At 46.3% G+C, this 121,896-nt stretch overlaps 10 protein-coding genes and 1 pseudogene across 18 annotated transcripts in view; 7 read left to right on the top strand and 4 right to left on the bottom strand.

The window, feature by feature from the left end:
* Positions 1-772: 772 nt before the first annotated feature.
* LOC130537444 (LRRN4 C-terminal-like protein) lies at positions 773-3,230 on the top strand. The gene is made up of 2 exons (XM_057054282.1): positions 773-976; positions 1,537-3,230. The coding sequence occupies exon 2, from the start codon at positions 1,542-1,544 to the stop codon at positions 2,226-2,228; it is 687 nt and encodes a 228-aa protein (XP_056910262.1). The 5' UTR covers positions 773-976; positions 1,537-1,541; the 3' UTR covers positions 2,229-3,230.
* A 6,376-nt stretch (positions 3,231-9,606) lies between these two features.
* Positions 9,607-29,960, bottom strand: klhl13 (kelch-like family member 13). 3 transcript variants are annotated; one of them, XM_057054263.1, is made up of 8 exons: positions 29,829-29,960; positions 28,900-28,971; positions 19,143-19,284; positions 18,563-18,695; positions 17,503-17,699; positions 16,526-17,321; positions 14,730-14,843; positions 9,607-11,172 (listed from the first exon to the last, which is right to left on the bottom strand). In XM_057054263.1, exons 2-8 carry the CDS (start codon positions 28,950-28,952, stop codon positions 10,685-10,687), a joined length of 1,923 nt encoding a protein of 640 aa, XP_056910243.1. In that variant the 5' UTR covers positions 28,953-28,971; positions 29,829-29,960; the 3' UTR covers positions 9,607-10,684. The 3 variants fall into 3 exon arrangements, with proteins under 3 accessions (XP_056910243.1, XP_056910242.1, XP_056910244.1); XM_057054262.1 differs by lacking the exons at positions 28,900-28,971; positions 29,829-29,960 and adding an exon at positions 26,895-27,261; XM_057054264.1 differs by lacking the exons at positions 28,900-28,971; positions 29,829-29,960 and adding an exon at positions 24,109-24,915.
* A 937-nt stretch (positions 29,961-30,897) lies between these two features.
* wdr44 (WD repeat domain 44) lies at positions 30,898-38,344 on the top strand. Its single transcript, XM_057053698.1, has 20 exons — positions 30,898-31,459; positions 32,090-32,123; positions 32,730-32,795; positions 33,039-33,612; positions 33,792-33,931; positions 34,012-34,107; positions 34,184-34,320; positions 34,398-34,481; positions 34,558-34,664; positions 34,875-35,026; positions 35,116-35,254; positions 35,336-35,397; positions 35,491-35,607; positions 36,158-36,280; positions 36,356-36,547; positions 36,636-36,737; positions 36,830-36,945; positions 37,110-37,237; positions 37,337-37,471; positions 37,553-38,344. The coding sequence occupies exons 1-20, from the start codon at positions 31,383-31,385 to the stop codon at positions 37,639-37,641; spliced, it is 2,670 nt and encodes an 889-aa protein (XP_056909678.1). The 5' UTR covers positions 30,898-31,382; the 3' UTR covers positions 37,642-38,344.
* A 1,174-nt stretch (positions 38,345-39,518) lies between these two features.
* lrch2 (leucine-rich repeats and calponin homology (CH) domain containing 2) lies at positions 39,519-57,101 on the top strand. Of its 4 annotated transcripts, none has more exons than XM_057053699.1 (21): positions 39,519-39,828; positions 45,956-46,100; positions 46,333-46,459; positions 46,549-46,654; positions 46,826-46,962; positions 47,213-47,343; positions 47,434-47,521; positions 47,709-47,805; positions 47,922-48,019; positions 48,101-48,165; positions 48,401-48,505; positions 48,871-48,939; positions 49,299-49,358; positions 49,456-49,504; positions 49,593-49,733; positions 50,368-50,418; positions 50,494-50,554; positions 51,159-51,271; positions 52,650-52,787; positions 52,890-52,967; positions 54,033-57,101. In XM_057053699.1, the coding sequence occupies exons 1-21, from the start codon at positions 39,594-39,596 to the stop codon at positions 54,150-54,152; spliced, it is 2,214 nt and encodes a 737-aa protein (XP_056909679.1). In that variant the 5' UTR covers positions 39,519-39,593; the 3' UTR covers positions 54,153-57,101. The 4 variants fall into 4 exon arrangements, with proteins under 4 accessions (XP_056909679.1, XP_056909681.1, XP_056909680.1 ...); XM_057053701.1 differs by lacking the exon at positions 54,033-57,101 and adding an exon at positions 53,103-53,215; XM_057053702.1 differs by lacking the exon at positions 39,519-39,828 and adding an exon at positions 41,303-41,324.
* Positions 57,102-59,920: 2,819 nt separating this feature from the next.
* il13ra2 (interleukin 13 receptor, alpha 2) lies at positions 59,921-67,450 on the top strand. The gene is made up of 10 exons (XM_057055012.1): positions 59,921-60,100; positions 60,332-60,436; positions 60,688-60,842; positions 60,974-61,130; positions 61,223-61,343; positions 61,533-61,717; positions 61,807-61,958; positions 62,176-62,323; positions 66,916-67,030; positions 67,105-67,450. Exons 1-10 carry the CDS (start codon positions 59,995-59,997, stop codon positions 67,142-67,144), a joined length of 1,284 nt encoding a protein of 427 aa, XP_056910992.1. The 5' UTR covers positions 59,921-59,994; the 3' UTR covers positions 67,145-67,450.
* An 813-nt stretch (positions 67,451-68,263) lies between these two features.
* LOC130537806 (uncharacterized) lies at positions 68,264-70,282 on the bottom strand. The gene is made up of 2 exons (XM_057054848.1): positions 70,145-70,282; positions 68,264-70,065 (listed from the first exon to the last, which is right to left on the bottom strand). Exons 1-2 carry the CDS (start codon positions 70,212-70,214, stop codon positions 68,279-68,281), a joined length of 1,857 nt encoding a protein of 618 aa, XP_056910828.1. The 5' UTR covers positions 70,215-70,282; the 3' UTR covers positions 68,264-68,278.
* LOC130537740 (uncharacterized) lies at positions 70,268-71,815 on the top strand (annotated as a pseudogene).
* Positions 71,816-74,004: 2,189 nt separating this feature from the next.
* LOC130537807 (transmembrane protein 47-like) lies at positions 74,005-78,254 on the bottom strand. The gene is made up of 3 exons (XM_057054849.1): positions 77,915-78,254; positions 76,127-76,267; positions 74,005-74,872 (listed from the first exon to the last, which is right to left on the bottom strand). Exons 1-3 carry the CDS (start codon positions 78,135-78,137, stop codon positions 74,691-74,693), a joined length of 546 nt encoding a protein of 181 aa, XP_056910829.1. The 5' UTR covers positions 78,138-78,254; the 3' UTR covers positions 74,005-74,690.
* A 5,776-nt stretch (positions 78,255-84,030) lies between these two features.
* On the top strand, positions 84,031-101,421 carry LOC130537670 (neuronal migration protein doublecortin-like). Of its 2 annotated transcripts, XR_008953673.1 has the most exons (8): positions 84,074-84,209; positions 86,467-86,892; positions 88,547-88,887; positions 95,312-95,414; positions 96,860-96,949; positions 98,617-98,714; positions 98,898-99,195; positions 99,229-101,421. XR_008953673.1 is itself a non-coding variant. In XM_057054632.1 (7 exons), exons 2-7 carry the CDS (start codon positions 86,529-86,531, stop codon positions 98,952-98,954), a joined length of 1,053 nt encoding a protein of 350 aa, XP_056910612.1. In that variant the 5' UTR covers positions 84,031-84,209; positions 86,467-86,528; the 3' UTR covers positions 98,955-101,421. The 2 variants fall into 2 exon arrangements, 1 of the variants encoding a protein (XP_056910612.1); XM_057054632.1 differs by having other exon boundaries at positions 84,031-84,209; positions 98,898-101,421.
* Positions 101,422-103,399: 1,978 nt separating this feature from the next.
* Positions 103,400-110,505, top strand: LOC130537664 (calpain-5-like). Of its 2 annotated transcripts, none has more exons than XM_057054617.1 (13): positions 103,400-103,634; positions 104,914-105,109; positions 105,181-105,312; positions 105,576-105,784; positions 105,877-106,069; positions 106,147-106,337; positions 106,521-106,598; positions 106,677-106,872; positions 106,956-107,078; positions 108,665-108,867; positions 109,182-109,303; positions 109,404-109,540; positions 110,008-110,505. In XM_057054617.1, exons 2-13 carry the CDS (start codon positions 104,945-104,947, stop codon positions 110,185-110,187), a joined length of 1,929 nt encoding a protein of 642 aa, XP_056910597.1. In that variant the 5' UTR covers positions 103,400-103,634; positions 104,914-104,944; the 3' UTR covers positions 110,188-110,505. The 2 variants fall into 2 exon arrangements, with proteins under 2 accessions (XP_056910597.1, XP_056910598.1); XM_057054618.1 differs by lacking the exon at positions 103,400-103,634 and adding an exon at positions 104,292-104,426.
* LOC130537666 (serine/threonine-protein kinase PAK 3) overlaps positions 110,506-121,896 on the bottom strand; it is an 18,589-nt gene continuing 7,198 nt past the window's right edge. The window contains exons 2-16 of one of the 2 annotated variants that reach the window (XM_057054624.1): positions 120,273-120,466; positions 120,065-120,165; positions 119,425-119,578; positions 119,300-119,337; positions 117,374-117,436; positions 116,249-116,404; positions 115,995-116,169; positions 115,613-115,676; positions 114,984-115,032; positions 114,775-114,887; positions 113,859-113,976; positions 113,679-113,778; positions 113,333-113,529; positions 113,099-113,236; positions 110,506-113,017 (exon numbers count right to left, since the gene is read on the bottom strand). In XM_057054624.1, the coding sequence (XP_056910604.1) occupies positions 112,928-113,017; positions 113,099-113,236; positions 113,333-113,529; positions 113,679-113,778; positions 113,859-113,976; positions 114,775-114,887; positions 114,984-115,032; positions 115,613-115,676; positions 115,995-116,169; positions 116,249-116,404; positions 117,374-117,436; positions 119,300-119,337; positions 119,425-119,578; positions 120,065-120,165; positions 120,273-120,444 (1,728 nt within the window). In that variant the 5' untranslated portion in view covers positions 120,445-120,466 and the 3' untranslated portion in view covers positions 110,506-112,927. The remainder of the gene's footprint in view (positions 113,018-113,098; positions 113,237-113,332; positions 113,530-113,678; positions 113,779-113,858; positions 113,977-114,774; positions 114,888-114,983; positions 115,033-115,612; positions 115,677-115,994; positions 116,170-116,248; positions 116,405-117,373; positions 117,437-119,299; positions 119,338-119,424; positions 119,579-120,064; positions 120,166-120,272; positions 120,467-121,896) is intronic. The other variant, XM_057054625.1, reaches the window with a different exon arrangement.

Below are 121,896 nucleotides of genomic sequence, written 5' to 3'. Positions count from 1 at the left end.
TTCATTTTGACCAAAATAATTCCTCCTCATCATATCTTTTTGGATAAACACTGAATATGCATGCTTTTCAGATGAAAGCTCCTCGCCACACACGACCCACAAACAACACGAGACAACTGCTGAATATTCTAATTACGCTGCTGCCAGGAGATCCACACAAGCGCAATATTTACATTCTGCGCTAGAAATTTTACAAATACAGAACAGCAAATACGTTTCGGGTACAAGACAACGTCCCCACATCTGGGGACAGAGTTCCAAACAACTTTGAAGTGACACCAACAGAACATGCTGTTCAGTCCTTTTCTCTGGATAGGAGCACTGAGATTTCTTGTCAGCAAGAATCACGACTTAGTCACTGCCAGGAAGGCGTTTTTAATTTTCCTCATCAACCCCGCCGTCTAAAGCCGCGTGGTCAAGTGATTTAAGGCAGAAATTGCTCCCAGATTGAGTCTATTGTGCTCCGTTTGTCGAGCAGCTGCACAGCAGCCCTTTGAGTTTTGTTGCAACATTTGAAGTGAAGTCATACGTTTTATTTGTGTGAGTGGTTGGATGGCCGGGAAGATAAGGCAGAGACAGCTGCACTCGTCAGGAATGACAAAATCGAGTGTACCAGACCCCTGGCGCAGGCATTCCTTCACAGATCCAGTTTCCCGTCACCCCCCTGACCACAAAACAAGAGCTCATTAACGAGTCAGACACGCTCCGAAAGTCCTGCTCTGACGGAATCCATGCGGGTTCCTCCCTCAGACATGTGTGAGCAGTGACGTTTCTAATAGCATGCTATAGCAACGCCACTAACATCATCCACATGAACCGTTTAGCAGGGAGGAGGTGGAGCCGGTGCAGAGGGTTGGGAGAGCCAGAGCAGATGAGAGATTGATAGCTGGGGAGAAGGCATATAAAGACAGCAAGTGGGAGGAAGACGAGGAGAAAGGAGCGCTTTCACATCCTGACGAAGACCCCCATACAACAGGTACGGTGGGCTCATCCTTTTCAACATTATTTGCCAGTTTTTTTTTCCTTTTAGGAATGCTGGGATTGAAGGTGGAATCCTGCTCTGTGTTTAAAGCAATTGTTGGGATTTTTGTAGAATGTGCTCGGTTGTTATTGACCTGGCCATCAGTCAGGTATGTGAGAGTGGAGGCACTTTTCCCGTAACTGGACGTGGACAACAAAGCTCCCCTGTGCACTGGGCGTGAAGGCATTTGGACCTGTTGTGCAATACTGCCTGGAATGCTGATTTAGCGCAGAGTACCACCGGAGTCTTACTTACGGATTACACTCTAAACACAAGACAGAATGATGCATTTCACCTCGGTTCACAGTTTAACCACGTGAGAGAAAAGACGCTCTGGTTTCCAGTTGACTGTAGAAGGGTTGTTTTAATTTTCAGGCTGAAAAATGACCCGATTTCACTTTCATTCACCACATTTCCCTCTTTCAGCCCTCAACGTTTATAGAAACACACAAGGGCCCGGTATCCATAATGTCATGATTTTCAGCACAATAATTTATTCTTTCCATGTTCTCCAGATGACATGATGGCTGCCAGCCCAGGCCTTCCCCTTCCCCTGACGATCGTCTGCCTGGTCTTCATCAGAGGTTTGTCATTCCTTCCAACAACGCCGGGACGCACGAGGGCCCACTGGCTAAGCTCGGAGGATTACTCTCAGTATGAAGAAGATGTCACCACTGTGTTACCTCGCACGCCGGCCCCAGATGGAGGGCCCCTTAAGCCATGTGACTACAAGCCTTGTCTGGAGAATCAGGTCACCTGTTCTCAACTAGCAGCCTCCACCAGATGTTTGTGTCCGGGCTTCACTTTACACAGCGAGGTTCCGGATGCCCCTGATCTCAGAACGGTGTCCTGGAACGGGTCAGAGGTCGTGGTCCGGTGGTGCGCACCCTACTCATACGTCACAGCGTATCATGTGACAATAGGGGGGCAGGAGAGGAGGAAGTTTGGGAGGGATCAGCGGAGCGGCGGCGTGGGCAAGGTTGAAGACGTGTCCATGGTGTGCCTGGTGGCAGTGAACGACGCTGGAAAGAGCCAGGAGTCCTGTAAGATGTACCAGTACAGAGGCAGCAGCCTGAGAGCGGGACTCATCGGGGGCGCTCTGGGCCTCCTGCTGCTCATCTTGCTGCTGGTTTTACTCTGGAGATACAAGAGGCAAAGAAAACAGCAGGGCAGCATCACTATGCACAACATAGCAGCGACACAGTGAGCAGCAGAGGAAAGCAAAGCTGGCAGGGATGAGGCCGTCCCACGAGACTCTTCAGACTCTTTTCTGAGACTATATCTTAGCTTTTCTGCACAGAATCCCTTCTGAGTGTGCACGAGGGAAAAAACACCCCTTGATTTTAATGCCTGATTATTCTTTTATTTTTTTAAATATTCTCTGGTGGCTTGTTTGAGGATGTATGCATGACTTAAAAGAGGGCTGCAGGCTCACTTTGAGAGATTCCTGAAAACCAAAAATGTTGTAAGAGAGATGATGTAAAGAAATTCTTCTTACTGGATTTCAAACTGCAGCTTGGACTGCTTTGAAATATTAGCTGTTAGGATTGCTAGAAACCTCCCAGCATGCCGTCCCTGCAGGAAGCTACTCGAGCAAAGCAGCTTATTGTAGAAAGGATCCTGAGTTAATGGGATAAAACTGGCAAAAGCACCAATATATGTGATTTAAGTATTTATTATTTAATTTCAGAGACTTGAACGAAACTCCGCTTCCTTCCACGTAATCCGTGCAAGTTTTACACGGCGCATTTAGCAACAACAGAACTTTTAGTTTAATGAGGCAAATGGAGAAGATGAACAGAATCTGTCTCGTCCACGACACTAATCAGAAGCGTATTGTCTTTAATTAAGCAGCGAGACTGTGCAAAGAGGAGCGACGGCAGGTCAGGACAAAGCTGTCGAGTCCCTGCCTCTGCGAGTATGTTTGATTCACTTCATGTGGGTCCCTTATCAGGAAACACGTTGAAACACGCAGGCCACGGAGCACAAAAAAAGTTCCTGATGGTGTTTAGAACTCTCTGGTAGAGTTAAATCCAGCGATCCAACCGGAAAAGAAGGTGCTGGTTTACTGCATTTATGGACATTTGGTTTATTTTCCTTTTTCGTTTCCATGAAAAGTTTCATCAGGCTGAAGTCGTGAACATTCTGCTGTGTTCGTGTCACATCAGGTCTGAATGTTTAAGTCAATAAAACGTTTCTTGAGTTGCCATCATGCCTTTTCTTCCCAAATGTGCGGGTGGGAACATTTTCTCCATTGTCTGCACGTGGAACTGCACTCGGGTTTCTCTTTTTCCAGCGCCTGGCTGGGCCCGTATGTTTCCATCCATCACACTGTCACACTGTTGTGTCAGTTTTCAGGGCTGTTTTTCCAGCTGCCATCCAATGACCTTCCTGAAGCAGATTCCGGATTCTGCAAAGCCGTCTCCCGCCAGCTAAGACTTCCAGTCATGCAGGCCGCCGAGAAGCTTTTGGCATTTCTCTTAAGCTTTGATGGGGGAAAAAAATAATAATAATAGAGTCGAGTATTTACATCCTTCCTGTTTATCTCACGCTCCGGCCACCATCTGCATGTCTCGGAGCCATGTTATGGTTCTGCTGGCGCTGCGGCTTCCAGCTGAACACCGAGCTGCGTGGAAGTCATCCAGCATCCGCATTTACACGCTCGCGCTAGATTACAAGCATCAGTCGGCTGTGTTTATGTCAAAAGCGGGAGAGGAGGATTGGAAAACGCGGGAGAGGACGCGCCTGCAGCACCATATAGATGAGCAAATGTTTCTGATTCGGTTGTGAAGAAACCTAAATGTGACTGTTACACAAACATTAAAATGTTTAAATCAAGGCAGATGGTCGTGTTTGGAGCGGAGCTGAGATGCTCTATAGCTTGAAATTTAATTAGAATATGAAGATTGCACCTAAAACTTTTTAATAAGAATTGGTGAAAATATAAGAGTTGGGAAATGACTCCTCTTGGCTCACATGCATGAAGTTTCTTCCACTGGAACAATTAAAACCATCATTTAATTGTCACCTTACGATCACGTTTAAAGAGGACAAATTCAGGTCAATGGGGGGGGATGATCTCCTTCAGACGTGTGGCCCTGAATGCATCACCGAATCCCTTCCATCTCAAGCAGCTTCTAAACAGATGAGTCACTGGAGCAACGGTCTCGACTGCAACAGTGAATCAGCTAAATTCTAGAGATTTATGAAGAAAAGAAATAGAGTTTCAGCTTCCACCTGCCTGATCTGTGACTAACAGTGACTCATTCTTACAAAAATCCGCTTTGGAGCATTTCTGCGGGCTGTTATGATGTGCTGGAGTCTTTAAGCCATAAAATCTTCATTGTAAAATGACTCATATTAGTGCTATTGTGAAAGTTTCACAATATGTCCCAGTAACAGATGGCGAGTTTAAAGAATTCAGAGGAACTCGGGAGTTTACTCATTGAGCTGCCTCATCAGATGTATTTCTTAATCTTTTTTTCCATTAACAAAAATAACAAAAAAAGAGCATCAACGAATAAATAAAACTCTATACTATATGTACGATAAATAAAAAAAATGTTGACAGCTATCGTATTCTAAAATAAGCAAATGAAAAGGTTTTGTTTAATGAAATAGTTTTGCAAATAATAGTATTGACTTAGATTTCCGAGTTAAAGTCCCACTTATTTACGTGGTTGTGTAAATTAATGTTTGGCGCCCCCTGCTGGTCACATTATGCCCTGAGCGAAAAGGATAAAACCCATTATTTTAAAGAATTACACAGCAGAAACCAAATGCACCGAAATGTGATGTTCTGGAACAACATCAGTCGAAGCAAACAAGCAGTGAGTGAAAGCTCTGCAGCAGGCAGAAATACTGCATTAACGGTGGAAAAAGACGTCAATATTACAGTAATCCATTTCTAATATTATCCATCCATTCTGTTGTGCGAAGCCTGATGAGAACATTTGCTTCCACTCGGCGTATTTCATGGCAGCAGCCTGGAGCCGAGGCTCAGATAGGATTCACTGAAAGTAACTGTGGGTAATGTTATATTCATCTCATATTATTATAGCAAGATCATTCATTTTAATGTAATTAATCCTGGAAAAGCCATTTGCATTATGCCTGGGAAGTGTTTTTTTTTTTTTTTTTTAAATTGTCATCATCACCATCCTGCAGATGAACCAATAGCCGCCTGCTCTGACCGCTGGGGTCAAACTGCAGAAGCTGTAAAGAGGGTCAGTCATCCATCGCTGGACATTATTGGATCTCGACTCTTCTGAAGAATTTTTATGCAAATGTATAGATGGGTTTCTCCCCCAGTCTCGTTAGTATCTGGTCTGAGGGAGTGAAAGCAGCCGAAAATGATGATCCATATCGTGGCATTCATCCGCCTGGCATCAGAGAGATGAAGAACATCTTGCAACATTTTCCAAATCAGGTTCAACGCGTCTCAAAGCAGCTTTTGCTTGTGTTCCCAAGCCACCAGAGGTCAGAGTTGCAGAGAGCTGCAGCCCCCGCTGGCGCGCACCCACCGGTAATGTGTTGGAAATTGAAATGAGGCACTCTGACATGGATGAAGACGAGTTTGCAGACATAATCATCTCACCCGCACTCCAGCGTGGCAGAGGGGAGCGGGGGTGAAGAGGCAGATCGTCCGCATGTTTGCTCAAATCTTAATTTAGTGCCGGACTCTCAACTTTCCAGGAGAGCTCAGGGATTAAAAAGGTCTTTAATAAAAGAGCAGGAGGAGGAGGTGGGGGAGGAAGAACTGTGTTTATCCCACACCAATTTCCAAAAGAGCGGTCACCATGACAACCAGGCATACAGGACATAATCAAACCAAGCCGAGCTTATCAATCACTTCGGCATCAGCGGCAGCGATGAGCTCACAGATAAGAGAACCAATCACGGACGTCCCTGCATGTGCGGGAGCAAGGACACGTCGCCGTGCACGCCCGCAGGGGGCTGGAATCAAATTATTTATCTCCATATCCCGAGATCGACCACTCGGCATCCGAGGCCAGCGCTTGGAAAGTCAACCGCTGTCAGCCTACAACCAAAACACAACTAAGAGGCGGATCAATGCGCCGGACTGATGGAGTCAACAAACACGGGCGTCAGAGTGATGGAAGAGGAGAGCAGCAGGAGGGAGGCTGTGGAGACATTTCCAGTCACATCCAGTCCAATTGTTTCCCAGTGCAGGAGATCTGGGAAATAAAAACAGCAATATTCTTCTGCGTTCCGAGTCTGAGCCGAAGGATGGAAGAACAAACCAGCAACGGGGGACGGACAGGTCAGGTACGGGGGCAGCTCAAGCTCAGGCTACAAAGGACTCATCCAGTTCTGGATTAGCCCACATCAAATGGGAAAGGAAAACTAAATGCTGCGGATGTGGAAGTTATAGATGCCAAAAATAGAACATGCGGCGTAAAATAGGACTTAAATCAATGAGGCGGCCTAAATGCTCTTAGTTACATCCCATAAGCGGTTGAAGGCAGTTGCTGCTCACATGTAGGCAGCTGAATCTTTAAGAGTGCAGCAAACCTGGAGGGACATGGAAGCAGAGCTGTATTTAACCTCAGGAGGTTAAATACTTCTCCCAGCGCACCTGCACTTTTCCAGCTCTGCACTTGTCAGCAGCTCTAGAGGAAGAACAGCATCAGCCTCTCTAGTTCTTCCTCCACATTTATATTCTTTCCTCGATGTTTTTCCTTTTCCCCCCCAATCCCATTGTCGAGGAGGCACTGGAGCACATCGCAGCACGGTCTGGCATGACGGTTGGGAGACGGTTGGACGTGCTGCCAGTCGATCACAGTCTCCATTTTGAACTGGACAAAAAAGGAAACAACAAAGGGGGGAAATACATGCGATCAGGTGTGGGATTAATGGCTTTGGCCAGGAAATATTTCTGTCCAGTGAGGATTTAGAAGCTTTAGACCAGCCATAAATCTCCAAATATATTAAAAAAAGGGGGGGAAAAAGTTGTTTGCAACGTTTAATCTGAGTCCTGGCTTTTCTCTTTATGATTTACACTTGTATTGATATTTGCTTTGGGAAGAAACATGCAGGAATTCTTTGAAAATATTGTATAAACATTCTCCAGGAATAATCATTTCCCACAATTGGCTGCAAACCATTTTCTTAGCAAACCTCCCATTTCTTCACTGACAATAATGACTTTATTTTGTGAACCAGACGGAGCCCTGGAATCGTCCACCGTCTTCTGATGCCTGCAACCATGCTGAACAAAACCACTCCCAGTCAACCATCTGTGGGTAAATAAAATAAATAATTCCCGCTGCTGATGCAGGAACAAGCACAGATTATTCAGGACACAGTCTCAGGGGACGCAGAGCTCTAAAGGACAAGAAAAGACCTGACCTTTTCTGAATATACAAGACAAGAGAGGCCAGACAGACACAAACCCTTTTATTCCCACCAAAAAAAATAAATCAATCAGTCTAATAACAGGAGGCAGCTCATGAGCCACAGCAAAAATAAATACATGTGGCAGGATCAACATCAGGAGATCCTGGGCGTCTGCCAGGCGCAGGGATCAATATCCATTAACACCATCATGGATGCCGCCAGAGGACAGCGGGGGATCTGAGGCTCTGCAGAGTATTTCACCCTAATGGGAGGTGGATGGAGCTTTAGTCACACGGAGAGCATCTCTCCTTGTTGCTGCGAGCGCAGCACGCTGACTGACAATGTCATTAGTGTTCCGTGTATGTAAACACATCCAGCAGCCCGGAGAATCTGGGTCATTTTCTGACTGGGAGGAGATGAGAGGAGGAGATGAGAGGAGGAGCTGTCTGGAGGCGCGCCGAGCCACCGATGCATGCATGCATTAGGATGTCAAGAAAGACTCGGCGCCTTAATCCACACGCGCCTCTTTCATCCCTTTGCTGAATCAAGCCAGCGCGCCTCCAGTGGCGGCGGAATCCTCCGAGATGCGCAGGTAGCGAAGCGGGGTGGGGTGGGGTGGGGTGGGGGGGGCAGGTAAACACTTGTAATCTCCTGCTCCACTTCTCTCCGAGGACACCGCGTCCCCTAAAAGTCCGAGGTTTCCATTCAGGATGCGCGAACCTCGGTGGCGCGTAACGGTCCGTCCACGTCCGCTGGCGGGGCGAGAGAGGCTCCTGCGGATTTGCTGAGGTTGACATTTTGAGCCTTTTCAAACGTGCCCTTCAGGCGGTGAAGCCTGGCAGGGCGTTAAGAATGTCAGGCGACGTCTTCTCTCAGACCCATTTAACAATCAGTTAAATAAGTCAGGAGCCTTTGGCCTGAATGACAACGTCACGCTGCAATGCCAATACAAAAGGCCGCCTAATATCCTGTGTAATTCCAGGTTATCGTGCCAAATGAGTCCACTCTCTCAGGTTGAAGCGCTGATAACATTAACAGTGCAGCTCAGGAGCCCTTTGTGGCTTCTGTTCCTCCTCTGGGGCCCAGGAACCATCGCTCATATTCAGGATTATTTCAATTATAACAACCAGGGGAATTTGATAATTGTGGTATGTTCGCTCAGTCGAGTAATATTGTTCAACAACATCAAAACATTCTGCGTATGGATTAAATTCTGAAGATTGGGCTCCGAAGCTTCAGACGCTGTTTTCCCTGGGTAGGTTTTCATAAAAAGCAACATATTCGCTCTCCCCTCTATTGCCTTTTCATCCCATTTCCCCCAGAAGAGCCTCTGCTTTGTGCATTCGAGGTGATTTGTCTATTTGTGCTCCGATGCCGACGGTAGATGATTACCTCGCCTGATTTATTTTCGCCCAAACGACCAGGGATGGATACCAAATTACAAAAGCAAAGGCCCGCCACATTTCTTGACTTCAGCAGGTTTGAGTTTCCATTAAAGGATTACGGAAGCGGCGCCCTTAAATTTGTAACGACACAAACGATTCCATCAAGAGGACTTACGATAAGCTCCTGCACAAAAGTGGGCTTTTGAAATGCCAAATGCCAGGAAAACGGTGTGTGTGTGGGGGGGGGGGGGGGGGGCAATGCCCAAAAAACACAAATTACGCATTAATGAAAAGAGGACGTGTCACAAAGAAGATGAGAGAAAAGGAGCCAAAAATTTAAATAACCCGCAGCAACATCAGCAGAGCCCCTGCAGAGGCTCCTGCGGCCCCTCGTTAGTGCAGGATAATGAGAGCATAATGAGCATCCAAAGCTCCGGACCAAACTCACCTGATGGTGGCAGAAAGCTGTTGTCCCCGGTAACAGCATGCGGGGGACGTCCTGGACACCGTATGCTGCCATTAAGGCCGTAATTGTCCAGGAGCAGGGTGGCAGTCTGTCTTCATTCTGGGGAATTTAGAGCGCAGCCATTTGTGCGAGCGGGAGCGGTTTGATGGGCTCGGACCACCGGAGGAGAGGAATATTTAACTCCGTGACACAGAGGAAGAAATATGATGTCAAACCAGGAGACTAACATTCACTTCTAGTTAAAAATACATTTGTGTCAATATATTGATCGACTCCATGGATTAAATACACCCGTAGAGAATGCTAAATACCCTTCAATTAGATCTGTTCTGCTCTCCAAACGCTTCAGGATAATAAACACGTGTAACCTCGACTCTACTTTCAAAATCGTTTTTATTAAATTTAGAAAACACAATTTCGTTAACAGTTTCATAGCATTTGCTGGAAAGATCTGAAACTGTGTGTGTGGAGAGAGAGAGAAAGAGAGAGAGAAACAGAGAGAGAGAGAGAGAAAGAGAGAGAGGGGGGGCTTTAGCTTATGTAGATGGGGCCTGGGCCAACCCCTGAGTTTTAAAAACCAGCTGTATTCTGGAGTTCTGTCCCTACCAGACGTATAAAGATGGACGACATGAGAGGAAGTGATATCAAAACATCTTGATTGCCCTCTGGTGGTGGTTTGCAGTAACATAAAAGACCCTCCCGCGTCATTTTTAGATAGGACTTGCGCCAAATAAGTGTTTCATTTTAAAAAGTCCAAGTGTTCATGCCTTTAACTAGTCATCCCTGGCGAAACACCAACATCTGACCGCTGTGATCTGCCCGTGCCTGGGCGACGGGAGCGTACAGGCAGGAAATTTAAACGCCGACTGTTTCCCGACCACGGCCGCTCCGCCTCTAGAAATGATGCCGAAAGAGCAAGATGGCGGCGTCTCTGTCCCAGGGTCTACTAGCTTCACTCCTGTTTAAGAGAGCGGCGGCGCATCGTCCATCGTTAGGTCAAAGGTCCTCACGCGTCTGCTCTCGGGGGGGTCACCTGCAACTAACCTGGCAAAGACTAGAGGAGAGTCAGCACGTAGGCGACATGTCAAGGTCCAATGTCTAAAGAAACAAGACATAGGAAACCTCTGTAGACATCAGGTAGAAAAGTTGATTTGCAAAGTCACTTTTCAAGTTAAGATATTCCTGCCAAAAATATACCGATTGCGCAACTTTAGCATGTAATTAGGTTGCCGGACTGTGTCGGTATGTAGGTTTCATCACTTGGGGAGGGGGGGGGGGGGGGTTCTCCATAGTTTAAGGGGAAGTGGACTTGGGAGTTGCTTCGAGATGCAATACAGATGTTGTCCAAAGAGGAAGTGCAAACAATGTCTATAAGGTGTTTCTGTCGTGGGTGTCTGCTGGGCGAGGGATTGTGGGGGCGTGGGCAAAACGGGGCACCCCCATCGTTTCTCATCAAGGTGCTGCGAGCGGCGACTCTCTCGAGGGCGAGCCCGAGATATCTTCAGGAGGAAAAACTGTGAGTGTGCAGGCTCGGATCCCGCCCAACGACTCGGGTAAGTCAAACACTTTGTGCCATTCGTCCTTCTCAGGATCGTACCTCTGTACTATTTCGACCATGCAGCGATTGTTCCACGAGTATCCACCCACCACGTAGATCTTATTTTCAAAGACGGCCACGCCCACGTCGCTCTGGCCTCTCAACATGGCAGCGATAGGTGTCCATAAGTCGAGGGCGGGGGAGTAGTATTCGCAGCTCAGCACGTCGTCGTAGTCGCTCGTGCCCCGGAAGTGGTTACCTCCGATCACGTAGAGACGGTCGCCCACCGTGCACATGCAATGGAGGCCGCGCACTGTCGTCATGGGAGCTTTCTGAGTCCACTTGTCTGCATCTGGGTCAAAGCACATTAATTCCTTCTGAAACGTGTCATGAGTGATTCCCCCTGCAGCGAAAAGAGAGCAGAAATTAGCCTGGTCACTGATCAGAAGGGGGAGGAAAAGGGCTTTTTTGGGTGCCCTCGTCATGTCAACCTCCATTCTTTCATTCATCCGTTGGCGTCGCTTCACGTTTTCCCTTAAAAACCGAAACGGCAGAACAAAATGTGGCACCGGTGTTTGCTCGGGCTCTTTTCTTCACAACGCTAACGCTCAACGCTGGGCACAAAGAGAAGCGGCTGACAAAATGTTCACACGCAGACAAACTGGAGACACCGGGACACGAAAAGCAGAGGGAAAACGGGGAGAAAAAAGAGAGAAAAAAAAAACAGGACATGTCTACAGGGAAGGCTTAAAATAAAGAGGAACACAATCCCAGCATGCATTTGGGTAGAAGCCAGGCCGCCCCTCCCCCCCGTAGGCAGAATGACTCGGAGCGAATGCAGCGAAGATTTGCAGAGCGCGGCTTTTGGAGCCACAATCCCTCCTCTGCTGCTGCACCGATTGTGCTCCCGGTTCATTGTTGAGGTGAGCCGCCCTGTTCGGCTGCCGTGACTCAGATCTGTGATGCAGTGATTCTTTAAGCAATCGAATCTAAAGATAGCCAGACAATCCGCTTTGTTTATCCAAATGGGACAACGGGATTGGTGAAGCCGCCGTGGGGTGGCCTGCGTTTTCCCTCCAGCGGCCCTGATTGGATTGGAATTGCGTTCAAGGGCTGTGGCCTTTCCCTGATGCAATGTCTGATCAGTCTTCGGGTATCTCAAAGTCTGCCGTAATTGTTCCATTGGTAAGGAGATCAGAGCCGACAAGGTTTTGCCAAATTGAGTCAGCGTCAGACAGGCAGACAAAAAGCCTCTGCACACCCGGCAGGTTTGTGCCAACGCGGGGAAATAAAAGTTTGTCTCTGAAAACTGGCACTGGAACAGTCTCCTGCATCCTGTCTCAACATTCTGGCTGTTAAAGCTGCATTTTATATGTGTGCACGTATATATAAAAGCAGGTTGATGCCTTCCTGGAGACAGGGTGGTTTTCTCTCTTCAATAATGTAGATGTTAAACCAGAAACCAGTGAAGCCGCTTGGTGAACAATACAAGCAGGAGATAAAGGGAGACAACAGAGACATGGGTGTGGTGGGAAAAGGGACGCGTGACGGTAAAGACCTCCAAACCAACAGAGATCTGTATTTCTAACGTCAAATCCCCCAGACAACAACCAGACGATGGCACATTTGGATGAGGCGGAAGCTAATTAGTCTACATTAGCATTGCATGAGATGTGATCAAGGTGCACTAATGAACTGGGCAGTCCCTTCATTAATGCGTGGATGTGTTGAACAAACACCTAATAAACCAAAAAGCTCTTATTAGCTCAGGACACCTGACACATGAGGGGACGTTCCCGGAACCCCTCCCACTAATAAATGCACAGATTCTCAGCACTTGGGGCTTTCAGACGTGGCTAAAGAAACAATGGCTGAGCTACGGCAGCGAGGCTACCTGCAGGAGTGCACTTAGTCAAAGAGCCCCACAGGAGCACTTTAGCCGCACTAATTAGAAACGACTGAGCGACGTAACAATGACAAGCTTTCAAATAAAGATATATAACTCTTCAGCAATGCAATTCCAGCCAAAGGAGCAAAACAATACTCCAATTTACACAATTGAAAAGAGACGATTGATTTTTTTTTAGAAACATTTCCAACTTTTAGATTGATCTAAATGTCATTAATGTTATTAGATGTCACAGTATGTCCTAGCATACTACAACCACTCCAGCCTAAGTTCCATTTAGTATTCAGAATTTGCCTTGTAGACTGCAGAGTTAAGAACAAAACAACTGTTCACGAGTGCGAGATCACCTTCACACATATTCTAATGTCTGGAATAAGGCGGCCCGTCTCGTACTGGTCCAGTCCTCGTGTCTGAACGCTGCCAATCCGATTGAGCCGTGATGGTCTGTGGGCTGAGTGCATTTGGCAGCTTCAGCCAGCTGACGGAATGGCTTCAGACAGCTCAGCTGCACAGCTGGAAAAAGTGACCTGATGTGCAGTGACAGATGGACACAGAACTGCACTTCAGCACGGGTCACCTTGCGCAGCACGACTGCAACCCCGGAGACTGCGGGAGCTTCGTTAGAGCCTCGGAGCGACCGGAATCATCTGATGCGTGCTGGCGTTTACCTGCGCCTCCTGAATTTTAAAGCGCGGCGATCGTTACATCCGCACAGGTTTAATGTGAGCTGCGATGCATGGCCTGGTTTCTGTCAGAGCCCCTGAAAACTCTCAAAGCGGTGTGAAAAACAAACTAAAGAATATTCTCCTGACAGCATGCGCAGGTGTAGCTGCAGCAGCTGCTAAGAAAAAAAAACCCAGCAACGCACCTTCCTGTAATCCCGCTAATGTGTGCAAATCCATCTGAATATCAAATCGGGTGGAAAAAGAACTCATGCATCCCAAAAAAGTACAGCGATAAAAGAGGCTGGGGAAAAACAGCCTGCAAGAAGCAGATTAACTTTGCTCCAAAGCAACATATTACTGATCTCCTCCTGCGCTAATGTACGCGGTTTTATCTTGAATTCTGCTCAGTTTGGACAACCATCTAGTCCGTATGAAGCAATATGTTCATCTTGTTGCCAAGGAGAGAAATACTGGTTAATTAAAAAGTAGTAATGGGAGATATACTTGGTGCTAATAAGCAATCACAGTGAGCATGTAAGGGATTAGTCCAGCTATCCCAGGATAAATTCAAATTAATGGGGCTCCGTGCAATAACAGAACTCTCTGCAGAAATCTTCCCAGTCTCTCAAAAATGAAGACATACAACGAGCTGTGAGATATATTTAGCGGCGCTCGGAAACATATCTGACAAATATAGCGGGCCAACTGCACCATGCCGAAAAGACTAGCAGGATTAATGAGTTGTGCCGATTGCAGAATTAAATTTGCTGGCGCTGTGCACAGGGTAATCAAATCAGAGAGTGTACCTAATAAAACCCCGAGCATGCTGGTCAGCACCTCACACTGTAAATAAACGACTGAGACAAAAGAAGTGTTGTGTAATTTATTTTCATTTGCTGGAGCCTCCCAGCATGAGAGCGCAGAGGAGGATTAAATGTTCTTTGAGCCAGGCTGCAGATGCAGTCCATCATCATAACAAGAGCTGACTTTACTTCAGGAATGCAAAGAACTCCAGATTTTTCACTCACGTCTTTATGTTGGAAAAGGATAACAGCAGCCAACTGGCTCTCACCACTCTAACGTGAGCGTCAGTCCGCCGCTTCTCTCCTTCCTGACCAATTTTCCCTTCCACCCCTCCTTTACCTTCCTTTGTAGAGGAACTCTGGATTCGTCGCACTTTGAAACTAGGGCTCATTTCCATAACGTGGGATTTGTTCTCAGTTCCTTAAAGCGAACAAGGTGTTGACACCTCACGAACAAGCAACTGGCCCGACAGACCCCGAGCTCACGTTTGCTCTAGCTAACTTCACCCGTGTGTAAATGCCGCCTGGGGAGATGGATCTTAAAAGAACGAATCAATTCCTGTACTCTTCCACAGACACTTACCTGAAATATACATATAACCGCCGTACACCGTTCCAGCGTGGCCGTAATGTGGCTCATTCATTTTGGCAACATAAGTCCATTCATTTGTTCTTGGGTTGTAGCATTCCACAGTAGCTTAAAGAAAAGAAGGGGAAAAAAGGGAGCATATTAGCAGAAAGTAGGTCAAGACTGATCTAAAGAGGACAAACAGCAGCAAATAAGGCCTTGGAGGGCCTCAGCGCGCAAGCTAAAACACAGATTTAAACACAGTGTGGACAACCCCGCCACCCCCCCCCCCCCAGCTCTGAATGCACAGGAAATTGGGAGATCGGATATTCATTTATCACGACCACCGAGGGTGGCTCTGCAAGCTGTGAGCAAAAGAATATGGACACGGGCTGGAAACTGCCTGCAAATGGGGGCCGGGGTCAAAGTTCTTGGGAAGAACGGGAGGAGAGAAAGCGGAACACGACGGCCGTGGTGCTACCGTCGAGGAATCGGAGGGGTTGGGGACGACTGGGGACGATTTCAGGCTCTGAATCAAACGCACCTCTGACAAATGTGGGTTTGTGTTTCCTGAAGCGTCACTGAGGAGTTATCTCTTGTTACCATATCTCGTATCATTTAACAGGATAACGCGGCACCGAGGGACATGCGCGCCTCGCAAGCAGGACGGGAGGTTTATTTTTCCCCAACACGCAGCAAATTGTTGCAGTTGGTCAACTGAATTATCCCGTTAATTAAAACGGGTCCAATTTTCTAAAAAAAGGTTTATTTATAATTCAACCAAATGAATATAAAGTAGAGAAAATAGCTATTTGTAGCGTATAAAGATAATGTTAATAATTTATAGAAACCAAAGCTTCATATCTGTCTATCAACAGGTACTGGTATCAAATATTATTATAAATCAGATCAGTTGTTTATACGATCAGCCTAAAAGGACAGCGTCTATATCAGCATTCATTTCCCAGAGGGGAATTCCCCCTCATTTAATAGCACATTCCATGGTTAAAGGTTAGGAGGTCAGGGCTGAAAGTATGACAGAAAATTGGGATTTGCCAGTAACTGGATCGAAGCAAACCGCCAATGATCTAATATCCTGCAACCATCGACATATTGAACGAGCACCGAATGCCTAAATAAAGGTCCTACGGCTGACCTACCCTCTACCGACCCGACTGCTTTTATACTAAATAATCTTATTTTTGTGAAACCGAAAACGGTCTGCTAACATAACAAAAAGGCCAGAGCCTGCCAGATCAGCCTCCATCACACCATTTTATTGTGCCACTGTGTGATCAAAACAACATATCAAAGTGCATCAGATAAGATGCAAACCCTCAAAACCCGCTGCTATAAATACCCATTAGCTTTTGTGTAAAGCTTCTCTTTTATGATGTGGCCATTTCAGGCAGCATAATAAAACTACACCCTTGCGCTATTCGGGGTAAACAAATATGAGGCGGCGGGGCTGGGCGGGCCGAGGCCCAACCGCACACACAGACGCAGCGGTGGGATGTAAAGCAGAAAAGGCTGTTGTGCAGAGAGTCAGCGGACCAGGACTGTGTTCTTCAGTCTAATTATAACCCAGAACAGAACAGCGCTGGCCCCCTGTCTGTCCGCTGCATCTACAGAGCTGAATTTAAGTGCTGGGTGGTGCATCTTTGTGGTTTTCTGAGTGGACTGTAAAGCTGAGAATACATAGAATTAATCAGGAGACCACGAAAAGTTTCCTGATCTCAGAATACGTCAAAGAAAAATGTAAAAATCTGAAGAATATGCAACGCTCCACCTAAAGCTGCGAATAAACCTACCGAGCTCCCCGGCAGCGTTCCTCCCACCGACAGCGTAGAGGTGTCCCTTGAGTGCGCTGAGATGGAAAAACGTCCGTTTCTCGTTAAGGCAAGCTACCTGCATCCACTTGTTGTAGCGGGGGTCGTACCGGAACACGGTGTCCACCGCCGTCTTGCCTTTGGTGTCGTAGTTGCTCTGGCCTCCCACCACGTAAAGGAAGTTGCCAATGACGGCGATGCCGTGTTGGTAGCGGGGCGCGTCCATGGGGGCCAGCGCCTTCCACTCGTGAGCCTTCTCGTCAAAAAGACGAAGTTCCTTGCTCACGACCAGCTGCTGACGGAGGACCCCGCCCAGAGTGATCAGATGGGCACTGTCTGAGCGGATGGCTGTCCGTTCCGACTGCATAACAGGCTGCATGTAGGGCATCATTTGGTAGTTGCTAGCTTCCAGGAGCAGGTTAACACAAGTGTTGTCTGTGCGCATAAAGTCCACTGTCTGTACGTGATTGATGAGCTCCTGTGGGTTCATGAGGGGAAAGCGGATGTTCTTCATGAGTTTGGGAGCATAGTCCATGCGGCTGTCTTCAAAGCGTAGCCAGCGGCAAGCCGCCTTGAACAGGTCCAGTTCAGTGCAGTGTTTTAAGCTGTTACTGGACAGCACGAAAGCCAAGCGCTCAAACGGGAGCTTAACGAACTCGCCCGTGCCCAGCAGCGAGGGGAAGTTCTTGAGGATGAAATTGTTGACGTATTTGTCCACTTCCGTAAGGTTGTAAGTGTTTGCGATGCGACCCACCTCCACGCAGTTGTCCAGAGACACCTGTGAAGACGAGGGGCTTTCAAATCTTGGTGGTTCATGCTATGCATTATTTTAAAAAGCATTGTGTCTGGAACTATGCAGAGAGGGGAGTTGGTTCAGGCCTCGCACACCTAAACTAACTGGTCAAGAATAGAGAGAAGCTCTGTAAACGACAGCATTGGAAATATAAGTGTTTACTTACCCCAGATATAAGAAACACCTTGCAGAAGTCCAGCACCGGGAGGATTTGTAAAAAGCTGGCTGCTTCGAGTGTGTCTTGGAGATTCTCCATGTTCAGCGACAACTTGGCGGTGTAGATAAAGTCGATGATTTTCTTCAGGCCTATTCGGTTGACCCCGTGAAGTTTGATGCACATTAAATCCTGCTCTTTCATTCCACCTGCATCAGGAAAATATACAGGGCTAAAGGAATGCGTTCCTGGTTCTGACTCACGGGTCCAGTGGCCGTGACACTAAAATGTCTCATTCTTAAGCACAGACACGAATTGCGTCATTTGAAGCATTTTATCGTTAAAGGAATGAAATTCTCAAGCAGAGCCCCATTACTCAGCATCTCTGCTCCCATGGTTCCCTTATCACTAATGAGCTATCCCTCACTCAACTCCAGTTTCCTATTACTCCCACTTCAACACTCTTCCTACTGTTCCGATTAAAATAGCTGAATGATTTATTCTTAATCGGGCTCAAAAATAATACAGGGCGGAAATCACTCACACCGGTTCTTACTGTTCCAAATGCCCTTGCATATTCAATGTATAAATAAATAGGCTGCTAAATGACCTAATAAATACCACAACACGATGGACACGGTGGCAGTAGATAACTACTGAGCACATGCATTTTAATCCAGCTAATTTACATCTATGTTTGCAGTTTATGGGTATTTATTGCTCTACATACGGTGTGCATGGAGGATAAAACAAGCACATTTGCAATAATTATGAGCATAAAGGGACAATAACAGGGGCTTATAATACTGGAAGGATGCAGGCACAAGGTCAATCTGTGTAATTTCCCAGGAGGGAAAATGACAGCGCCATGGGTGATGCTGTTTAAGTATTCATACGATTCTGAATATATGCAAAGCATAATTAGTGATTACAGTGCAAGAGGGGGAGGAAATAAACTAATCAACGTATCTCATCACAACAGAATAGATGTTTACCACACATACACACAATCAGGGCTTAGAGGGCTCATGCAGTGTCGTGCAAATGTTCCCGATAGGCTGTGCAGACTCGCCTGTGAACATGGCTTTGAAATAGTCAGAGGAGGAGGCCATCATAGCGCGGTGCACGGGGAAGGCTTCGTCTCCGTCTCCAGCCACCAGCGTGACGTCGCATAATAATCCCTCTATCCTCAGCTGGTCAAATCCCTGATGGGAGCGGAGAAAGAAGCACGTGGACACACCACCCAATGCAAGTATACAATGATTTAGCACAACTGAGGGAAACACCTTGAAACCCCACCAGTATTCCACACTTATCTTATCTTTTTTATTAATTCTAAATTAATAAAAGAAACAAACAAACCACGCACACTCAGAAAACACAAATAAATCTCTGCCAGTCACTGGATTAACTTCTGAGTCCAATCACAAATCGAAACACTGCTGGTTCAGAGCCAATCTATCAGAGCGCTGTTAGTCACGGCCTGTCAGATGTGGCGGATGATGGCTCTCTGGGTTATTTGGGCTGTCTGTATGATTGTCTGCTCCTCTTTGTTGTCTCGCATGCAGCTGCTTCAGAATTATATGTTTGGAGCCGATGTGAGATTTTAAAGAGATAACACACACAAAGAGAAATGAGGTCGTTAATCCTACCTGAAGAACCACGGAGCTGTGTGTGTTGCTAGTGAAAAATCGAGTGTTCCCTGTCTTTGACGCCTGCAGGTGAGCAGAGATGCCCATATCACCATAGCCCAGAGCAACTTTCATGTGAGCGTCGTCGTCCTCCACAAGGGATCTGCAGAGGAAAAGGAGAATGTCGTTCCCTCGGACATGGTGGCAAAAGGCATTGGAAAGTAGAACAAGATGATTTGGCTTAAGGACATGTTGAGTAGCGGTGGGCTAATTGTTCACCAACAGATTCAGAAGCCTGAAACAACTGCAGAAAACTCAGATTATTCCCAAAGTGCCTTTGAAAGGAGCTGCTCTTAAAGCTCTTCAATGTCATTGGCAAATCGTTCCTCCAGGCCTCTACATTGCTGCCTCCGCTCTTAAAAGACGATAAAACCTTTTGTATGCACACGCCAGGGTTAAAGCAGATACAATTAGCCCTCGGGATTTTTCCTCCAAAACATCCGTATTCATCCAAGCTATCAGCCATGGTGCCACCGTGGAAAGGCCACGCGTGGTCGGAATGTGAGCGTCAACAACGTCAATCAAAGATGAAAACGCTGCATCATAAACTAGATGGTTCTGGGAGGAGAAGATAGAGATCTCATATCTGCGGTTTTGGCCTCTCCTTCCGACAATCCCTCTCTTTTGTATTACACGCTGTAAAAAAACAACATTTTATTCACAGGGGCCCGACAAATGTCGCAGTAAGGTATTTGTGAAGAATAAGAAGTAGGCTAGGTGGACTGTATTTAAGTGGATGAATGGGGAATCGGTTCACAATGTATCAAGACAAAGTTATGGAGGAGGCTTGGTGTTCAACAGCCTGCAATGCAGTCTTTCTATAGAGACTCAGAGACGGTCCTTTTGGGACTCGAGCAGGACTAATCGGTGAGGAATAATCCACAAAAGGGAAGGGATGATATGTCACACTGCCAAGTGAAAATGAGGACATGGAATTACACAATTCTGAGCTGCAGCCTGCAAAAGATGTTTCCAGAACATTCAAATCCCAAGTCATACAAAGACACCGGCTTCAAGGCAAAACGCTGTTGCCGATGGTTCGGTTGTTATGTTTGTGGAAAATGTGTAAAGCAACGCGGCCAAACACAGCCTAATCGTGATGTTGGCACTCTGAAAATGGGAAACATCCGTGTTTCTCCCTCTCCTGTTTCCCCTCAGAATGAAAGGAGACCGGGTGCTCAGCCCAGCACTTCCTGTTGCTTCAGTACAAAGACGACGGAGCATTTTTTTTTTTTTTTTAAAGCATCTGTAGAACAGAGGCAGGTTTAATAATTAAGTTAGTGATACATAAGGACCGGGCCGTGACTGATGACGTGATTAAAAATTTAAAAGCGCTTTTATTGTTCACTCGCACGCACAGGAGATCAGAATTTTCTTTCAGCGACTCTACGTGAAGCTGCTGCAATTTTTTTACTAGTATGTAAAAGGGAGATGATGAAACGGTCAAAGATTAGCATCGGAGACTTGAAAGCTGCTCATCCGTCGGAGGAGGATTGGACTGGTTCTGATAAAATGGCTAACTCAGCACGGCAGTAAATTTGTTTCATCAAACGGAGCCGTGAGGAGGCGTTGCTTGTCTGATGGAGAAGCGTCATCGCTTTAGGGGGGATGTTTATTTAATGCAGTCGTCCTTATCCCTCGTATGGACGAATACGTGGATGATGTTGACTAATTATATGGTTTTTGCTATTTCTAACAACAGTATAAGGGTAAATCTCATCCCCAGGTGATTGATTATTATGGGTACATTTAACACTCTTGTCAGACATAGAAGACAAAATATGGATGTGCAGCTGCAGCTGGATGTGAAGTTTAATGTATATAAGAGCAGGATGAGAATGCTGATGGACAACTTGTTGGGAAAGAGAACAGAGATTTGCTTTTAATGCATTTTTATATAGAGCTGGTAGATTAATTACTGTACACGGACGTTCATCATAATGATTGATGAACAGTGCGGTCTTAAATCATCTTCTCTTCTTGCAGGATGAAAAATCCTACTGCTAATTTGTGAGCAAACTTGGGAATTTACTGTCATTACTTTTAGGTTAACAAAGCGGTCTAATCTTGATAGCCATCGGCCAACACTGCCTTGGCTGGATGGAAATATTCAGAAAGGGGTTAAAAACCAGAGCAGGAAAGAAAGAACGTTATGTCTGCATCGAGACGTGAATTGGTATCATGACACGAGAAGTTGCTTCCACTCATCAGCTGAAGGAAATGTTGGCTGATATCAAATGAAGCGCTGAATCATTCTTGGAAATGGAGACGAATGACTTGGCAAGTTTCAGATGTTCCAATTTAAAAAAGTAATATAGCTCTGTCCTATGAGGGAAATGATTTTATTTTAGTTTTGTGATGTCCCGCCACACGAAATGTTAACGCTAAACGAGCCAAACACAAAAAAAGTCAGCTAAAATAATGCAGACGTACACAGGAGAACAGCAGAGCTGAGAATATCACAGGAAGTTGAGGAGAAATGGGTTGATATAGCAACAATCAGGAGAATGACAGTCTATGGAGCTTCTTCAAGTCAGTGGAAAGCTTAAACCTCTTCATCCCACCAGTGACGGTTCAGAGAGCTAAAGTCAACTTGGATTTTTCTCTGGATGACAGTAGATGAGTCTTAAGAGATTAATAAGTATAGCTTTGCCGCCTTGTCATGCTCAGCCTTACACCGGGAGAAACTTTATTAATCTAATCTATTTCAGGTCCTGAAGGGCTGACAAACCCCTGTCGTGCTTAGTGTAGAGAAATATTCAAGTAGGTTTAATTATGATGGAACTAAACAATGATCGGAACCCATATTTAGCTAATTCTGACACAAAATACACCTCACAGACTTTAAAAATTCTGCTTTTGGTTCACAGATATGAGACAGAGATAAAAATAGGATTTATCTGCAATGATTAGAAAGGAGACCCAAGCTCTGCCCTGTTGACAAAGAGGATCAGAAGACTCCGAGTCTGAGAGGCTAGCATGTAACGGGATGAGAGGAGGGAAGGTGCTGACAACAGGACCGATGCCAGGACAGTCAGCAGGGTGCGTGCACGCAGAGCGGTGATGAGGCTTCAGTGTCTTCTCAATCACTGAGCACAGTGGTGCAATAAAGTCACATGACGCTGAACAACTTCTGCTCTGAAAAACAAAAACTCTAGCGTGTGCAGAAAGCAGCCGCCTTCATAGAAGGCGATAAAATGCTACGTTTCAGGTTCACAAAGCTTGGCATTAAACTGACCTTTACGGTTACATGTATGCTTAAAAAGCCCAGCCCACCTGAACGGCAACAGCTTTACATGCACAGCCACAGACTGCATGTCCTTGATGCTCCGTTTACTTATCCTGTCGGAGCTTCGGCCTTCCTCCGTTTCTGTCTTATGAGCACGCGAGAGCGGATTTAAATCGTGGCTACCGACTCGTTTTACCCGATTTTTTAAAGTTGATGGTAGTTGAGTTGCAATCAGGTTAGTCATTAATGATTAACCATTCAAAGAGCCAGTCATTTTTAACAATGCACACGACTAAGAACTTCAATTATTTGTCTATCAAGTGTTCTAATGTGCTGGAAAAACCCGAAGAAAAATTGAAATTCTAGCGGCAGGGGCTAATACAAATACAAATGACCTGTCACCACATCCTCCCGTTGTTGAAGTGAAGCCATTTTTGCTCTCGGGGCGTCGCCATCTCGTGCTCTTGACATGTTTCAGAGCTATTCTGCACAGTGGTAACGGGAAATTAGAGCTCTGGCATCAAGCTTCTGCTGAGGAGTGTCAGCTGACAGTCTTGACCTTTTGACCCCCCTATATTCAGCATAGTAACTACTAAGTAAGTAACTAAGCTAATCCCCACAACATCATTTAGGGATGCTTAGCGAGTTAAAAAGAATATGCAAAATGACAGATTGGACTGTGTTCCATTATACAGCAAAGCTGCTGCCGTCTACCACCGGAGGAGCTACTCCTCATAATTATGTAACCACGACTTGAAGTGAAAAATCACTTCTTTCACTGAATTAATTCCAGACTTCCAGTGCAAACAAAGAGAACAAACCATTTCAAACACCCCTGCTTCTTGTGTAACAAATGTTTGCTCGGCCCATTCTGATTTAAATTGGCCCAATCTAAATCCATCTTAAAAAAAGAAAATGTATTGCTCTTGGAAAAAATATATATCGAGGATTATTAAAAGAAATCTGAAGTATTTGAAATAAAATAGCACTGGCTGTACGATGTGTTTTCACTTCAGTTGAAGTGTAATAGAAAATGAAGATAACCTTCGTGTTTGGTTGCTTGATTTTCGTCCACTTAAGAGAACATATTGAGCATTTATTTGCGCTGTTATGGCCAAAGCTGTTGCAGCTCGCTCTGCACAGGACAAACTCTCCATGAGCACCAGATAACTGCTTCAATCAATGCTGATAACCTTGGTGCCCGCGATGATTTAATGAGCTAAAAATCACACTTTTTAAATGGAACCACACGGTAAGGTCAAGGATTTCGCCTCAATAAGTCAGGTAAAAATCAAAAATAAAAAGGCAGTTTTAACAAGCGCTGACTGTATGTGGGTGGAGCTGGAGCAGACAATCTGTCAGCATTGACCAACTGCTGATGAAGCGCACGAGTGTGCGTGTGTGAGACGAGTGTGTGTTGAGCAAAAGGGACGACAGCATCCAGGATAACCGACTGCATCCTGAAAACCAGGATTAAATCATAGCAGCTGAGAACAAACTGGAGTGTTGTATGATAATACATTAGCCGAGGACATGATCAAACCAAATCCTAAACAATATAGAGGTGTGTGTGTGTGTGTGTGTGTGTGTGTTGTGTGTGTGTGTGGTGTGTGTGTGTGTGTGTGTGTGTGTGTGTGTGTGTGTGTGTGTGTGTGTGAACGAACAGCAGACATGACAGTTTCACATGACTGAACTCACTTGACGTTACGTTATCCCGACCGCCTTCGCCTTCCTTCTGGCCTTTCAGCCAAAATAAATGATCCCATGCTGACGCTTTGATTTTGTACGAAAAGGGCAAAAATGGGAGAGAAGTGAAGGGCTCTTCCAAAGAGCAGGCTGTCAGTACCTATCAGGCAAGCTTACATCTTTGTTTTCATTAGCCACATCTCACATTTCCTCTTTCGGCGTGGTTTCTTGTGCCATTCAGCACTTCCTGTCTGATTTCCGGCCTGTGGGACTGAACTTCCCACCCCGTGTTTGTCCTTTTTCCAATTTCCTCCTCGATGCTGGATGCATCCAAACTTCTTCCTTTCACCTTCCACCTGGTTGCCCGATTACTTCTATCACAGTATTTCACATACCGGGACGCATGTGTGCTCACTGCCATAAATAATGTGTGAACTCGATCAAAGTTTCTTTGAAAATAGAGAATAAAATTATACGAAGCGTTCACCAGGAGCGCCACCGTAGGCCTAACATCTGTGCTAACACGCCAACCCTGCCCGGGTCCAATTAACACATAACACACTGTGATACGCACCAACTTCGGGGAATAAAGCTGTCTCCTCTTTGCAAGTGCGTGCATTAATTAACTGGAAACCCACCGTTTTTAGTTTCCTGTAACTTGCCTAATCTCTACAGCGATGGTGATTTCGAAAACTGTACAAACTGTTTCATTGATCAAATAATGAGTCTCGGTCGTATTAAGCTGCAGCGCTGCGTGTGTAAAATTCTGGGCTGTCTACCTCAGAGAGATCATCGCGGAGGAACAGCGCGGGAGGACTTAGCAGCAGCATAAGGATCTGACAGCTAGGAGAGACATTCTGAGCAACTGCGTTGACAAAACTGCCTTTTCGAGCGTTCGTTTTACCTACAGGAGCGTCAGTATGGAACTTGGTACACGCTGGCACACTCGCTGCGTTTTGATAGTCAAATCAAAGCCACGTTTGTTGGGCATAAAGACAATATTTGCAACCAAAAAGAGGAAGAAAACAGCAGATTATTCAATTTCAGAGAAACGAAAGCACAAAGGTCAAAGGAGGTTTTTATGTTCCTTATTTGACAAAAAGGCACAGATTCGTGCAACATTTTCCCCTAATGACATTATTGACAATGCACAGCCGGGGACGTGGGGAGTGAGAAAAGAGCTATGACATTTTCTAAAGGTCCCTTCTCAGACTGGTTAAGGCTGCACACTCAGCAGGAGGTCAGTATTCAAAAGGAAGCAGAGGAACATATTAAGTGATTAGAAAGGAAGCACTGAACAGGTTGATTTCAAGGACCGTTTCAGATGAGATGTACAATGAAAGTTGAATTACTCAGGACCAAGTGTGTCACTTGGTTACACAAGTAGCTGGCCTCAAGTGTTCCTTGTTACCATGTCATTTGCACAACCGCATTTATTTATAGCTGGGTGAGGTTTGACAACAGACATCATACTGCAAGCAAATTGGACCTCTTAACCAATTATATTCCAAAAACTCTTCCCTGTGTCCATTACACTGGAAGGATCCATATACACTGACTCACCCAGCAGCACTGCACGTTAAAAATATCTCTGCAGGACCTATAAAGGGTGACTTCTCCCTGACCACAGCGTAACCTATAATTGGGAGGCCAATATCATCGCGGCTAAAAACACATCACACAATATACACGGTTTAAAATAGTGAGGAGCCCGCTGGGACCGAGCCTCACGAGGCAAAGCAAGGTGGAGCCACGAGGCTGAACTATGCCATCCAGTTCGCCTCCAAACCATCGGCAGCTTCTAACGGACCGACGCTCATTGTATTGTCATTTTATTTTTAAGTTAATGTGATCGAGGAAAAAAAAAAAAGAAGACAGGCTCATAGATGTAAAGGTTTTGCACCAATATGAGTAGAGCTTGAGGAGAATTGTGTTAAAGCCACGTTGGCCATCGCGATCTTCCCTTTAGATATAGCTGGGTGGGGGAAGTCAATCATCCTCTAAGCTACACCCTCGGAAGAACCCGAGATACGATATCTTTTAGTGATCAAATAGCTTTGAGACCTGCGCAAAGATGAAAGATGAAGAAGCCTCGTCTTAATACGCTGGTGCACAAAGCAAAATAACATTCAAGTCAAACAGTTAAAAAAATATCCAGCTAGCACAAATAAGCTTATAAGCTCATAAGTAAAGCCAGAGATTGCAGGAATCCAATTCTGGAGATGAAATAAATTTACCCTCCGTGCTAGTTGGTCGCTGAAACTGCTGGTAAACTAGTCTAGTTTGCTGTGGAATCATTGCAGCTCTCTGATCATATTCAGAATTTACACAGGACGCAGCCCAGATAAAAGGCTGAAGAGATGTGAGAAACACTTTCAGCTGACTTCCCTCCCCCCCCGAGCAGATGACAATAGCTTCTAAACCAGGGCACACCAGACATCCTGACAAAGGCAGACTCCTCCCAAGCTGCCGAGTTCCTGCGTCCAAATAAATACAACCACGGGAACAGGGCAGGAGTTGGAGTCTGCGAGGTGCTTACCACCTCCAGCCTCGCGGCAAAACCAGCACTTCTGCCCAAGGCTACGGTTACAATGCAGAAGGCATTACACGGCTGACACGCTACAAGGCTCAGCTGAATGCACCTTACTCAGGGGTGACGGGAATAAAAATATTCCCAACCCCCACAAAAAAAATACAAACGTAATCTACCATCAATCAAAAAAGGAGAGCCACGCAAATCCATCGCCAAATACATATTTCCTCAATGACGATGAAGCTGATATTAAGCTCGTACTCACATGTAGGCAGGTGAGAGGGGTGAAGACCTGGATGTCTTAAGCACTGGCACTGGGAATTTCCAGCTGACGGGAGAACCGCTTTTCCATTTCAACGGCATGTTGTTGTCACCAGAATGGTGCTACAGCAGCACCGGCAGCAAAGACCATTTCTATGAAAAGGTTTCCGATGCAGTCGTCCATCCCACTCTGCCCACACCATTTAAGGGGGAGGGAGAGCAGCGGCAGGGGCAGCGGCAGGGGCAGTTACAGAAATACACCGGCGACGGCAGCGCAGGGCTACAGTCGGGGCTGTGACTTCAGCAGCAGCGCCGGCAAGCCAATAGGTTGCATCCACCACGGCAACTTGCCCTGCTGCATTCACTGGCGTTTCGTGGTGGCGGTGGGGAGGAGGGAAACTGCCGTCCTATCATCCTTCCAGGATTTGTGAATAGGGTAGTAAGTGAGCAACAGCGCCCCCTTGTTAAAGAAGCTGTGATTACAGTTGGGGGCTGAAACCAGTGGCAATCAATCGGATGGTTTATACTTCTATACTTTAGTCCAAATAAAAGTTCACCGCTTTCTTTATTTACACTGAAAATGGAAATGTGACCTTCATAGCAACAACAGCAGTTGCACCGTTCCTCCGAGTCTGAAGGGTCAGGGCAACACCCAGTATCCTCAATGTTTTTTTATTTCTCCAACCAAATTTTTCTGAGAACTGTTGGACAAATAATTAGTGTAAAACTCTAACATAAACACTACACCCTCGACGGACTAAAAATGCTCATTAAAATGGTTCTGGAGGGGAAAATAACAGATATTTGCAGTGGGTGTGAAAGAACATGTCACCACGTACTTTAAAAACATCAGAATATTTAATAATCACGTCAACTTAACACTGAGACAGTTGTTCCATGTTTTGTCTAGATGGAATAAAAAGAACATTGTTTCACCATCAGATATGATCGGGCAGAATGATGCAGCAAAACCAAAGCGATAACTAATAAAAAATTACAAAGAGCCCTTGAGAGTTTGCTCAATGACACGATTGTGATGCGATTCTCTGATTCAAAACCGGACATGAAATTGAATATTACCAGTCTTCTGTCTTCTAGGACAACAAGGTCAGCGGCGCTACAGTCGCACGAAGCAGTACAGTTGGATTTAACACAGCCCGACACCGGCTGAAATGGTACACTCGAACCTGCCGTGCGCGGTGACAGCTGTGTCAGCTACGTAATTAGCACGACGCGCTGAATGTACGCCACAGAGCAACACCTTCTGGATTACGCACGCCACATACATTAAAAACAGCAATGAAACCTCTTGGTGTACGAGATTTGTTTCTACGACGCTACAAAGTGACCCCGTCTCAAATTCCACTAATGGACGAGCTTAACAACCTGAACTAGAGAATTCCACTCAAGTGTTGTTTTTTGTTTTTTAATGGTTCAATTAATCTTTTCTGCCATTCTGGATAAAATCTTTCCTGTTTTTTTAACAGAAACTGAGCACGGTTAAAACACGACAGAGCACACATAATCCGCACAACCTCCTAAAAGTCCAAAAACCTCCTAAAAGTCCAAAAACCTCCTAAAAGTCCAGAAACTGCTTCCCGAAACGGGTTATTCCAAAAGCAAAGATCTTCTACAACAGGCAGAGTAACAGATACATAGGTTTTTATTATATATACGCTACAAAAATTCCCGCACCAGTCATATAGATGTGGATTCACACCAGCAAGAATATCTTAAAACCTTCACTGGCGCGATGTAAGACTCTCAGCAGTACCTTTTAATCCCGGTCGGTCCTCATGCTATTCTTTCTAATCAGGGATTACCTTGATCTTTGATTCCACGGGGAAGTGATTTCCTTTCTACACACGATCACATATTACCAGGCCTTTTGCATGACTTGTGTTGTCAAACCAAACCCCACATCATCCACCTGAAGTTTAAAACGTGGCGAAAACAATACATCCACAGTGGCCAGGACTAAAATGTTTGAGCGCGGCCAGGTAACGTACCTCTCATGCAGTCCGATGGGCATCGTCTCCCCTCTGTGTATAGGGTGCTCCATACCCTCGCCAAAGCCACACCTAAATAACAAAAATAGAGAGTTTTAAGTTAAAATCTGCATCGAAACTTTCACAGGACCAGGCTAAACACAAAATATGACTTAAGTAAGAACTTCTGTTTAAATAAAGAGATTGTCAGTCATTTCATGATCAGATGTAGTGGCATTATAAATAAAGTTCTATCACGAGACACTAGAAAACATCACTCATTTACCGGTAGTTTTGCGGATATGCTTTAGTTTGACATTAAAAGGGGACGGTTAAACAAAACGGTGTGGTAAATAAAGCCGTGTTTGCTAGTTTGTTTTTTTACTGCATGAGAAAAATTTGGTTTTTAAGAAGTTCTGTCAGTCTCTCAACTTCCCAGAAGGTGGGCAAATCAGCAGGAAATTCACTTCAAATGACACTAACACTGAAGCTCCAGCCCTGGATACGATGTCTGCTTCCCCGGTGGACAAATAAGCAGCTTCTCATCAGAAGCAACAGAGAGCAGCCGGAGCTCATCTGCTAATTTTCTGCCATGTTGCCTCAACACACACTTTTCATCTCCAGTCGGCACAGGCTAAGGCTAACAAAGCTAGTCAGGCTAGTCCTGGAACGCCAGCCAGCTTCAAAGAAATGTTAGACCGACAATGTCGCCCGCTCTGCTGTCGAGATGGTTAAAGTTAACAGATGTCCGCTAAATATGACAGCTTAATCAACGAGGGCGATCCTAACTTGAGTAACTTATTACTTAGTGTGGTTGGTTGGGAGGTCTACCCCTACCAACAAATGACAGTGGCTAACTGTCACCCTGCTGGTTCAGCTCAATATACCATCTTTACTCTTTCAGTTTGTTCTATATCTAAAATATAAAGTGTAAAAGGCAACTTCCATACCTTGGAGAACGAGATAACGTTTACTAGCCTCCTTGTTTTCCTTACAAGCCCTGAAATCCACTTATATCCACTGGAGCCTCCTTCCTTGTTTTATCCAATCCCGTCCTCGCTTACTGGGAGAGCCCGAGTAAGCTAACTTTCCATTGGATGGAGAGTATGGCAATCTTTCCTCATTGGCTGAGACTTCCGTTACTAAATAAAGTGGTTTTTAAAGAGGAGTCGTCTTTCTTTAAATCTTTCGTTGTCTGGGGAAAAAGATGATTAAAAAAAAGATATTAAAGTGGTTAATTATTGTTGCTTGTTGGGTTTCGTAGAATGTTCTGCTTATTTTCCAGCTAAAGGGGTTTAGAATCTGTCTTAAAATGCTTTCTTTAAAATAATAAAACTGTAACTCCATTAAAACATCTAGCAGAGATAAATACAATGTAAAAAAATGTTACTACATTGATATTCTTTTGTTTTTGTTTTAAATTGTGTGAACTCTTCCAATAATGGATGGGTGGATGTTGAATGAGTAGTTTAATCAAATGAGATGCGTTGTGTATTATTTACGAAGGATAAACCACTGGATTTATTCTGTTTTTCGGAAAAGAAATGCTACATGAACCATGAGAACTAGTTTGACATCAAGAAAATTAACGAAAATGTGCTTGTAACACTTAACATTGAGTGGTCAATTGAATTCTTACACATTCATTTTGGCACGTTTTCAAGCTCAAATTCGATCTCTACAGTGATAATAAGACTATTCCTTTGTAGTAAAGTATCAATAAAACATTAAGGAGCCGTTGTTTGTCAAATAAATATGTCATGACTGATGATATTTGGGTCTCTATTTGGATATTCGAATATTGTTTTCACCTTTTTTGACATTACATAACTTTATCTTCTTGTTTATACGATCAGGTGACATCGGCCTTACGTTTTCCAACTTTTTTCAAGAAAATATAGATGAGAAGATCCTTTCCATTGCGCATTATTATACTGTATGCGCGCCAATGATGGTTGCTGACCAATAGAGGGCGGTAAAATATCGTCATCATCTTTAATTGGCATTTCAAAATAGACGAAGAAGAACGCCTGCCTGTGCCCCGCCCTTTTAGTTACCTCGTTAATGTTATTTTTTGTTGTTTTTGTTGTTGTTTATTGTGCGATCCATTAATTCTGTGGTTTTGACAATTGGCTAAATCGGTTTAATTTCTGTATGGACGACATTCTTTATTGTTGAAATTATTTTAGATCGTCTCGCTACAATCAGGTTATATTTGACAGCGTGGAAAGCTAGTTAGCATTTAGGCGTTGGTCAGTCATTGGAATAGACTGCATTTGTTAGCCTAGCTGTTGGCTAGCCTAGTGTAACGTGATATGACGTGACGTGACAGGAAGCTGTTTGACGACGCATCTGCCAAATCTTTAAAATTGAAAGGGAAAACTTAAGGCAAATGGTCCAGCTAGATAAACTCATGCACGTAACAAATCTATTCGAATCTTAGGTTTTTAGGTAGCTTTCTGGCGACCAAACTTGTTGACCTAGCGAGATAAATTCATGTTAGCATGGCGTCAGATACGAGTGACACGGAGGAATTCTATGATGCTCCCGAGGACGTAAATTTTACACCATCTCCTAAAGTGTAAGAAGGAATATATTTGAGAATGTTACACTATGCAAATAGCTGGCGGCAGCTTTGCTTGCAGTATTTGATGGCCTGTATGTTTTTGAAATCGCTAGCGTAAAATTAGCACCAAGCTTATTTTTACAGATGGCACCAAGCTGAAAAACAAAACCCACATCTGTCACTTCTGTCTTCACGGATTTAAATTAAATGTGCTGTGTCACGCACTTCGATGCACGCACAGTGTGCATCATTCACAAGTCACATGATATTTTAAGCGGTATTAGTTTGCTTCATCGCTATTGCCGAGAATTATATGACCATTGTTTACATTATTGAAAATATTTGCAAAAGTAACCTGCTAAATTTGACCGTTTCTATGGAGTCTGGGGGGTTTGAGGCCACCTTCCAGATGCATGTTTGCTTCCACACAACAAAGCAGATTTCTTGGTTAGATTTTAGCATTTAACAAACAAATACTAGTTTGTGTTGGTTTTACTCGATTTTCTTTGGTTTAATATTCTAATAATAGGCAACTCAAATGCCTAACAAAATATCTATTTTTTTATGTATAAAGTGGTAAAGTCAGTTAATTATTAAGCTTCTTTGTTGATGGTGAATTTTTTCAAGTGTGTCCTTTGCCTTTAGGTCATCTGCAAAGTTTGTCCTTCCTTCAGCTCAGGTATGTTTATCTAAACCTTGCAATTGTTGGAGCAACCTGTTCCTGCTGAGTTGCACCTTTACATATTTGTGTCTGCATCTGTGTTTGTCAGTAGAAGTGTCAACACGTAGATAGGAATCAACTGGATCTTTCTCAAATATCCCTCCCTCCTTTCTGGCAATTTATTTGTGCTTTTTCTGTCGTGTTCAAATTGATTCTCTGTTCAATAGTTTGTTCTTTCCTGGTTAACTAATATGTTAGATCAACAATGACCCTCAGTTATCATTAACTGAGACTTACCAAAAATCTGCACGCTCAAGGAATGCATACGTACTGTATGTGCTGCTATACGGAGATGTTTGGAATGGTTATCCCAAGTTTGACCATCTTAAACAACTCCAAAGAAAGCTATTCTTTTCAATCTGTGTGAAAACATTAGCAACCCGCTCTGAATTCAAAGACTAATTTTTTTCATGTTTTCTGTTTCTGTGAAAAAAGAATGGTTAGTAAAATGCAGTTTAAATAGACATGGAAATGGAAAAACCATGGATCCAAGATGTTCTTGTTGATTGAGGTACCGATCATTAGTGGTTGGAAAAACAATGTGGGTTTTTTGTCTTTTGACAGAGCGCAGGAGACAATGAGAGCTGTGGGGCAGCCACGTCTGAATCTCAGCAAGATGATCCTTTACAAGTAGGTTTTTCTCTTATTGCGCAATGTGAGTCTAATATAACTGAAACTAAATCTTTGGAAAGTATTGTTTAATCATGTAAATGTGGTTAGCATTGATTTTAAATGGAGCCTGTTGTACACACAGCAGTTGGGACCTATCCTGTCGTGTATCACTTGTGGTTTAAGCTCTCTGGACGTGGGGGTAGTAAGATAATGGCTTCATAATTGTATTTGTTTGAATTATTATTTTCTTCTCTTCTATAGATCATTGACAGCATCATTGAGGAGAGTCAAAAGGGAAGTGCTGGTGAAGGGGCTGAGCTTTTAGACCAGCTCCATGTGGATGTAAAAGCAGAGGTGGATAATGATATTCATCAGGAGGACGATGACGCTCAGGATGTTCCCGTGGGGTCGGCAGTGCCAGCGGTTCAGCCTCAGTTTCCTGAGCAGGAACAACAAGAAAGTATAGCAACAAACGGCGCTTGCGCTTTACCTGCCCACGACCCCACAGAATCTCCAGGACCGTCGGGTCCGTCACAGGAAGCGGTACAGCCCCCAGACATCACCAGCACCGTGGGACAGAAACAGCCTGAGGGGGAGCAGGATCAAAGTCCTGCAGACATTTTAGACCAGGTCTCTCTAACGGACAGGCAGGTTGACTTAGACACGTCTGGGCCTCTCAAACCCCCACGTCAATTCACGGTGGAACCAGACATTGTAGCCAGCACCAAAAAGCCCCCTCCTTCACGGCCACCCCCTCCTAGTGGGGGTCCTCCACCAAGGCCACCTCCTCCTTCTAAGAAGTCTCAAGAGTCTCTGAGGCTAAGTGGACTGGAAGGTAGTAGAGTGTTGAAAAATGTTTTTCTTCTCATCACAATGAAAAGTTAATCCTGTCCAATAGGACATCTTGGTTTTTTTAGCTTTCAGGATTTACTACAGCTTTGATTAATGTTGCCAGTAATTTAAGAAAGTGAACATGGGATATTATTTCATATCTCAGATCTTTTTTTCCCGCAGTGGTTTCAGGTCAGAGTGATGCTCTGGAACCTTCTGGCCTGATGTCCCCTTGCAGCACAGTAAGGAGTCTAACCAAAGAGCTGCAGCATTCCCTGGATCTGGCCAGTGCCACGAGCGGGGACAAGGTGGTGACAGCACAGGTCAGTGAGGTGTCTGTTCAAAGCCCCTCAAATGGCTCCGTGTGTTGCTGTGAATGCTCTATTTTAACATGAATTCTTAGGAGAATGAGGATGAACAGCCTCCATCCCAGAGCGGGCAACAGACTCCTGGCCCTCAGCGTCCACGGTCCAACTCTGGACGAGAACTGACGGATGAGGTCAGATGCTTTCTCTGTTTGTTTTAATTGAATATAAACCGCACCAAATGTGTATGTGTGCGACGCCCTAAACCAGGAAATTCTGGCCAGTGTGATGATCAAGAATCTGGACACTGGGGAGGAGATTCCTCTAATCCAGGCAGAAGAAAAGCTTCCTGCAGGGATTAACCCCCTCACTCTCCACATCATGAGGAGGACGAAGGAGTACATCACGTATGCAGAAAAACCTTTTCTCCAGTAGAATTCCCACATAAAATCTGATGGCGTGATGGCCAATGTCTGTTCCTCAGGAACGACGCCGCACAGTCAGACGATGATGACAAGTCTCAGCCGCCACTGGCCGACACGGATGGAGGAAAGCTGAAACAGAAAACGTCAGCACCCCCGTGAAAAATCTTTATAATCATCGTTGGAATAGCTCAACCTTTTCTTTAATTTCTTTTTAATCAGGACCCAGTTAAAGAAATTCCTGGGAAAATCGGTGAAGAAAGCCAAACACTTCGCTGAGGAGTATGGCGAGAAAGCGGTCAATAAAGTGAAGAGTGTGCGAGATGAAGGTAAAGAATGTGGAGTCTTACGGCACGTTTCCAGGATTTATCTGGACTTTAGTTAAGCAAACCATAGGTTTTCTTTTTCTTTTATTGACATATGCTATTTTTAAAGGTTTCTCCAAATACCGAGACATTCCATTAGTTGCTGGGAGTGTTTATTGTGGAGACTGTTTTATCACCATTCTCAGTGGTGCCTTGTGTTTTGGATGTTGTCAGTGTTCCACACAGACCCAGACGATCCATCATCGAGCGATGATGAGGGCATGCCCTACACCAGACCCGCCAAGTTCAAGGCAGCGCACAGTCTCAAAGGTCCCTTCGACTTCGATCAGATTAAAGTTGTGCAGGACCTGAGTGGAGAGCACATGGTGAGAGCATGTCTGGAGATGTTTGTGGTTTTAAAAAAAACCTGTTCTGAAGTCTTGTTTCACAGCTTCTTTTCTTTTCCTGTCCTCAGGGTGCCGTTTGGACCATGAAGTTTTCTCACTGTGGGAGGCTTCTGGCAACAGCAGGCCAGGACAATGTGGTCCGCATCTGGGTGTTGAAGACCGCTTTTGATTACTTCAATAACATGAGATTAAAGTACAACACTGAAGGTAATTTCAGCAGTGAAATGAAGCCTAATTTCTTTGGGATATTCAGCGATGGTTAAAGTACAGTTCTTCTTTTCCTACCAGGTCGAGTTTCACCTTCTCCCTCTCAGGAAAGTTTATGTTCCTCTAAATCTGATGATCACGGGGTGAGTTAAAGCATTAAGACCTTTTTGTGTGCAGGTCTACCAGTGTCACATATTACCTACTGCTTTATTTGTGACTCGGTTCTCTGTTTCTAGGCAAGTTCTGTTCCCGAGGATCCAGAAACAGAAGATAGGAATGCACCTTTTCGACAGGTCCCATTCTGCAAGTATAAAGGTCACACCGCAGACCTTCTGGATTTGTCCTGGTCCAAGGTAAAGGCCTCTCCTTGCCCTGTTCACGCTACACAATTTTAGCCCAGTCATAAGGATGCCGACTGTTTTTTGCCCTCGTGAATCGAGTTGAGGCAGCCAAACATTCAGAGACAACGGGCCTTAAAACCTCCAAGACAGCAGTAGGACCATCAACTGGATATTTAGTGTGCTTTATAGCTTGTTGCCGTGGTGTCAAAAGAGCTACAGCTAATGAGGGCAGGCAGCATGAACAACGGGATCCCCGTTTCTTCTTATTTCTTTTTGTTTTTTGAGGCCATAGTAAAGCGCAAAGGACCCGGAGAGCATTTCCTGTGTCATTTCTCCTGTGAGTTCTTGATCCAAAACATTGTTTGGAGACCGAGTAGAGCAGCCACACCGGCTGATGGAGAGTTGTATAGTGTGAACACTCCCGTTGCTGACCAGTCATGTAGTGTGATCACCCTCTGACCTCCAGACTCCTGACCAGATGACAGAGTTGTGTAGTGTGAACAAGGCTGTAGTTGTTCTCTCTTTTGTCTCATCTTTTTCAATTTTTGCTTTGTCGATCCAGAACTTCTTCCTGCTTTCCTCGTCCATGGATAAAACTGTCAGATTGTGGCACATATCCAGGCGGGAATGTCTGTGCTGCTTTCAGCACATCGATTTTGTCACAGCCATCGCGTTCCATCCCAGGGTGAGTTGAGCGACACCTCACTTCAGCCTGACTCCCCTGCTGTATTTATAGCAAAAATCTGCTTCCTCTTTCCAGGACGACAGATACTTTTTAAGTGGCTCACTTGACGGAAAGCTGCGGCTCTGGAATATTCCAGACAAGAAGGTTGCTCTGTGGAATGAGGTGGATGGCCAAACGCGCCTCATTACCGCGGCCAATTTCTGCCAGAACGGGAAGTACGCGGTCATCGGCACCTATGACGGCAGGTGCATCTTCTACGACACAGAGGTATCGAGCAACATCGGCCTCGCCTGCCTGTATTCAGTCAATTTTCCAGATTTCACCAAGTCTCCTTTTCCTTCTCCATCTTCATTAGCGCCTTAAATATCACACTCAAATCCACGTGAGGTCCACCAGAGGGAGGAATAAAGTTGGACGCAAAATCACCGGCATCGAACCTCTGCCTGGAGAGAACAAGGTATCACTGCCACAAGCTCACCAACAACCATTTGACGTGTGTAATTAAGCAGGGAGAGCTTGATGGATTCTGTCTTCTCCCAAAACTGACAGATTTTAGTGACTTCAAATGACTCTCGAATCCGTCTGTACGACCTGAGGGACTTGTCTTTGTCCATGAAATACAAAGGTTATGTTAACAGCAGCAGTCAGATCAAGGCAAGCTTCAGGTGAGGAGCACTGACCGGCATTTTATGAAAGCATTAAAAGAATCTCCGCTCTCTAATCTCTGCTTCTCAAATCCGTTCTCGCTCGTGAACTTTGGACTTTCCTCTTGAATATTGACTTTGCTCCATAAAAACCTGACCTGATTTATGGGTTTGTGTCCTGTCAGTCACGACTACTCCTTCATAGTCAGCGGGTCTGAGGACAAATATGTGTACATCTGGAGCACCTATCACGACCTGAGCAAGTTCACATCTGTGCGACGAGACCGCAATGACTTCTGGGAAGCGATAAAAGGTATTCGCGTGTGACCTGGACAGCTCTTTTTAACGTGCATGCCAGTGTAAAACTCTTACCCGACGATCAAACTGACGGCAAATCTTACCGGCGTTTCAGCACACAACGCAGTGGTCACCTCCGCCATCTTTGCACCCCACCCCAGCCTTATTATTCCACAAGAAACTGGAGCAGAGAAACCAGAGGAAGAGTGCAAGAGCCTGGACTCCGTAGACTCTGAAACCATTCCATCTGGTACTTTGACATTCACAAACTCTCAATGACAAGAGGGCTGTCTCTATTTTGGTGCTTTACATGTGTCATTGATCATTCCAGGAGCCCTAAAGACAGACCACACAGAGGTACTACTCTCTGCTGACTTCACTGGAGCCATTAAGGTGTTCATCAATGTAAAAAAGTACTAAGCACTCGAGCTCCTGCTGGACAACACCAGGTCTGTCTGTTGGAGATGAGTCCTAAAGATGGAGGACATCGACACCAAACTACCTACGCTGGTTAACGCTCTGACACAGAGCTGTCTGTAGCTTTTTCTGGACAACAGGGATACACGGCAGCGGCTGAGAGGACTGTGGAACACCAGACGTGTGGCGGCTCACTGTCTCCTTTGTATTTTATCTTTAATACCAAGAAACTGTGAATGGTTTGATATTTGAAAACGAAATACTACTGTAAATACGTGCAGACACAAAATCTGCTCCGATTTATGTTAATTTTACAAATGAATGATCAAGGTGGAATATAGCTTGAAGACTATTTGTAACAGTATCGGCACCTTACTGGTTTGACACTTGTGTAATTCACATAAATACACTGTCACAAATATCAATGTGTCCTTTGTAAAGAGGAGTCATTTGTCCTGAAGATGGTTTCAAATCATTAGTTACAAGTTAATAGTGCCTAAGAAATAAAAAAAAAAAAAATTGTACTTCTGAAGCGTTCCATTAAACACATCAAATGAGTAAACACACCGGGAAATCTGCGGTTACAGTGGATAACGGCTATCTTTATTTTTTCAGGAACAATTCTGGCTCTTGCGTACTTTTGATAATTGTTTTAATCAATAAAAGCACATTTCATTATATTAAAGGAAGAATACCATAAATTCAATGTTTGTCTTTGGATTTTTAGTGCTTTTGTTAATGCAACCAGACAGGCTGTATTCATTTGCTCAATAAAACTCCCCCAAATACCTGTTAATATCCTTAATTCAAGAATTAACTAATAATATGTTTAAATAGGTAACCAGACTGATCAATATGTAAAGTTTCACAGTAATGAAACCTGCACAGTTCATTTATCACACAATGTCGTGACCGTGTGAGCCAAATAATTGGTAATTTCAGCCAAAATCTCTTAACAGAAAAAGCTTTAAGAGGGTGTAAAAGCTGTGATTGACAGGTTGTTGTGACCTTCTGCTACAGCAGTGGGGATTTTACTCAAGCACAGAGGAGCGTCAGACAAGTGGGTTCATCAAACCATGAGTCAGTTGATCTTATTCAGCAAGACTCAGTTCACGCTCATACATTTTCTTCTAATGTAATCTGGAAAAAGAAAACGGGGTCATGTTAATGTCAGCATAACGATTATTGGCAGCACATATATGAAAACGGGATGTTTTTCTTGTTTATTCTGGTTTTTTATGTGCAGATAGTGAGAGGAAGTTTGTGTTCAGGGTCTGAATCCACTGACGATTATTATTGGCCACCATACGGGGGCGCTGTTCAGTCGAGACCGCCTCAAATACTGCAGATTACTTCTTCACACACGTATACAATTTATAGATTATTCTTTTCCCCACCCCATGACAAATGCCATCCAAAGCCGTTCTATCATACTTTACAGAAGCTATGTCTTCCAACACTCACGAGGACTCAAATTATGTTTGACATCCTTAAGGTAATTAAATTCCAATAGGTAAATCTCTGTGTAGTCTAGTGGCCCCTCATTTTTTTCGTTTATGAAACATGGCTCTGTCTGGCACTAGTGCAGTTATAATTCAAACAGAACCCGGGTAATTTAATCATCCCAAGCTCTCCATCAGTCTGTCTGACCAGGGCTGTGAGGGCAAAGACTAAATAGACAGAAATCTGGCCAGTTAAGGAAAGTGCTGATGTTTTCGTATCAAAGGGCCCCGGCCCACGTGTAGTGCGCTGGTGGGAGTGTGACTTTAGGTGGATGAAGGATAACAAGCCTAAAATGGCCACCAAACCCACCACATCATCACCATTATCACCAGTAGCAGCAGGAGTCCGCCCCCTAGCGATCATCCCGGGTACGCGCCCCTAAATGCGCATGGGCGGAGGAACTGCCGCTGTGCGCTGTTATTATTGAGGGAGTAATTTCTTTTTTTACGAAAATGGCGTCTAGTCAGGGAGGTGTGGGAGCTGTCACGGCTCTACAAAGCCATCACTACTCTAGCGGACCTCACTGGAGCCCAGGAGTGAGCCAGTACCAGCACCAGCCCCACACGGCCCGCAGCCTGGACCGGGTTCTGGAGGATGCCGTGAGCTCGGGGATACTGAACCTGAGCGGCAGGAAGCTGAGGGAGTACCCGGGGTTGAGCTACGATCTGACCGATACTACACAAGCAGGTTGGTCGCTGCGCCCGCGTGCGTCGTGCGAGACCACCGGAGTCAATAACGTGAAATTGCGCGTCGATTTGCGCGCTTGAGGGCAGCTTCCCCGCACGATGAATGGATTTTTATTTATTTATTTATTTATTTTTAAACACGCAGGAGACATAATTTCGGGGCTGTACCGACCCCCGAGCCGCTCGCTGTAAACCTTCACACGCACATCCTGGTCGTAATTACCGTGTGGCTCATCTATTTCGCCATGCGTTCTGCTCGGCGAGCTTACGCGGTCGTGCGGTTGTCGGTTTTGACGCTTCCTGCAGCCCCCTGAGACACATGAAAGAGGCGACAGGCGCACCCAGGTCAGGCGCTGCTCCGCGGCACCGCTCGGCGCGTCACGGTCCATTTGGCACCGGGCCGCCGGAGAAGAATATGAATGAGCCGGAAAGGCCAGTCCTGCTCAATGGACCATATCTGTGCCGCACATTTGAGTTTTATTTTCAGTATCAGACAAAAGATGGTGCACACCCCCCTTTCCATGGGGGCAGCGTGATAACCAGGGAGAGAAGGGAAATATGTTGCTGATGATTTTGGTGCCAGATGTGGATTAGAATGCTGTGTACAGTCAGTAGGTCAGCATTAATAACTGTTCTGTGAAGGCTTTTACATCAGGGTCGGCCACTCTGGACATGTCTGACACAACAGCCATCATCAATTTATATCATTTCGGTGCAGATTATCTTGAATCTGGAACAGACTGACGAGTTCTTCTCAGGGGCTGACATTCCAGATTGAGTTAACTCCAGCTTGTGCAGGTCAGGGCAAGTCCAAAGCTTTTTAGAAAGTTCCTTACTTTGGGGCGTTTGGTTTCCGTTTGTACCACGTTTCCTATTTTACTCCCTCAAAACTGGATTAGAAAATAATGTTTAAATAGCTTTAAGCATGTATTTAATAGTAGATATCACTCAGCACCATTTGCTCTGTAAAATATTAACCACTAAGTGATTTTGTTCAGGTCAAAGCTGTTTAAAATTAACCACTGGACTCAGATTGCTTTTTCTTTTTCGTTCAACCGTTTAGCTGTTTAAGTGTGAAACACAAGCTGCTTTAGAAACAACAGACAAACCAGGAAGTACTATTTCTGGATGACTGGGCCGACTGTGCTCTGGTTCTCTGTCACAGCATTGATGAGCACGGCTGCCTAAAAATAAGGCCGCGTTTGTCGAGTCGGCGCAGATTTCGCTGTCAAATCTCTCATCTCCTGCTCCCATCATCGCAGCCGTCCTCTTTGCATCCTAATTTTGGTGCCTTGAACAAAAACAGAGAGAAAAAAAAAGGTGTGCCAGGAGCAAGTCTCACTTCCAGATGTAGAGAGCGAGATAAGCACCTCGCAGCTACGCCTTTCACACGCTCAAGGCTGCGTTCTGCAAAGTTTTAAGAAGGTTTTTTTTTGGAAGATTCTTGTTCTTTTGTTCTTTCTGTTTTAACTCTGGAATCTCTTGAAGCATAAATAGGTGGGTGCGCTCTTTGTCATTTAGCTCAGCGTGTAAACAAATTCAATTGCTAACTGCAGCTATAGCGGCTATATGACCATGGGGGCTCCATCGGAATAATGGGCAGCAGCAGAAGGTTCCAGCGTGTGTGGACGGAGGGAGGGAGGCCTGCTCACATGCGGGTGTGTGTGTTTGCAGTGTGGCACTGGCAGTTTGTTTCCAGTAGCTTTGTTTTCCCCTGGGAAAGCGTGAAATATCCGGGCTGCTGCCCTGACCTTGGAGAGGGGTTGCGTCACCCCAGGCAGATGCTCAGGTTTACATTGTGGCAGGTCTCTGGTCGCCCCCCCCCCACCCTCCGGTTCACTGGGCTTGGACCGTGTGTGTTTGCATGCATGTGGCATTGTCAGAGTGTCGTTAGCAGGAGGACACATTGCAGGGCTCCGCGATGGCGTCCTAGCTCAGGAATGAGATGTTTATTCTCTTATTTACGATAGGAATGTAGGTCAGGTGCCAGATTATCATTTATTAGGCCGGATTTCCTCCCTTTACGTGTCTAATCACAGGTCATTAAAGGGTTGTTTGTTGAGGCTGGCTGTCAATCAAAAGCATCATTCGAGAACAAAGCAGGAACAAAACAAATCTCCTACAAGTCGCTCTGTGAAGGCAAAAGCGTGTCCACTGGACCGAATGGAGGTTTAACCGGTCTCACATGAGTTGAGCGTCACGCTCTAAGAATGCTTTATTTTGTGCATTCCTGAGAAGTTCAGTCGTTCACAAACACTTGCGGAGGACTTTCAAGGACAGAAGTGTCCTGGCAGCATTCCTGGTTCAGGAATAAACCAGTGTAAACACTGGCGTGGGAGCGCTCTTTCCGTCTCACGTCCCTAAAGATGCGTCCAGGGGGATGAAAATCATGCAAGATGGCGCAGTTGCAGTCCGACTGTGCCACCGTTTCTGTGCATTCGTGAGTGTTGCACTTCCAGTCAGCAAGAACAACGTGGCGTGTTGGACTGATAATCCCAGTAAACCCAGTACTTGTGCTTATTTGCTGCCTTTTTTTTGTTGCTCGTAAATCAGTCGTCATGTTACTGTTGTAGAAGTCGTGCTCGGCTCAGAATCCCAGCTAAGTCAGCTGATCTGAAGCCAGCGCACATCAGCTGATGATGGCTCAGCCGATTCCATTGTTACTGACACACACACACACACACACACACAGGCAGGATGCCGTTCAACACACCTCCTCTTCCTGCTGCTCCTCCTCCTTTGTTGATATAAATGGAAGAGAGACATGAATCTCAGTTTCATCCAAGACTGAGACGATAAAAAAGTTAAGAACCTATCTTGAGATGCTCTGTACACGAGCCCAGGACTGAAGTCATCGGCCTCAGAGGGTTTATAAATCAGGAGCTGCATGTGGTCCCATTATGGGAAAATATCCAGAGCCGGGGCCTCGGTGCAGGAAGAGCTGGGCCAAAAATGGAGGGAGGAGTTGTCAAAGGAAGGGAGGAAAGGAAGCCTGGCGATGACAAGGAAAGGAAATAAAATAAAAGGAAAGGAAAGGACAGGACATCCATCCATCCACCCATCCATCCATCCATCCACCCATCCATCCATCCATCCATCCACCCATCCACCATCCATCCACCCATCCATCCATCCATCCATCCATCATCCATCCATCCATCCATCCATCCATCCACCCTCCATCCATCCATCCCCCATCCATCCATCCATCCATCCATCCATCCATCCATCCATCCATCCATCCATCCATCCATCCATCCATCCATCCATCCATCTCGGTGCCCAGCCATGTCTCAACTTGTCTAAGCTTGTGTGTGGATGTGTGTGTAAGTGTGTTGTATGCATGTGTGTGTGTGTGTCCTTTTCTTGATTCTCTTGTTCTCTTTGCTGTTTTTATCCTTTGTGAGGCACTTTGTGCTACCTAGCGTATGAAAAGGAAGGGAGGAAAGGAAGCCTGGCGATGACAAGGAAAGGAAATAAAAGAAAAGGAAAGGAAAGGACAGGACATCCATCCATCCATCCACCCATCCATCCATCCATCCACCCATCCATCCATCCATCCATCCACCCATCCACCCATCCATCCATCCATCCACCCATCCATCCATCCATCCACCCATCCATCCATCCATCCATCCATCCATCCATCCATCCATCCACTGTTAACCACTTTTTAGCCCTAACAAGGATCTGAACCACTGTCCTTCCCACATTTCTAAGACTTTTTACTTAAAAAAAAAAAAAAGTAAAACAGGCGTTTTCATGGTGTAAAAAGTAGAATTTTGTCAGTGAGCTTCTGTTTCTCTTTATTGAAATGTCACCACGAATCCTGAGCTGCCCCCCGTGGTGCGACACAGATTGGTGACAGGAACACCCCCCCACCGAACACCTGAGCCCACAGCAGACACGCGAGCGGCTGCAGCCTGTCACCATTAACGCCCACCGGGGCAGCAGACCACCCCATAAACCTGCCAGATGCAGCCTGTGGTCACGTCTGCTGCAGACCTTCAATAATTACCCCCAATTAATCCAGTTCTTTCTGCTCCTGTCCGCACATTATTAAACCTTCTAGTCATGAGAAAGATGAAGTGTCCCGTGGCAATTATGCTTTTAGGAGCAAGAATGAGGCAGATGTATACGGAATTAGATTACAATGTGATGCTGCCTGTTCCTAAACAGTGTATCCATTCAGTCAGGCAAGAGGAAGGGATCCAAGTTAGTCCACTGATCCGTGAACCCGCTGGGTTTTTGTGCAGCTTGTTAAAACTTGTGTATCTGAAAGATGATCGCAGATAATCCTAAACAAATACTTCCTGTTTGCAGCACTCCTGCAGCCTCTCACAGCGGAGCGATTGTCTGCTCCAGCTCTCAGCAGGATGTTTGCTGTATTAGCGTGGATTTGCTGTGTCACACTGCATCATTTGTTCTGCCGGGGCCACATGAACGAATAGGCTGATGAGGCGGTGAAGCCGAGGCTCGTCGTGCCCCGAGACTCCTGCGGGAGCTCCGAGGGGACGGGCAGGAGGATAGGAGGCCCACTGTGTGCTGCAGATGGTGCCTGGCCTTGGCCGAAGGAGGAGGGAGGAGGCAGACGGAGCCGCTTCCACCGGCTCACAGCGCCCATCGATCCAGGCTGGTCCTGCTGCCAGAGAAGAATCCCAAAGCTCCGAAGGGAGCAGCGTTACGTCATCAAGGTGCAGGCCTCAGGGAGGGCGAGCATTTGCACTTAATGGTCCGACTGCTGATCCCAGCCCTGCTGCTGACGCCGTTTCCTCACAACTGCGCTCAGAGAGGAGATTTAAGACATTCAAATGCCATTTAAATCAAAGCTACTCCCGTGTTTACACAAATCCAGTAAAGAAATCGCAGTAAATCAGTGAGTTATTTCCTGAAGGCCGTTGCCAACGTAAAGGGGGGTGCAGGGGAGTCGTGCTTGCGTCTCCGTCCGTATAGATCTGCTGTTGACGGTGCTGGCGGGACTGAATAATTGAAGGCGTTCTTATCTGTGTCGCCACTCACATATGGCGCTCGTTAGCATGTCGCGCAGAGATAACTCAGAATTCATGCTCTTACTTACACAAATGCTAAATCAATAAGGGTTTGAAGGAGAAGTCTGCATGATGTGAGGTCGCTTTTACTCTCGTTTTCCTCGTAATGTGTGTTTGGCTGACATAAAATGCAGGTTTATGTTGACTGGACGTCCAACGTCTCCGTACGGGAAACGTGTCGCATTATCACAGCTATTAGTCAGGATTTGCCCGAGCAGCTTCCTCACCTTTCATCTCTGGCAAGTGAGCTCCAACCTTAATATTTAATGTTTGATCGCTGTAGCTCGACTGATGCTCCCACGCTTGTTGGAGAAGAGAACCCGGTCTCGGCAGACGGTCTCGGGCCCACACGCAATATTTAAAATGATCTCCAGATGAAGAATCTCTCCCAAACTTTGGTTTCAGTGGCTGGTGTTATTTTATTCATTCAAAAACATTCATATTTAATATTAGAAAATTAGATGGATGTGGGTCAAGCCTTGGTAAATGAGAGAACCTTTGATTTGAGTGTGCACGCGTGTGTGTGTGTGTGTTACACGTTCTGTGCTTTGTTTGTTACGAGAAAACTAGGTGGTGGAGGGGGGTTGGGGGATTTTGTACATCTCTCCATTCATTTTGCATCAAGATGTCGGCACATGAACTGTTTTTGAGCCTATGGCCTCTTTACATTTGAACAGGATGGAACGTTAACACTGTTGGATATGTGAAAGTTATTGCTGCTTAATTTAACTTCCTATTTGCAGTTCTGTACACACGTTTATTCTAACAACGCCGCAGGTATTGTGATGGTGATTCAGTCTACAACCCCTTTGGACATCAGCCATTATTCTATCACTCCCCTTCAGATCAGTACTGGGAATTCTGGGATACTACCTTTCCAGTAGCAGACAAACATTTTAGGCTGTAATCTTATACCACTATTGATGCCAAGCGCTCCATCATTGATTCCTCTTCCAAGTGAGTGATCTCATAGCTAAAGCAAACATAATGCGCGGTGCCAGGGCAGAGCGGAATGCATCTGATGTGTGTTCAAAGTGCACAGGCTTAACGCAGTGCTGCTCTGTTCTCTGTGGTTTTCAGACTTGTCCAAGAATCGCTTCACAGAAATCCCTCCGGAGGTGTGTCTGTTCGCCCCCCTCGAGTCATTAAACCTCTACCACAACTGCATCAAGTGCATCCCTGAAGCCATCATCAATCTGCAGATGCTGACTTATCTCGACATCAGGTGGGCCATTGCGAAATGCCTTCTCTCAGTGTGGGTCCTGCGTGTCTACATGCTAATTCAACCCATTGGGCGGAAGTGCTTGTTCCCCATTTCAGACCACAAAACAGAACATCTTAACAGGACAGACGTTTCCCTATTTTGCTGAAACTCCATTCCCAGTGATCGGCTATTCACTTGTGCGTGTTCAGTCATGCCGCTGTAATTTAGGGCAACGCTTGATCTTCCTCCACAGTCGAAATCTGCTGTCAGTCCTGCCAAAGTACTTGTTCAACCTCCCCCTTAAAGTTCTTCTCGTGAGCAACAACAAGCTACTGTCCATCCCCGAGGAGATTGGCAAGGCCAAAGATCTGATGGAACTGGTGAGGAAGTGTGTCACGTATGAAGACGCCCACGTTTTCATCTTAACGCCTGCGTAATCCCCGTTGTCTCGCGCTGTCGCCCCCTGCAGGACGTGAGCTGTAATGAAATCCAAGCGCTGCCAGCTCAGGTGGGGAGGCTTCAGGCCTTACGAGAACTCAACATCAGAAGGAACTGTCTTCACATGCTGCCAGAGGGTCAGTCATTCTTTCTATACAATGTGAATAATCAAGTCTGCATTTTTAAGCCGTTATTGTGTCAAGTGCGTTCTATGTCAATACCTCCATTGAAATCCGAGTGATAAAATCGTTTGGTTGTTGCACAGCATTGTTTAGCTGCAGTGTTTGAAGTGCTCTGTGTACTTGCAGAGTTGGCTGACCTGCCTCTCATCCGACTTGACTTCTCCTGCAATAAGATCACGGAGATTCCAGCAGCGTACCGGAAGCTCCGGCAGCTGCAGCACATCATCCTCGACAATAATCCTATGCAGTCACCGCCTGCTCAGGCAAGTTCGTTCACCACATAAATCAGTCCGTGCGAATGATGTTCACATCATCAACGCATGTCCAGTAGTAATGGCTCGCCACTGCTTTCATGGCTTCTCCTGCGTGTTGATGTGCTCTTTGAGTTTGTGAGATGCCCCTCACGTTTTAACATGGTACAACAGCGCCACCCAGTGGATACAATTATTCATTCCTGCCTGGTTGAAAAATGTACACTTGTCTGAACGTACTTGTTGTGTTTCCGGGTTTCAGATATGTCTCAAGGGCAAAGTCCACATATTCAAGTTTCTGAACATCCAAGCGTGTAGGCTGGACAAGAAGCCGGACACCTTGGACCTCCCTTCCCTTGGCAAACGGTGCCTTCCCCAACCCCTAACAGATAGGTACCAAAATGAATCATTATTATTCCAATTATTACCTAAATATATACTCACATGACAAAGATAAAAGCAGCTTGTTTTGCATATCTCTAGCATGGAAGATTTTTATCCTAGCAAGAATCATGGTCCTGATTCTGGAATTGGTAGTGACAGTGGGGACAAGCGGCTGTCTACAACTGAGGTATGAGGCACTGTCATGAGCTAGTTTTATTTCACAAGGACGCATAAATGATAAAGGATAAGCAAACAACAGGCTTGATTTTATAAAACGAGTGTACACAGTTTTGCGCTCATTGTCACCAGAGTTAGCATACAGTTAGTCAGTCTCTGAAAGCTCACCCACCGTTCGTGTGGTTCCCCCTCGACAGCCTTCAGACGATGACACGGTCAGCCTGCACTCTCAGGTCTCAGAGACAGCCCGAGCCGATGCCCTTTCACTGCTCTCCAAAATGGACTCTTGCAAAGGTTACCGAAAATAAGTATCAGTCATTCCCTTTGAAAGCAATAGCAGAGACTCGGGGGTTTTTGAATGAAGTGCCTAAAATAATGTGACAAACGCGGATGCTTCCTCCCTCTATCAGATCAGGATCTCTATGACTTTATAGAGCCCAACCCGGACGAGGATCCTGCTCTGTCAGAGTGTGATGGGCAGCAGAGTAATCATGTGTCTTGTATAAAGGTAAGACTCAAAAAGACGTCCATCATCGGACGAATGCAGCCCCCCCGCCTCATCTCCTAAAGAAACATCTCCGTGTTTCAGGAACTGGAGAAAGCTTTAAGCTTGTCTCAGCAAAACAAAGATAAAGACTGGAAAGAAGAATCAAGGTGAGTTTGTAGTTCACGTTGAGGAGAAACACAGCTTGATCTGCAGTCACGACAGGTTTGCTTCTATAGTGATGAGAATGGGAGAATCCAGTGTGTGTGTGTGTGTGTGTGTGTGTGTGTGTGTGTGTGTGTGTGTTGCTTATAGTGAAAAGCACATTTTAATGTTAGTGTCTGGAGCTCAACAGTGTCTGAGGTTAGCAGTCAGACGGTTTTAATTCTATATGTTTCTCTTCAGCTCTGATAAAGAGCAGCTGGTTGAGGAAGAGGATGATGAGCTGAAGGAAGTGCTGGATTTGAGGAAGATTGCGGTGCAGCTTCTGCAGCAGGAGCAGCAGAACAGGTGTGGGCTTCCCCTTCTTCCGATTCCACCTTTGTCTGTTCCTTGGGCTCAACCAACGTGTTTTCGTATATTCGCTGGCATCAGTTTCCAGATACTGAAAAGGGCACTTTATTGTCTCCGCCTCTCCCCCAGTCACCTGATTATGTCGTAACCCCCCCCTTCCTTCACTGCTCTAAAGACACCAGCACATTATGTGGAGCCTTCAGGATTCCGTCTCTGCTGCCTGACATCAGCCAGGGACAGTGTTGCCCTCGTCAACCACTGTTTCCTCTTCACACCCCCAAGCCTGATCCATTCCACTCACACCTGTACCCTGCTTTCTCTCTCTCCCGCTGTCTGCTGCGCATTTTGCGTCCGGCTTCTAGACGACGATCCTTAATTTGCAGAGCAGAGAGTCTTATTCACAGACGGAGAGTGACTGGCCGGGCACACAGGTCAATTAACTTTCTTTATCACCCCTAGCAGATAGAGTGCATGTGACAGTCGACTGATCTCCCCCTTCATGCCCCTCCCCATATGTTGCTAAAGCAAACCAGTGTGTTTTTGTACATCTCATTAGCTGCCTTGCATCGTTAGCTACATTGCTTCACATTGTTTGTCTGTGTCGTCTTCATAAATCTCTCCATCTGGGAGTGGCCGACGTCTCGCGGCAGGTCATCAGGCCTTTGCTTGTAGAACCCGGGAAACCTCTGTGTCAGAGCCCAGCTGTGACTAAATCATGTCCACATTCACATGTACTTTCCCGTGAGCAACATTCCCTTGAGTCAGCGAACGCGTCTGTTGCCCTCTGCAGGTTTCTCAGTCATTCAGGGAGCTCAGGTAGCAAACCGAGGCCGCCGCCTCAGCCCCGTAGGTATGTACCTTTGAGCACTGCGACCAGTCACATGGACGCCATATATTCAGCAGAGCAAATCGGATTCAGCTTGCTTGACTGTCTGTTCTCATTCCAGTGCTTCTCTAGATGAAGGCAGCAGCGGGGCATCGATGCACTCTGGTCAGGTCAGTTAGTTCGGCTGGAAAACAAACGTGACACGATCTGAAAGCGACTGGCGTTCTCCTCCCCACTCATGGAGACTTCTGCTTGCAGCCCTCCTCCTCCTGCTCCTTTGATGGCAGCCTCAAGTTGGACCAATCAGATTCAGAATCAAAGTGGCCCGAAATCCCACCCGTCCTTAATCAGAATGAAGATCGCAAGAAAAACAAGTACCTGAGGAAGGACTATCTGAAGGTACAAGCACGAGCGCGTGTCCCACTGTGGGAAACTCTAAATGTTGCACAAGTTGTGAAAGCGAGGTTCCGAGGAAAGATGAATGATGAATAAATGAATGATGGGGTTTTTTTGGGAAGGATAAGAACAGAAAGAAGATCCTGTGAGAGATTTCAGGAGTTTTTGTTATGGATGTTTTGTTGTGGGGCAACATTGGAGAGAACCCAAAGGTTTGTGGAAACTCTGGCGAGGACTTGGCAACTGGAGGGACAACAGCACAATCTAACCGGGCGATCGTTCAGAAACTAGCAAATGTGAATCAGGAGAGGCTGAAATGTGGGTCAGGGACAGGTGGGGTCGGTACCTGAAGTCCAAATATGTGGGGAAATGAGGTCTAAAATTCAAATATTATGAATATTTTACAGATTTTTATTGAATTTGGAGGTGATCTGCGCCACTTGGTGTCAGAAACATACTGCAGACGCGCAGGTTGATTTCATTTTTCCGCCCTGTTGCAGGTTTTTGCCTGGATTATCACTAATGCAACCAAGATTTGACTCCATGAGAGATTTCCGGGGTCGTCCTGGTTTTATTTAAATGGGGCCCAATACTCTTCCTCCATCCATAAAAACTATTTCTCTTTCTTTCATGACAGTACAAGTGTCAGAGTGCAAGAAAAGGCTCCAATGGAAACGATGAAAATGAGGTTGGTGGGGAAAAAAACCCCAAAACCCTCTTTTCTGTGCTTTTATTCTGAGTGTGATGGATGTTTTCTATCCAGGAGGCTTTACACTGTGGCGACTTCAGCACCCTGACAGTGTTTGGACTAAAACCACGATCAGGTACTCCAGTTTTGGTGGTACCTTTATTCCTGTCAATGTTGTTTTTTTTGTTTTACCTCCTTTAATACCTGCAATTACAATTAGCTTAATTATCGGTAATTATTGTGGAATAATTATTGTTAAGGAAGATGAAAGTCATCAATTATCCTGTTTTTTTTTCCCCATTTTCTGTTCTCCTGTGGGGAAACATTCTTGCTGTTCTTATTTCTCTGGGTGGAGTTGTTTCTTTGGAAGTGGAAGACGTGTAACTGGAACTGTTTAAACAGCTGCCTTTTGTTGCCATCGGGTCAAGACGCAGCATGAATGGTGGCTTGTTTTATGACACTAGGAAGCGTGCTTTAGCAGCAATGTGTTAAAAGCATCTCATTTTTTTTATGAAAATAGAGGTAAATTAACAGGATCAACGTTGTTCACCAGTGAAAACTGATTTCAAACATGATCTGTCTGTGCTCTTCCCACGTTATCTCAAAGCAGTAACGCTCAGGACAGATATCAGTCAGAATATGCTAGATCACCTGACATGGAACGGGTTTTCTGGGAACTGGGTTTATCTGGAACTGTTGGTTTTCAGGAACTCACAGTATTGTTTCCTTTATCAACACAGCCTTCAGCAGAGGAAGCCGTCAGGAGTACAACTCCACGGAGCCCAGCTTCACTATGAGGAGGAAGATGGAGCATTTGAGGGAGGAACTGGAGCAGATAGGACTCCTGAGACAGGTCAGAAACCCCCCTCATCTTGAGTAACCATTTTTTTTGGTGGTTAGTGAAGCCGTCATGAACAGTGCTTTTATGCACACATTACTTCTCATGTACATTCACAATCCAGTGTTAACCCAAGTGACTTAAATACACAACCAAAGTGAAAATATGTCGCTTTCGGTCCATTATCTGCATTACGAGCTGCTAAAAATGAGCAAAACTGTTCACCATTTTGGAAGGCAAATACCAAGCTGTCGTAATTCCAGATGTTCTGATGGAAGGAGCCCGTTTTACTGTGAATGTTGACACAGGTACCCCTCACATATACCTCTCTGGTGCCCCTGAAACGTTGCTCTGTCATTTCTACGGTAGCCCAGAACAGACAAACACGGGTGAATCTCATCTTAAGAGCTTAATAACAGGTATTTCTGCCCACTTCAGCATCCCTGTGGATTGTTAATACTGGAGAAAAACTCCATTTGGTTCTCTCAAACCCAAAGGTTCTTGCTTCTCTTGAAAAGTAGGGGCAGGACAACTCCTGGAACCTTTATACTGTCTGACACCATCTGTTGATGGCAGAGACTGTGCTCTTCCTAACTTCAAGCCAACAGCCTCAGGGGAAGGGCGATCAAGGTTTTAGCCAATTAAATGTTATTATGGGATTATCTGACACTGATTGAGGGATAAGAATGCAGCAATATCCAATACAGGTTTCCCTATGCTGCTCCGGTGGTAACTCCATGAGTCCATAGTGTCCAGCGGAAGTCAGAAAACACCCCAGAGAGAGCAACCGTGATCGTAGATTACTTCTTGCAAGTGAATAAACATTACGAGCTGTCCGTTCAGCAAGCACGCCCAGTTTTACTTCTGCGCGTCATTTTCTTCTTTTAGTTAGCTCCAGGGTACTGGGACGCCAGCCTGCTCCCCTAGCTAGGCTTCCAAGTCAAAGGAGTTAGTGCTTGCTTTCGGGGAGGGGAAATCTAACCTTCTACCAAAGAAAAGTACTAGAAGTTCTTTAGAAAGAATTCAGAGATCTTTGGCTGCCCTCCCTTCCATCACCTGTCCAATTCATGACAATCTATCAACGCCGCCCTCTGTTGATACAAGGGCTTAATCAACAGGTTCTGTCAAGAAGTGATAATAGCGCTCAGTGCAGCTAAAATCTAAATTCCAAGCCAGAGCGCTGGGCTTTGGGATCTACACTTATCCCCAATAACACTGGGAAATCTCTTGAGTTAGACTTTTATGTTGAATGAAACTAAAACTACAGTTCAAACACTTGACGTACTGGAGAAAAACTGAGATCTGTTTTGATTCCACTCCCAAAAATGAGATCAGACCCACCTCAGCAACGATTCTTTAACACTAAGAGATGTCATTGTTGTCCTGTGGGCAGAACATCGAGTCCAGACTGAAGGTGTTGCTCCCAGACGATGTCGGAGCCGCCCTGATGGACGGAGTCGTCCTTTGCCACTTAGCCAATAACATTTCTCCCCGATCTGTTGCCAGCATCCACGTGCCCTCTCCTGCAGTGGTGAGCGCCCGGAATTTTGAAACAGGAAATGTGTGCTCATATTCCAACGCAGTGACTCTACATGATTTTAATTGCTCATCGTTCTGCTCTGCTGCCCTCCAGCCGAAGCTCAGCATGGCTAAGTGCCGTAGGAATGTGGAGAACTTCTTGGATGCATGTAAGAAGATCGGTGTCCCACAGGTAAGTCAGTGCCCCCCCCTCCACCCACTTCCTGTGTCCCTCCATGGAAAATATCAGTATTTAATTGTACTTTGAGTCATTAAGCCAACAGCTTAAATAAATAAACCTAATGTATATATACATACACACACAGAGTGGGACCTCTACTTACGAACGTAAGCTGCTCTGTAGCTGCTCTGCCATTGGCTTACTTACGTAATTTTCAGGTTACAAAACAACTTCCAGAACCAATTAATTTCGTAAGTAGAGGTCCCACTGTGTGTGTGTGTGTGTGTATATATATATAACATATATATATATATATATATATAACACAAGTTCTTTACAATTAAGGTGCAAGTAATAACATGCAACATGTTTAAAACATCATTAATGAGACAGAATAGGCAAATAAACAACATGATGGATATTTTAAAAAGGAGTGTTTGTGCAAAATCATTCGGATGGAAAAGACAGGTGAACTTTTTCAACGAGCGTCCACTCTTCTCATGGTCGACCCCGAGACCCCCCCCCCCCCCCCGCATGACAGCAGCTGTCTGGTCGTCAGGGGAGAAAATCAGTGTCTGTCTGTTTTCAATGCAGTTGCAGGTAGTTGTTTGTGAACCATTCTCCACAGGCGGACGAACGCTTTAGTAGATCTGAGAGCTTACCTCCCTCTTAATCATTAAAAAAAAACCAGCTGGATATCGTCTGCATAGAAGTGCTAGGACACTTTTGTGAATGAAAAGAAAGGAGGTAAGTGGCTCCTTCTCAACCTTTCCCAGAAGTTCGGATGTGAGCGGTAGTCTTAGGTTATAGTATCGGAACAGTATTGGATCGGAGGAGCGAGTCCACAAAACGTCTGCTTGGGTGCAGCGTCGCAGCCGTACGAAAGGAAGGAATCATCCTGCTGACCGGTTGCATTTTTACCGGGAAACATGACTACAGCCACAAATGCGGTTGCAGCTCGACAGCGTCCAAAACAACTTCAAAGCATCTTGTTCAGCTAATGATATATGAACAGCTCATACCTCAGGACTAATTGGTCTGGTCAGATGCATCTAACCAGACGTCTGTGCGTCACAGGACAAGCTGTGTCTGCCTCATCACATCCTGGAGGAGCGCGGGCTGGTGAAGGTGGGCGTGACCGTCCAGGCGCTGCTGGATCTCCCTCCCTCAAGGCTCATGCAGCTGTCGGCCATTTGACCGCGCAGCGTCCCACCGGCGGCCATCAAACTGACCCCGCATGGCGTCACCAGGGACCCGAGACCCCCCCCCCCCTCCCCAGGGTGAGGACCCGGTGATCAGCGGTTCTATGCTGCTTCTGCCTGACTGAACTAGGAGACAGGAGGAAGGAGAAGCCCTCCGGTCTCTTGATATGATGTCAGCCTGCTCCATTCGTTTCCATCACTTTCACGTCCTCTCCGCCATTACTGGTGCCAGCTTGTACGCGAGGGTGCGTGCGAATGGGTGTGTTTGGACTCACAGTGGGTGTTGTCTGTGCTAGCGGCACAGTTTAGACTTGCCGAGGAGAGACCTCAACTCTTTGCTGAGTGCTGATATTTCATGAGACGTGTGGCTCACTCCTTACTCAGTCTGACAAAAACCTCTGACTCATCACGATCTTGCTGTCTCGAGATTCTTGTTTCTGTTTCTGTTAACATTCCTTTTTGTTTTGGACTACATCGGAAAGGAATTTGTACAGTCACTTCCTTTGAGACCGTTACGAGGCTCGAGCGGTCACAACTCGAGCCGTCCGTGCCACAGTGGTGCTACGACATTTCAGTTTCTGTACATATCGACCATCAACGCTGTACTCGAACCCGCATGCACCCGAGGTGACGTACGACCACTGTGAGAAGACGTGCCTGCCGAGAGCACGCGCATCCCCTTTGGTAGCATTTTTATTTTTTATGGTGACTGTAGATGAAGTTCCTGTTTCTGTAAATACTCTGTACATGAGCTTTTCTACAGTTTTATACTTTCCATTGCCAACTGTCACGTTTACACAGTTTGATTTTATTTCTTCCTCTCCCGCCTGCGTCCGCGGACGTTTGGGGGTCTAAAGCCAACCGCTCCTGCGAGGCCTCCGCTCCTCCCGCTACAGGTCTGTCTGCTGTATGTGGGCTCGTGTCAGGGACATGACGATTTATCTTCAATGTTTTATTTTTATTTTTTATATCTTGTGCTGTTGACGATTATCAGCTGCAGTGGAGCTTTTTTTCCATGGCAGACCCAACTTTAGCAGTGAAGATTCCCTTTTTATCTTTATATTTATTTAAGCTCTTCCTTATTTATGTTTTTGTGTTTGTTGTGTTTATTGAGAGTGCAATATCAATCGGCTGGTGAGCACATCCATCCTTTTAACATGTAAAGAGAATTCCCGGGCAAAACAAATAAAAGAATTAAAGTCTCCAACAGAAATGCAATAAATAATAAAGGCAGGATTCCATATTTATGAAACACTCGTACACATTATGTTGTATTCTACACTAAAAGACATTATGTTTGAAAATGTTACTGGGACTGTAAGGCTTTAAAAAGAGCTCTGGCAGATGATAATTCCACTGTTTATTCTCCTATTTCCACTATAAACAGGTCAAATTTCTTATACTCAACATTTAATAGTTCACAAATGTCATCATGTTAGCCGTCAACGTCTAAGATTAATGACATTTTGTGCCTTAAAGTCGACAGATATTGTGAATATCTTTGGGTTTTTTAGATTTTGTGTAATGTGGGATGACAATGAGGTCCTGACCGAGCGGGATGAATTGTGGCTCTTTCCTTTCCTTGCACATGTTTTTTCAGGCTTTTGTTTTCTCCATGGATGAATTGACAAGTCACTTTCCAAAGAAGGGAAAACCGATTCCAGATAAGATTTATCTGAGTCATCAGAATACCCAAGTGAAGCCAAATGTAAAACAATGCAGATGGTCACAGACTGGTCACTGCAACAGGTGCATAACATGCAAAGACATCACACTAAATAAAGTGACAGATATCTTAAATAAAACCAAGCTCTGTGGTAGCCAGAGCTAAATTATAGAACCCAACGGGGACCTACGGCCTTCTTTCTGGAAGTCTAGAGACAAACAGTAAATCTGAAAGTGATTTGTCATGACTGTGTGTACGCAGCCTGCCCTGTGTATGCCAAGGACATTTGGGGATTTACTTTGAATTTTTAATGTTTTCAATGAACAAGGCATTGATTTTTTTCTTTTGTCATGCTTTTGAAAAGGGGAACATTTTGCCACCGTGTATTTACTGCTGTTATGTGTACTGTATTATGGTGGGAATGGTGTTCCAAGGGAGCGCTGGCGCGCAAAAGGGGCATTTCTCCAGTCATCCCAGCTCATCAAGCCGGAGAAGGTCTTTGTGGATTGGATTCGGCTCATTGGAATTGGCCTATCTGGACATGTAGCATCGCCCTACGTGTGTTTCTGTACAATTCTAGCACCTGTCTGTGCAGCCACGGCCAACGCATTGCTTTATTTTGGCAAGCTGTATGAGGGTGAGTGATTTTAATGCTATTCCACTGGTTTTCCAACAATAACGGACCAGTGTGGGAGCTCAGGTGATGAGTCATAGCTGCTGCTGTAGTTGTGGGGCAACAATCACTGGCTCCACTCATAACATAGAGCAGAGTGATTAAAGGAAGCTGCTGGAATCTTCCAGGACGAATGACTCACGTAACTCTGCATTTCATTGTATACGCGGGCAGATGTGGAAAGTTCTCCAAATCGTTTTGGAGGTGGTCGGATTGGTTGGACCACTGCCTGAACACCTGAATGAGGTCACCGTCGCTACGGCTACAACCAAAGAGAGAAAAAGAGAACAAAAAGAGAAGAAGCTGGTGATGACGTCACAATTTGACCTTTTTTTATTTTTTATTTAATAATTCAGTATTTTTGTTGTGCGTGCATCTGCCTCCGATAGTTAACCCCGTCTCCTTTGCTGGATTGAAACTCGCCATCTCATCCGAAGACAGCGGTGAGACAGCGAGCGGCGTCTGAATACTACACTGCCGAGAAGCTTTTTGTATTTCAAACAAAGTCACGTGCATGTAATAATGGCTGAAGCTGTACATATCATCTGTGTAAATCCAGGGATTTCTTATAAAAAAAAAAATAAATGGTGAATATTTAAAAAAAAGAGTGTTGCATTTTATTAGTTTGTGATTCACCTTGTTCTCGCCACCTTGCTGTTCCAGGAATCCCCGCCCTCCTTACACTTAAACCTTTCCAGTTTCCAACCTTCAGGCAACCAGCTCAATTTCTGTCAGTGAGTCAGTTGTGTTACATTTCAGGTTTAGATGGTCCGTCCAACCTTTCATTGGTGTTGCACATCTAAAAATAAAGTGATCCATTCCAGTCCAAGGTAGTTTTCTCTGTCAACTGGACTGGGTTTCTTCTCTTGAAGACGTTTCGCCTTCTATCCAGAAGGCTTCTTCAGTTCTGAAATCGCTTGGGAGAGAGCTTGAAAATATATAGCCCCTGTGGACCATTTGCATGCTAATGATCCGGGTGGTCACCTGAGAGTCGTTAGCAGGGTCGTTGGTCGGGTCGTTCACCTAGTTTCTGTTGAGGTGTCTCCCCTTTGTCTGCTGGGTCACATGGTGATGAGTCACTGGGTCTCCTGGAATGGTGTGAATGTTTGTTTTGCTGTTGGAAGGAGTGGAGGACTGCATTGTATGTGGGTGATAGGAAGTGCCTCAGGCCACCACCTCTGTTCAAGGATGGTTTCTCCAATTTAACATGGATAGCTTCCTTAACCCCCCTTTCAAACCAGCGGTCTTCTCTGGCCAGTATCCTTACTTGGCTGTCCTCGAAGGAGTGCCCACTCTCCTTTAAGTGTAAGTGGACTGCTGAATCCTGACCCGAAGAGGTGGCACGTCTGTGTTGTGCCATTCTTCTGTGGAGAGGTTGTTTGGTTTCCCCAATGTACAGTTCCTTGCATTCCTCCTGGCACTGTACAGCATAGACAACATTACTTTGTTTGGGTCTTGGTGTCTTGTCCTTTGGTGTACTAACCTCTGTCTGAGAGTGTTGCTGGGTTTGAAATGAACCGGTATGTCGTGTTTCTGGAGGATCCTCCTAAACTTCTCCGAGACTCCAGACAGGTAGGGGATGGAAACGCTGCGACGTTTGTTTCTCTCCTCCTCTCCTTCGCTGAGGTCTCGCTTTCTTGAGGTCCTGGTGAAGGCCCAGTTGATGACACCTGGGTCAAAATTCAAACACAAGAATTGGAAGCTTTCTCCGATCACCTCAATGAAACAGACGAACATGTAAAATTCACCCGGGAAGATGTAAAAGGAAACAGTCTGGCCTTTCTGGACTGCGCGGTCAAGATCACTGAGGACAGAAATCTCACCATCGAAGTCTACAGAAAACCTACACATACTGACCAGTACCTCCAGTTTGACTCTCACCACCCACTGGAACACAAGTTGGGAGTGATCAGAACTCTCCAACACCGGGCCAGAGAAATACCCACCACATCCCAAGGCAGAAAGAAGGAACAGGACCACATTAAGACAGCTCTCAAAACATGTGGCTACCCAGACTGGGCCTTCACCAGGACCTCAAGAAAGCGAGACCTCAGCAAAGGAGAGGAGGAGAGAAACAAACGCCGCAGCGTTTCCATCCCCTACCTGTCTGGAGTCTCGGAGAAGTTTAGGAGGATCTTAGGAGGAAACACGACATACCGGTTCATTTCAAACCCAGCAACACTCTCAGACAGAGGTTAGTACACCCAAAGGACAAGACACCAAGACCCAAACAAAGTAATGTTGTTTATGCTGTACAGTGCCAGGAGGAATGCAAGGAACTGTACATTGGGGAAACCAAACAACCTCTCCACAGAAGAATGGCACAACACAGACGTGCCACCTCTTCGGGTCAGGATTCAGCAGTCCACTTACACTTAAAGGAGAGTGGACACTCCTTCGAGGACAGCCAAGTAAGGATACTGGCCAGAGAAGACCGCTGGTTTGAAAGGGGGGTTAAGGAAGCTATCCATGTTAATTGGAGAAACCATCCTTGAACAGAGGTGGTGGCCTGAGGCACTTCCTATCACCCACATACAATGCAGTCCTCCACTCCTATCAACAGCAAAACAAACATTCACACCATTCCAGGAGACGCAGTGACTCATCACCATGTGACCCAGCAGACAAAGGGGAGACACCCCAACAGAAACTAGGTGAACGACCCACCAACGACCCTGCTAACGACTCTCAGGTGACCACCCGGATCATTAGCATGCAAATGGTCCACAGGGGCTATATATTTTCAAGCTCTCTCCCAAGCGATTTCAGAACTGAAGAAGCCTTCTGGATAGAAGGCGAAACGTCTTCAAGAGAAGAAACCCAGTCCAGTTGACAGAGAAAACTACCTTGGATACAATGACCTGGATGACTGAGAATTTACACAGACATCCATTCCAGTCAAAAACTAGAAAAACTACTCAAAATGATTAAGTGACTTTGAGGTTTTTTGTTTACATGTGATCCAGTAACAGTTAAATAACCCATTCAGCTAATTAAACTAATGAAATAATATTGAGTCCCAAATTATCAATAGGTACATGAATAATATTCACTTCCACTAACAATTCACATGAGGGAATATTAATTTATTATTTGTTCTGCAGGAAATTTTCTTTTAGACAAATCACATCTATTGACGCTCTTCAAGTACCATCGCAGCGAGAAGGCGTTTTTCCAAGATAAGGATCAAGCTAAGACAATTCCTGCTGACTACAGATGCTGGCTGTCATCAGTTATGCGTAAACAGCCCATCAATCAGCAGCCATCAGCTGCTGCTGGTGTCAGGCACCTCCGCCCCACCTCCGCTCAACCATAAACTCACGATGAAGAGTGTGGTCTTTAAATTGTACATTAACCCTAACCTGTGCTGATTTATCTGTTTCCATCAAATTCTTCAAACCGTCGTGCATCACAGCCAACGAATGTAAACAATTTGTCTGATTATGTGTGAAAAGAGTTGCTGCCAGCCCCCACCCCCAAAAAGGAAAACCTCTGACAATGAAACGCTGTTATGAGCAGCATAAATGGTTCAGTCCTCCCACTTTGTGTTATTCTGGAGAGCTCTGTCTCAGCATGTCAGTGGGGAAACTCTTGCCAGATTCCAGTAAGTAGAATTTATTTTCAAATCAAACAAAATATATATTAGATTTGTTTGCAAAAATAGATTAGATTTCTTTCCTTTTTTAATGGTGGTTGGAAAAGTTTCAGTGTGATCATTTTTTTAATCATGTAAAATCCAACACACAACATGACTGATGGAATTGGAATCTGATGCGGTTGTGTTAGACTTTTGGTAGGTATGTAAATACTTTTTGTTTCTTTTCCTTTGTTGTAGTCCTCAGTTTTCCACTGATGGCGAATAAAAGCTGGGTGATTTATCAAGCAACGCTGTTGCTCGCGGTGAATCTGAGCTATGGTGCAGCCAGCAAAAGATTCTCAGGTTGGTGCAGATTCTTTTAAAGCAGTAATTCATCGGCGATCCAGTAATTCTCTCTGAATGCCACGTTGCTGAAAGGTGGCAGAACTACAGTTATGCAAACTGAGCGGCGGCTGCTTGCCAGAACGCTTATAGAACTCAGACACATATGGGGACCAAGTCTCTGCAGCTCAGCCTTGCTGCTGCTTTATATTACTAGGATGTGATGATGGTGCCTGGTGGCAGGACACATGACCAAAAACACTTTTCCCCAGCATTGGAGCCTCCTAAAGACCTCGCGATACTGGACCCCGGGTTCCTGGGATACCTGGAGATTGTGTGGAGCCCCCCAGCCAATCTGCCTAATGCGACACAGTGCTTGACACAATATCAGCTGGAGTATTTCGACACGTACAGCGGCAAATGGAGTGTAAGGGGGGGATTTAACTCGACACACTTAAACACAAGAATTAGATACTCAGAACAATTATCAAAGATAATTAGATAGAGATTTGGAGTGATAACTTTGTGATACACTTCCTCTATGTAAATGATTGACAGGGTGTCAGGACCCCGTTAACGTCACACAGGGTCCAGTTTGACCTGATGAAGAACGTGAGCGTGAGAGTGTACACGTTGCTGAGCGGACCCTGCACCAACGGCAAAATGATCACGAGCAAAAACTACACCAAGCTGGTCTACAAACCCCCCAGAACAGGTACATACATCCCAAAGAGCTCCAGAATGAGAGATAAAATCCATCATTTGAAGGCTTTTATTGTGAAATCCCCCCCCCCCCAACAAATTCAGGCGCTGCGAACACAGAGGTCCAAGACTTCGTCTGCGTGAACTATAACATGATGACCATAGAATGCACGTGGCAACGAGGAGCAAAGACCCCTGACAACGCTCAGCAACGTCTGTATTTCTGGTAGGTGCTGGTACGTTTTAATCCTTGTGACCCTGAACGCAACTGAAATATCTGGCTTTGATGTCGACGGGTTGTCGGGGTTGTGGTTCAAAATTCCACAAATGCAACAATGCACGTCGCCGGCAAAAGGACGTGGGAGTGAAAAACTCCGTCTGTGTAACTCTGCATGCTAAAGAGTGTTCTCATCAGGCACAAGAACCTGGAACGGGCGCAGGAATGTCCCAAATATATCATCTCAAGAGGCTTCAGGAGTGGCTGCCAGTTCACAGGAACATCACTCCCTCTCTTTACGGACGTCAACATCTGTGTAAATGGCTCATCCCCCGAGGGGCCTTTGCAAGCCAAGTTCATCTCTCTCCAAATCCAAAACCAGAGTAGGCACTGTGTTCCACATCAAATGGGGATCCGGTTTTCCGAAGAAGTTTTCCTCACTTAGCTATTGTTTTTGTCATTGTCTTTCTAGTTAAGCCGCCGACCACAGAAAAGGTCGATGTCCGCGCGGGTCCAGACTCGCTGGTAATAGCCTGGGAGCATCCTGTTGGCGGGGCGCCTGAACACTGCCTGGAGTGGGAGGTGGAACGGCAGCTTCAAGGTCCTGACGGAAAAACCACAAGGGTAATAGTGTCCTCTCTCCTCTGGTCATTGAGTACTGTTATTTGCAATAAAAAAGCTCCTGTTGGGGGAGGAAGGGGGGGGGGGTTACCTGTTCAGCACATGTAATGGGTGTTTTCTGTTGCAGTTCACCACCCATTCTGTTTCTTTCTATCGTATCTATAACTTCCAGCTCTCTAATTCTTTATTATTTATTATAATTAAACGTTCTCCCCGACAGGAGCTGACTTTAACCACACAGAAGAACCTCACGCTCCCCTCCGTCAACCAGAAAGAGAAAAACTGCTTCAGCGTTCGTTCCAAGTTGCAAAACTACTGTGTTGAGAAAGGCTTATGGAGTGACTGGAGTCGCCCAACGTGCCTCCCAGGTAATGATGCAGCACTTTAATACGGCATCAGAGTGACCCAGCGGCACCCACAGGCCTGAGGAAAACTGTTCTGAACCTTTTCACCTCAAAAACTGTACATTAGAGTCCACTACTGGTTTTGGGGAAGGGGTGGGGTGGGGTGGGTTCTGTTTTCTGGCTCTGCTTGTGCTGTTCCATCCTGTGGACGGCCTCTTGGTAGTCCTGGGGGTGGCAGGGCTGTCCTGTCCTATAAAGGTCTTATGATGTCCTGTCTGTCTGCTTCACTTGTGGCCTCCGGATCTGTGTGGGAGGGGCCACAGCATCCTAGCGCCACTACTCAGTACTCACATATGCACACACACGCACGCACACACACACACACACATACACACACACACACACACACACACACAGCATACATATATATTACAGTACTGTATATAGATACATATGCAAACTCAGGGACACATTATATATACATACCTGTATATATCAAGGGATAAAAACTTGAGGCGTGATGTTTTACAGTGTGTGATTTTACAGCGAGCGACAACAGTGAATGTTTTTTAAGCTGTGCCAGCTACCAGAAGTGTTAGCTCTCACGTCTCTACTGGCCCTGCCTGTGCGCTCCTGTCTATTCCTGTGGGTCTTCACTGACGTCCCACTGGTGCTCGTTTGAGCCCCCTGACCTCATAATCATCCTGGTCACCTGTTCACACACACACACACACACACACACACACACACACACACACGCACACTGACTAAGTGATGGGCTGTCATGCACAACATTACATAGATTATTTTGGTGTGAATTTCTGTTACCCATCATTTTTCTTTCCTCATGAACAATGTTATTCATGACACTTTTGACACTGTTTACCAAGGTACTGGACAGGATACCTATAAATAAAGGTTTTTTTTAAAGTTCCTATTTGCGTTACCATTTTTTGAAAAATGTTGTATATTTTATGTATTACCCCAATTAGCATCATGTGAAGTAAGTTCATTTTCATTAACAATAAAAGCAAATCTTTTGAATGTAATAACCACTGTCCTCCCCCATCGTATGCTTGATTTGGACATTCATGTGTGGTGTTTCCCTCTCTTACTCCCCTCTCTTATTCCCCTCTCTTACTCCCATCTCTGACTCCCATCTCTGACTCCCCTCTCTGACTCCCCTCTCTGACTACCATCTCTGACTCCCCCTCTCTACTCCCATCTCTGACTCCCCTCTCTGACTCCCATCTCTGACTCCCATCTCTGACTCCCCTCTCTTACTCCCCTCTCTTACTCCCATCTCTGACTCCCCCTCTCTCTGACTACCCCTCTGACTCCCCTCTCTGACTACCATCTCTGACTCCCCTCTCTTACTCCCCTCTCTTACTCCCATCTCTTACTCCTCCCATCTCTGACTCCCATCTCTGACTCCCCTCTCTTACTCCCATCTCTGACTCCCCTCTCTGACTCCCATCTCTGACTCCCATCTCTGACTCCCATCTCTGACTCCCCTCTCTTATTCCCCTCTCTGACTCCCATCTCTGACTCCCATCTCTGACTCCCCTCTCTTACTCCCCTCTCTGACTCCCATCTCTGACTCCCCTCTCTTACTCCCATCTCTCTGACTCCCCTCTCTTACTCCCATCTCTGACTCTCTGACTCCCCTCTCTGATTCCCCTCTCTGACTCCCCCATCTCTGACTCCCATCTCTGACTCCCATCTCTTACTCCCCTCTCTGACTCCCATCTCTGACTCCCCTCTCTTACTCCCATCTCTGACTCCCCTCTCTGACTCCCATCTCTGACTCCCATCTCTGACTCCCATCTCTGACTCCCATCTCTTACTACTCCCCTCTCTGACTCCCCTTTCTGACTCCCCTCTCTGACTCCCCTCTCTGACTCCCATCTCTGACTCCCCTCTCTGACTCCCCTCTCTTATTCCCCTCTCTTACTCCCATCTCTGACTCCCCTCTCTGACTCCCATCTCTGACTCCCCTCTCTGACTCCCATCTCTGACTCCCCTCTCTGACTCCGATCTCTGACTCCCATCTCGGACTACCCTCTCTGACTCCCCTCTCTTATTCCCCTCTCTTACTCCCATCTCTGACTCCCATCTCTGACTCCCCTCTCTGACTCCCATCTCTGTCTCACCTCTCTGACTCCCCTCTCTGACTCCCATCTCTGACTCCCCTCTCTGACTCCCCTTTCTGACTCCCCTCTCTGACTCCCATCTCTGACTCCCCCTCTCTCTGACTCCCCTCTCTGACTCCCCTCTCTGACTCCCATCTCTGACTCCCCTCGCTTATTCCTCCCCTCTCTTATTCCCATCTCTGACTCCCCCTCTGACTCCCCTCTCTGACTCCCCTCTCTTATTCCCCTCTCTTACTCCCCTCTCTTATTCCCCTCTCTTACTCCCATCTCTGTCTCACCTCTCTGACTCCCATCTCTGTCTCACTCTCTGACTCCCATCTCTGACTCCCCTTTCTGACTCCCCTCTCTGACTCCCCTCTCTGACTCCCCTCTCTTACTCCCATCTCTGACTCCCCTCTCTGACTCCCCTCTCTGACTCCCATCTCTGACTCCCATCTCTGACTCCCCCTCTGACTCCCATCTCTGACTCCCCTCTCTGACTCCCCTCTCTTATTCCCCCTCTCTCTACTCCCATCTCTGACTCCCTCTCTGACTCCCCTCTCTGACTCCCCTCTCTTACTCCCATCTCTGACTCCCTCTCTGACTCCATCTCTGACTCCGATCTCTGACTCCCATCTCTGACTCCCCTCTCTGATTCCCCTCTCTGACTCCCATCTCTGACTCCCATCTCTGACTCCCCTCTCTTACTCCCCTCTCTGACTCCATCTCTGACTCCCCTCTCTTACTCCCATCTCTGACTCCCCTCTCTTACTCCCATCTCTGACTCCCCCTCTCTCTGATTCCCCTCTCTGACTCCCATCTCTGACTCCCATCTCTCTCTGACTCCCCTCTCTTACTCCCCTCTCTGACTCCCATCTCTGACTCCCCTCTCTTACTCCCATCTCTGACTCCCCTCTCTGACTCCCATCTCTGACTCCCCTCTCTGACTCCCATCTCTGACTCCCATCTCTGACTCCCCTCTCTGACTCCGATCTCTGACTCCCATCTCGGACTCCCCTCTCTGACTCCCATCTCTGACTCCCCTCTCTGACTCCCCTCTCTTATTCCCCTCTCTTACTCCCATCTCTGACTCCCATCTCTGACTCCCCTCTCTGACTCCCATCTCTGACTCCCCTTTCTGACTCCCCTCTCTGACTCCCCTCTCTGACTCCCCTCTCTTACTCCCCTCTCTGACTCCCCTCTCTGACTCCCATCTCTGACTCCCATCTCTGACTCCCCTTTCTGACTCCCCTCTCTGACTCCCCTCTCTGACTCCCCTCTCTTACTCCCCTCTCTGACTCCCCTCTCTGACTCCCATCTCTGACTCCCCTCTCTGACTCCCATCTCTGACTCCCATCTCTGACTCCCATCTCTGACTCCCCTCTCTGACTCCCCTCTCTGACTCCCATCTCTGACTCCCCTCGCTTATTCCCCTCTCTTATTCCCATCTCTGACTCCCATCTCTGACTCCCCTCTCTGACTCCCCTCTCTTATTCCCCTCTCTTACTCCCCTCTCTTATTCCCCTCTCTTACTCCCATCTCTGTCTCACCTCTCTGACTCCCATCTCTGTCTCACCTCTCTTACTCCCATCTCTGACTCCCCTCTCTGACTCCCATCTCTGACTCCCCTCTCTGACTCCCATCTCTGACTCCCATCTCTGACTCCCCTCTCTGACTCCCATCTCTGACTCCCCTCTCTGACTCCCCTCTCTTATTCCCCTCTCTGACTCCCATCTCTTACTCCCCTCTCTGACTCCCATCTCTGTCTCCCCTCTCTGACTCCCATCTCTGACTCCCATCTCTGACTCCCCTTTCTGACTCCCCTCTCTCTGACTCCCCTCTCTTACTCCCCTCTCTGACTCCCCTCTCTTACTCCCCTCTCTTATTCCCCTCTCTTACTCCCATCTCTGACTCCCATCTCTGACTCCCCCTCTCTGACTCCCATCTCTGTCTCACCTCTCTGACTCCCCTCTCTGACTCCCATCTCTGACTCCCCTCTCTTACTCCCCTCTCTGACTCCCATCTCTGACTCCCATCTCTGACTCCCATCTCTGACTCCCCTCTCTGACTCCCATCTCTGACTCCCCTCTCTGACTCCCCTCTCTGACTCCCATCTCTGACTCCCATCTCTGACTCCCATCTATGACTCCCCTCTCTGATTCCCCTCTCTGACTCCCATCTCTGACTCCCCTCTCTGACTCCCCTCTCTGACTCCCCTCTCTGACTCCCATCTCTGACTCCCAGCTGACTCATCAGTGACTCTGTTGGTTATCTGTCTTAATGGCTTCCAGAAAAGGGTGAAGAAAGTTACGTTTGGCCCAGAAAATGTGTACAGATGCAGTTTTAAAGAAATGTGACCTATTATGCTTGTTTGAGTCTTTAAATAAACTGTTACTACTAACTGGTCAACATTGGGTCCACGCACACACATTGAAGGCACCGTGTTGCACACGTACATTCATTTTCTGTTTGTATTTCTTTTAGAGAAGACAGACTCGATACCTGGAGCACATCTGGACATATCTGTTTATTTTTATGCTGCTGCTGTCATTGCCTCACTGGTGCTGTTTCTATGTGTGACCTCAGCTGCGTTTAAAGTGTGAGTCAATCAAAACTTTCATCCCACGCAATTAAAAAGGACAAATTAATGACTCTCCATATTTCTTTTGTTAGGAGGAAGAGCGCCTCGAAACCTTCCACAGCCTTTGGCTAAAATGTCGTCCCCCCACTTGATTAATTTCCCCCACACTTGTCAGCAGAGTATTATTTTGCCATTTGACTCATCCTTTTATTGCATCCAAATTTTATCCTTCACCGCAACTTTTGAGCTCATGTGACAAATGATTTATACTTTAATACAGAAGGTATTTCATGTCACATCAGCGGCTCCTTTTTACTGCCCTTGTTGGTTTTGACAATTATTGGATGTAAGACATAAAGTGTGTACTGTATTATTTACAACCTAACACACGATCACCAGATCTCCACCCAACTGAGAGCATGACCTCGGTTGTCATCAAGAATATGATTTACCCTGAAAGAAATATTTTCACTCAATAAAATGTTCAAAAGGTGTCTACTTTTATTTTTCCACAAATGATCTGCTCACATCATCAAATTGAATAAAGATTTAGCAGTAATTTTCACAAAATTCTGCAGTCTACAACACTTTGAAGGGCATAATATTAACCATCCAAGGTAGTTTTCTCTGTCAACTGGACTGGGTTTCTTCTCTTGAAGACGTTTCGCCTTCTATCCAGAAGGCTTCTTCAGTTCTGAAATCGCTGGGGAGAGAGCTTGAAAATATATAGCCCCTGTGGACCATTTGCATGCTAATGATCCGGGTGGTCACCTGAGAGTCGTTAGCAGGGTCGTTGGTCGGGTCGTTCACCTAGTTTCTGTTGGGGTGTCTCCCCTTTGTCTGCTGGGTCACATGGTGATGAGTCACTGGGTCTCCTGGAATGGTGTGAATGTTTGTTTTGCTGTTGGAAGGAGTGGAGGACTGCATTGTATGTGGGTGATAGGAAGTGCCTCAGGCCACCACCTCTGTTCAAGGATGGTTTCTCCAATTTAACATGGATAGCTTCCTTAACCCCCCTTTCAAACCAGCGGTCTTCTCTGGCCAGTATCCTTACTTGGCTGTCCTCGAAGGAGTGCCCACTCTCCTTTAAGTGTAAGTGGACTGCTGAATCCTGACCCGAAGAGGTGGCACGTCTGTGTTGTGCCATTCTTCTGTGGAGAGGTTGTTTGGTTTCCCCAATGTACAGTTCCTTGCATTCCTCCTGGCACTGTACAGCATAAACAACATTACTTTGTTTGGGTCTCGGTGTCTTGTCCTTTGGGTGTACTAACCTCTGTCTGAGAGTGTTGCTGGGTTTGAAATGAACCGGTATGTCGTGTTTCCTCCTAAGATCCTCCTAAACTTCTCCGAGACTCCAGACAGGTAGGGGATGGAAACGCTGCGGCGTTTGTTTCTCTCCTCCTCTCCTTTGCTGAGGTCTCGCTTTCTTGAGGTCCTGGTGAAGGCCCAGTCTGGGTAGCCACATGTTTTGAGAGCTGTCTTAATGTGGTCCTGTTCCTTCTTTCTGCCTTGGGATGTGGTGGGTATTTCTCTGGCCCGGTGTTGGAGAGTTCTGATCACTCCCAACTTGTGTTCCAGTGGGTGGTGAGAGTCAAACTGGAGGTACTGGTCAGTATGTGTAGGTTTTCTGTAGACTTCGATGGTGAGATTTCTGTCCTCAGTGATCTTGACCGCGCAGTCCAGAAAGGCCAGACTGTTTCCTTTTACATCTTCCCGGGTGAATTTTACATGTTCGTCTGTTTTGTTGAGGTGATCAGAGAAAGCTTCCAATTCTTGTGTTTGAATTTTGACCCAGGTGTCATCAACATACCTGAACCAGTGGCTTGGCGCAGTTCCTGTGAAGGATGTCAGGGCCTGGGATTCCACCTTCTCCATGTATAGATTGGCAACTATAGGGGATACTGGTGAGCCCATGGCACAGCCATGTTTCTGCCTGTAGAAGCCTTCTCTGTACTGGAAATAGGTGGTGTTCAAACACAGGTCCAGCATGGTGCAGATTTGGGCCGGTGTTAAGGTTGTTCTTTCTGTAAGGTTCTTGTCCAATAGAAGGGGCTTGTGGATGGTGTCTATGGCGCTGGCGGTGGGGATGCACGTGAAGAGTGACGTGACATCATAAGATACCATAGTCTCTTCTGGAAGTAGTGTGAGTCCAACAACTTTTTGAGCAAAGTCTTGGGAGTTTTTGATGTGGTGTGGGGTCTTGCCAACCATGGGAGACAAGATGGAGGCCAAGTATTTGGAAATGTTGTAGGTTACAGAATTGATACTGCTTACTATGGGTCTGAGAGGGGTCCCTGGTTTGTGGATCTTGGGCAATCCATAAATGCAAGGGATGGTTTCTCCTGGATATAGACGGTAGTATTGTGGTCTGTCAATGGCTTTATCCTTTTCCAGCTTCTGTAGTAAGTCTACCACCTTCTTCTTGTATGAGCTGGTGGGGTCCCGCTTGAGTTTCTCATATGTGGCGGTATCTGTCAGGAGACTGAGTATCTTGGTGTCATAGTCAGTGGTATTAAGTACGACTGTGCACCTACCTTTGTCAGCTGGTAAGATGGTGATGTTCTTGTCCTTGGCTAAGGATGCAATGGCTCTTCTTTCCTCATTTGTGATATTGGAGGTGGGAGGTTTTGCACTAGCGAGAGCGGCTGTTACCTTGAGTCTGATCTGTTCTGCTTCTGCTTCCGGGAGTTTGTTGTTTCTGATGGCAGTCTCAGTGGCTGTGATGAGTTCGACAGTCGGTACCTCTTCAGGGGTGACTGAAAAATTCAAACCTTTGGACAGCACTTCCTCCTCGGTTTGTGTGAGCTCCCTGTCTGATAGGTTTTTTACCCATTTCTCCCGTTGTGAGTCAGACAGGGATGTGTCATGGTTGGAGAAGGGGTTGGTTCCGCTGGGGTTGTGTTTTGCCAGTAGGGTGGTGAATTTTCGGATCTGACGTTCCTTGGTCCTGGTGTGTTGGGTGTACTGAGTCCTGGAAACGAGTTTGGCTATTTCTTCCATTACTTCAGAGGGGAGCAGTAGGTGTAGTTCCTCCCTTCTTTCGTCTAACTTAGCTTCCAGGGTGTTTATGGTAAAGTGGATTTGTCTGATCCTTTCATTGAGTAAGCGTTTTTCCGTCATGTGAAGAATTACCTGGGCTCTGTGTCCTTTTACTGTTGATCTGATGCGTAGACAGGTGGGAGTCATCTTCTGCTGTCGACATCTGAGGTTGTAGCGGAGGTGGTTCTTAAAGTCCGCTAACTTCTTGGCTGTTTTCTCAAGCTCTCGCACCAACCGTCACTCTTCACGTGCATCCCCACCGCCAGCGCCATAGACACCATCCACAAGCACCTTCTATTGGACAAGAACCTTACAGAAAGAACAACCTTAACACCGGCCCAAATCTGCACCATGCTGGACCTGTGTTTGAACACCACCTATTTCCAGTACAGAGAAGGCTTCTACAGGCAGAAACATGGCTGTGCCATGGGCTCACCAGTATCCCCTATAGTTGCCAATCTATACATGGAGAAGGTGGAATCCCAGGCCCTGACATCCTTCACAGGAACTGCGCCAAGCCACTGGTTCAGGTATGTTGATGACACCTGGGTCAAAATTCAAACACAAGAATTGGAAGCTTTCTCCGATCACCTCAACGAAACAGACGAACATGTAAAATTCACCCGGGAAGATGTAAAAGGAAACAGTCTGGCCTTTCTGGACTGCGCGGTCAAGATCACTGAGGACAGAAATCTCACCATCGAAGTCTACAGAAAACCTACACATACTGACCAGTACCTCCAGTTTGACTCTCACCACCCACTGGAACACAAGTTGGGAGTGATCAGAACTCTCCAACACCGGGCCAGAGAAATACCCACCACATCCCAAGGCAGAAAGAAGGAACAGGACCACATTAAGACAGCTCTCAAAACATGTGGCTACCCAGACTGGGCCTTCACCAGGACCTCAAGAAAGCGAGACCTCAGCAAAGGAGAGGAGGAGAGAAACAAACGCCGCAGCGTTTCCATCCCCTACCTGTCTGGAGTCTCGGAGAAGTTTAGGAGGATCTTAGGAGGAAACACGACATACCGGTTCATTTCAAACCCAGCAACACTCTCAGACAGAGGTTAGTACACCCAAAGGACAAGACACCAAGACCCAAACAAAGTAATGTTGTTTATGCTGTACAGTGCCAGGAGGAATGCAAGGAACTGTACATTGGGGAAACCAAACAACCTCTCCACAGAAGAATGGCACAACACAGACGTGCCACCTCTTCGGGTCAGGATTCAGCAGTCCACTTACACTTAAAGGAGAGTGGGCACTCCTTCGAGGACAGCCAAGTAAGGATACTGGCCAGAGAAGACCGCTGGTTTGAAAGGGGGGTTAAGGAAGCTATCCATGTTAAATTGGAGAAACCATCCTTGAACAGAGGTGGTGGCCTGAGGCACTTCCTATCACCCACATACAATGCAGTCCTCCACTCCTTCCAACAGCAAAACAAACATTCACACCATTCCAGGAGACCCAGTGACTCATCACCATGTGACCCAGCAGACAAAGGGGAGACACCCCAACAGAAACTAGGTGAACGACCCGACCAACGACCCTGCTAACGACTCTCAGGTGACCACCCGGATCATTAGCATGCAAATGGTCCACAGGGGCTATATATTTTCAAGCTCTCTCCCCAGCGATTTCAGAACTGAAGAAGCCTTCTGGATAGAAGGCGAAACGTCTTCAAGAGAAGAAACCCAGTCCAGTTGACAGAGAAAACTACCTTGGATACAATGACCTGGATGACTGAGAATTTACACAGACAATATTAACCATATATTTCTAATAATATATCCTAAAGTATTAAGATGACACCTATAAACAGATATTATGTGCATACAAATTTGGCATTCAGCCTAATACTTAAATACAACAGTTTCCTAACATTAAAACCCACAAATAACTACTATTAGTGCTTAATACTCGTGCAACTCCACCACAGGCGTGTTTAATCGCGATTCTCCTTTTTTATGCAGGTTTGCAGCCGTTGTTGCCATCTAGTGTTCAAAAGACGCATAGCAATGGAATCGATTACCAAAAAAAAAGGACATTTCAGCCCAATACGATGCTTATAATTCTTTTAGGATGAGCGAAATGACAAAAGCTTGTCAATGTATTCGCTGTTGCGTTGGGAAAGGAAACAGGCAGCTGGTTTTGACTGTTTGATCCAACATTCATTGACACCCACAAGGTCAGGTCGGCAGCTGACCGCTTCCCACACTGCGTCTACGTGTCTACACGGGCACTTCTGTCCTTTGTTTCTTTGCCTTTAGCTTGTTAGGGAGAAAAAGGAACACTTGTTACATAACAATACACCACCCTCGTTCTCCATTGGTGAATTAGACACCATGCTGTCTGCATGACAAGATAAACTATTACACTGAGATTTGATATCTTCAGGCTAAACAGAGCGCAGGGCAACGCAGCAGTGAGGGTGAAATGGTAACTTTCTGTAGGTTAATGTGTAATTTTGGCGGAGCCAAGCTTGATAGTGGACTGGCTGGAGGGTAATGTGTAGCCCAGGTGGGACTCTTCAGCACATTTACCCGTCCGATCCGTCTGGAGATGAACACCTGTGCTGAGGGGACGCTGGACGGCTTCAGGTTTGCTTCTTGGTTTTATGGGATTTCCACCCAAACGCTGACAATCCTCTGGTGGGAAGGCGGCAGGGCCCATTTTGTCTCTGTCTCCCAGGCTCAGTAACTGGAATCTGTCCCTGCAGAATGAACGAGTGCAGGGCCTGGCTGGTTACTGCACCCAGGGGACAGACTGCTCATCCAAAGGCCCTCTCACCTTCAAGCCAAAGACGACTCTCTTCAGATGCGACCGGCGGCTCCAGGGCAAGTGCTGTTAACTGTGCAGGTTTGCAACGATGATGAAAGTGCAAGCAGCTGCTAAACCTCTCTCCTCCTCCTGCAGTTACAGTAAACTTTGTAAAGTTGTAAAACTGCTCAAATGTGAAAGAAAAAGAGTCTAAATGACCCATTCAGGATAGAAATGTCATCAGAATAACTCAAAAAACCCTTTAAAGAAAACTCCAGCATGTTAGAAGCCTTAAAACGTCATTTTTTGCTTCAGTATTGATTCTCTAACACCATAATAAAGGCACTCGATTTGCAGTGGATGGTTTCTTAGCGTAACTTTTGAGGTTCTTTAGGAAAATAAAGGTTCTTTTTATTTACCATTGCAGAATGTGTCAAAATAAATGTGAAAACAAGTCAGGAAAATTTGCCCAAAATTCCTTTTTCCCAGCACATTCACAGTCAGCATCAGGAACGTGTGAACTGCTCTTCATGGAGTGATTATTTATTGTATTTTTGGATGCAAAACTGTAACCAGACACGTGACAATAAGCAGCCATGAGCGACCTCTCGGCCACACAGCCACCTTTTAAACAGTAGTCACATTTGAAAGATTCCCCAGAGGTCAACGCTATTATGAGCCGCTCATCGAACACAGAGGGGTTCAATTTGGCCCCTCTGGCCTCCCCAAATGTCAGAGGCTACAGGGGTGTCCACAGCTGGGGGGGTGTGTGCGTTCACGCCGTCACAGCTGCTTATTTAAAGATATTTCAGAGTCGTTAAAGGTAACGTGTGAACTTCACACCAGGCTGCTCTGGGGGGAGGGGGGGGGCAGCTTCTGTCTCACTCTAAATGTCGTGAACACGCCTCCAGAACGTGCTGCCGCTGGATGTTTCCTCTCTCAGGTTTGTCCCACACAAAAAAAAACATAGTAGAAATGCTGTGAAAATAACGGAAGCTGCAATCTGGCGTTTGCGTGCAGGCCTCGTCTCCGGACTCCTCTTGGCTCCACGCTGTCCGTCCGTCTGTCTCTTTAAACGGCGGCGGGCAATAAAAATGTTTGGCATTTTTGTGTGAACCACCGAGCGACGGATTAGCTGCAGAACGACACACAGCAGCGCCGGGAGCAACAGTCACCCACGGCAACACGGCCCCTGATACCACAACCGTTTATTCTGCATCTTCCTTCATGTATAAATACTCTGTACACATTTACATTTACATTTGGAGAGAAACTAATATGCGATACCAAAGAAACTATAAACATTTTGAGAGCTTTCGTTTATATCCAAGCTGTCTAATTACACTATCAAAAGCGTCGCTAGATGTGCGTCAGTTCACTTCTCTCTGCTATAAAGTTAAAAGAAGCCATAAATACATGTAAAATAATCTCGTCCTTGTACTACTACAAAAAGATTTTTTATATAAAAAAAAGAAGAAAAAACAATCCCTTTTAATGTTCAGGCATTAAAAATTCAGGTCTTTTCGACGCCTCAGGTCGACGTGCAGTGGAAACATTCAGCATTGGTGGCTCGGGCCCAGCCAGAAGGTTGCTCTGCACTGGAGGAAGAGGAGGAGGAAGATGTGTGTGTGTGTGTGTGTGTGTGGAGGGGGGGTCGTCCAAAAGCTGGCCCAGATTAGACTAACCTGACTAAAAATATCAGAGAGCTACATGGCAAAGAGGAAGAGGGATCAAGTTTGTGCTCTGAGTAAAAGAACAGCATCACGCCCTGTGTTTCTCACACTGTGTGTGTGTGTGTGTGTGTGTGGTGTGTGTGTGTGTGTGTGTGTGTGTGTGTGCGTGTGTGTGTCCAGTGGGCGTGCTGTTGGGAGAGAGCTCAGTACATGGCGTCCTCGTATATGTCCGTGCGCAGGCAGAAGAGGATGCCTCCGCCCAGCATGAAGATGGTGGCTCCCCAGCCGAGCCCGTAGCCCCAGTTAAACTCGTGGTAGGTCTGGAGCACCGTTCCATCGATGAACTTGATGGGGAAGAGGACCAGAGCGCAGGCCTGCAGAACCACTGGAATGAGACGGGACAGGGATAAAAGGTGACTGGCACGGCGAGGAAACAACTGCCATTATTCTTTTAACCGCCACGGTCTGAAAAGCCTCCATCATAGTCAGGTTTTTTCCTTTAATATCGCCGGGGGACCAGCAGTTAAATGTTCTGGACGTGAGCCATGCGGGCCTTCTGGTTCTGCTCCGCTCTGGTTCCTCTTTCAGCCCGCTAGGTGACTCTTAAGGTAGCCGCTGTGCGTAAATACGGCCCCACCTTTCCTTCCTAGGAGGCGTGAGGGAAGTACGGCTTCGGCCCAAGAATGCGGCGGTGCGGATGGAGCCTATACCGAGCTCGCAGCCCGCTGAGGTCATATTTCCGGACAGAAAATAAATCCCACACATTCTTGGTTGTGCCAAGGGCCATTGAGGAGGCCAAACCCTCTGCTGCTGCTCTGGGGGGGGACTGGGCGCCTGTTGTCAGACCTTATTCCTGCGAGGCTTTTAAGCAATTACTCACAGGAAAGGATAACACCGCATTCCCACACTTTCCTGTAAGTGGCCGACAGTCTGAGGCACCAACATTCGGGCCACGACACACACTGCTCCTTTGTGACTGATGTCAAAGACTGAAAAAACCCTCATATGTCTCCATTCAGGGTTAAAGTTAACATTTATCCGAACTCATTTGGCTGAATTCTATATTATTTCCTCCCCACTCAACAATGGCTGCCTGTTATTACTGAGAAGCATTTACTGAAAGAAAGTTTTTATGAACATTGATTTACCCTTGAAAACAGCCTTAATGCTAAGCTAAGCTAAACCGTCCTGTTTGGACATTCCCAGACGCACAGATTCTGCCCTCGGGAGGAGGGGTTTTATTTGCGGTGAAGGGCAGAATGTCTGCTTCTTATATAATCCAATTTTATTTTGGAAACCGGCAGACCTGGAGCTGGAGTGAAGCAGCTGTGAGTGGTTGCTGCTTTATGGCTGCGCTGAAGTAAAGTCAGCAAAACGCTGCGAGTTACAACACTATCCTGAGGGAGACAGGACAGAACGAGGGGGGAGCCGTGGATTCAACTTGTCGGAAGCGTTTGCAAACCCTCCGGCTGCTTTTTCTGGGCCTATGAATTCCCCGAGAACCAGAACCACGGAAAACATGAGCTCAACCCCCCCCTTCTTAGCTCTCACAGGAGCCAAACCGACCACGGGGTGACGACGGGGGTGTTGGGGTGAACACGTGTGCTCGCTTTAGCAAAGAGGAAGTTAAGAGCCGCACCTGCGGTGAACAGCAACACGGCCACGGTGCGGTAGTGCTGCTTCTGGGTCCCCCGGCAGAGCGAGATCACAGCCACCAAGAAGGCCACCAGGGTCGCCGCGGCGCCGGACACCAGCAGCACCAGGGTGGCAATCTGCCAGTCTGCAGGGGCAAAACACAGGCAGGTTAGAGCGTCCCAACAAAGGCTGGATTCACAGCACAGCGCTGACCAACACAGAATTACAGCTAATCACAAAGAGAGAAGGGAGCGGAGCCGATTCTGGATCCGATCCTGGTTCTGTGCAGCCGGACATGCTGGCTGTGCGGGTGACACTCGTTGGGCTGTTGAGGACATTGAAACAGTGAGTGGGAGACCACAGGGCTGAGCTCTTGGACCCCCCCCACCCAGATGCTAATCAGGAATCAGTGGTGGCTCACAGAACGAAGCGGTTCTGGTTTTAACAGTAACTGGGGGGGGGTTCTGGTTGTCTTCAGTCACCAGTCTTAGTCATCACGTGTACGTCAGCGTGTTTTGGCGGATCATGTTTGTGGCTTGCCGTCTTTTCCACGTCGGCCCGGCGCAATTTCATGTTCTATTTCTGCCAAATAATCCGCAGCCACTCGCGGTGGAAAACTCCAACCTTCTGAGATGTGTCGGAGCACGCTTGGCTGGGGGGGGGGGGCTTAAAAAAGGACCGAGTTGTTAAAGTGGAACGTTTGGAGCTTCCCTGCAAAGTTCCTGCTTTTTTTGGTCCCTCTGTTGTTCCGCTGTGCTCATGGAAAAACAAACAAATAAATAAATACTGCACAACTTATTTGCATTCATCGTAGCCGCGGCGCTCTGCTAGCAACCGTCACTGGGTGTGTCCCTGTGGAGCCGCCCTCGTGCAGCTGAGGTTATACTCCCCCCCCACTTCCACCACCAATGCATTCTTCTCTGAAATGGCTTAAATGTCCAAAGTTGGGGACGGGGACGCGGCGTGTCGGTTTGCTGGCCCTTTATCCCCGCCCCCTTCCCCTCCGCTTTAACGAGCTCTGCAGACCCTGTTGGTGAAAAGCCCGCCTCCCATTCACCCCGACACATTCCATCATATCAGAGAGTCGTCAGCCACCCCTGACAACAACAACACCCCCTTTCCCCCCCACCCCCACCCCCACCAAAAGCTGCTGCATGTTTGTGTTGCAGCGGCGGTCAAACTGCAGCACCGCAGCGCTAAATTCTAACACACATGACGTTTAATAAAGGAAGCTTGGCAGTAATAACAAACATCTGGCACAGATGTGGTGTTGGGTGGGGGGGGGGGGTGTCGGAGACAAAAGGAAGGAGACCTGGTGAGGATGATGATGGGGAGGATGCTCCTTCTGCTGGTGGGAGTGAATTCACTTCTTTGTCCCTTTGTGCTGTGATTGATGACGGGCCAATATCAATATATCACCTATTGTCTGGTGATCACAGCTTGTAAATATTGCTGACTCGGACATTACAGCAAAACTGATGCAGCCCCACGTGGTTTGCATTGATTACCTGATCAGTTTAACCTCAGTTGTCAGTGACATCAGTGCTGTGGTATGTACAGTTAAACCGAACAGGCAGAACACAGCAGGAACTTTTGTTGTTGTTGTTGTTGTTGTCTAAATGGCTACTGATGACATGGTTCTGTAAAACCACCAGCACAAGTTACAGAGTTGGGAAATGGCATAATTATCGGTGCGTGACATCATTCATGCCAACAGGTTTATGGAATCCGGTCCACAAAGCAAAGTTTGAAACAGCTAAAAGCCGAAGATGTAAAGAGAGGGAAGTTGTACCTGCGGTGAGGGTGGAGAAGCAGCTCCACTCGGCGTCCTCGGCCGGGGTCCGAGCCTCGGACTGGGAGCAGGACTCCCACAGAGACAGGGAGAAGTGGTCGGCAGTGACCCAGGCTGGACTCAGCAGGGCCACCACGTCCAGACACAGCGCCAGGAAGACGCACAGCAGGGCGATGAGCTTGAAGGGCCGGAACACATACACCTCGTTCACGGACATCTTCATGCCGGGGGAAACGGAGCCGCGGGTCGGTTCAGTCAGCTCGCTGGAGGTCAGTCCGTCCGTCCTCAGCCTGCACCCACCACAGCCTGCAGCGCCCAACTGAGCGCGTCTCAGCTGGGAAAGAGAAGCGCTCCACTTCCGGTTACTGCGGACTTTCAAAATAAGTTTCTGTTTACGTTCTGCTCCACGCGATTGTGTTTCAAATTTCATCCACTTTAAAGTACTTTTTAAACGAGAAAAATACTTTCAGACACTCCAGTCGCCCATATCCTATACATTTTTATATTTTTTATCTTTATATTTTTGCCTGGACTGCTTGCAACTTCCTCTAATAGTCCATAAGAATTCAGAGCTTAAACTCACGCAAGAATACGTTTATAGCAGTGTTTTCCCAGTTTATAATACAGGTTTTTACACTGTATGAGGGGCAAAACAAACAACACTGGGTTTTAAATGAATAATGCAATAGCACCCCAGGTCCCTGCCTGCCTACAGGATCCTCTATTCATTTTATTTTGAAAGAAGAACTAGGACCCCAGGCGTGTTTACCTCAGTGGGGTCCATCAAAACAAAGTTTCTCCAAGAGGTATAAATTAAGCAAAGTTCTTCACAGTTTCGTCTTGCCAACACCGAGAGGAGTGTTACTTTGTGAACATTAACCCCACAAACCGAAAAGCAATTCTCGGTGTTCCCGTCAGATAAAAAACATTTTGTTGTATTTCTAGTTAACAACACTGCAGCCAATGCGTTTATACACAAAGGGATTAAAAAAAACCTTACTGGGTCGGGAAAACCCCTAAAAACAAAAGCATTTATCTGAACTTCTCTGTCAGTGGGTGTAATTTACCAATAATCCGGCAGGTGGCAGACATGTTCAAAAAACAGTATTTCTAGGGTCAGCAGTTTTCTTCAGTGAGAAGTTTCCATCTTCTGGAGAACAAAATAACTGCAGGTCATGAACTTTAGAGACTCCACTCAGTGCTTTTTTACAGCTGTAAGTGATTTCTATTATTTCTAAAGCAGCAACTCATAAATATGACAACCAGATTTAATGAAAATTAGACGACAGAGACAAAACATCACATTTTCTAACAGTTTGTCCGACCTTCAAAGCTGTCGAGCCTCTGAAGGAAACCACGTTAGTGCAGCAGACAACTGCACTTTATTAAGTTTTGCATATGCGTGAGATTTGAAACTGCAAGCCCTACATTTTTGTTCCTTTTTGTATTTATAGTCTGAGCTATCAGGTTTCTGTAGATACATCACAGACCTATCACAGCTTTTCCAGTTTAGGAAGTGGATGCTTCAAATAGAAAATATGCTGCTTGATATATTTTGTCTGGTTTTCAGGTATCATTTGCTAGTAAATCACATTAATTTTCCATCTACCCTACATCTTCTTCTTCATAAACACAAAATAATATATAATCGACAAACTATCTTGGCTTAAATACGTTTTCTCCATATTTGGTGTTGGTTTATGTGAACATACTCCGTGCAAGTAAAAATGGCTTTCCAAATAAACATGTAAGAGGAAAGGACCAGGACTGACGTGAGGACTTTCAAATTACACCTCTGTTGCCTACTTGCCCAGTTTGGTTGAATTCTACCCCATCATTTGGTGCTTAGATTAGAGGTTTTCAGTGTATCGAACATAATGAGAGTTTCAGACTAATGCCACCCCTCTCAGCGCTAATAGTGCTGCCAAGCAGCCAGCAGGGCATCTAGAGGGAGGGGAGGGAGGGGGGTTAGCATTAGATGTAACCATGAACAGAATTTCGCTCATTTCCCTTCCACGCACCCCCCCCCACCCACCCACCCACCCTCTCCACAGAACAGGCAGAGCGCTCTGTCATCCCCCTCCAAAAGCACCTCATTAGAAAATCTGCCGAGCAGACAAAGCTACTTGAGACGGCACAATAGTGTCTGCCCACAAAGAGCACAAACAGAATCCAGGTCATGATTTTTTATTTTTTTTTTGGATCCTCTCCCCCTGATTTTGACACAAAGCTGCCAACCTAGAGAGCCAGATTTGAAAATCCAGGTGGGATTTCCAGGACTCGCACATGCCAGCAGAGAGACCCACAGGTTAACAGCGTTACTCATCACAAAGGCAGCGACTGAGGGGAAACAGAGATGGAGAGAGGGCGATAAGGTAAAGAACTTCCTGGAAGCCGCGGTGACAAAGGCGTCAACTGTTCCGAGGGGAGGAAAAAGCTTCTTTTCTGACGACTCATGGGATGATGTCATCCTGTAGTTCTGGTGGTGGTCCTCCCGGGGCGGCTGCAGCCAATCAGGCTCAGAATAAGCCTCTCAAGGTTTTTGTTTTTTTCTGGGCTTGAATGAGCTTCCATGGTAACTGATGAGACCTTGTTGTTTAATGATGCCATCATTAACGGAGACGTGTCCTGTTCTCCTCCCTCTTTACCGTAACGCGCTCACACCAGCGTGTGTCACGCTGCAGTCACCCGGTGTGAGCGAATGCATCACGTCTAAAAAATGTCCCGCTGGCCTGGAACGTTGCCCCACACACACTCATCCATTCATTCGGTCGTTATGGCTGCAGCCGAGGGTATTGTTCTGTCCGTCTATCTGTTATTTTACATCCAGATTAGCTCAGATATCTCATTGTTTTAGGTGTTTGTGTCTTTTTTTGGGTCGCATTCGATTATTTTGCAGCGAGAAGTGGCCAAACAGTCACCAAGGTTAGAAGTTACTGCAAATCCTCTCACAAACAACAACTCCCATCCTCAGGAACAATCAGCACGTGTGCAAAACAGTGTTTTATCCCGGTTTAAATAGTTCCAAGTGACAATATGGGGCTGTATGCGCTAAAGAGGCAGCAGTTAAACGTGCATCTAAAGTTCCTCATCCTGCAGTCGTGCTGTGTTGAGCAGCTGCCAGACTAGAGACGTACACACATAAAGGGGGGAGGAGAGAGGCTCCAGTGGGCTGCGTTTGATGCCTTTAGGGTTTGATTGCGAACGCAGCGCTCGTAACCTGCGTTTGTATTTGCGGAAGACATAAAAGCGATGCAATCAATCCTTCCCCATCCTCTCAGAGCAGCTGGGTCTGAAGAGTCCTCTTCAAGGTCACGTTGACAGTAGGTGCTACAGGGGGGCGACAGTACGTCTCGGTTCTCTCCCGCGCTCCCGGTTAGTGGCTGACGGGGATCCGAAGTGGCGGCTTTCTAGGTTGGAGTCTTTTTGTTTGTGAGACTTCCTGGCTGGGTGACGCTGCGGTGACTCATTGAGACGTCGGTGCTGGATGATCTGGACTGCTGACACCATCAGGACTCTCATCTCACATCACCCTCACTGTCTCACCGTGGTTTCAGATGAATGAGTGATGTACAGCTACATATACAACATACAGCTGAGTCATCGTGAGATGAGTGTGTGACTCTGGCTGGGGTCTGCTGGGCTTCACGGTGACTCTGCAGCCCCACTGTGCTCCTAGATGTCCACCTGCTCGACCGCTCCGAGCCAGTCTGCCAGCTTGTGGACATCTGTTTACTTCCTCCTCCGCCGGTCGTCATGACGGCAACCCCCTCGCGCCCACACCCACGCTGTGGCCTGGCCGCCCCTCTCCTCCCTGGCCGGCCCTCTCTCGCGTTTCTCCCCCCAGACACCAGCTGCGAACCACTCATGCCTGCCTTGCAGTCCTCCTCATGCGGTCCTGTCATATCGGAGCGTCGTCTAAAATTGTCCCCTCTGCTGTTGGCTGACCTACAAATTTAAATGTGGGATGAACGTGTCTTCCGGGTGGAGATGAAGCCATGTTGCACGAGGACGACTGAGAAGTAGAATAAGCAGATGGATTCTTTAACACGCCCACTGTTGGTCTGTTTCTGCAGGACGTGTGATGCTGATGCTTTTATTAGTTCTCCTCATTATTAAATCTCGCGCCTCCTTTCAGGTAAAAGCTGTGGAGGTCTGAAAGTTTTCCATTCTTCTGCAGGAGAAACAGCAGAGAATGAAAAGCTGAAAGCAATAAAGGAGTTAATGTGATTCAGCGTGTTGAAGGCAGCATCAAGTGGGCTGTTCATCATTCCCCTCAGACAGTCACAGGGATCTCATGGTGAATTCATCGCTGGAGAAGGATTCACAGCAGATCTGCCAAGTCGCTGACTGGATGTTTGATTTTGGCCCGAAACATCATGTAACACAGGCCCAAACCGAGCGCCAAATTTCCAGATCTGCTCCTCTGAATGCCCACAACCTGATAAAGCGCCGCCCGGCTGTGGCTCCACCCCCCCTGGGGAAGGAGGCTCGCCGAGGGAGGTGTGAGGAAGCCAGCGATCAGAGAGGATTAGAGTTATGTGTGACATGTAGAGGAGAGGCTGCAGAATGCTGCAACAGCTGAGTTTTAAAGTCAAGCTTTTGAGCCAGAGGGGAGAGGAAGAGGAGAGTCAACTCCTTTTGTCTAAACTGGTGTTTTACACGTTGTCAGTAAAATCACACACACACACACACACACACACACACACACACACACACACAGACGCACACACACGGCAGTCAGCGATACACCACAGATGAACCTGGAAACTTATTCATTCCTACTATGGCCCAGTTTTTAGACCCACAACTCATAACTGTTCAGATAGTAACACAACAAAGGACTTGACTTGCTTGTTTTCATCTTTCTGCATTTAAAGCTTCTGGAGTATCGTGTCTCAACCCCGAAACGCTACATCCACCCACCTGAGCTGTCGTTGAAATCTACACCTCCCCAAACAATAAGTGACATAAAGGCTTTTGATCCAAATCTGTTACGCAAGGATGACACGAGTTTACATTCCACAGTTTGTTCTTTGATACAAAGTGTTGGCCTTTCTGTGAGTGTTTTTGTTGCTCTAGTTTCAGCCTCTGTGACAGCACAAGCCACCTCTAAAGAATTTAACTAGATCTAGGTTGTCCGACACTGTAGGTGCTTGTGCTGTTTGGCTTTAAATCGCACCGCACAAAAGAAAGAAACCCCCAAATGTAAGTGAATTTATCTCTTCAGATTGATGTATATTGATGTATATGTTGACTTGATGTTGTCAGCAAAGGAAAAATAAAATAAAATCCCAAAACAAAAGCCTCTCTAATGGTGAACTGCATTAATCAACTGGTTTATTTGAAAGCTGTTGGATGATGCAGCTGACAGGATGATACAACTCCTGGTCTTCAACCCAGAGCTCCTCAGTGAAGGGCTGCAACCTTCCCCCTCACCCACCTGATCAGGGTTCCACCACAAGAGAAGTTCAACCCAAAACTCTGAACCCCAACCCAACCCCGAACTGAACCCTGACCCTTTTTTGAGTGTTATTTTCCTTTTTCTTGGCTATTAATAAGTGATCTTGGCTAAAACAAACACTGTCACTGGTCACATACATACTGTCGGCCATAAACTTTATTAGAATATAAGTGAAGATTAAAGTTATAGTATAATTCCTTGTTATAAACATCAATAATCTCTGACCAGACTGATCGATGAAGATAAATTTTATCAAGCACAGACTTCGTGAGAAGAGATTAAAATAAATATTCTACTTCAACTTCACGTGCGTCCAGCTGAAGGAGTTTCAGAGGCAGCACAAAGCCACCAGGGTCAAAGGTCGCAGGTCTTAAAATCAAAGTGATTCCTTTAAACTGTCTGTTTTCTCAGCTCATAATAGAGCCTTCAGATGTGTTTCCTGGGGAGGGGCCCCTTCAACAGTTGACAGCAGACCTACGCCCTTTCCTTTGAATTATTCTGCATAATGGGATCTTTAGGTACTGTCACAGACCTTTGGCAGCTCCACCCACCCCCTCACCCCCTCACCCCCCCACCCTGGCGGACACCCCCAGCGCTTCCACCTACAGTGGGCGGGTCCGGGGCTCGTTTCTCTAGGACCCAGTGGCTGTTCTCTTCCAGAGAGACAGGCAGGCAGCGGCTCGGCTGAGGCAGACAAAGGCGAGAGGAGAAGAGAGAGACGGCGTGCCGCTATCCTGCAGCATTCCCACTCACTCACTCACTCTCACACACACGCACACGCGCACACACACACCCACACCCGCCCGCTTCACTCCGCAGGCAGCGACGCAGGTGAGTCCGGCTGTGGGAACACCCGCAGACTTTTTTTTCCATTTTTAATCTAAATACGATAAGGGGATGTAAATGTTGCCGGTTCTGATTCTGGAGGGGAGGAGTTGAGCTGATTCTCTGGCTGTTTGTGAGCGGATGAATTTGGATTTTCCAGAATGCGCTTTTGCGCAGGTGGATCCTGAGTAGGTGTGTGCGCGCCCCAGTGCCTTAAAAAAATAATAAAAGAAACTTACATTCACTGCTTCAGCGCTTAAATGCGGCTGCAGAAAGTCACCAAAAGAAGTGTAATCATGAAAGTTTTGCTGAAGGTTTTTTATTAATTTTTTAATGTGTGTGAATCAGCTTTGATGGGCTTGAGGTGCGGGTCCCTCACTGCCGTGTGGGTGTCTCAGTCAGGAACAGAGGACCAGCTAAAAATACCAGTGATGCTGCACCGCGTTCCATGTGCAGAAGGATAATTCATAGATTTTGCTGTGCTGGTGGTCCAGACGTCATATTCTAACGTCGGCTTTGATAAGACATTCTCTCTGGGCTGGAGACTGAACCCGCTGCCCCCACCAGCGCGCAGGACTGCTGACGTCACTCTGAAGACACCCTGTTTGACACAATGGACTGTCCTCGAGGGTGCTCCTCTGGGGAAGGGTCACTCTTGGCGCTGCCCATTAATGCAGCAGATGGGACTGAAACCTGGCCTTTTGTCAGCTGAGGAGCAGCCTCCACCGAAGGCCCAGCCCTCTGTGTGCTTAGCGTAGCCCCCCTTCCTCTCTTTAGCAGCATGGTCAGAGTGGGGTCCTGTCACTGGTGTAGATGGCTGCGGCACAATTTCACCATCTTCATCCTGTGGTGATTAAATTAATGTAAAAAAGGGCTCCTTTATAATTTAAATGAGATGCTGTTCTGTTGCCGACAGTGTGGCTGCGCCTACGAAGCTATAAAATATAAAAATAGTTGAAAGATGACGAGATGGGCCCTTGAAATGTATCACATGGTCACTTTTAAAGACCTAAACGTTGTCATGCTGAGGTTGGAGATGCTGCTTGTGCACAGCGATGATGAATTGATCAACAGTTTCTAATTCAGCTAAAGTCTCAGGAGAGATGCAGTTAAAGACCGATGATCTGGAAGTGAGCGATGCCAGAGCCCGTCGGCTCATTAGGACCCTGAGTGGTTGAGATGGATGACGAGAGGATGGCTGCTAGAGAAATATGACAGAAATGCTAGTGTTGGGATTGTGTCAGAGGGGTTTAATCACGTCGTTCCTACCTAACGCTCCTTTAAAACACCTCAACACTGACGTCTGATCCTCAAACACGTCCCTTCAACTGTGATTAATAGCCAGTGAGAGATCCACCACCTGCAACAGGATTTATGGCTGCTCGCGGTGTCGCAACGCCCGCGCGGAAACAAATTAATTTCAGATTCAAAAACTCCCCATTAGCCAACCGTCATCAAGGGCTGTATTTCATCTGTAGCATTGACCCTCATTTGTCGGCCGCGCTTCAAGTGACACAGAAAACACTCGCAGGTGTATGTGGGCGGAATCCAGCGGAAGAGCCGTATCATGTGTGCAGGGATCTTCTTACAGAATATCTGCCAAAGAAGTCGTTTTACACTCTGCGAAAACACAAACGACCCTTTGATGAGGCCAAACGTGGGGATACGTTCACTCATCGATTTAGAGTCGTCATTTCGATGTCATGTTTCTGGAGAGCGCCGCATTTGGCAGAAGATTGCAAATAATTTTGATTATTTTAAGAACGGGCCGCAGTTTAACTGCGTAAAAATGCTTAAAGAGAATCTCTGACTATAGTGAAATATTCGTGCAGGTTTATGTCTGGCCTTTTTCAAATGTTGCCACTGTGGAGGCAGAAGTCTGTAGGCAGTGAGTCAGAAAGGCAAGTGCAGGCTGTGGTGTTTATTTTGGGCTGTACGGTTTCAAGAGATTTTAATAACGTAGGATTGAAGGTACCTCAACTTATTCTACACCATGAGAATATTGGATCAACTAATTTTAACAAAAGAATTACTGTTTCTTTTACTCTCTTCTAGATGACGTTACCTTTAATCAAATGTTGTGTCTTTATTGGACAATGGTCAGTTTATTCTTTAAATCTGTATTTGAACATAAAATGGCTTCTGTCCGCATTGGGAATAATTTTCCAGGGTCTAATCATGTCTCCCCCTGCCACCCAGGTTATCTCCGTTACTGCCGGGCTTTAACGCGATACCTGACACGCTCTCTTCCTTCTGTTCCCAGACTCTCCGGAGCTGGTCACCATCACCACACATCCGCCACGACCATCACGAGTCTCAGTCGCCATGGAACTAGACTTTGGCCATTTTGATGAGCGAGACAAGACGGCTCGTACCCCGCGGGGCGGGCGTATGAACGGACTTCCCAGCCCTACCCACAGCGCCCACTGCAGCTTCTACCGTACGCGCACGCTGCAGGCCCTCACCAGCGAGAAGAAAGCCAAAAAGGTGCGCTTCTACCGCAACGGAGACCGCTACTTCAAGGGCATCGTGTACGCTGTGGCCAATGACAGATTCCGCACCTTCGACTCGCTCCTGGCTGACCTCACGCGCTCGCTGTCTGATCACATCAACTTGCCACAGGGGGTCCGCTTCATCTTTACCATCGATGGCGTGAACAAGATTACATCCTTGGATGAGTTGGAGGAAGGTAAGCAGCATTAGCAGCAGGACAGGCCAAGCACTTGATTTGACCAGATGAATCTGCATGAGCTAAGGCGTGCTAGCTAAGGCTTTTACGCCGCTGGATCATTACCGAACGCAGTAATTTTGTTCCTGACGTGAAAGATTTAGCTCCAGTCAGATTAGAAGCATAACTTTTCCAGTTCTGAGATTAGAAGTCTTATCTTTACTGTCTAGACTCCAATAATCTCTTCCTACAACGTCTGATCTGTAAAGAGTTAGTTTGGACTGTGTTCAGGTCTGTAAAACTTGCAAACAAATCCACAGTTACCTAAAGGTGTCCTGAAAAGAAGCCTTCCGCCATTTTGTTTGGAGTCATTAAAGTTGAAGTTTTTTTTGTTTCTGTTTATTGTCACCATCAGCCCTCTGGTGGGGAAAAAAACTGGGTCAGAAATGCAAATTAAAAATAGACTGTTCGGCATCTCATTGCAAACCAATCTGACTGATTCAGCAATACTTGCACGACAGCATGTTATTCTCCTCCTCCTGACAGATGGAGTGATATAAATGATGGCTCAGCGTCCAGCAGCCGTCGTGTCAGTAGCGCTTGGAGGTGATTTGCAGTCTATCCTTACAGATTGAAGCTAAAGTGGTACAGTTTGGATGGGACTTAGGAGTTGGCACCAGGCAGATGAGACAAAATTCCATCGTGACCAGCAAAATGACCTCATGTTGTTCAGTTGTGGCCCACTTTTGGACCAAAATATCCCTTCAGGGGGATTCTTAGGGAGATGGATGATGAGCGTCTGCTGATTGAGCTGCCCTTGGAAAGATGTGTGTTGTAAAGAACGGGGCAGCACTTTTTTGGGAAGGGGGGGGGGGTGTCATTCTACTTCCTCTTGTGGGGTGTAATTAATTGTTCAATCTCTTCTGCACAGTATAATCCAGTTTTGTGGCTTTTGTCTTTACCCTAATCTCTCCAGAATTGGCCTAATTGTTGCCTTGTGGGTCCCCCGTTTGTCCAAATTACCCATTCTTTCCATTTCTCTCTCCATTTTACTTCCTCCTGCTGTCTAGACAAGTACAATCGTCCTTAAGGGGCAGATGGAGGAGGAGAATGGAGGGTCGGACAGATGTGGAGGGGGCAATTGTGACAAAACGCATTTTAGGACGAGGATGTTGAAAAAATAGAGTAAAAAGAATGATCAGTTCCTTTAGCCACTGTACAGTCGATTAAATATCCTTCACTGCTAAGCAAGGATCGCGTTTCTGTGATGAAGTGTGTGTATTGTTGAGCAGATATTGCTGGAATGAAGCGAACTCTGCTGCGGTTTTCACAGCAGAACGTCGACTTGCAGTCGTGAGCTGCAGCATAATAAACGATTCCAGCACACATTAACATGAAACTTTTTCCTTCCACAAGGGGATTTTGTAGCTCATCGTGCTGGAATTCCACAATCTAAACGCTGTTGTGCTGACATTTAGATAGCCGTTCTGGAAAGCTGTTGCCCTCATCATAAACCGACGGTCATGGATGGTATTTGATTTGCGGTCGTCCGATGATCAGAAAAAAACATCTTTGTGGACACAAAACCTCAAATAAATCATAGATTAGCAATTTGGGAGGAGCACTTTCAGGTGTGGATGAGCTTGAACCACTAAACCATTTTGTTTCGTTGCAGGTGAGAGCTACGTATGCGCGTCAGAGAACTTCTACAAAAAGGTCGACTACACGAAGAACGTCAACCCTAACTGGTCCGTGAATGTGAAGGCCTCGGCCAGCCAGAAGAACATGCAGTCCCTGGCCGCCAAGGCTGCCGGCGAGGCCAGAGAGGGCAAGGACTTTGTCCGGCCCAAGCTGGTGACGGTGATGCGCAGCGGCGTGAAGCCGCGCAAGGCGGTCCGCGTGCTGCTCAATAAGAAAACGGCGCACTCCTTCGAGCAGGTGCTGACCGACATCACGGAGGCCATTAAACTTGAAAGTGGGGTCGTGAAGAGGATCTACACGCTCGATGGCAAGCAGGTATGTTGTGACACTTTGTTGGTGAGGGAAAGACAGGGCCGCTGAGAGCCGGCGTCCTCTGGGTCGGCCCGGACTACTGATGGCTCATTATATCTGCGTGCGTTCAGTGAATAGACAGCTCTGTACTGGGAGGAATTTAGATAAAGGGCGCCAGAATGAAAGCAAAGCTCCACAGTAGGAAAAGTTGTGGTCATGAATGGGGACAGTTCATCATTCATGCTTACACCCACACCCAGACAGGTGCCACCATCAAAACGGTCCGATTGTCCTCCCAAGAAAGCAGAATAAAGTGATTGTCCACTCCCAGCAGATCCATGAGATCCTCAGACTTTCATGAGAAGAACAAGGTGCACACAATGGCCGTCATTGTCAACCGTGTTTGTGCTGACTTTCAGTCCGATGCTCGTGCTTCTGCTGCGCTCCTGTGTTGTGGTTCTGGTCATTGGCGTTCTGCCCTCCAGCCTTTGTCGTTCCTGATGTTTACCAGTTGGTCCGTCATGGAACAGATCACAAATCCAGGGAGGTTTCTGTTGTCCAGCTTTTATGGTCTGATGGACGAAGGCCGGCATTTTCGTTTGATCTGTTTGTCTCCTTTGTTGTTGTCTTTGAGCCTGTGGAAGAATAAAGAGACAAAAACTAAATAAAACTGGACCAGGAAGTTTATCCTGAATGTTCCACGTTGTTCCGAATGATGCTTTCATAGTGCTTTTATGATTTCACCAACAATCACTATTTCTGTAGATACAGTATTGCTATAGTCGTGATGTAGACATAAAGCACTAAAGAACTACATTACCCACAATCCAAAGAGCTACAGAGACATCTGATGGCGTATGCCTGACAATAATGAATCTGTCACCTCCCGGGGCCTATTTGAGTCTAAATTAAAATAGAGCTTATTACAAGTAAAATATCTTTAATGCAGTTTAGTGTTTAGATTAGTTGATTAGTTTTTCTGATTGGACCTCGTGGTCGATTGCTGCAGGCACAGTCGTTGCTATAGAAACGTCATAAGATATGGCTGAGCGATAAAGGCCATGAGGATATTGGCCGAGCCTGATCGCCGCTGAGCACAGCTGTAATTCGTCTTGATCATTTCCGAGCTCACACCTGTACCCGACTGCACGGATCAGAAATCCCTCAATTAACGAGAGGCTGAACAGCAGAAAACTGCCGATATATAGACATCTGCTCCCCCGTCTTTGCTTTGATATGGTTAAATGCAAGTTCACCTCTGCGCAGGCTTTTCTTTTCCACGACAGATGGATGTTCTGCTCGTTCAGGTCCTCAGCTTTTTTTTCTTTTTTTTTTTAACAAGCCTGGCTGATTAAATGTTCCAGGGAGAGGATTCGTGCTGAAATGATAGATGGGTGAATTTGATTTCAGAGCTTCGTCCCAGGAGTGCAGTCTGCTGCCCGGGGTGTTGTAGGGGTGTTGCAACAAAAGGGCTGGTAAATGTGATCTGCTTTTTTTTATATTGCAGTGTATTGATCTCTCTTCTGAGCAGAGTTGAGCTTGGACAGCAGTCCTCAAAGCCTGGATCCAGAAATCTTCCTTTACATTTATAATGATGATTTCTTCAAATGTCTTTTTTTTTTTTTTTACCATAGATACCCAGTGGTAAACCGGGCAAATATGTCTCTGACAATTGCGAATGATTAATCATCGTGTGATTATCATCTGATTAATGGCTGGCTGATCCCACCCAGTTCCGTTGCAGTGCACAGAAATGTGCTGCGCACGTTATTGGGGTGTCTTTGTGTGCAGATGCTCGCTGCAGCTGAGGTGATATGGTAGAAGCAATATTGATGCAGTGCCCGCCCCTCCCTGAGTCTCGCCGAACCTCCTCTTTCCCTTGCACAGCGATAGCTGCTGGGTCTGGTTGCTAGGAGACCACATCCCAGGCACAAAGAGAGCCCAGCTGGTGTGGACTAGTCTGTCAGATACCACATCCTGTAGTCGGGTGTGAGAGTTTATTGCCGGTGCAAATCCTTTTGATTTAAGTTGCATCTTATTATTTTTATCTTTATAAATGTAATCTGGAAGCACTGATTGAAGCCTGCGCACGTGCCGATTTTAAAGTTCAACCTGATCGATTGATGTGAGGATTCTTTTCCCAGGACTACCTTTTCGATCTGGGTTCTCGTCTCTTCCTCATTGAAGACCGAACCGTCTCGTCTAAAGGCTCCTGTCCTCCTCTTTTTGTCAGTGAACAAAATCGCTCCCATTTTCCTCTCAAATGCTGGTGCTTTTCATCCCAATCAGGAAGGGTGGGGCCAGTCGGTGCAGGGCTCATTTTCCATTCTTACAGCAAATTAGCATCGTTTTATTTGCAGTGATGGGTAGTAATTATTCCCTCTGCCAAAAAAACCGTCTTCCCTGCTGCAGCGATTGTTGCAGATGCTTTAAAAGGGGGATGATTTCCGATCATAGCTGTTTATTTCATCTTTTTAATCGCGAATTGAGAGCACAAAAGGCACAGTGTTGAGCACAGCAGCCGCAGCCTTTTTAAATGGACGTAGAACCTCTCTGGATCTATCTGTAACAAGTCACAGTCACAGACGAAAAACAGTGACGGCTGCACAAGGTCACTGTGGTTGTCTGGGAACAAAAGATCACCTCTGGCTGTAAAAGTTAATTACTCCTGGAGTCGACTCCTCCGCAGAACGGATGCAGATGCATGCAAGGCTTCAGAGCTTAATGAAAACTAAAATACATCCATAAATGGGGGAGAAAAGCCAGGCTTTCCTCGGTTATCAGCGCTCCTGCAGCCAGTCTGCTCTTTGCCACGCTGCAGAAGCAGTTGTCATGGCAATAAGCTCTGCCGTGATGGATTCAGCTTCTGACAATGGCTGTAATACGCTGAGTCTGCCCTTTTATGTGGAGTCTTACCTGCTCACGCTGTCGTTTACCCTTAAACACAACTCACTGCAGTCACACTTAACACACACACACACACACACACACACACACACACACACACAGACAGTCGTGCTGACAGAGCATAGGGGCGTGGTCCTGAAGCATCTTGAACTGAGAAAGTGTAGACGCCTGAATCTCATCACAGATTTCCTGCAACGCATCAACAAGTGAGCCTGACCTGAAGGGATGAAGAAGAGGAGGAGGCATGATTTAATAATCCCCCCCCAAAAAAGGGCCAAATCATGTCAGGCAGATGGAAAGAGCTGTTTCCTCAGGCTTGAGGAGGGGTGGGGTTGAAACATCAAGCACCAGCTGCTGCCCATGACTCTGCAGATATTGCTGCCTAACTGGCTCATTTGGGTTCCAGAGCTCCTCCAGCAGCTACACAGACACTGTCGCTGCTCCAGGTCACACAGCAGATCTGGAGCTGGTCCATTAGAGGGGGACACAAATTCTATTGTGCGAACACAGTTTTTGGGCTGTGGCGGCTTTTCTTTTTCCTTACTGTTGTGAAAGCTTCAGTTGAGGTGAAGAAAATGGAGATTCTGAGGAGTCTTCGCTCGGTACAGATAAGCTGATATTGATCGGGGCTGTGGCTCTGCAGTGAAGGAAATGGTGTAGGAGTTTCCCCATGGGCCTCCAGGTTTCTGGGCTGCTTCTTTTCACACATCTCCCAAAGCTCCCGGGACCACGCAGCCCAACATTTATGAAACTGCACCGTGCAAACTTCAGAACCATCTGGCCTCTGGTTTAAAAAGATTTATTTACAGTCCTAAATGCGATTTCTTCTGTTCCTCCTGACATCACTTAGAGCCCAGATTGGAGTAATTAGCAATATTTGATTTTACTGACTGGCTATTCGCCGGCACATTAAGTCGTTACTGTGCCAGATGAGTAATGATTATGAGTCACCAGGGTCGCAGTTGAAACGGCATAATGCAACGTTGAATAGCTCTGCAGGACACGGAGATCAATTAGCACGGCCGTCTGAGACGACGCAGATAATTGACCTGGAGCACGTCAGTCAGTTGTTGGTTACTGCTCTGAAAGATGAGCAGAGGTGGTGTTAAGCAGGACAAACAATGTCATCTGGAGGCATTTCTGCCATTGTGCACAGCAGCTGCCCCCGCCATCGCATGGACCTGCTGAGTTCCTGCTGCTCTTGCGGGCTAGAACACTGAACACGTTGCCACTGGTAGTTGAGACTCGCAATTTGACCCTTAACTCAACAGAAATGAATCCTCCGAATGGCCTAAACCAGAAATGCAGAAGAAGAAAGTCTGGGTCTTATATTTGCCCCGCTGTTACTGTGACCTACCTACCGTCAGTCTAAAGAAAGCCCAAATAATTCAGCCGTCGTAGTTTGTGGACCCCCACATAGCTGCTGCTATGAGGTCGTGTGGTCCTGACAGCTGGTGAGGCAGAGATTAGTGATGGTGGAACAGAGGGTGGGGGGAACCCAGAGTCTGGACGGCCCCAGTTTTTTTCCGGAAATCTTCCAAAAACAAAGAAAATGTGAAGAGACGCCCTGATCTGTGTGTTGCATCTTGTGAATATGAAATAAGGAGGATCTAGGCTCTGACATTTCCCATTTACACTGGTGGCATGATATTTCTGTCAGTTGCAGAGGGACCCCGAAAAATAGGTAAATGTTAACTTCTCTTGGGGAATTCGAGAATTGGATTATTTGTGACGCGCGAGCAGAAATGGTTTAAAACTGCGACAGGCCCGGGACAGATAAAGTAGTTTTTAAGTGACCCCTGCAGGCGGTCAGATTAGCAGGGATACTTAGAAGGATCCAGTGTTTTTATAAGGCCTCTTAAGTAGGATGAATGCTCTCTTAAAACATGGGGTAGACACGTGTCGCCGTGCAGGCTGTTTTAACGTCATCGGCCTGCCCGTCTACGTTTCTGAGTGCGAACAACCTTTGACCTGTGGGCTACGCTACCGTAAGCAACTGGGAAAAGATGGAAATATTATTCCTGCTGCGAAGCCGCACTGTTGATCACTGTCGCATTATTTAGATTGTGCGTCTCTGTTTGGAGGGAGAGGCGCTCCACATCAACAATGAGCTGCCTTTCTTGGCCAAAAATGCAGCTCCTCGCACATTTAATGTTTAAAAACATACATTTATTTGAAAGGGCTTTAGACATTCTGTCTGGGCGAGAGGACAGATGTGCAAGGCAGTTAACAAAATGGTCATTGTTTCCAATAGAGATTGTGTAAATCGATGATTAAGATGGTCTGTTGGATAAACTCTTTATCCTCTTAATCAGCTCTGTTCGTAAACCCATTAAAACAATGACTACCCTCTGCACCCCCGCTCCCGTCAGGCCCGTGCCATCTCCTCTCCTCCTCTAGGGGAAAACTAGAGCTTCTAATGCTTCCGTCTTGCGATTAACCGTCAATGCCCTTGTTTCCAAACAACAGTTTGAGCCAGTGACAGTAGCACACCTCAGATCTCTTGATAATTCACATAGAAAATCAGCACGGTCTGGAAAACCAATTAGACTTTGATCCCTGGAGTCGGAAAGCGGACTGAATCCGGGGGAGGCAGCTCGGACACCGAGAGGGTACAGCTGTTGGATGCCTCGCCAGAGAGTCACCAGCAGACACTTCTAGCGTGTCTAGCAGGATGGAGAGGCATCGCGGCAGCTGCTGGGGTGGGGTGTTCCCAAATTATCTGCAGCTCATAGTTTGGATGCGTATCACAAAGGGAAACATCCTGGCAGATGTCCCAGTGCAGCGTTCTCTCCAGGGCCGAGGACCTTTTAGGAGGCAGAGGGGTGTTTGCAAATGTAATTTTGCCTTGAGTCAGCCCCCAAATTATTCCTGAAGGAAGCGAAAGATCAGATTGAATCAGCGCGGATGCCCTAACCAGGTAATTGGAAGTGGAACAAGCAGATGTTAAGAGTTATGCTGGAAATGATCTCTGCGACACAGCGCACAAACACATGCAAGGGGAAGCACATGATTTAGCCTGAATGGCTTTAATAGGCGTGTCTAAACTGGTAACTGTATAATGGAGAGCAGGGAGAAGGTGTGGTTCAGAGACATCTGTCCACTAAAGCCATATTGTGTCAGCAGCTGCTGCAGAGTGAAAAGTCCCCGAGGAGGGAAGTGGAGCCATTTCAACATTACAGTAAAGGTGTAACATTATACCCAGTTCGGGGCTTTTTTTTCTGCTTTCATGTGCTCTCGTACATGGACCCACTGTCGCCGAAGGCCAGTAAACGGGACCAGTAGAACAACACAGGTGGCCTCTTAAAACCTGAAGCTGCACCACTCCGGCCATGTGTCAGAAACCATCCTAGCTACTGTGGAGAACCCTGTGATCACATCTGTCAGTGCCAGTGACGTCCAAAAAGCTGCATATTTGCTGCTTTTAGCACAACATGCACGGGTGCAGATGGGCTGAGCTGGTTGCTTTTATTTAGCCTGTTTCTACTTTTGGTGCTTTATTGTTTCACAGCTGATCTCGGTTTTATGGTCTTGCCTTCAGGTTACTTGCCTTCAAGACTTCTTCGGGGACGACGACGTCTTCATCGCCTGTGGCCCAGAGAAATTCCGCTACGCCCAGGACGACTTCTCTCTTGATGACAACGGTCAGTGTGTCAACAGTTCTATGTGCTTCATGCACCAGAACCAGCAATGAGACCAACTGTTGCTGCGTCGTCATAAAAAAAACCACATCAGTGACTTTAGTTCTGCATGCGCGCCGACAGCTGATGTGTGGTCGGCTTCCTGGCAGACGACGCTCTTCTTCTCTGGTGTTAATTGGTGTGTCTCTGACGTCTCCTGGACGATTAAAATCTGGATGAGAATAATAAAAAATGGACTCTTGGAATAAGCCGCAGGTTCAGGTATATCTCATATTTAAGGGAGCAATAGTGTCTTAAATGTGAATTAAAATAAAGTCTGTTATTATCACACAATGAGCCCTTCAGGAGAGAAGAGTGCCATTTAATTTAGGACTACATATTTGTCTCACGACAACCCTTAAGCAGCTGTGCGCTCTGTTGCCGTGGAGAGCAAAATGATGTATGTGAGAAAGAGATGGATTCCCAGAGAGCTGTCTGTTATCTGCTGCTGGCAGCAGGAGCAGGTAGAGAGGAAGGTGCCATTAATCTGTCCAGTGACGGCTTTAGGCCGCCCGATCTGTTGCTGCCGATACTGCAGAGAAGTCTGGGGGAGAAAATGTAAAACCAATCCTGTAAGACTCCCCACGGAGCTGGGAGATCCTATTTATACCGACCCACTTCCTCCTAATGTCCCCTCCTCAGAACAAAAGTACAGAACTGACGCTGCTCTGGTTTGTCTGCACGTTACTTTTGTATATAGGAGGACTGATGGCCTCGGATCCACACTGGGTCGAGGGTCTAGGATCCGGGCTGTGACCCACCCATTGTTACTGGGAACATTTCATTACCCAAACAGCGTTAATCCCTTTAGATCATCATTATTTTTGAAGCGCATGAGGCAGGCGCACGCAGGTACACCTGCAGCTGTGGGTATGCTGAGGCACAGGTTTTACAAACGGGTTGGGTTTTTTTCGGCGGGGGGCACTAGGTGCCGGTCTGGCGCTCCATCAAAAGCATGGCGACACACCTTTCAAACAATGGCAGCGGGTGCATGTGTGCATCCAGCAGTGTGTGAAGGTTAAGAGAGAAAAGACAGACATCCCAGGAGATGGAGGGAGGACAGATAGTATAATTAGCATCAGAAGTGGATGGGCGGGGGGGGGGGGGGCGGGGGGGGGGGGGGGGTCTGACAGAACAAACAGAGGGGGAGATGCAGAGGGAGTGGTAGCAACGTCTGCAGTCTGTCTATCCCCATTAATACGGTGACCCAGAATATTCTGCATACATTTCATGTTCATAACCAACTGATGTGATGCTGGAATGGATGCTATCAAACCCAGAACTTGCATCCGTTTTCTTTTCTGCTTTATTTAAACCATCGGTTTGATCGGTCTCGTGGGAGAGATGTTTTGGAGACGACCATGATTACATTCACATGTTCATTCGTTTTTTCTTCCCCCCCCCCACAGAATGCAGGATGATGAAGGGACCCAAAGGCCAGCGGGGGTCGGCAAAGAGTCCCATTCAGATCATACGCAGCAAGTCTCCTGCTGAGTCCAGTGAGTCCATTATTAACTCCTCCGTTAGGAGCGAACTGTCCTCACTTTGGTGTGAAAACCATCAGTGAAGAGGGACACCACAGTAGGTGTGAGCAGCTGCTGGGGTTTTATGGGAGGATGTGATGCTCACGTTGACCTTTGATCCCAATTTAAAGGAAAGGGTGGACAAACACTCAGTCTGGATTAATAATAAAAATAAATTGGCGATTCCTGAAACTACAAACATGTTAAAAATAATATATAACACTGGGTCATAAGAATGAAACGATGGAAAACATTTAGTGTGTGCAAAAATAACTATGACTTGAGTCATGAATTTAATATGGTGAGTAAACAGATTTTATATAAACAGCTTTGGGCCGTTCGTTTCACAATCGGGCGTTTTTAACATTTAATAACAAGGCGGGAGATGATAGTGGTGCTCGCAGCCTGCTCACGCTTCAATCATTAATGCAGAAATCAGTAGAAAAGAGGCTTTTGAAGTGTGTGTGTGCACAGTTGAGGACTAAAACAGGGCTGATTCTTGTAGTTGTCAGCGGTGGGTCCACAGTTCAGGTCTCACAGCACGTTACACCGTAGGTGGGAGGAGACCGCGGGGGCCTCAAGCCTGAGGGGTCTCTCAGGCCTTCAGGGATGTTGAATATTTTATTGATCACTGATGGGGGGGGGTTGTGGTTGCCTGGTTGGTAGAGGCAGCAGATGGTGTTCCACGGTGCTGTCGAGGCGCTAAAGTGTTGCGAATTAACCACATCTGTAACACCTGAGAGGTCAGCGGGGGGCTGTGACCCCATGTATGTTAACTGGGATTAGAGGGTAAAAACTGCCGATTGGGTTTCAGTCAGGGGGGCTGGTCATTTTTGTTGCACCTGATGATCAATACTGGTAATCACAGTGATAGAATCCACGAAGGGGCGCTCAAATCGACTCTTGCTCCAGTTTTCCGTCTCATTTATGCACTCAAGCTTCTGTTTCTTGGCTTGGTTTTCACTGGGAAGCAGCTGAATGAATCTGAGAATTAAATCTTGCTGCAGTGGAAGAGGTTCCCTAACAGGAGTAACGCGTGAATTTCTCCAGATAGAAAAGTTGTGAGCGATCCTGAGCGGCGCTGTGTTCAGCTTGTGTGGGAGACCGACTCGTGTTTAGTTTCTAAGGCGATAAGAACTTTTTTTCCCCCGCTTGTTCTTTAAAGTCTGTTTATCTGGCTGAATGAAGTCGGCGGCTGCGACAGTGAAGCTTTGAGCCTTCAACAGTCGCTGGCTGCAACACACACCGGCCATCTGGCCCACTGTGTTCGGAATTCTTTCATCTCTTGTAGACAAAAAAAAAAACCTCTTAAAGCACTTAACATGCACAAATACATCACCGCGCACCGCTCCTACACATAAACACAGTGTTCCACACAGACGGGATCTTAGCAACGTGGCAGGACGCAGAGCGCCTGAACACAACGCCATTCAGCAAACGCAGAACTCGTCAGCCCCCTAAACTTGGAGCGGCGGCGCTCTTTCCCTGAAGCCAAATGAGGCCACAGTTCAGGAATGACTTTTTTCCACAGCCAATGAAAGAGTTTCAGGCTTCACTCTAATCCGTGCTACCTCTTCTCCCCCCGTCCTTCTGTCTGACTCCCTCCATCTCTCCCTTCTCTCCTGCTCTGTGCCGTCTCTCAGCTAATGGGACGGGATCCAGCAGCCAGCTCTCAACCCCCATCTCCAAGCACTCCCCCACCTCCACCCCCAACAGTCCAGGCATCAACAACAAGCAGAAGGTATTGGACAGGAAGCCTAGCACTTGCATTTGTAAAACATTTACTATCAAATATTGAATGCCTGTTTTTCTTGACTTTTCTGGTATTTCCAGCAAAGGAGGAATAATGAGGATCATCTAGGGTTGAAAGTGGATGGAAAACCTTCAAAACCAACCTAAATGTTTGCTCTGTTTGTCTGTGCAGGACCTGTACCTGCCCTTATCTCTGGATGACGACGACTCTCTGGGCGAATCCATGTAAACGCGCCTCCTTGAGACACGGATGTCCTTTGACCCCCACCCCCGCTGCCCTCCATCGCTCACAGTGCCACCAGTTTTCATCGAGCGTGATCCATTGTCTCTGTAAAACCTTAGCTAACCCTTAGCCGCGACCCCATTTGCTGCTTGAGAACAACTCAGTTTTTATTTTAAAAAGCATGTTGCAGCGACCGAATCGCTACCGTTGATGTTTTCTTCTGTAGCGCTGCACAGGTGGACCACAGGTGGGCCATAGGTGGGCCACAGGTGGACCACAGGTGGGCCACAGGTGGACCACAGGTTGACCACCGTCCACTGGCCAGCAGATTTCACAGCGCGTTAATTTACCATTTGGTCTCAAATCGTTTGTTGAAGGGTTCACAGGCCATTTCACAGGATTCCAAGCAGCAAATGGAATATTTTTAGGGGTGCTAAACTTTTGTATGAGTGTAGTTGTGATGTTCCTCCACCTTGGTACCTCTGGCCTCCGGTCAGGAAATCAGCTCATCCAGACTAAACCCGACCTAACCCCCTGTAAATACTGTGTATAGCTATCTTCACAACATGTCCGCCCAGTGTCCATTGCCGTGCTTCCATCGCTTCCCGACAAAGTCCGTCAAACATTTGCTCAACATGATTACAGAGTCAGAATAAAAGAACTCAAACCGTGAAGTACCACCACAGAGGGTGAGAATTTAAGGGATAAAGCCCTCGGTGAGATCTTTTCCCTGGTGCTTTGCCGGTTTTGACCCTCTACGTAGACTGTAGGCCTCACAGGGGACACGACCTCTGTGTGTTAGTTTCCCCCAAACTGCAGTGCATGATAGTGATGAGCTTTGGGCAGATGAAAGGCTGATCTGAAGGACTTAAAGGTGCAAAAATAACCAAAGGGAAAATAGTATATATATCTAAGGCCAATAGTCATTGACTTTTTTATTGACCAAGCTTCAATAATTCCCTTTTAGAACCACATTATTTCTACTTTACCGTGATTAAGGGTGTCCTGTTGTATGTTGGCGTGTGAGATTTAAATCGAGGCCTCAAAGCCAAAGTACAATTTTGAGAAAGAGAGAATGTTCCCCTAAAATCTTCCTCTGGAAGGGTTTCATCTGGATATTTCTGCATGTCATTATAACACTTTAACACAGTGACAGTAAGTCATGCTGTCATGCTCGCTTACTTTAGGAGTAGTGGGATTTCCTCCTGTTTTGCATGGCTCAACTACCGGGGAGATGAAGAAACTAATGGTTGTTTAAATCTATGTGTGGGTTTTAAAAATTTATAAAGTGTATTAATTTATATCAAGGGTAATTGTCTATGGTCCTTTTTTCTATTTCAAACATGCTCCTGTGAGCGCTAAACACTTTTACAGCACGTTGGAAGCCTCTGTGTGCAACTTTCTATGGCCATATTTCCTTTTCTACTGTCACGACTTGCATTGCGTGTCTTACAAATCTGCTGAGACTCGTCTCAGAAACTTGCAGGGAATCAAACCTGGGAATCACTTAATTTGATGCCGCTGAAGCACAAAGCAGCAGCACACACTTTAAACCATCTACTTTCCGGCAATATTGACGCACGACCACAAATGTTATCTCGACACAGCGATTTAAGAAAAGAAAAAAGAAGAAAAAAAAAATGCTGCACATGTAGCGTTCCTTGAGATCAACATCTATGCATTTGGGTTCAAGAATAGCTAAATTATTTTGTGTAGAAGCGGCCTTTTTATACTAAAGAGTGTAATAGAAACGAGCTAAAGCGGAACTTTCCATGCAGTTAGTCTTGTGATGATGTGACAGTCTGAAAGTTGTTTGTCTTGTGATCCGGTACCTGCTCGCTGTGTCCCACCTCCCTCCAGCAGGGGGTGCTGTAGAGCCCGCACAATGTCCAACCTTATCAGCAGCAGGGACGTTTCAACTTATCCACCATTTTGTACAAAACCTCCCAGTTGTTTTCCCTCCAACTCTCTGTGTAACTGTACATCCTTTCATGTTCACTGGACCTTCTACAGCTTATTACGCATAAAATGCATTAACAGGAAATGTTGGTTGTCTTGTTCTTTGGCCCACCACCACGTTTAGATGGATGGTGTGAACTCATCACCTACAGTGGTGCCTTTTTTTTCTTTTTAAGATAACTGTCTTTTGATAAAAATGTAACGCGACATTGAAGGCTTGTTCTGTAAGAGGTTTTGTAGAGCTTTTTTAAGCATTTTGATCACGAAGGCCTACCAACACACTTTGTTTTGTAGGGTCATGGGACACTTTTTATCGTGGTGTAAATACGCTCCCTTCCTGTGCTCTTTCACATCTATGCCTTTCTGGTCAAATCATTAATTTTTTTTTCTTGGGAACTTTGCAAACTTCCTTTTTAGTGGTATTTTGCAGTGTCACGGTGGCTTGTTTCAGTGCTCCATTCAGTGTATTAACTGGTATCCTTTTACAAATAAAACAGTTGTATTTCACATCTCCTGCCTGGTGTTGCTGTCCAGTTATTACAGTATATATTTATTATACAAAAAAGAGGCAACGATCAATTGTCCTAGCATCATAAAATGAATGCTAAATGCTTAACTGGCTCAGTTTGTGGATGCTTTTGCCTGCGAGTCATCTCAAGTGTGTTCGCACGTGTTGTATGAGCTATACATAGAGTAAAGATTAGTTAAATATAGTGCTGCGTCAGTGTTGATGGCTACACAATCATCACCATGGAAACAAGGACATTACTTGATTCAGAGCAGCGTTTAAAATTAATCTGACCATGACCAATCATTTCTGAACTGCAACAAATTGTAAAATACGAAATGTGCTTAATAACATACAAAAGTCTATTTCAATATGGGAGAGACAAACACAAATCTATTGTCCACTATGGCATGTAATATACTCCAGGTCCCGAGAGAAGAAGGTTCTTTGCATTATTAAGAGCAAAATAAATCTTCTGATGTGCAGAACGGTAAACTTTCCCCAAACATGATTCTCGGTGGGTCCTTGAAGGCCTTGAGAAGTTATATTTAAGATAAATGCAACCGAATATAGAGAAATGCTGGAGGAACATCTGCTTCAGCCAACAGCACCAGAACTGACTATTAAGCATGTCTATCAATGTCTGTTAGGACAATGATAAGGCAAAGTGAGAAAACTATACAGAAATCAGTCAAGGTGAATGCAGTGGTCGAACACACATGTGTACTAACTGTATTAACTGACTTTATAGAATTAAGAAGTGTTTTCACTGGCAATTCATCTCATTCATTACATAAAAATTTCATGACATCAACTGTAAGCACTCGTGCTCCAGAGAGTGGTCCGAAGAGTAGAGTAGCGTCCTCTAGTGACCTCTAGTGGACAAAATGTAGTACGGACACAGATGGTAAATAAACGCAACACCTCAGCCGATCACAATATAGACGCACAGCACTATATCACCCCTTTTCAGTATTCTTTCTGCTGATTGCTATAAATTAAAATAAACGTTTAATTGAAAATACAAATGTGGTCATTTGCTGGACCTAAAAATGTCTGTGAATGTTTAACACAGATGCGGAAGATCTTCATATATCTGGAGGCAGATAAGTCTGTTATTAAGGGCTTCAAGTCTTTAAAACTTCAGCATTAATAGGTCACATTTTAACCACACTCTAAAGTTGTCAAGGGAGGGGAAGGAAATGAATATATGACTAGCTGAGAGCAGCAGATGCACCATCTAAGTGTATCATGAAGGCATCGTTAACACCAATTGTAATTACTCCTTCATTAGTGAAATTAGAGAATCAGTCCTGACAGTTTTCAAATAATAGCCGTCAGTGCATCATTAATAACAAGGATAAATAATCTCTTACTTCTTCTAAATAAGAAAAAAGAATTAAGACATTCAGTCAAATACCTTAATGTTTATTTTTAAAAATATGAAAATTTCATAGTGCCATTATTCAGGGTTGCTTTTTTTTAAGCGTTAACTGCAATCTGAAGCTATTGTCAACGTTTGTGGACCTTTTTAATAATGCAAATCCAAATATTGACTTTTATTCTAGGATTTACTGTTCATTTTTCATCCTTGACTTGAGCCTTTCATGGATTTGACTTTTTGGCTCTGCACAAGAATTTTTGCCCTCGACTTCCTGTCTTTGCACCCACTTTCAAAGCTGAAGTTAATTTGAAGGGAGTCAAAGTGCTTCTTGTATTCCGGAAAGTTGAGTTCACATGAAGTTTGGACTGAGCACAGCTTTGTTGTGTTTCTTTAAATTAACCGACCTTGAACCAACTTGAATATTTTCTCCCTTTTTCGTCTGCGTCCCAACAGGCGAGAGGGACGAACCAATGACTTGGAATTGATCACCACCAGATAGTGAAGGAGACAAGTTTCTTCTTGTTGTACCTTTGACTCCACGGCTGGAGGGAGTGAAGGTGTTCAGTTTCAGTCTTTCCTTCCCTCCTTCAGCCATCCTCAGATCAGCCTTTGCACAACACCTCCTGCAACAAAGAGCTGCTCGTCAAACCAGTTTTCACTCACTATTTGTGCACTAACATGTCTTAGCAGAGGATCGGACAGACGCCGGGTTTAGGCGTGAGAAGAAACCAGCAGCTTTTGTAAGGGAAATGCAGGTCTGATTCCAACAGACCTCTTAGGAAGCCCAAGAGTCATTGGAAGTTTGTCACTACAAGGATACAACATCATAGCACAGGTGAGTGGGGATTTGAACCTTTTACACTAATAGATTTCAATTGAGGTCACCTCATGTATGTTATTTATCAGGAGCTTACAACTTCAATATTCCCATTTCCTCCTTCAAGCACCTGTAAGGCTCTTATTCCCTTCTGACTGACTTCAGTCTTTCGGTCCACAGATAATGTTTCACACATCTTTGTGGCTATATGCGAAGGTTTAAAAATAGACTTTCTCAAGTAAATACCAGGACAAAGGGCAAAATGTCTGAATGTGGCAGCAACCTGGCCCTGTGTGCTGCTAACCTGAGCCAGTCTTTTACCAAACATCTGCAAGGTGCAGGTGCGGGCACAACGGATGGAAAGGTGCGGAATGTGAGCTGTTCTCAGCAAAGAATTCAAGCCTCTTTTCTGTAAACAGTTTGATTTGATGCAAGAGACAAATATTGTAAAGTTCATTACTTCATTGTGTGGTCGAGCTAAATAACTGACCTGAAATAACCCGACTGACCACATCGGCCAGGAACTTTCAAACAGATAACACACACAGACGCTCACACACATGCCGCGACCTTTCCTGCCAATCAGAAACTGTGTCAGCCGCCACATTATGTGTAATATTCTAGATCTACAATGGGGCAGGAGAACAGCGTAACAGGGCTGGGGCGTGGCTGCAGACACTACACATGCAGAAAGAGGCCAGTTGTGTGTGTGTGTGTTTGTGTGGGTGGGTGGGCAGGACGTGCAGGTGAAACACCTGAAAACTTCCCTATTGTAGAGCAGGGAGGAGTCCTGCCGCCGCTCTCTGAAAGGTAGGACGGTCGTGATCTGTCCTTTCCGTTTCTGTTTTTGGTTCTTTCTGTGGATAGAAAATGTCCTTTTAGAGCCTGTTGATGTAGTTACATATGTTGTCTGTTGTTGTTGGCAAATAACATCAAATAATAATAATGTTTTGGGGTGGTTTTTTTTTTAAATGTACAGATTTATCCATGACTGGTCTGCCCAGGGGGAGCAGTAAGTCAAAAGTTAAAATATCATGAGTTCATCTGAGAATACAGCTGTGGGACTCATCATTTCCATAGAAATAGTTATTATGTTAGAACTGATTCACATGACACAGGGTCCCAGGAAAGACCGTAAATGTTGTGTATGCCAATCGGTGAATGTCTCCAGAAGGACCTAAAATAAGGCTGCTGCTGATCTGGGAATTCAGTAGTACAAAGGTGTACTGTGTCAGAAGGATTCTGTCAGACCGCGGCCCAAAAACCGCTCACAAACTGATCTCATCCCCGTCACCAGCCTGCAGCTGTGAGCCTTCGGAGTCTGGACAATGTTCTCCTCGGCCGTCCCGTACAAGAACCAGCACTATCACGATCTGAAGAAGGACTGCATCAAGGATCAGAAGCTGTTTGAAGACCCAGAGTTTCCAGCAACCAGCTCGTCGCTGTATTTTAGGAAACCGCCTCCGGGGTTTGTCGAGTGGAAGCGACCAGGGGTGAGCGGCGCATAACATCTTGAGGTGGTTGCTCTTTATTTTTTAAGTCACTGTTCACGTGTGTGTTGCAGGAGATATGCCAGGAACCCTATCTGTTTGTGGAAGGTATCAGCTCTCATGACCTGAACCAGGGAGTTGTGGGAAACTGCTGGTTTGTTGCTGCCTGCTCCTGTTTGGCTCTGAAGCCAAACCTGTGGAAGAAGGTCAGTTCAAGGAAATCTTCATGTCAGGAGGAACAGAAGAGCTTGTAAATGGTTATCACATAAAAATGCTCATGGGGTTTAATTAGCAAATCATTTCCAAACCTTTATATGTTGAAACAACAATGGAGACAACTGAGAATGAAACCATCCGACCCAGTTTGGGTGTTGGAATGTTTAATATCAACCATATTTATATTGTTATTAGAAATACTGATGTGTTTAATAAACCTGGAAGCATCAAGTGTGTGTTTGTGTGATTCCAGGTGATTCCTGACCACAAGGAGCAGGAGTGGGACCACAAACACCCGGCAGAGTATGCGGGGATCTTCCACTTTCAGTTCTGGGTGTTCGGCGAGTGGGTGGACGTGGTGGTCGACGACCGGCTGCCCACCATCAACGGCGAGCTCATCTACTGTCACTCAAAGGAAAACAACGAATTCTGGAGCGCTCTGGTGGAGAAGGCCTACGCCAAGTCAGTAGACTTAGACTCTGCTTGTGTTCGTACACAAAGTGAGGGAAAATAGTTCACATTTGAGTCTAAAAGTGTGCACGATGCGCCTCCAGGCTGGCCGGATGCTATGAATCCCTGGAGGGGGGAAACACTGGAGATGCCGTGGTGGATTTCAGCGGCGCTGTGAGTGAGCTCGTCAGCCTGGAGGAAGGAGCTTTCTACAAGGATCAGAAAAAGGAGGAGCAGCTGTTTGAGGATCTCCTGAAGGTTTACGACCGTGGAGGAATCATAAGCTGCTCCATTAAGGTCTGACATGCTGTGTCTCTATACTGAGCAGAGGGAGGCGCCACAATAAGGAACCTAATTTCCCACTTTTGTTCTAGGCAGAGCCTCATGAAATTGAGCTGAAGATGAGCAACGGGCTGGTGAAAGGCCACGCGTACTCCGTAACGGCGGTGAAGAAGGTGCGTCTGGGCCACGGGCTGCTGGCGTACTTCCAGAATGACACCATCCCATTGATCAGAATGAGGAACCCCTGGGGAAAAACGGAGTGGAAAGGAGCCTGGAGTGACAGGTGACTCGATCCCTATCTCACCCTCTGAAATCTTGCTTAAAAACGGATTTTAAAAGTGTTTTTCTGCTGGTACGTTCAAGTGAGCAAAGGTGAAGTAAAGGTCATTTGAATTGAGGGGGAAAAAAAGAGAGAGAGAGTTGCATTTCAGTGTGTTTATGTGATTGTTGTTTGTTTGTTTGTCAGCTCTGAAGAATGGTCAAAGGTCGGCGACACAGAGAGAGGCAACCTTGGCATCACAGTAGCAGACGACGGAGAGTTCTGGTGAGCTCCTCTCCTGACGCCACTTAGCACGTTCTAGCATTTCAGGGCCTTCAAAAGACGTCCTCTGCTCTTCTGCAGGATGTCGTTCACGGACTGGTGCAAGTTCTTCACAGAAGCGGACGTCTGCCGCCTCATCAACACATCCATGATCAGCGTTCACAAGACCTGGCACGAGGTGGTGCACTTTGGCAGCTGGACCAAAAACGCGGAGCCCCTGTTGAACCGCTGCGGCGGCTGCTCAAACCACCGGCAGACGTTCCTGCAGAACCCACAGGCAGGTGCACCCTTCCCTCCTCCTGCTCTCCAGCCCATCACAGCGTATAACGTTTACTCACTGCATTCCAATCGTGCTTACAGTACCTGTTCGACATCACGAAAGAGGCCGATGAAGTGCTGATCTCGCTGCAGCAGAAAGACCTGAAGAGCCTGAGAAAGGTCGGCCAAGGAGAGAATCTAACCATCGGTTTCAGCGTCTTTAAGGTGAGGAAAATTCAGTTACAATCACACGTAAGCTCTGTGTCGTTGTCGCTCTGCCTTTTGTGCCGTTCAGCACTCACCCCGTGAGGCCCGAACCACTGCAGGACTTTAACTATGATGAAATGAAGGATGTGGAAACATGAAAATCTGTCACCAGGCTGTTATGACTGGCGTCAAAGGCCCACATTCTGGTCTCGGGTTTGGGCTTCCTTCATAACCTCCACCCAGTCTCTGGATGTTTACCATGACAGGGAGGCCTGACTTGATTTGGTATTTTATCAGAACCAAAATACACAATTTCAACAAGAAACTAAATCAAACATGATTAAACACAAAAATGTGCATAGTTCTGTTAATGGTTTCAAGCTGAAACCAGACTGGAACCAACCCCCCCCCCCCCCCCCCCCCCCTTTCCTGAGAGAGTCACAGAGGGGTCAGAAACCGGTCCGGTTCTTCTGATACTGTTACGCCTGATGCATGCAGGTTCTGATATTGATGCTGCTCTGGCACCATAAAAAATATATATGTAAGTCAAAACTACATACATTATATACTGTATATGTTTGCCAGCAATGGTGCTCATAGTTAGTCACTTTTTTTTTGGCTAAGCAAATTGTGACGCATCCCCTGTTTATATTTGTACATCCTGCCGCCCCCCCAAACACACACACACACACACACACACACACACACACACACACACACACACACACACACACACTCACCACCCCCATCCCCAACCCCCCCACCCGCTTCCAGGACAAGACAAGCCTGTGTTCACACCACATCGATCAATTGTGCTAACATGATTCCTGCATATAGATTTGTAAATAACATCTAACAATCACCTCAGTTCTGACATCAAACGCACACACACGACCTCTTCGGGATTCTTTTTCCCAAATAGAAAATGCTAAATAATTACGTCGACCAATATAAGATTATCTCCATGGAAACTGCAACTGTGGCTGTGTGCTCCCCGTGTGTATTGTGTGCTCATCACACCCACCTGGTGCCTGGCAACAACCAATCGTCCAACTGACCTTCAAAATTCTAAGAAAATGCAGCGCGTGAATCTGAAGGGTGTGTCTAAAGAGGAAGATGGCAGTTTTTGAACTCATTTGCATGTCAGGACAGACAAAATTCAATTCACTGTTTTATAAGTGATCAGATGAACAAATTATTATTTTGTTTTGGATGGAATGATCTGTGATTAAGGTAGTGGCAACGATGCAGAAAGTCCAGTTTCCAGCACTATTATGCTAAATGGTCACCTGGTAACTCTTGAAACAGGATGATCACACTCAACCAGTCCAACAGGATTTATCTCTGTCTCGTTTACTGACACACATTCATTCCAACAATGACTTCATCCTACGCTAAACAATCTACATTAACATTTGTAAACCAATAAACATGTCTAAAAAGATATTTTATTAATTAAACAGTTACCAATGAACTTTAAAAAACCCAAAGATCGCTAGAGTGAGAGTTTATATGATTATATTCTGATTAATAACATGCGTGAGGCCTTATCAAAATGTCTGAGCATGACCAGACCCAGAAATAACTCATTATTCCTCCCATAGGTGGAGCTCAACCGTAAGTACCGGATGCATGACATCTTGACCCAGGAGTCCGTGGTGACATCCACCTACATCAACGCTCGCTCCGTGTTCCTGAGAGCCACGCTCCCTCTGGGTCGCTACATCATCTTCCCCACCACCTTCAGGCCTCTGACCCTGGGAGATTTCATGCTCCGAGTTTTCACAGATGTGGAATCGGGCTGTAGGTACGCGTCCTTCGGCCTGAGAACTGTATCATCGCTCATCTATTTTACGATGACCGGGTCCAAGAAATCAGTAGAGGGACCGAGAACACAGCTGTTCTGTGTCTGTTACCTTCAGACGCTGATGGATACGATCCAATGAAAATTCTCAAATGAGCCTTTTAGAGAATTGAGACCATAAAACTTAAAACAAACACTTGTAATGCTTTTCTTGGACAAAAGGCTGGACACAGACCTTCTAGTTCTAGTTCAACTTGTGCTCAACCAGTCCGCACATATTTCTGTCTGGAATCTAAAAACTGTCCCTCCTCCAACAGGGAGCTGATACAGGATAAACCAAAAATCAGATGTTGGAGTTCCTTCTTTGGGTACCCGCAAGTTGTGACGCACGTGTACGTGCACGGAGCTGAGGGGCTGCAGAACCAGGACAGTTCGGGAGGTGAGTGGACATAAAAAAGCCAGAGTTTACCCCAGATCTGCAAATGTGTCTGTCTGGAAGTGGAGCCGACTGTAATAGAGCTTTGGGTGTCGTGACACAGGCGCCGACCCGTACGTCATCATCCACTGTGAGGGACAGTCGGTCAGATCCACCATCAAGACGGACACCTTGCAACCAGAGTTCAAGACCAGCGGCGTTTTCTATCGGAAGAAGCCCAGAAAACCCATAACTGTGGAGGTAAAGGAAAGTTTGTCCTCGGTGCTGATGTAACAGAGCTGCTGTAGAGGCAGTAGACCTCCACACTTTAGATCATCCTTGATCCAGATCACTCAACTCCTTTGACAAGGTCCACATGCCCAAAACAATGTTTTCCCTTCACCAGTCATTCCAGACTGATTGCACTTGTTTGTTAGAAACCAGTAAGTAAGAAACCATGTTTGGGTCTAATAATTCTGATCCAATTAATTATAAATTCGTTATAAATCAAACCGAAAGATCTATTTTACATTCAGGTGCCAAATGGCATTTTAAACCGGAATAATCTATTTTACAGAAATTATTTTAATGAGGCCAAAAGAACGGTACATAAAATACGAACTGTTTTGGCTGCTTGTATTGAATCGGAGCCCAGATTTGGCCACGCGACCCGTTGTCAGGACAACAGTAGCTGCGACTCAGATGTGTGAAACGGGTCTCTTCCTCAGGTGTGGAACAGTAACACAGTGAAGGACGAGTTCATGGGCCAGGTGGTGTTGTCCGGGTCGTTGAAGGACTCCTCAGGCCCACAGAAGCTTCAGCTGAGGAAAGGGGGGCGAAACGCCGATGAGATGCCTGGAACCATCAGCCTGAGGATCGTCACGGCAACGCAGCTCACCGTCATATGACCTCCTAATCACCGGGATGTGGAGCGTCTTCCTCTGGCAGATGTTGATTACTGACATTTTTGTATGAAGGGTGATTTGTGATGGACTGAATGTTAATTCCTGTTATTTTTTATAATCCAGATAATCTAAATGACATGTATTGATTTTAGAAGATTGATAAATTATATGTTTATACCAGCAGCAGTTTATACACAGAGCTCTAGTAATCCTCAGCAGTGTGTCAGGACGAAATGCAAAAAACCTAAAAGAGGTGAATGTAAAACTTCAAGTTAGGTGCATTTTTCAAAGTCATTACATAAAGCTTATAAAATTGCCACATTTCTGGTTTCCGTCCTTTTTTTTTTATTTCTGTCCGATTCCCAACCTGCAATATTTTGTGGGTTTTTTTTAATACACTCAAGACACAGCCATGCACAATTCAAAATTCAAAAAGTCTATTGCTTCAACCACAATTAAAAATAGTTTATCCAAAACGTCGTTTCCCCGTTCCTCACTGTCCCTTTTCAAAGGTGGGGGAAAGGCCTGCTGAGGTACGCCAGATGGATTCAGCAGTTTTACAAAGCTAGACAATAAGAGTAATAATAATAATAATAATGATAATAATTTAAAAAGTAACATTTTTTGTCTTTGTTCCATTCTCTTGATACACATTAATAGAGGAATTTTCACACCACGTGTACAGGTTTACACATTCAGAAGATAGGAATGTACAGGAGCAACCACAGAAAAGGGGCACGTCGGCGGCGTTTCTCCCGATATTCACCTCTGTGCTCACAGTTCAGACCTGTACATGGGACAGAGGTCAAAGGTCTTAGGCCCAGCGCAGCTTCCTGACAGGCTACCGCACGCACACACACACACTTATACACGTTAATAACACTCAGCAGTGACTCAGGACAGACTGTGTGGGCCTGCACACAGAGCGCCGCCTTCATCGGCTCTCTGTCCAGATGAAGGAGTGTCCATTAAAGCCCAAACAGGAGAGCTGGATCCAGGAGTGCAGAGGTGGGGTGTGTGTGAGTTCGTCTTTCTCTTCTTTTTTTTTTTTTGTTAATTTTGCAGAGTGCCTAACATTTATTGATACATACGATAAAGCAACCTGAATATTTTCATTTGAAGTAACAGAATTCCGGGGGGAAAAAAAGCCCCCACCCCTCATATTTACATACCTACATACATATCCTAACAAACTATTTGAAGATGAGATACTTTTATAGTTTTACATGCATGAATTCTGCTGCATCCTCCTGTCTAACATCACTCCTTCATCTTCTGTACACCTTACTGTACAATGGAGGTACATGGTGACGAAGCAACGACCCTGCACCTCAAAATCAAAGTGGACAGTACGAGTGAGGCAAGTTCTAGTGCAGATTGAGGTAGCCCCCCCGACAACACACACGTGCAGGGATGCCAACAAGGGAAAATGTCCGAGGCCGCCAGTTAAACCTGATGTCGGTGGCTTGCGTGCAGGATTGAGTTGAATCTTTAACCAGGTCTGAAGGGAATGACAGCACACAGTGTAAACCTCAGTGTTCAGGCCTCTGCAGGACGGTGCTTCACCTGCTCTCTGACCTGCCGCATGCAGGTGTTCCACAAAATACATAATGCTTTTAATTAGGCGGAGACTGATCTCTCATTTATGTCTGAATCAGTTTATCGAGTAAAATATTAAACTGACATAGTGTTATTCATTACGTTGGCCTTGCATTGTCACAGGCCACTTCTCAATCATGCTACTATTACATTATAATACTCTTTTTCATTTTAGATGGTGTTGCACAAGTGAGAGTTGAATATTAGCCATTTGGAAATTAAATATCAGCACTTTTGGAATCAAATATTGTAATAAAAAGGTGATAATATGAAGCCAGTTTCAGAAGAAGGACCTGACTGAAGCGGCTCAACAACAGACTGACAGAATGACGAGGCCGCCCGGCTCGACTGATATGAAAAACATTAATTCCAGAGGTTTAAAGCTGTTTGTGTGTCATGCCGTCGTTCCTGCCATTTCCTTGTAGCGGCACCCCTACACCACACACACGCACACGCGTGCACACACGTAAATATGCCACCTGGAGATATGGTAATCTGCAAAGGAGCAGTGGCGTTCCCTCCAAGGATCCGCGGACATGCAGGCACGGCCCCCAACTGCCTCGCTCACATCAGCTGGTCGCTGGGGACGCAGGTGCGGCCTGAGTGTGGGGACTCCGCGGTGGGGACGAGAGGACAGAAAGCTGAGCTGAGAGGTGGGCTCGGAAGGGACCCTTTTGTCCCTTTCTAAACGAGCTCGTGTCCTTCATGTTTTCTTTAGTTTTGGCTCACAAACGTATGCACATTGTATGACGCAAAGAGATGTTCTGTGCACGTGCTCACACATACGCACACACCAACCACGCGCTCACACATACACACACACACACACCACACACACACACACGGTTGTGATGAACTGTTCTACATGTACAGAGTGCTGGAGAAGTAAACAAGGAGGCAAGTTAGCTCAGCAGCATGGCCTTAGAGGCTGCAAGGCCAGATGTCCAACCCACGTCTGAGGCTTGTGGGGGGGGTCTTTGTCCTTGTGTTGTCACTGTAAGTCACACAAACCCCCTCCCACCGCTCCTTGTGCTGCTGCTGTCGTGTCGCCCACCACCCACATGCACCCAAGCCCCTGCCCTTCATGAATGTAGGTGTCACGGGCAGTGCTCCAGCCTGAGGTGGGGGACACCCTGGGCACTCTCTAACGACTGCTGTTCTTTATGGCTTCCTTTGCAGCTACAATCAGAGGTGTCAGGCTGGAGAGAGGCTTCGCCAGCTTCAGGAAGGAATGCTGCAGAGGACAGAAGGTGTAAAGGTAAAGAAAAACAGATGCAGATTTAGAGATTCATGTTATTTGGGAGTGAGGATCTACCTGGAGCAGCTCCTTGGCAGAGCCTCTGCGGTCCACATCCATCTCCAGACAGCGGTTGAGAAAGTCCCTGAACACAGATGAAAGCCTCTCTGGGTTTTGCAGTTCTGGTGTCCCATTGGTAGCTATCAGGTACAATGCCTGGAGGAGAAACCCACCGTCAAGCAATGTTCTGCGTGCATACCTTGTGACCACTAGAGGGAGCTTCATGAGTCCAGTGTGGTGGGCTGCACTTACCCTAAGCGGGTTCTCGTTCAGATAGGGTGGTTCTCCCTCCACCATCTCTATTGCCATTATTCCCAGAGACCAGATATCTACTTTCGGGCCATAAGCCTTCCGAGTCACCACCTCTGGGGCCATCCAGTATGGTGTTCCCACCATCGTGCTGCGCTTGTTCTGCTCTGGCGTGATCTGAGCACAGAAGCCAAAATCGGCTGCAGAAAGACAGAAACATTGTTTAGCACATAAACAAAATATATATTTACTTAGTTGTATTTATGTAAGCCGTCTATTAGCGACATGGAAAATTGTCCACGGTTAGTATGGCGCAACAAACACAAACCAATGTTATATAAAGTCTTACTGAGCTTGACGGATCCGTCCATTCCTAAGAGGATGTTGTCACTTTTTATATCTCGGTGAATCACCTGGTTGGAATGTAGGAAGTCTAGGGCTTGAAGACACTAAAGCGAAAGAGAATGGGTTAAGAATACTTTGATTGCTCTATGTCTCCACCTGAATATGAGGCACTTGGCATGGTTACCTCTCTGCACACTGCAGCAATCTGGCCCTCATCCATGCAGGTCTCAGTCACTACATCTGTGAGAGAGCCGCCTGCCAAGTACTCCATCACCACCCACAGCTCATCTCCTACCAAATAACTACAAGGAAGCAGAGAAATGCAATTGTTCATGATTTCAGCACATTCTGTTTAGTTTGATTAGATTTTCTTTTTGTTTTTTACAGGTGTTGCGCATGATGGAGTTCCAAAATTTAGAAGATCAACAGCGAAAACTGGAGTATTATCATTTATTTCCTATGTTTCAAAACAGTAGGTGGCAGTCCTGCACTGTCAGATGAATACTAACTGCTATTCGATGGCAAAAGGAGGACAGAAAAGGATGGATGAAATAAGGCTGGGGTCCCCTTAGTGCCTTTGCTGCAGCAGCACAGTAGTTTCCAGTTGCTCAGCACACAAAAAGCACTCTGGAGGCTTGTTTCCACAGCCCCAAAATCACCAGCTACCCTCTCTAGACTCTTTGAGGACCACAAAACTCACCGCCTCCAGAGAGCGCAGCACACTCTTAAAGGCTCGTTCCACACTGGACCTCACCTTTTCATACTAAAGCCCTCCGGTAGGCAGCTCAGAACCATTAAAACACAGACCGGCTCCAGAGCAGCTTGTATCCCAGAGCCATTATTGCACTTAACGTGAACACTGTGAGCCAGAAGTGAGATCTTTTGTGATGTTTTCTATTGGTCTTAGTATTTATCTCTATCTATTTATATGTTATATGCAATACTCAATCACAATGATACAGTTTTGTTGTCTGCCATGCATTGGAAATAAACCAACACATTGAGAAACGTCTCAAATTTGTTTACATAAGTGCGAATAAATATGTACGAATATCAGTCTTACTTTCTGAAGTGTCATTCAATTGTGAAATGGGACTCACCTGTCCAGGTAGTTCACTATGTTGGAGTTTTTGTTTTCCCTCATCACCAGGATCTCGTTGATGATCAGCTCTTTCTTGGGCTGCTGCTGCAGGTTCATTTGCTTGATGGCAACCTGAGGAAAGAAACCAGGAATCTAAGAATGTGACGCGGAGCCACAGAATAAATAAGCTGCACCACTTGGATGGTCTGTCTTTGCTGTCAGATGTACCTCTTGGCCGGTTGCTATGTCGATGGCGGTGTACACGGTGCCGGACGCCCTGGGAGAATACAAAACACTGTTAGTAAAACAAAATCACTTACACATGTACTTAATTTGGCCTGCACAAACAACAATAACATTCATTGAAGGAAAAAGAGTTTGCCTGCAGTTTGATGTATTGAAAGTGATCAAAAGGTCAAACAGGTCAAACAGATCCAAAAACACGTGATTTTTAAATGTCTGATGTGATCTTTTACAGCCCACTCCACCCAAAATGTAACAAGGTTCCTCATAATATGTTAACACCAAAGCAAAGCAGAGCAAACAGGCTGTTATCGGGGAAAGAAACCTCCCCATCAGACTTGGCTGCAGCAGGCGCGAGCGGCTAATGACGGCGCCCTTTTGTGTTTGCAGATGTGATGAGAGACGCTGACAGAACAGCCGCAAAAACAAAGACAGGGAGAAGGAATGGGTGGTCACGCTAATGTGGCCCTCAGGCATTCCAGCTTCTCTCCACTTAGATCCCTGCCGGTCTCTGGACCCGAGCCTCCCTCCCTGTGTCAGTGCTGTGGTCAGCGCAGCCTCGGCAGATGAACTGACACAAGCGTAACGACTAGTACGGCCCAAGATCTACTCACCCTTGGCCTATTTTCTCGAAGCGCGTGTACTTCTTTTTGGGATCCCCCACACTCACGATACTCCCTGTCACGGAGAAAGCAGAAGTGTCAAAACGCGTGCGTGGCAACAACGCACACAAGCGCATTTACGCTCTCTCACACCGGAAAGGAAGCAAAAAGCTCTGCATTTCCATTTCATGCATCCTCTTCGCTGCACGGCAGCGTCAGATGATCGACGTCCAGACAGACAGAAGCTCTACTGAGATCAAATACTCACATCTGCTTTGGCTCCACGTTGTGTGATGCTAGTTAATTATCATACTGCTTAAATCTAAGCCAGTTAGAAATATATAACTAACTGCAGTTCCCGACAGGGCGTATGAGGCAGGAAACGGACACGTACGGAGTCTTTCCAGAATCTCCTCGTCCGTCATCTTGGACTTCTTTCGCTGGCGGTCAGTGTGGCGATACATCGTGTTAGACGTGTTCTCTGGTTGAACCTGCGACTCGGGGGGCGTCGACACCTCTTTCACGGGGGTGGGGGGCTTTGGCAGGTCCATGACGGAGCGTGTGTAGATCTGTGAGAAGGTCAAAGGTGCGCGCGTGAAAGCCCGCACCTGTGCACCAGGAATCCTGCTCGCTGCGGCGCTCGCTTACAGATTTGGTGTGTTCTGGTCGAGGGGCGATGACCGGTGGCAGCTCGTCCTCGTCCTCCTCCTCTTCGTCCTCCTCCTCTTCGTCCTCTTCTTCCTCATCCTCCTCTTCTGACACAGGTGGGGCGATGGGGGGCTCCGACGATGATGTCTTGGCAGCCTGAAGGGGAGAAAAATGAGTGAGCATGGAGAGAAGAAGCCCAAAACGACCCTGTGCTGACTCAAATAAACCCTCCATAAACATTTTTGATTTTTCCTCCGATGAAGTCTAACCTTTAGTCTAAGGTTAATATTTAAATTAATGCATAAGCATTTAGCAGTGATTCTAAGACTGTGGGGAGAAGTGATTTACGTGATCGTGGTTAATAACTGGGGAAGGTGTGAGACAAGTGCAGTGCCATTCAGTGCCCTTTAACAAACTGTTATCTCTGCAATGGGGGGGGGGGGAATTATGCTGCCACATCCTCTTCATATGGAATATACCCTTTTAAGTGTGATTACTTAAGCTTCAGCATAATTTATTAAGCCTAATGAGCTTTTATATCCCAGTGTTCAAAACTCTGTTGGCCTTGCATCGTCTTCCTCTTATGGGATGGAAACTTTTCATCTACCTCCAGCCCCGTCATGCATAAATGAAGCAGTGCAGCTTAGTTGTAGTGATTAAAGGGAAGGTTCCAGTAAGACTTACTGGGCCTCTGACCTGCTCACAGGCTCGGCCAGGGCTGCAGAAATGAGCCCCTAGCAGCGGCGTGTCTTTTCCTTACAGAGCCATGCGCTAATGTCTACCATGGTGATGGAGGTTAAGGTTACGGACGATGTGGATCGAGTTGTGGGATATATGAGGTCATAAACATGCAGTTGGATGCTCATCACAACCCGCTGAGGCATGCGCCCCCGCCCTGCCTTTCAGAGATGTTGAGAAGGATAAAGGAGATAGGAGGTGTTCGTGTGGGGAATAACAGACACTGTTTACCCATGAAAAAGAACATTTTAACTGGAAATCTGAATACAGAGAGTCACCAAATGCTTGTCAGCCTTTTGCGTTAATACCCACTTGAAATATAGTTTCACAATTTAGCTTCAAAGCCAATGCAGAAACAGATCAGGTGGAAAATAGAGGAGGAGTTACCTTGTCAAATAACGCGCTGCAGGTTCTAAGGCTGACGGGAGGCCCAGAGGACAGCAGTCGGTTCTGAATGTGAAGGTCGAGAATGGGAGGATTTACTCAAAACAAAAGCCACACAATGTTCAAGTGGACTTGAGGGGGAGGGGAGGGAGGGCAGGGGGGTACGCTACCCGGATGGTCCTCTAAACACCCAGAGGACAACTTCCTCTTCTCTATCTCTCCTCTGCTGTCTTTAAGGCAGCGGGATAGAATATGAAGCAGACATCACGCGTGTCTGGGAGGTTTAGTTTAGTTGCTGTGATCCCTTTTTTAAATTTGTAAGTGTTACTTTGATGGGTTATTAGGTCATTGTTTTGCAGCTATGCACAAGTCTCTGGCACACACTTTGTCAGAGATATGGCGCTGCAAAGTTCAGACTTCCCTGAAACAGCAAAGCACTTCATTGAAATCAGATGTGTGGCGCTCAATCTGACAGCGAAGTCACATTTTGAAATACCGCATTATTTATTGCTCCAGCCTATATCATGTGGTGGGCTCATGGGTTGTGTTAGCTGCTTTAGCTCAATTGTTGGTCAGACAGAAAAAATGTTTTCACTGTTGCTAAATGAGAACAGACACACGAACTCACGATGTTCTAAGAAGGGAGTGGCTGTTCGCATTTTTCTGAATACATGTATAAATCCCTTTTCCTTTAAACCTTATTTAATTCTGCACATAATGACAAAGGCAGCTGACGTTGCACGCAACGGACATGCCAAAGTTAAGTTATCATTAGATTATTTCATGTGGAGGAGCCAATAATTTGAAGCAGCAGCTGAGACATGGCCTGCAACGAAACTCGTGGTTCTTCCATGCAGAGAGAAAGCTTTGTGTGAAGGAGGACAGCGGGGACAGGAAGTAAAGATTGGATTTTCTTTCAGCTTTTTCTCAATTTAATTTCTGGATCGACTGAAGTTCTACATAAAGATTGGCTCTAACTTTGCAGCCAGATGTTCAACAAAACCAGTTCACTATCAAGAATCTTTTTCTTGCTCATGGAAAACAACAGCAGTTCCCAAACATTTAACTGTGCTACAGGTTTTGATGCTTAAAATCCTCTGTCGGAGTGCGTCAGGTAGCTCGCCGCGGGGCGCGGCCCAACGCTGGGACCTTCCCTTTAGCCGTCCTGCAGTAATGCTGCGCCGGAACGTGCAGCGCCGCAGCCAATAGCTGAGTCACCGCTGCAGCCCCGTGGACGCCGTTTACACTTCCAGGCTGAGGTGGACTCACAAACCTCTTTTTGCCACATGGCCACACCCACTTGCCCTTCCCCAGCAAGGAGCAACAGCCCGTGCGTTAAGTGAAACCAGTGTAGTTTGCCCGGGGCTGCGGGTCCCACTCAGCGCACCCCCTCGCCCAGCTGAGCATGTACAGCCATTGAAAGCATAGATTACGCCGACCAAAACCAGGAATGAGGTCAGCACAGTGGGTGTCCTTCTAGATGCAGCTGAGCCGCCGCTAAATCTCATCTGCGGGTGTTTCACAATTTGGTTAAGTCAATTGGAAACTAAAGAGCGGGCTCTCGCTACGGTCACTGTTTCTGGGCGGCCTGATCGGCGTGCGTGTAGATTCAGGGCTTTATTCTGCGCTGTGAGGTCAGCGAGCCTCCTGGGAGGAACGCGCGCTCATCGCGTGTATTGAAAGGTTCCAGCCCGGTCCAGAAAGTCCCTGATGGTTTGAGTGAGAGGTGAGTGAGAACGCTTCACTGCTGGAGATGCAGAGGTTCCAGATGGTGAAAGGCTGACTCACAATGTTGGAACTTACCTGCCGTGTCACTGCCCTGATATTATGAGGAAAAACTAACTTTCATGCAATAATGTGGCTAAAACCATTATTTCCCCACCAACACTGACCATGAATTTAGGAGTATTTGGATATGAGAGGACTCACCAGATTGTTTGCGGCTATATATCCATGAGCAGACTTGTCTGGAAGAGGAAAGGACGGGTTTTATGAAGGGGGATCTTTTCAAATCCAGGCTGAGCTGCATGTTTTGCTTTAGCAGGGTTGCTCACCTCCTGAGGTGAAGCTCATGTACTTCTGGTTGTTCACAGTCTCTTTGGAGTCGTAGAACTTTAGGACGTCAAGCACGGCCTGTGGGTTCTTCTTCTGTTCCAACTTGGTGATGTTGGAGGTCTGCAGGAGCCGGGCCCACTGTTCTGGGATGCCCTGCACCAACAAACGCAGGTGGGTGTTTCAGCTTCATGAAAAGGGCTTTTATAGCACTTTTATAATCTCAGAAACATTTCAGTAACCAGTTGGAAATGTTTTGCGAGGAACTAGGGAATAGCAATCTTCTCCCGCTACGCTAACAGGGTATTCAACCAACGGTGTACTCTAAGAAAATGATGTGAAGTTGTAACATTTTGGTTTAAAACAGCCTTAATATCTTTATCCACAAAATTCTTTCATTGATTTCTTTCTAAAGAAAGCCTAAAACAAACAAACAGAAATTGCAATACTGCCTTGGCATCGTAATGTTTACTGTAAACCCCTATTTGGAACAAGCACAGGAGCCTCCCTCTGCAGTAGTTCCATTCATTTACCAACTTTACCCAAATACAGAAGCACCAACATCAGTTTAGGGGGGTGTTGATGTGTAGAAATGTTTTTAACGGCTGCTGTCAGATCTAAAAATGCTTTAGAAATACTCACGGTGAATTCTCCTGTTACAGCGTCAAAGCCGACATGAATGGTGTGTTCAAAGTCTGAAGGCAGCGATATTTCGGGACGTTCCTTCTCCTTCTTCTTATTTGCTGAAGAACACCGAGAAAAGCACCAGATCACAACCCGGATCACAACCCTTCCACGCAGGAAGGTCACCTGTGAGACAGGAAGGGCGACTTGGGGAAAAAGTACTCACTCTTGTCTCCCCCGGGGAAAATGGAGCGCAGGCGGACTTTCTTGTTCTTCTCTTCGGGAGCCATTGGAAGCGGTTTGGAGGCGTGATTCAGTGATGAAGAGTCTCGGGAACTACTGTTCATTCTCAAGGGGGGGGCTGGTGGTTTCTCTTCAATATCGACACTATCAGACATCTTTAGCAGCACTCAAAAATTCCTAAGAGACAAATAAAAAGGAATTAAAAGCTTCAAGTCACAGGTCTCTGCATGTGACACCTTACAGGGGTATTTCTGGCTAGTTTATATTCACAGAACAATCACAAGAAGCCCAATGAACTGTTTCCCATTTTGCTTTTCCACATTATATTAAATTTAAGAAGATTAAAAGAAATGACAGAGAAGAGCAGCTAAAAGAGACTGAGATTGTCCCATCGATCTCTTCTCTTGATTAAATAAGCCTGGAGGATTCATTCATTATTAAAATTGAACGTGTTTCAGCTGTTTGTCTAATCAGCTGATTCCTTCAGTGCTGCAGCTCTTTGGAGGATCTGTAGGGTACCTGTGACTCAATAGAAGGCTCATATTTATGGAACAAACGGGGACGTGATGTACAGCTGGCAAAGTGAGTCCATTCCCTCTGCGCTTGGTTTCTGACGCAGCAAGAAGGTGGCAAAATCTCAACGTTCGATCGCTGCACAGAGACAGTGAACGCATCAACGAGACCCCGAGCGATAGTTTGAAAGCGGCACATTTTCAGAGATTTGACCTATTTTAGCGTCTAAGTGTGAGGAATCTGGCAGCAGCGACTCTGGCTGACACGTCTGTAAACTCTCCCAGATTCTTGTGCACCGTCAAACGGAGCAGACGCTGCGCAGAAGAAATACGGGAATATAGATTTAACATCCCGGAATTGTGATGAAATCCATACAAGCGGAGTGCGTCTGGGCTTATTTGGATGTGGAAGGGAGCGCGGGCTCCACGGTGGGCCTCCTCAGCTGCCAAAACACCCAGAAGTTGAGTGTAAGAGAAACTGGCAAGAGTAAACCTCGCCGTCACTCATCCCCTGGACTTCCATCCACCCTCTCCCCACCATCTTACACGGCCTCGCCCTGCGGCCAGACTAGGCCCATCGTGTGACAAATCCGCACCGCCGTCCCAGAAAGCAGGCCATCCCAGCTGGCCGCTTCCTGGAGACCTACATTAGCAGACAAAGACTCCTGGGCTCTAAGGCAGAGGCGCACTGACAGACGACACATGCGTCCTCGCCGTGGCCTTTACTATTTCATGCAGCCATCTCCTGCGCCGGCCCAAATTCTGGCAGATTACACGCAACGGTTTTTCTCTCTGACACTCCTTCCTGAAGGTCGAGAAAACCTTAACAGGATGATAAGAAGTTCTAATTTAATCTCCACATGGGACCGGTAGCACTGTCGCTACTTCAAAATGGAAACTGTGGTTCTCGGACCCGATTTAATCTTAGATTTTAAAAAAGAAACATTCTTTCCATGAACCGCATTAACCATTCATGTGTAATTAGGCCTGATCTAATGATTTATTCATACGAACTAGACGATAAAACCTTTGCTGATTTATTATCCCAGACGGTTTGATGATCTGCTGTTGATTTTTGAAAATAGAGTTCTAATA

The sequence above is a fragment of the Takifugu flavidus genome, chromosome 14, assembly GCF_003711565.1.
Source record: "Takifugu flavidus isolate HTHZ2018 chromosome 14, ASM371156v2, whole genome shotgun sequence".
Lineage (NCBI taxonomy): Eukaryota > Metazoa > Chordata > Actinopteri > Tetraodontiformes > Tetraodontidae > Takifugu > Takifugu flavidus.
Note: the sequence above shows the minus strand (reverse complement) of the source record. Positions and strands in the feature narration are given on the sequence as shown.

Bases quoted from the DNA above. Each gene is read 5' to 3' on its own strand.
- LOC130537444 (XM_057054282.1), top strand. From the start codon at position 1,542: ATGATGGCTGCCAGCCCAGGCCTTCCCCTTCCCCTGACGATCGTCTGC.
- klhl13 (XM_057054262.1), bottom strand. From the start codon at position 26,992: ATGCCGTTGAAATGGAAAAGCGGTTCTCCCGTCAGCTGGAAATTCCCA. The intron at 19,285-26,894 runs GTGAGTACGAGC...TTTCCTCTGCAG, and splicing joins CCCCTCTCACCTGCCTACAT to ATCCCTTGTGGAGGACGACG. The intron at 14,844-16,525 runs GTAGGTTTATTC...CTTTTCTTTAAG, and splicing joins GAACGCTGCCGGGGAGCTCG to CTACTGTGGAATGCTACAAC.
- wdr44 (XM_057053698.1), top strand. From the start codon at position 31,383: ATGGCGTCAGATACGAGTGACACGGAGGAATTCTATGATGCTCCCGAG. The intron at 34,108-34,183 runs GTCAGATGCTTT...GCCCTAAACCAG, and splicing joins GACGAGAACTGACGGATGAG to GAAATTCTGGCCAGTGTGAT. The intron at 34,482-34,557 runs GTCAGCACCCCC...CTTTTTAATCAG, and splicing joins GGAAAGCTGAAACAGAAAAC to GACCCAGTTAAAGAAATTCC.
- lrch2 (XM_057053699.1), top strand. From the start codon at position 39,594: ATGGCGTCTAGTCAGGGAGGTGTGGGAGCTGTCACGGCTCTACAAAGC. The intron at 48,506-48,870 runs GTGTGGGCTTCC...TCCGGCTTCTAG, and splicing joins CAGCAGGAGCAGCAGAACAG to ACGACGATCCTTAATTTGCA. The intron at 49,359-49,455 runs GTATGTACCTTT...TTCTCATTCCAG, and splicing joins CCGCCGCCTCAGCCCCGTAG to TGCTTCTCTAGATGAAGGCA.
- il13ra2 (XM_057055012.1), top strand. From the start codon at position 59,995: ATGAAACGCTGTTATGAGCAGCATAAATGGTTCAGTCCTCCCACTTTG. The intron at 62,324-66,915 runs GTAATGATGCAG...TATTTCTTTTAG, and splicing joins TCGCCCAACGTGCCTCCCAG to AGAAGACAGACTCGATACCT. The intron at 67,031-67,104 runs GTGAGTCAATCA...TTCTTTTGTTAG, and splicing joins ACCTCAGCTGCGTTTAAAGT to GAGGAAGAGCGCCTCGAAAC.
- LOC130537806 (XM_057054848.1), bottom strand. From the start codon at position 70,214: ATGTCGACAGCAGAAGATGACTCCCACCTGTCTACGCATCAGATCAAC. The intron at 70,066-70,144 runs GTAATTCTTCAC...ACACCCTGGAAG, and splicing joins TAAAAGGACACAGAGCCCAG to CTAAGTTAGACGAAAGAAGG.
- LOC130537807 (XM_057054849.1), bottom strand. From the start codon at position 78,137: ATGAAGATGTCCGTGAACGAGGTGTATGTGTTCCGGCCCTTCAAGCTC. The intron at 76,268-77,914 runs GTACAACTTCCC...TTGCCCCTGCAG, and splicing joins CTTCTCCACCCTCACCGCAG to ACTGGCAGATTGCCACCCTG. The intron at 74,873-76,126 runs GTGCGGCTCTTA...GTCTCATTCCAG, and splicing joins CGTGTTGCTGTTCACCGCAG to TGGTTCTGCAGGCCTGCGCT.
- LOC130537670 (XM_057054632.1), top strand. From the start codon at position 86,529: ATGGAACTAGACTTTGGCCATTTTGATGAGCGAGACAAGACGGCTCGT. The intron at 86,893-88,546 runs GTAAGCAGCATT...GTTTCGTTGCAG, and splicing joins CTTGGATGAGTTGGAGGAAG to GTGAGAGCTACGTATGCGCG. The intron at 88,888-95,311 runs GTATGTTGTGAC...TCTTGCCTTCAG, and splicing joins ACACGCTCGATGGCAAGCAG to GTTACTTGCCTTCAAGACTT.
- LOC130537664 (XM_057054617.1), top strand. From the start codon at position 104,945: ATGTTCTCCTCGGCCGTCCCGTACAAGAACCAGCACTATCACGATCTG. The intron at 105,110-105,180 runs GTGAGCGGCGCA...TGTGTGTTGCAG, and splicing joins TCGAGTGGAAGCGACCAGGG to GAGATATGCCAGGAACCCTA. The intron at 106,873-106,955 runs GCAGGTGCACCC...TCGTGCTTACAG, and splicing joins CGTTCCTGCAGAACCCACAG to TACCTGTTCGACATCACGAA.